Source organism: Sander vitreus, chromosome 15 (assembly GCF_031162955.1).
Source record: "Sander vitreus isolate 19-12246 chromosome 15, sanVit1, whole genome shotgun sequence".
Classification (NCBI taxonomy): Eukaryota; Metazoa; Chordata; class Actinopteri; order Perciformes; family Percidae; genus Sander; species Sander vitreus.
Window position 1 is genome coordinate 12,706,372 of NC_135869.1, and position 144,179 is coordinate 12,850,550.

At 41.5% G+C, this 144,179-nt stretch overlaps 6 protein-coding genes across 9 annotated transcripts; 4 read left to right on the plus strand and 2 right to left on the minus strand.

The window, feature by feature from the left end:
- Nucleotides 1–13,101: 13,101 nt before the first annotated feature.
- Nucleotides 13,102–14,187, plus strand: LOC144530293 (neurogenic differentiation factor 2-like). Its single transcript, XM_078269796.1, has one exon. The coding sequence runs from the start codon at nucleotides 13,102–13,104 to the stop codon at nucleotides 14,185–14,187; it is 1,086 nt and encodes a 361-aa protein (XP_078125922.1).
- A 25,232-nt stretch (nucleotides 14,188–39,419) lies between these two features.
- On the minus strand, nucleotides 39,420–59,786 carry cdk12 (cyclin dependent kinase 12). 3 transcript variants are annotated; one of them, XR_013503154.1, is made up of 15 exons: nucleotides 57,814–59,786; nucleotides 56,392–57,060; nucleotides 53,259–53,438; nucleotides 53,022–53,161; nucleotides 52,731–52,901; nucleotides 48,376–48,565; nucleotides 47,504–47,560; nucleotides 46,641–46,742; nucleotides 44,772–44,849; nucleotides 44,551–44,667; nucleotides 44,330–44,461; nucleotides 43,762–43,985; nucleotides 42,949–43,389; nucleotides 40,682–41,225; nucleotides 39,420–39,905 (listed from the first exon to the last, which is right to left on the minus strand). XR_013503154.1 is itself a non-coding variant. In XM_078270584.1 (14 exons), the coding sequence occupies exons 1-14, from the start codon at nucleotides 58,992–58,994 to the stop codon at nucleotides 40,810–40,812; spliced, it is 4,086 nt and encodes a 1,361-aa protein (XP_078126710.1). In that variant the 5' UTR covers nucleotides 58,995–59,786; the 3' UTR covers nucleotides 39,420–40,809. The 3 variants fall into 3 exon arrangements, 2 of the variants coding, with proteins under 2 accessions (XP_078126710.1, XP_078126709.1); XM_078270584.1 differs by having other exon boundaries at nucleotides 39,420–41,225; nucleotides 43,774–43,985; XM_078270583.1 differs by having other exon boundaries at nucleotides 39,420–41,225.
- A 1,796-nt stretch (nucleotides 59,787–61,582) lies between these two features.
- fbxl20 (F-box and leucine-rich repeat protein 20) lies at nucleotides 61,583–74,536 on the plus strand. Its single transcript, XM_078268854.1, has 15 exons — nucleotides 61,583–62,098; nucleotides 65,942–66,003; nucleotides 66,834–66,888; nucleotides 67,033–67,107; nucleotides 67,257–67,351; nucleotides 67,458–67,526; nucleotides 67,607–67,702; nucleotides 68,487–68,613; nucleotides 69,154–69,228; nucleotides 69,832–69,962; nucleotides 70,565–70,625; nucleotides 70,803–70,847; nucleotides 70,937–70,993; nucleotides 71,097–71,309; nucleotides 73,733–74,536. Exons 1-15 carry the CDS (start codon nucleotides 62,057–62,059, stop codon nucleotides 73,838–73,840), a joined length of 1,311 nt encoding a protein of 436 aa, XP_078124980.1. The 5' UTR covers nucleotides 61,583–62,056; the 3' UTR covers nucleotides 73,841–74,536.
- A 5,520-nt stretch (nucleotides 74,537–80,056) lies between these two features.
- Nucleotides 80,057–104,256, plus strand: LOC144530596 (SH3 and cysteine-rich domain-containing protein 2-like). 2 transcript variants are annotated; one of them, XM_078270219.1, is made up of 11 exons: nucleotides 80,057–80,621; nucleotides 87,785–88,133; nucleotides 89,343–89,437; nucleotides 91,403–91,487; nucleotides 94,026–94,141; nucleotides 96,513–96,582; nucleotides 96,826–96,947; nucleotides 97,059–97,147; nucleotides 99,029–99,080; nucleotides 100,204–100,341; nucleotides 101,774–104,256. In XM_078270219.1, the coding sequence occupies exons 1-11, from the start codon at nucleotides 80,535–80,537 to the stop codon at nucleotides 101,870–101,872; spliced, it is 1,302 nt and encodes a 433-aa protein (XP_078126345.1). In that variant the 5' UTR covers nucleotides 80,057–80,534; the 3' UTR covers nucleotides 101,873–104,256. The 2 variants fall into 2 exon arrangements, with proteins under 2 accessions (XP_078126345.1, XP_078126346.1); XM_078270220.1 differs by lacking the exons at nucleotides 94,026–94,141; nucleotides 96,513–96,582.
- Nucleotides 104,257–119,742: 15,486 nt separating this feature from the next.
- On the minus strand, nucleotides 119,743–122,623 carry 42sp43 (P43 5S RNA-binding protein). Its single transcript, XM_078269558.1, has 9 exons — nucleotides 122,489–122,623; nucleotides 122,255–122,355; nucleotides 122,074–122,170; nucleotides 121,852–121,940; nucleotides 121,540–121,613; nucleotides 121,259–121,339; nucleotides 120,940–121,169; nucleotides 120,555–120,608; nucleotides 119,743–120,302 (listed from the first exon to the last, which is right to left on the minus strand). The coding sequence occupies exons 1-9, from the start codon at nucleotides 122,621–122,623 to the stop codon at nucleotides 120,042–120,044; spliced, it is 1,122 nt and encodes a 373-aa protein (XP_078125684.1). The 3' UTR covers nucleotides 119,743–120,041.
- A 4,418-nt stretch (nucleotides 122,624–127,041) lies between these two features.
- Nucleotides 127,042–142,551, plus strand: LOC144529906 (disintegrin and metalloproteinase domain-containing protein 11-like). Its single transcript, XM_078269269.1, has 24 exons — nucleotides 127,042–127,207; nucleotides 127,937–128,127; nucleotides 131,035–131,111; nucleotides 131,479–131,545; nucleotides 133,355–133,437; nucleotides 133,594–133,657; nucleotides 133,779–133,839; nucleotides 134,307–134,488; nucleotides 134,935–135,006; nucleotides 135,194–135,360; nucleotides 135,466–135,550; nucleotides 137,413–137,503; nucleotides 138,062–138,113; nucleotides 138,627–138,726; nucleotides 138,977–139,048; nucleotides 139,133–139,225; nucleotides 139,718–139,798; nucleotides 139,883–139,933; nucleotides 140,015–140,078; nucleotides 140,191–140,296; nucleotides 140,416–140,535; nucleotides 140,666–140,834; nucleotides 141,523–141,634; nucleotides 142,448–142,551. The coding sequence occupies exons 1-24, from the start codon at nucleotides 127,144–127,146 to the stop codon at nucleotides 142,540–142,542; spliced, it is 2,319 nt and encodes a 772-aa protein (XP_078125395.1). The 5' UTR covers nucleotides 127,042–127,143; the 3' UTR covers nucleotides 142,543–142,551.
- The last annotated feature ends 1,628 nt before the right edge of the window (nucleotides 142,552–144,179 follow it).

The window sequence follows — 144,179 nt, forward strand, 5'->3', positions numbered from 1 at the left end:
ATCACTAGATTTATTAGGCAGGGTATGTGATGCTATGACCAATGATTTTCAACGAATGCCTCATCAGTTACAGCGAAATGTCCATTTGTCTTCCATCCTGTAGACATTCATTAATAATCCCATTAAAATGTTTTTAAAACTGCAAACTGCATGAACAAATCAAATGAGATACTTAATAATAAAACAACAACAAAGGAAATGGAATATCAAGATCTTTGAATGGAATACAGACAGACAATGGTGGAGGTAGAGAGGGAAGAAGAGAGAAAGCAGATTGTTGATGGCAAAGTAAATGGAATTGAGAGAAGGGCAGTTCCAGTGCCCAGCCTTGCTGTTTTTCATTCGTATAGCAGAGGCATTTGGACAGTGACGAGCAGTGGATTTGGCCTCAGGGTAGTGTTGAGCTTTGGCATGGGCCGGAATGAAGGAGATAGTTGGAGTGGTGGTGGTGGTGGAGGAGGAGGAGGAGGAGTGAGGTGGAGGAAGAGTGAGGTGGCTGCAGGGGCTTAGTGGGGAGAAAAGAGAGGAAGGTCAAGGTGTATATGGCGCTCTGGAAGTGCAACTGGCGTTTACAGTGTCCAGTAACACATTGAACAGTCAACTGAGCGTTTATCCCCGCGGTCAGACCAAGCTGAACATGCCAGCAGGTTATTTATTCACTGTTTGGTTTTCAAAGGGTTTGTCTGGGTGTTTTACAAAGCCACTCCTGTCTAAAGCAAAGCACCACCTCCGCATGCCTGCAAGTGGCAACTCATTACTGCATCTCTTAATGAAGTCTGAAAGGTTGTTTAGGTTTATGACAAGCTGGACAAAATACAGACAGCCATTTGATTTTGTTGCCAGGTGGTTGCATAACTTCAGCAGGAATTGAGCAATATATTATGAGGAATGTGTAATAGGCTCTGTTTAAAGGACAATTCCGGCGCAAAACGAACCTAGGGGTTATTAACAGATGTGTACCCACTCGATTGCTCTCTGGGACATGTTTTCATTCTAATCGAATGTGTTTGTAGCTTGAAAGAAGCTAGCACGGACCACTGATTAGCTTACAACGCTAGTATTCGGGGAACATGGAAAGCAAAAATGAATTGTTATTTATACCACTAAAAAGGCTCAAAATATCACCAAACTTCAATTGTAGCATAATGAGGCTCCCTACATGTTAACTGAAGCATTGAGAACATTGTAAGTGTACAGACAGTTTATTTAACGAAGAGCTACAGGAGCTCCGTGAAAGGGCTACGAGAGAGAGAGAGCTACCGGTAGTCAATGCCGCAACACAGCCTCGTACTTCGGGAAACTGGTGGTGAACCTGCGGACATTGTGAAGCTATGGCCACCGAACAGGAGTGTCTGTGTTGCGCGAAGTGGGACCTGGAAACTTTTTTCCATGTCCCGAAAATAAATTGGAGACGGCGACCCAGACCGGAGGGACCAAATGGACAGTTATCCACTGAGTAAGTACACTAGGCAAGTTATGTTTTACATCGGTGCGATTATTTCAGATATATTAAGCAAATTGCTTTCAATTTTAGTTTGCATTGCCAACTGTAAGTCATGACTGGTTTTCAAGACGGCGGCCGCATGTAAACATGATGCGAGTGTCTTTATAATCTATCTTTTCAATAAACTGTCTGTACACTTACAAAGTTCTCAAGGCTTCAGTTAACATTTAGGGACCTTCATTATGCTACCGAGCCTTTTTAGTGGTACAAAATAGCGATTTGTTTTTACTTTCCCTGTGCAACTCGATTGAGCAAACCTGGGAGGACAAGCCAAGATAACAGTGGAAAGAACACGAAAAGAACATGAAAATAGTCAAACACAGACTAAATAAACAAGCAAGTGCAAGGCTGGCACAGTAAACATAAATAGGATGATCAGCTGTGATCTGAGACTCCAATATAAAATGAGGCATTTAATCTCCAAAAATAATCACAATTCTCTGGCAAAATACTGTCTTTAATGTGTCATAATGTGTCTTTCAGCCTTGGTTTGCAGGTTTAGTGAGGAAAGTAACTGCAAATAAATACAAAGACGTTTATTTGGAAAAAAGGATAAATTAAGTAAGAATATGAATACAAAAAAGAGAATAAGAATAAAATCAGTGACCTAATTTCAGTTGGTCAGAAAAGAGAGTGCTACCAGGTTAACTTGTAAACTATGTGCTACACTGTTGTAAATACTTAAATCAAGTTTGATGCACATAAAATGATTTATAGAATAGGATATTAGCATGTGGAGACATCATGCTGCGTATGGCTGGATTAGGGCACCAGTAAATCTGATTCAAATTCACACACACATTCTGTACTTGGGCAAATCCAACAATATTTACTCCTGGAGGGTCGCTCGGCCTGTCAGCTTGTCATCTACAGCTCCACAAGAACAGTTTGGATTAGATTAGATTAGATTAAAATGTGAAGCTGTTTGGATTTTTGTTATATCGAGAAGATAAATACTTGGTTAAACATTCCTATGTCAAAGCAATAAAAATATATAAATTGTTGCACCACATACATGAGCAACCTTTCTGCTGCATTGATTACTGGAGAGACAAATTGTCAAGTAAGCTGTCAAATATATGAACACATAAGTGTCAGAGCAGCCAGGCATTGTAAATTCCTTGGGCGTCTGTCAAATGACTCCACATTGCTGACACACTGACAAGTAGAACAAATAGCTCTAAGTGGAAACCAAATGGATAGTTCAGTGTATGAACTCATTTGTGCATAAATGGATTAACAAAGAAAATCATCTCAAATTAAATGATTAAATAAATTAAATTAAATAAAACTCTCAACTTTTATGTTCTGTGTTTACCTCAGCTGATCTTGATATTTCCAATGTCCTGATGCTGCGCCACTTTAATTAATTTGTTAATGTTTGATCTGTTATTTGTATAACATTATGTAACCACTGCTAGCCTCTCTGCAATGTTTTTGGGTTTGAATACCCCTGGAAGTGTCTGTATTTGTTTGTACCTCTAATTATGCCTGATGTGTCACTTGCTCTACTCATGATGCTATTTGCAGACATTGGTTATTAAACCCATCTATATGTAGGCCCACATGTGTCTGCTTCTATTTTTATTGAGCTTCACTGTGTTTATATGTTTTGTGTCAGGCATGTCATTATATCACTGTGCTGGCAGAACCAGAGGAAACACCTCTAAAAGATGGATCACACTTGCAGCCTGAGAACTCCAAGTGTGATAATAACTCCAGTAGCAAGCAGGGACATGCTGTACAAAATGTGTCTCACACACACACACACACACACACACACACACACACACACACACACACACACACACACACACACACACACACACACACTGGAGACACTCACAAACCAGCTCCAAAGACAGATTAGAAAGAAAGTGTGTAATATTATCTACTCCTAAATGACGCATCTTGTAATATGTGCCAATCGGTGGAGCAAGAGCTGACAAAAACCTCACTGTTATGAAAGTCATTCACAGGCCCATCAGACCTCCTACAGATGATACCTGACCTGCTATAAAGACCAAATGCATTCTGGGTATGTATTCTGAATGAATTATAGGTCAAAACAGAAAGGAACAATGACACAGTTTAGGAAAAAAACAGAGGAAGAAAAAAGTAGAACAAACATGAACCTCCTGAACCCATCTCTTTCATGTTACCTAATTCTCTCTACCTGCAGCTGCTCATCAATAATAAGCTGATATCTTCATAGGGGATTTTAGGGACAAACATCACTGTAAAAGGTGAAATATTCCATTAATCAGGATCACAGAGAGGCTTTGTACCATCATAGCAGGTGTCCTGGTAATTCAGTTGAGGGGCACAGAGAAGCAGTGCCTGTCATTCAACACCTCACTTGACTCCTCACTCATCCCCTCTATCCGGTTATATAACATACCATCACACAATAAACAGGTACTGCTTGCATGAACAGTCATAGTCACATACACCTGGGAAGGCTGCACTGCCCAGCAGTTTCAGTACCAACTTTAGTTGGGTTGCACTGTGTTGGTGATGAAAGATGCTTGTGCATCATCTGCTGTTCCGTTGGTGTAATTACGATTTACAATGGCTTGTAAATGGTCATTGTATTGATCATTTATTTATCTTTGACCCCATCCAGAGGTCAGAGGTCTGACACAGCTAAGGATATTTTGTGAGCTCCTAAAACGTGCATTTTCTGGATCTTCCTATTGTTATGATTTGTTTGTATTTAACACTTTTTCTTGTCTTTGGCACAACTTTGCAACCCAGTGATTAGTCTACATTGACGTTTCATTTACAGAATAGTTATATAGTTATATATAATAGGTGTCCCAATTTCCAGAATTTCTGCTGGATGTCCCTCATTTTTGGCCGGATGTCCGTCACCTTTGCATTCTAAACTCCGGTGGATTTATGAGGGCTATGGTTAACTTCTCCTCAGATCTCTGCAGGGTAAATCAAGACAGCTAGCTAGACTATCTGTCCAATCTGAGTTTTCTGTTGCATGACTAAAACAACTTTTGAACGTATACCTGTTCCACCAAAACAAGTTCTGTCTCGAGGCTATTTTGCAGAGGCACCGTCATAGCGTCCGGAGCCAAGACGATTGTGATTGGTTTAAAGAAATGCCAATAAACCACAGCATGTTTTTCTCCTATCCAGGAATGTTGTGTGGACTAGCTAGTCCCTCCTCCGCAGCAGCCCTGTGGAGATAGGTCTGCCAACACGAGACTACCCAGTGATTAACTTACTATTTCAGCAGGGTGGAGGTTTGACTTTAAGCCAGGATGTCTGATTGAAGGAAGGTTCCTTTCATCACTAGGTCCCTTCTGCGGAAGACCAGGCCCAAAATGGTGCACTGGGCACTGTACATGAAAATATGACAGAAAAACAAAGGGATAGGCAGGGGATTACATCCTCCACTTGTTGTCATTGCAATGTCAGACACCAGGGAACCACTATCCATCTGGAATGTGTTGGGACAACACAGTGTGTGATGGGATAATCACTGAGAATTTAGAGAGAGAATCACAGGAATAAAAAGAGAAGAGACCAAGTGCGGGAGATAGGAAGTCTATGGCATCCATGTGGAAGGTTAAACAGAAAGTAAAAGTATTGTTCCCAAACTGGGGTCTAAAGACCCCCAGAAGACCTTGTTGGGTGAATGAAGGTTTCACTCTCTGTACAGTTATCTGTAAACTTGCAACAAAGATAGACAGCAACACACAGCACAGATGTGGGACTGTAACAGATTCCTATGACATAAAAGATTATTCTGTGGTCTATTTGATGGTCTTCTGCAATAACAAAAAAGGATGCTGGAAAAACTTGTGTAACTCCTGCGTAATGTAAATCACTTCATAGGTCATTACCAGTACACTTTAGTACTCTAACAATGAAGGGAAAATTATATTAAAAAAATGACTCTATCACCATAGAGTTTCTGATTTTCTTTCTTAGGGCACAAGACAAAAATGTATGGATAGTATGGATAGATGTTAAACAGATAAAGTGTAAGTACAGGCAATACATTGAGCTTATACCTGGTGACTGGTTGTATAGAAATTATAAAAGGTGATAATTATAAATACATTCCAGTAGATGGCAGCCTTTAGTTACATTTGGCTCTTAAGGCTCATCCCTTGTTGACTGGAAGAAGCTTTCCTAATGGGGGTTGAAATTGAAACTGAGGTGCTCATTTAGGATAGAAGCAAATTTAAAACATGTCACCACTGAGGCACATTGAATAGATGTACCAATCACTATCAACAGGATGTGGCAGCAGGCAAAATGTACTATGGAGACAGAGAGCAAATCTTCGGATACATGACTGAGACCTAAGAAGATGAAGTAAACACTAAATCGGTGTGAGATTCCTGGAAAGGTGAGGATGGTTTGATAAGTGGATGATATTTTAAACTTTGATTTGGAGATTTAGGTGAAGTAGACATGGGTAAAAAGTAAACAGTACACAGAAAAACACCATGAAAAATGACAACAAAGGTATGAGTGTTTGTGTTGGTGACAATATAAGTGTGGGTGGGTGGGAGCAGCAAGTAGGGTGGGATGTTGGAGTTGTAGCAGGTGGAAGACATGGTGGAGGCAGAGACAGAGGAGGACGTGGCAGTAGGGCAGTGATTTAATTAGCACCCTCTACCCCCTCCAGCCCTTCACTCATAGCATCAATAATGCATGGCCCCTTGTTTCCCCTGCCATAATTAATCCTCTCTTACTATAATTAAAAGCCAAAAATCCCACTAGATGGTTCAGCTTGGCCAGGCACGGGTTGGGTTGGCACAGGAACTGATGAAAAACTCCTGAGCTTCACACACACCCTGTAGACCGATAGATCGAAAGACAGACATGTTGACAGCAAGATCAATAGTAGACCCAACTCCAACACAAGTAGAGTGAAGTAGGGAAGCTGAAAAAACATGGAGAATTTGAGATGCAGGCAAATGAGATGAATGATTCTAACAGACTGACGATGTGAACCGCTACTTGGAAATTTGCTTTTGTGCGCTGTTTGTGAATGAGTGAGAAAGTGAGGGAAGAGTGAGCCAAGCACAAATCTACCAACTCTAGTTCGAAAGGAGGACAGATGTATACACACGCACGCACACACACACACACACACACACACACACACACACACACACACACACACACACACACACACACACACACACACACACACACACACACACATACTCACACAGGCATGCTGCTCCCAGATGAGGTTTGTCTCCACAGCAGCCAAGCCAGACGAAAGGGAGAGGTGGAGCTTTCTGATGCTGCAATTAGGACCACACTGTCTGCGCGAGCAAACAAGAATGAATATTTCAGTCCGGAGATCTCCATGGGTACCTATGGTGGGGGTCTGGCACACCTACAGGCGCACACACACACACACACACACACACACACACACACACACACACACACACAAACATAGACAGACACACACACACACACACACACACACAAAAACATAGACAGACACACAACTTACCACGGCTGCCAGAATTATTCACCTCCCAATCACAGATGCCACAATTATCACATCAGTATCACTGCGTAAATGATGCCAACTGTTATGCTCATTGAACTATTGTACAAGGTTTACAATATCAGCATACATATGCATCAGTAGGAGCAGTCACAGTATGTAGCTGCTGGTTTCCCTTTTGTGGAAATAGGTGCAATGAGCATCCAAGCTTGGCCACGTGCCAGGAACTACACAGTTCGTAGAGCAGAGGTCAAATCTCATATGCAACCTAAATTTATTCTCCTCTGTCTCGCTACCTTTCTCCCTTCCTTTTTTAGACAGAGAGTACTCACCTCGCTCAGTCACTTCTTTGGGCTCTTCAGCATTTTTAAACGGTGCTTCACTTCAGAAGCTAGAGTGTGCACACCCTCTTCACATCACACTCCCAGTCACACACAGGACTTGTACAATAGGAGCTCTCCCTCTGGTGTGGGTTCATTGTCGATGCTCCACGCAGCCCTCCTCCTGCCCCACCGTCCTCGGCCCCATCCACTTGATTTATCGCTCTAAAATACCACTGCACTAATTAGTCAAGTAATTAATTAATAGGCATTTGCATTTGTGCATATGCAATTAGGGGGCTGGAGAGAGGAGAGTGCAGATGGGGTCCGGGAGTCTGGTGGGGGTGGGAGTGTCTGTGGGTGTGTGTGTGTATGTGTGTGTGTGTGTGTGTGTGTGTGTGTGTGTGTGTGTGTGTGTGTGTGTGTGTGTGTGTGTGTGTGTGTGTGTGTGTGTGTGTGCGCTGTATTTCATATTTGTGCCAACAGAAGTTTGCACTTCTTCCAGAAAGACAAGTGAAGTGCAGGTCATCACCTCATATGTCTGACAGGGAGAAAAGGAGGAAGGGAGGGAAAAGATGACATAGGTACAGAGGTGTGGCTTGATGACTTTGAAAGGCTATTGGGTGTCATTTGACCACAGAGGAAAAAAAGTGATGGAGATTTTTGATATCTTAAAGGGAAAGAGCTTCAGTTTACCATTTTGATTACATGCATTTAGCCTATGAAAAAGCACAGCAGGTGGCACTTACTTAAGACTAATCCGCAAACAAACAGATGCAAAGTAATTCTAAAATATCATAATTCCAAACAAGCTCTCCTCCGGCATTTCAATATCAGATCAAAGCCTCCCTGATTGGGGTTGCCTCTAGCCCGGCGCTGGCTAAAGCCACGCTGTTGACATTTAGCATTTATTTTGGCAAGGTGACCTGAAGTTTGTTTGGGACTTGTTGAGAGCCCCCCCCCCCCCTCGATTTGGCTGGCAGTGAAGCTTGATGCCCCTCTACTCCCCTTCCACACACACACACACACACACACACACACACACACACACACACACACACACACACACACACACACACACACAAACACACACACAATCACCCCTCCATGGTTTGGGGTAGTGCCAGGTTACCATCCCCTCATCCCATAAGGGATGAGACACATTAGTGGATGTGCAGCATCACGGCTCCCTAGCCACAGCTGCCACACTACTTGTGACCCCAGGGATGACCCTGCAACCCCCAAAACGCTCCCTCGGTTGTGGCTGTGGAGGAGATGTAGGGGTGATACAGGCCCAAGGACATGATGAGCTTCTATCAGCTATTTCTCAGCCTCCAGGTCCCTGTTCCCTCAGTCCGGTGGGTGTCTTTGTGCCAAGTTAGACTTGGTGGTCATCGAGCTCATTTCTCCCACATTAACGCCACTAATGTCTGCTAAATAGAGAGATCTTGGAGCTGGGATGGACACAATGCAGTGAAGCAGACATACTGAAGGGACCAGGATGCTGGTGGCGAGGAATTCTTGCATATAGTCTACGCCAATGATGTGCCAACATGCCTCTGCCAGCTCCTGCCAGCACCAATCCCTTGTCATCAACAGCTCCCCCCCTTCCTCCTCATTTTTCATACATCCCTAGTGGGCCTGCACACCTGGGTCTCACTCTCTCTCTCACACTTCCTCTCACTGTGTCTCCTTCCCTCTCTCTCTGATGCTCGCCCCTGCAGGCGCCCCTCACTCAGCATTGCACGCTGGAAACACCAGCAGCATCTCTGCCAAACCTCACACATTCGGCCACAGCTACCAGTAAACATTTGATCTTCACACTTAACCTCATGAGCACCAATCCACACACACCATGCATACAGCAGAAGCCTATACAATATTATACCTTCTAATCTCATTTGCAGCTTTGACAAGTGGGTCATCTGTGCCCGGATTTGTGCCCACAAGAGTCAGAACAAATCACAATTGGTTTTGGTTGTTGTTCCTCTGAATACATTGAAGCATAATTTGATCCAATTAGGTAAATAAATAAACAATATGCCTGCTGTTCCAGGGCCTTAATGCACTTATAATGTATCCCATCCCCCTACTGCCACTAAACCAGAGATATAAGGGTAAACCCTGAAACTAAACCCAGTTTACCCACCTTTCATTTGCTGAATAGTTAATTTATGTAATTGATAGGCTCCACAGTATTATTGTATTATATTCTCAAACTTGTATATGAAAATAGAGCCTTTTAAAGTGGTTAATTGCTCGTGTAGATATGATTTTAAAGCTTAACTTATTTTACTTGGGGCTTATTTGGTGCATTTTCACTTAAGCATATAGCACTGCAATAGTATGGCTTAGACACTTCATGGCCGATGGTGAGTAATCACTATAACGCTCCTGATGGAGGTCAAGGTATGTTGACCTGATCAAACTTTATTGTAGCTATATTTACCTTCTATAATATCGCTATAATCGTCCGCATGCATGGTTATTGTTGGGATACTGTATGTGCGCAGCTCTTCTCTAACTTAGACTTAGATTAGACATTGACGAGGGAGTTTGGCAGGTGAATGAGGAAATTCACAGGTTTCATTAAAACAAATAGTCTGCATCCCTGGAAGCAGCAGCACAGGTCAACGATGAGTTTTGTTGTTCCACCATTTTATTTTCTCCCTTTCTCTTCTATTTTTCCTCTTTTTTTTCTGGCTGTGTGAGCTCTAGCGCGGTGACAGATGGCGGAGCCCTCCTCCTCCTCCTCCTCCTCCACCTCCTCCTCCTTCTTCTCTCTCTCTCTCTCTCTCTCTCTCTCTCTCTCTCTCTCTCTCTCTCTCTCTTTCTCTCTCCCTCTCTCTATGTCTCTCTTCCCCCGCGGGCAATTCTCTCTCTCCGAATGCGGGCGCATGTCAATCACCGGGCTCTCATGTGATGGCTCTTGCCGGTGACGTGCCAGCCATATGGGCGCTGGCATCACAGCCTTAACTGGTATGTAACCCCGTCCCCGGTAGCTCACGGTTGCCACACGCGCACCCATACGCACATGCACACACGCATACGTATGCATACATGCTCACTTACTCACTCAGACATACAGTACACACAGACACGCCAAGACGCACGTTCGTTCACAGGCTCCAGTTACTCGAGTGCGCGCGCTGGGAGAGAAGCTCTTCTAAACAACCCATCAGCGCCAGTCAAAGAAAGCCGCCCGCTGCCTGCACCTATACACAGACAGAGCGTTGGTTCGCTCGCTCGTGCGGTCCCCGAAGATGGTCTAAAACTCAAGAGCGTGTTTCCCTTGTGAAGAGCTCGAGTCGAGGTAAGTTGGAACATAAACAACAATACCAAAAAGAAAAGAAAAAACCCTGGATGGTGAAGTGCCCGTCCAAAATGGAGGAGAAAATTAATCTAATAAACAGATGAACAGATGTCTAATGCAAGGTGTCATCTGTGTTATACAGTTCTAATGTGCTTTCAATCGCCTGTTTTGGTGAATTAAAGCACCGTTATCTTTTACAGTATAAAGGTAAAAAGCTACTGGCATGAATCCATATGGACATCTAATGTATAGTCGCCTTCTATATCTGTGATTTTGCTCTAGTGCCTATAGATCCACGGTACCTATGTAGTCTGTTTAAATCTGGTGATGGCACACTTCGAAATCTATTCCAACAAAAAAAATGTCATAAATGGATGTACGAGGCAATTTCTTGTTTGTCGTTTTATTAGATTTACGTATGAGCGCGCTTGCACAAATTCCTCCTCACTCTCCCGCTCTCCCTCTGCGTGCCCTTCAACTTTTGACATCATATCTACCTGGATTATAAAAGCTAAGATCAAATACCACGCTCGAGTCAAAAGGCAAGAGTCACCCGGTCCCGATTTCACTCCTCCAGGATCATTTACATAGAACAGTCCTGAGGCTTGGAGTAGCCCCTTACAGCATCGCGCAGGCTGTAAATAGATCATATCGGACCCTAATTTGATTTAGAGATTCCTGCGTCTGGACTCTGAATCAGAGAAACAAAAGACAACGAGTATGCAAGATAACAAAAAAAAATCTGTGGAAGATTTTGACATCAGCTCCGTTGCCTCGGTGAAGGACGTCCTCAAGCTTAATGGGAGATTTATTGATGATTTTGTCGATGATTTGCACGTTCAAGCTCGGAGAAAATGAAAGGGTGGGACAACGCCATCGACTGTGACAGGCAGTGTGCAGCATGATTTATCTCTGTTTGTCTAGTTTTATCTTCAACAATTCATCTCGACAAAACATTGTGTAAACCACAGTCGTTGCTGTTACAGTGGAGCTGGGTTTCTTTGCTAGATTGGTAAATTGTGTTTCTCGAGATGTTTTTATATTTAACGAGGGCTAAAAGGATACAAGCGATTTCCATCTGTAAAGGGTTATCGCTGACTAAAAAGTGCTTTGAAATCGTGCACTCGTGCATACTGAATTATGTGTGAAATCTATTTCGTGTAAGCTGCATGGTCTGTTAATTAAACGTTGTAGTGTTTTTTTCTAATTGACCAAACCTCCTGAGCCTGAGATTTAAAAACTAGATTTTGCCCCTGGCACACCCCCCGAGATAATTAACCAACCATCACAGCCTACCTTACTGTGGGCTGCAAGTCTATCTGCTGCTGCACTATAATAATAATAGATGGGAAGTGAAACACATAGGGAGGAAGCCAGTGGAGCCTTATTGAAGCGGTCAAAGATCACCTGTCTCTCAGTAGCCATTTATACTGGGATGGGACTGCACTTACTAATAAAGTGGTAGGCTGATACATTTCTTTTTCATTTTAGATGTATTAATTAGATAGATAGATAGATAGATTAGATAAATAGTTTGTTTGATAGTTGATTGTTAATAGTTATTTGGTTGATATTAGTTGAATTGTGGTTCGTTTTAACTGAGTCTACAATGATTTTGAGGTATTTTTGGCCTAGAAAAAATGCATTATTATTATTATTATTATTATTAGGTTATTATTATCATTATAGATAACATAATTCAGGTTGATATTTGTCGAGGTGTAAACCACCTCTTGGTTTTTGCGTATAGGCCATAATATTAAAATTGCTCCAAAAGCCTTTTTACAGCTTGAGTTAGGATATGTCTGTAAGCCTTAATTTAATAATCAGTGTGACTTTAAACGGAGAGCCTATCAATTAAATAAAATCCCTTCTGCCTCCTCTGAGGAGAGGTGTATGGTGTGGATGAATAGTGCTGGAATGCAGCCAGGAGTGTATATGGGCGTCAGGAGGAGTGAAAGTGGGGGCCCCATGGGACCTGTAATGTGGCCCCTGCCGCTGGGACCCGCTGCGAGAGGACGCGACAGGGCACACGGATGACAGCAGGGAATTAAATGGGGATCCGTCTGGCTGTAACTCAGCGCAAAGCTTTAAGAGCTGATTTCGCTCTTTTTTAATTTCCTCCAAATTTACATTATCTGTACTATAGGCAAAAATAACGACTCGGGTATATTTTATATCAAAAAGTCATTTTCTTGATAACGAGTTTTAGTGACCTTACACTTTGAAATCTACATAGCCTATCTTTAGTGAAACTTCGATAATACTTCTAGCCCCAATATCCGGATGTTTATACGTGCGCAATAGTGAGTTTAACCTCAAAGCCGACTGCGTTTTTTTCTGTTATGGAGTCATTATGACAGAAATATACCTTCGTTTTTTTCTATTGTACATAGACTCTGTGTGCATGTCCTGTGCTTGTGAGGCCTCATATTCTATTTCATTTTCTCTCCTCTCCAGAGCCACAATGTTGACGAGGCTTTTCAGTGACCCCTCGCTGCTTCCCGGTGTGCAGAAATACACGGGCTGGGCGGAGGACAGCGATGACGAAGATTCCAAGCTCAAAGAAGAGGATCAGGACACCCAGGACGACACGGAGGGATCTGAGCTGAGAGGAAGCAGCCGTACGCACTCCGAGCACGCCGGGGAAGACGACGAGGACGATGAGGTGGAGGAGGAGGAGGAGGACGACGACGGAGAGGATACAGGGGGGGACAGGCCCAAGAAAAGGGGTCCCAAGAAGCGCAAAATGACCCCGGCCCGTGTCGAGCGCTCCAAGATGCGGCGGGTAAAAGCCAATGCACGGGAGCGTACCCGCATGCACGACCTGAACTCTGCGCTCGACAATCTGCGTAAAGTGGTGCCCTGCTACTCCAAAACGCAAAAACTTTCCAAAATCGAGACACTGCGGTTGGCCAAAAACTATATCTGGGCCTTGTCGGAGATATTGCGCTCTGGAAAAAGGCCTGACCTTGTGGCTTACGTCCAGACGCTGTGCAAGGGACTCTCCCAGCCCACGACCAACCTGGTGGCGGGGTGCCTGCAGCTAAACTCCCGTAACTTCCTAACCGAACAGCAGTGTCAGGACGGGGGGAGGTACGGGTCCGGCTCCTTCTCCATGCATTCCTACCCCTACCAGTGTGCGCGTCTCTCCAGCCCCCACTGCCAGCCGGGTTCGGGCTCAAACTCGCATCCGCTGAGGACGCACGGCTACTCGGCTTACGATTCTCTATACGGTGGGAGCGGATCTCCAGAGTATAACAGCCCCGAGTATGAGGGGCCCCTCAGCCCGCCACTGTGCATCAATGGCAACTTTTCCCTGAAGCACCAAGGCTCTGCGTCCCCCGACAACGAGAAGGGGTACCACTACTCTGCTATGCATTACTCTGGCCTGCCTGGCTCCAGAAACACCGGGCCCCACAACCTGGTGTTTGGCTCCTCGGGGGCCCGGAGCGGCATTCACTCTGAAAACGTCCTGCCTTACCACGACATGCACTTACACCACGAGAGGGCCCCGGTATACGATGAACTGAACGCGTTTTTTCACAATTAAAATGAGAAGCCCATCGTGCACCCCTTGCAATCAACCATCTACGGCACACTTTTTAACAAGAGTCCGCGCCGGGATTTAGACATTCTTGAGAGATGTTTTACTCGTTGTCATCAGTGTTTTCCTTTCAGTTATTCTGTCTTAACTTTTTCTTTTGCTATAGTCAGAGATGTAGTGGAGGGTAATCACCTAACCCACAATCGGATTTGTGCAACAGAAGTTATCCTGCTTCTCAAGCTGAAATAAGTCTCTAAAAGGAAATTTGACAAACAAAGCATATGAAGACCATGATGATAAGGGACTTTCAAAATAATAATGTCTTTTAAAGTGTGATTTGTGTTTGTATCGGTGGTTGTTTGCATTTGGATGACTGGAAGTTAAAATTTACCCACTTATTTGTTTACCACTACATCACTGGCTACAGCTACACCTTGACATTGGCGGTAATTTTCTAATATTATGAAATTAGAAATAAATCAATAAACAAGAATGCGAATCATATTTACTCGCATGTACGTGCGAGATTTGGGAGGTTGTGTTTTTTGGAAATAATGAAATGTACAAACAAAAAAAAAGAAATGCAGAGGGAAATGCTGAACCGATAAAAAAATAAAAAAAAGTGCTAGTTGGGTTGTTTTAGCAGAATCTGTTCTTTAATCAATCGTTTCGCATCTATGCAAAACCCAACGATATCACAGAGCGAGGCAACAAGGCCCAGAAAGACACTGTATGTTTCATCAGCACTGTTGCACACGCGCGCGCGCGCACACACACACACACACACACACACACACACACACACACACACACACACATGAACACCCAACGAATCTGACAATGGCTGGGCTTGCCAAAATGGTTCAACTACCAAAAAAAATTACGATATACAAAATACGGTGAAATCAGACATTTTTCTCATTTTGTTTAACTCTTATTTATTCATATTACCCTTGTTACCTTATTCTTCTAATTGGCCCATTGCACTGTATTTTGATTTCAAATGAAATGGTTGGTATAATATTTTCGTTTTGATTTGCAATGATATGTTAAATTGGTTATTATGATTATTATTATTATTATTATTACTATTATGATTATTGCACGTATTTATTGTGTTGTTTTTTGTAATTAATGTTATTCATTGGAAATGAAGGGATCCCATGTGTTGCTGAGCATTTTTTCATAAAATTCAAGTCTTTCAACTTTGTATTCAATGTGGTAAAATAAAATGACAATAAATGAGACCGTGCAACGTTTTTTTTTTTTGCCACCTATTGAACAGCCTTGCTATCCGATGAACTATACAATATTAAATAACTTTTTAATATTTACTCTTCACACTCAATGGAAGATTGGTAATTCATTTTTATATCGAATATAATAGTGCATTTGTATTTGAAGGATATTAGGATTTAAGAAAACATTAACCTGCAGCAGGCTTGTTACTGGATAATATGAGGCTGACCCTACTTGGTGCCACAACCTGCAGGAGTTCCTCACAGAGCCTCAGGGCCTTCATCTTATTAACTGGGACAGGAGGGAGAGGGCAGTGTTTTCACTCTTCCTGATGAAGTAAAGTGGTGCCAATGCGTCATTTTTGCTTGGCAGACAGCTCCAATTTACAAAGCAGTCTTTATAATGTATGGAATGATTTAAATTGCAGGACGAAAAACGGATTTGGTTCTACACTTTGTTTCAGTGACTGGAAAATACAGACTGATTAGAGTCTGGAAACCCTGGTTGACAAATACAAACAGTGCAGTTTAGCGGATTCCAAGCACTGCATCCAAGGTCACCAGGATAACAGGGGAGGTCTGCTTCATATTCTCTTGACCATTAAGACAAGACGTGAAGAAAAAATCTGTTTCAGCACCACGGAGAGCTTCTGTATCTGCCGTTTGATTCAGACGGTTTGAGCTTCACATTTGGTAAAAATAGGCAGCAAGAATATATTGCAGCAAAAAAAAAAAATCCCAACACCTCCAGAACACACGCTCTGCATCAGGTTTCCTCAATGCATAAGAAATTACTTATCGACTAAAAGAAGTCACATCAAGTCACTGAGATAATAAAAACACACCCTGGGTGTTTTGTTTGCATTTTTTCGATGCCTCATCTATTCCTGAGATCAGTATTAATTCAATAGTAGACCTACTTTTTGAAAAAACTCTTTTTTTCTTTATCTTTTTTATTCTGTAGGCCTAAATACAATAATGCACTTTGCGGCGTTGACATAACAGAAGGCAATACAGCTTTGACACCACTGACAAAATGTAAATATTCGTTATTTTATCTTTGATTTCTTTCTCTTTCTTCTTCTTATCTTTCGATAATGCATTAAACATCAGATATGAATTATGAAGTCAACCCACGTTTCATAGCGTCACCTCTTGTAACTTTAAACACACATCTCATATTTATGTCACACATATTCACCATATATCTGGATGGCATTATAAATATATGATTTATTTTTCCGGGGCTGTTCAAATCAATTCAATCCGTCTATTGAATCTCTGTAAACATAACACTCTCACACACATAGGTAAGGGTAAATAATAACATTTCTTGGATAGCCTATGAATATTAAATATTGCTTCTTCTTTTTTTTAAATATGGTGTGACACACACACAACACACACACACACACACACACACACACACACACACACACACACACACACACACACACACACACACACACACAGTGTAAGGGCAGCCGTTGCCACCCCGGCTAAGTTTGGAGCGCTGCCCCGGGACCCATATGTTCCCCAAAATGTCCTGGTGCTCTCTGCTGTAAGGGCTCACACAGGCTTTGGGTGGCGAGTGATAGTGACCAATATAAATACAAATATATATCAATATCATTACCTCCATTATCTTAACTCAGATGATTTCCCATGTTATTCAAAATAAAACTGCGTGGGCAGTTTCGGCCCTGGAAGCGTCAATACTAATTGTGTAGTTTTAATTATCAATTACATAAAAATGTAGGAAAGGAAATTCTGGAGGAACTGACCAAACAATTTGCTAATATTTTCCTGCCAATCATCAGTCTTTTCACCAGCTTGTCCCCAGGAATTAAATCTCTTTGTATATGCAAGTTTTAAGTTTGGATGGTATAACATTTAGCAAAAATTCACTTATTGGTTATTAGACATACATTGAAAGAAAATAGTTAAGTGTGTTAATTAGTTTCTGTAGTTTCGGGCTATTTCAATTAACAAATCATCACATTGTGGAAAGTTTTTGGAATATTTAATAGGCCTAACATAAAAAATATGGTATACGTGCAGCTTGTTCCTGCCGCCTGCTAATTCCCCTTAAAAATAACTTGTAAACAATACATTTATTTTTCGAGGACATTTTCAATTTAAAAATAAATTAATTTGTGGAGGTTGAGTTTACACTTAACACTTGTGGGTTTATGGTACTACAAATTTTGTTCTGTTCACTTTACAAAAAGGCACTATGAACAAAAATATACATCTCTAAACATAGCAGGACGTTTGATAGTGCGTGAACTATTTTGTAATAATTCTTAATCATGGAATAAAGTCTGATTTACGTTTCGTTTTTGTTGTTATTTTTCTTTTCTTTTTTTTAACTCTGTGTTTTTAGGTTCAATATAAAACCACTACGTTAAATTACATACAGCATGTTCAACTTGGCAGGCGCTTCTACCTGTGAGTGCATTCATTTAGTAGGAGTCCCGGGTGGGAATCAAACATGCAGTTCTGCAGTTTAGGCTGTTTTCACTTTTGTGTTCGTTTTAGGCCTCTATATTTTTTGGCCTAATCAGCAAAGAAAAAAAAGTTGCTTGCATTTCTGTATGAGATAGCCCAAAAGAGAGGCCAGTGAGCAGTGGGAGAGGGCATCTATCAAAAATACTTCGCGAACCCCCCACCTCTTCCTCCACAGTCCGGAGAGAGTGAGGGAGAAAGAGAGAGAGAGGCTGGCAGGCTGGCGGAGGAAAGCCGTGCCAAGTCCCTTAATGTTCCCCAGCAGCAGCACCAGGAGCTCCGGAGAGGACAACCCAGTGTGTGCGCCAGTGTGCCAGTTCACCGGGCCAAAGTGGCACTGCTGGGAGGAGTCGATGTTTCTTTCCTAATTTTGCAGCATCTGTTCATTATCCAGGACGTTTAAAAACGAGAGCGAGTAACCCTTTGCCACACGCACGCACTCATTCTCTCACTCTCTCTCTCTCTCTCTCTCTCACACACACACATTTTTGTGAAGAGTTGGGCTATGAATATGCATATTTCTCTCTAATGTTATGTTGTACATGAGCTCATGCATTGAAAGGTTGTGTTTCATCTTTAGAATTCAACAGTCCATGTGGTAACCTTGCAAGAAATCAGACCAATGGTATACACACACTGAAGCCAAATTTGAAAGAAATAAAATGCCAACATTTTGATTAAGTTTGATTAAAATTGCAGAATGTTTTTCAGCTTTGAAGGAAAAAAGGTTTAGCTCAGCAAAAAGTGTGTTCAATGTATCTTCAAGTTTTGGGTGTAATATTATGTAGATTCACGTGTGTGTTAGAGTGTAAAAGTAGTTGGGGGTGTGTGTGTGTGCGTGTGTGCGTGTGTGTGTGTGTGTGTGTGTGTGTGCGTGTGTGTGTGTGTGTGTGTGTGTGTGTGTGTGTGTGTGTGTGTGTGTGTGAGAGAGAGGTTGTGACATGTGTGGGGAAACTCTAATTACAAAGATATGTCACACCTTTCTTCAATAAAGACAAAATGAGATATGTTGTATCCAAGATAATACCAAACATGAAGGAATTCACAGGTGTTTTGTAAATTACATCACCAGCTGAAGGATTTAGGTTCATGATTTCCACAAACTTTATAGAATTATTTCCCTTGTAAATGTAAAATAATATTGAAATACTTTATTTGCCACAATTTTGCAGTCTGACTAGTAACTTGCATTTGCAGTCTTAGACAGTCTTAAGAAGAAAAAAACTTCCAATGACACTCTGTGCTCCACTCAGGATGAAAAGTGACTGAATGAATCTCGCTGTTTAAATTATCATGTTCATGCCCACTCTTTTTCTCACTCAACTTGGTAAGGAAAAAAATCAAGAGTGTTTGTCCGACATAACAGTCAATAGTGCGATTCTCAAAATGTCACAAGTATAATGGTGTGAATTCCAATTACCGTCTAGCTAAAATAATAACAGAGTGTTTTTGCAAAATGCAGATATCAGATCATAATATGGATATCAAATATTTGTGGAATAAAGGCAGTTAGGAGTCAATGCAGAGGGGGGAAAAGATAATCTGATCAGGAGATTGTGAGCATTTGCAATCTGTCAGTGATTAAAAAACAAACCATCAGGCAATGCAGTTGAAATGGACACAGATTTGATTACAAAAAATACACACCCATAACACATGCATTTGAATAATTTATGTCTGCAAAGATTGCACATTGTTAACTTCTCTGGCATTGCAAAATAATGCACTGAAAACTAAAATGTTACACGTGTACGGAGGAAACAATCGTGCAGACTTCGGCCAACCTTTTTGCCAGACTGTATGCCAGTGCCCCCACATTGCCAGACAAGGGAGCGGGCCTGTCACTGGCAGTCCAATTCAGAGGAAATTCCACAACATCTGTTTGTTATCACACAATGGTGCATGGTGCAGCACGGGCAGTGGGGCAGAAGACGAGGCAGAAGCTAAACTGAGAGTGTGCTACTGCTGGAGGTCCTGCCAAGGGAGAAACAAGGGCTGCAGGAGGAGGAGGAAGTGGGGAGGAGGGGGTAGGAGGTTGGGAGTAAAGGGTGCAGGGAAGAACTGGGTAGGGGGGTGAAAAGACAGAGGTGGAGGTCCGGGTGAGCGCCAGGTAGGTTTCAGGCCTTTGGCTGGTGGCCAGATAGTTTTTTCCCGGGGTTTGGGTGGTGCCAGATGTTGACCTGTACGGGGGGAAAGTGTTTGTTCAGAGAATTTGACTTCAGAATGTGAGAAAATCTTCTTGACCTGACCGACAGCTCTCCTTCATCCTCACGGAAGCGAAGCCCAGTTCCAGTATGTTCCGGAGGGTCTGGCGGCTGGGTGTGGCTGGCCCCTGTTTAGAAGGTTAAGTAGGAATGTGCACAGGGACACAACTGGATCAGAGGGGGGTCGTTGCTGGTCTGCACAGATGGCATGTGTGCGTGCGTGTGTGCGTGCGTGTGTGTTATGATAGGGTTGGATGATGCCCTGGTCACATGGGCAGCAGTAATTGGCCTCCATATTGACCAGTTTGCAGCGCTGGGGGGCGGGCAGTCTCCCAGCTGGACCTGTCAGATGGCATTGCATCCACCTCACTGATCACCCCCCCGGACGACCTCCGTACCTCTCCCCTTTTCCTTTCATCTCTCCCTTCTCCTTCATCCCTCTCGTCACCTTTAATCTTCCGTTGCCCGCCTCTGCTGCCATCCCAGGGATGACCTGCTCTGTCCATCACCGCCGCTGTCAACTTTCTACAGCTACTGCAAACTTAAAACAAGTAGGACTCAACTGAACTCCTTTTCTTCTTAAACAAGACATATGTTTTCTATGTTTTGGTAATCAGCGTTGGTTGATTAGGATGGGAACAGTCTGTAATTTTCATTCAATTTTAATTCTTCAATAATCTTCCTGAAACAATTTCTTCTGATACACCTGCTGCCTGGAATGAATTGATTGACACTCATTGTTGGTCACATGTAAAAAAAATGCATGTGGATGTGCTAAACTTACATAGAAACTGAAAACAATTAAAAGAGTATTCTGACAGATTTGGGTAAATGAACTCTTTTTGGATGTGCTGGATTGATATGAAGCAGATCATCTTAAAAAGCATCTTGAAAAAAGGGCAGATCATTCCAGAAATATCAACAAAATGTCATTTAATTCCAGGAACATTATAAAACAAGGATTTGATTTGAATTAGCTAACTCAATTGGTGTACTTATTTAAACAAAAACAAACACTGACTTGCTAAGGAGAGATTTTGTTTTTGTATGTTAAACAGACCTTTGTGTATCTGACTGACTTTTAGCGTGGTATCACCCTCCCACAAGGAGCAGTAATGGTGTGTGTTTTGCTGTGAGATGCCCGACTGTGAGGAGTTAGTGCTATAGAAAGGATTTCATCCCAGACTTGGCAGGGGAGGGTCTCTGGGTACGTAGAGAACAATCGTCTCTCCTTCGGTCCTATCAGCCAGCAAACACAGAGAGCTGGCACATGCTCAGTGGGAAAAGATCGGGAGTGACAAGGGGGATGGACACACACAATAACACACTCACTTGTCCCCATCCTTTCCTCACAGTACCAAAATGGGTTCTGATGATGCCGCTGGGGATTGTGGGATGACTGGATGGTTCTGCAAAGTGGATGGGAGGACCTCATGAAAATAGTCTGTAAAATGACCACAGTGTTAGCCTGCTGTCAGACTAACAGACAGACAGAAAGGGAGGGAGAGTGGGAGAAGAAAGAGAAAAATAGAGGCAGTTAAAGAGAGGAAGAGACTGGCAGAGCAACACAATGCCTGCCATGCATGCTCCTCTGCCAGGGGAAGTTCACACGGGAATAAATGTATAAGAGTTGCTGTGTATGTTCAATATACACTCATGTGGACAAGAGTCTTGATCCTGCACCTCCTTTTGCTATTCGTGTTTCTGAAAACATGTTGATGCACGAGTGTGTGAATGCATGTGCGCCTTTACGCGTGAGCAAGAATGAGGAGGTGGAGAGGTGGGGGGGTATGCACGTTTAAATTCTGCGACATCTGTTCATTACAAATAGAGTGTGTTTATTTTTATACAGCCAGCCACAAGCAGAGAGCTCGACTGGCACCGCTGGTTAATGTACCAGCCCGCTACGACGGCAAAGCAAATGAAATATTAACCGGCAGACACAAAGAATGAGGAGAAGAGCGAGGACAAAGGGAAAAGAGGAAACATGATAAGATAATATGTGACAAAAATGTGCACACACATTGTCTACACTCACGCACACAGTCCCCATTCTGATCTAATTAAGGGAGAGACACAATCAACAGCTCACAGTGGAAAGGCCTTAAAAAACAGCACTCTATACAATATGTGTTGCTGTGAGATAGAAAAGGAACAGGTAATGCTTTATGCAAACAGGGTGCCATACATGAAAATGTTTCTATGCTGACCCTATAAAACCAAAATCAGAGCATCTTACTGCAAATGTGCAACATCAATTCAAAAATTGAAAGCAATGAAATATCTGTTTAAGCTCCAGAGGACACTGCAAACCAACTAATATCACATGGAACAAGCTAGGAAATAACGAGTTTAAACCCCACTTAAATATGAACGTCACTTCCTATTTGAGGTATTAAGCAGCTTAAAAAGTGTTGAGTGGTTTGGTATGCCAAGTTGGTCGACAGAACATTTTAGAAGGTCCTTTGTCTCCACAGCTTTTGAATGTCGTGATATTTGACATCCTTGTTTGATCTTGTTTTATTTGTATTTTATTGGTCTTGTTTAATACCTCTGATAGGCCTTTTATTAGTGGATCAAATTGTACTGATATTGTTTTTGTCCTTTAACTCGGCTTCTGGGATAATGTGTGTTAGTATTTTTAGTATTAATATGTCTTTCATATGTGGTTTGTTGTCACCAAATGTGTTAATTTTTGTACTTTGTTTTTTTTTTCCTGGGTGACAAACTAGTTTCCTTTTAGGGGATTTACCGTTATCTATTTATGCGTTGGAAGAGGAAGTGTCTGGAAGTGTAGATGAAATGCTCAGTGTGACAACTGCTGAGGCTACAGTGTTTTAGTTCAGTAACTCTGTTCTGCTTCAAAGCCACAACTCTTGACCAAGAGACCAACGGTAGCAGACTAACTCGACCCTAACAACCCTCTAATCATCCTAAGCAACCAGACCTTTGCATCAACAAGCCCCCTGCACCCCCCCCAGACCCACCACTGCCCGGATCCACTCCCATGCTCCCCTGGGACGGCCTGCTCTGGAATGCCGCTCATGGGGAAGAATCTTGCTGCAGGCGCTCAATATGTCACATGTGTCTTGCAGAAAGAGACAGAGGCAGAGAGAGAGAGATGTGGCAGGTATGGTGTAGTACTTTTACAAGGCAATGACAGATTGTCTCTGTCTATGTTTTTACATGTGTGTGGTTGTGTGATTGTGTGTGACAGATTCCCAGATTAAAGGGTTCAGATTAACAGGCTCAGGACACAGTGCCCCGCTCTGAGCAAAAGGGAATTAGGATGGCATTAACGTCTCCTCTGCACCAGCACATTAGCCATTCATTACTGTGCGTTTGCACAATCAGTACCAGGCGGCCCCTCATTCCCCTCTGTGTTATTGCATTCATGACAATGTTAACATGTCAGGATGTTTTGTTATTCATAGACCATTAGCAGGACTATAATTCAACTGTCATTTATCATCGGGCAATTGTCACTAGTGCTTTATAGACATGCATGCATGTCATTATTATCACTATGGTTTTTTTTGTATTGTTACTTGCAATACTTTGATAGACAGCAGTGCCAAACTACATGAAAAAAATCTAAGATTTTTTGATTTCTGCTACACAACAGTATGTCCTCTATTTTTTAAAGTGCTGTATGCAAGGTTTTCACATCAGTTGATCATTACCATATCAAGTGTGATTGCTGAAAACAAACACAGTCAAAGCCAAAAAGCTTTGTGAGCCACAGCTGGTCTCCACACTGTATTGAACTTTGTGCATCATCATGTCAGAAATATGCAGGATTGCTCTGTGGCACCAAACACGTGTGCAGGTATCCTAACACAAGTTGGTCAGGGTAGGGTTGGGTCTGGAGGTTAGAGGGCCACCCATATTGGGCTTTTTTTCTGAGGTAGAAATTGCACAGAGACATAAATTAGAGCCAGCAACACAAAATCTGTGTATGTAAGATGGTTTAAGACTTGTTTGGGCAAATATTTGTGATTATATACATGAACATTGGAATGGAACAAGTCATCACTGCCAATTAAAAATACAGTGAGCCAAAGAAAAACTGAGTGGAAAATAAAAGACTGCATCTGTGAGAAATGGTTTTTGGTTTTTAGTAGTAATATTTTAACATCACATGGATGTCTGTTTTCACTGAACTCCAGATTTGTTCTTCCTTCTATAATGGATGACATGTTTGTGTTGTCCTTCTTGACCTTTCTCCAATTCTACTAAACTAAACTAAAAAGCATCTTTAAACATGAAGCTGAAATCCATATCCCATAACAATGTGAAAACTGTGTGAGAATGTACAAGGGGTCTGTTTGCTAACAAGTTCAGCTTTAAAGGTTATTGTAGGTTTGAGAAGCAACAGCCTGTTTGCCCCAGGAAGCAACAGGGTGTATTGTAAATGTGGTCTTAAATTTAAGAAATGCTATCGGTACCATAGTGTGAAATACTGGCTACAATTCTTTTCAACCATTGCCAAATTTTATGATAAATATACAAAGGTATCACAATAGATTTGGCATTGTTAAATTGATGTTTAAAAATGCAACACCATGTTATAGAAGATGAGAAACCTCACACAGAATAACACGCCAAATTCATTAAAGGCACGGCATAACTCTCAACTGCAAACTTGTCCATGTTTGCTGTGTGCGTCACTGTGCCAAGAGAGATGTGAAGACATGGATTGACACACCATCTCTCCTCCAAAGCCTAACTCCTCAGCCTAGCCAGATTAAGGGATTACCAGGCAAGGCGAGCGTTAAAGCTGGCTAATTCTCACCCAAGCACAGAGCTCTAAGGCTACCCAGAGCCCCGCGGAGCCCCTCTCTCCTCAGAGCAGCTGTGTGGTGGAGGAAGGGACGGAGCTGCTTCCCTCTGAGGAACCGGAGAAATAGATTAAGAAATCAAAGCATCATTAATAAAAAATTCTCCTGATGGCTCTGATGATTTTTTGTCAATAAGTACAGACCACTAGTGGTTCACAAACAACCAAACTGTGTATATAATAAACTGTCAAACTGTGAATTTCATATTTATTGTTGTAATTAATGCATTATTGTATTGTTCTCTACTTCACAATCCAAGTGTCATTATGTCGTTATTTTTGCACCAGTCCTGTCAATGCAGTTATTCGTGCCCTTTGTTACATTGCTTTGTTTATTTTCCCTTGTTTTTTCTCAATCATGTGCTTTTTTTCTTTGTGTCCTACTATTACTTGCTGCTACAATGAACCAAATATCAAATAATCATAAAAGTTTCACTGAGATTCTGAGATGTTCCAGGCAAATAGAACCTAATACAGTACAATCCGTACACTAAATTGAGATCCTAAGTGATAATGTGATTATCTCTTGCAGTTACAGTGATCAGGGTCTATCTAATGTCAGCGGCAGCTCACACAGATTTACTAAACACAGCAATGTCACCTGTAAACACTAACATATAATCTTTACCTACATTATTTTATAATGACATAAAACAAGAAATATATGCTTCTTAGCTGTAGAAGATTGATGTTGAGTATAGTTGAATATTAAGAAAACATATGTTTTTATCTTAAACATGACTGATCTCGTGTTTTTCACTAAATGTTCCTCTCACTGTTGCTCCAGCAAAGCAAAGCTGCGTCTGTCATGCATTGATGAGCAGTGCCTGTCAAACCTTTCACTGTGTTTTTCCAGGATCTTTGCTGCTGTGAGAGGTATATAATATAATCATCAACAGGGAAGTGAACAAGAAAATGAAATACCCAGCCAACCAATCATTGGGGCACAGAATATATGTAATTTCTGGCTTTTACTTGACAGAGATCCAAGCTATCGACCATCTACGCCAGCGCTTTACAACAATATTTACTATTTCAGTTGGATGAGGGTTGGAAATTTGGGGGGGCACACAAGGCAGACATTGAGACGGGAACAAGATTTCCCAACAGTGTTGCATCACAAACGCATAAGCTTTTATCTTAGGTTTCTGTGCACTTTGGAGACCGAAAGCATGCAAACGACATCCATCTCAGTTCATGTACGGTAAACAACAGGAAAGGCAATGAAAGAGAGGGATAAAGACAGAGGAAGAGAGGGGCCATGGCTTGGGCGCGTGCTCTCTAGCGGGCAGAGGACAATGCAGAGCTGGCAGAGTCGGTGCCTTGTGCCAGAGGGAATAAAGTGCCACATGGTGCCCCTTATGAGCAGGGCCAGCCTGGAGGGGGATGTGGGCCACAATGCATGTATGCGTGTGTGTTTGTCTCTGCTTTGTACGTACATGTGTATGCATGACCATCCATACATACCGTATCTAAAAGTGTAGAGACAAGAAAGATGTATCTTCAAGTTTTGGGTGTAATATTATGTAGATTCACGTGTGCGTTAGAGTGTAAAAGTAGTTGGGGGGTGTGTGTGTGTGCGTGTGTGCGTGTGTGTGTGTGTGTGTGTGTGTGTGTGTGTGTGTGTGTGTGTGGAGGGGGGTTCAGAGAGGTGGGGCACCGGGTGTGTCTGTATGTGTGTGTGTGTGTGTGTGTGTGTGTGTGTGTGTGTGTGTGTGTGTGGAGGGGAGGGAGGGGGGGGTGGGAGAGTCCCAGTTCCCTTTTGCATCTTAAATTCCTCAACATCTGTTCAACCCTTCTCCACGGTAGCCGCAGCAGCGGGTTGTGATGTCTGTGTGTGTGTTCATGTTTGTGTGTGTGTGTGAACGGGTGCATATGTGTGTGTTGAGTGTTTGTGTCTGTCTGCAAATGTGCATGCTCTGCTGAAGGTGCTGGTTGTTACCCGTACCTTAATTAGAAGGAGAAAGAGACTCATTTTCAACAATACTTGCAGGTAATGTGAAGCGCTTGCAGTGAATACAAAAAAAGACCCATTCACCTCCAAAAGCAACAACATCTCCTCTGTTCCCCGGACTGTGACCCACATTGCATGTCAAGTTCAAAGCCTTTGATCAAAACCCTAATACGTGTTGCAGGTCTTATTGTCTCTCGAACTGAGATATGACAACACTGAAGTGTTCCCCTTATCAAACACAGAGGAAAGAATAAGAACTGTGGCTGAAGCAGGCCAACATGCAAACCAAGTAGGTCAACCTAAATGGCCTAGGAGTGTGTCCTAGCTAGCATTAGTACGCCTGAGTGGATTAAGCACAGATTTGAAGAAGTCAGCAAGAGATGTGGGTTAGCATTAGCATGCCATGTGCACATATGAATGTAGAATGATAAAGATTTTTGAAATGAAATATTTAAGTCCTGTGTACCATCTCCTGAGCAAGAGCGACAGGAGTTTCAAAGCACAAACATATACAGCTCTGGGGCTCGTTAGTGATGAAAAGTATGTTTTCTAAAGTATGGTACAAATTTGAGGTACTTCATTTTATGGTTCTTTACAATACTACTCCACTACATTTTAGGGAGAAAAACTGTACTTTTAACTTTCATTTAAACATTTCAACATTCATTTGATACTGAGGCTATGATTAATACAAACTTTACATGTGAAGAATTTACATATAACACAAAACATCAAATATGATGTATTGTTATAGAGTAGATGACCAAAAATAAATAAAAAGTAAATAAATTAGACACAATTAGCTCCATCCATCGTAAACCATCTTTTTAAAACGTGGCTTACACATTTACAAATCAATAATTTTCAAATTTGTTTTTTTCACAATCACAATTTTCCTGCTAATACTTGTAAACTTTTACTTAAGGAAAACTTTAAATGCAGGAGTGGTACTGTGGCTTTAACTTAAGTGAAGGATGTAAACACTTTGTCTCTCAGTATCAGAGGTAGATACATGAAGCACAGAAACTGCACACTGGGACCTCTTAGACAGACACTATCCATTCGGCACCCCTCACTAACCCAGTGCCAGTCTTATGCCACCTTGATGCCAAGCCTGCCAAACTTATGTCACATCAGAGCAGACCCTGTGTCAACTCCTAACAGTACATATGCCAACCCGGTGCCCTCCACATGCCAACCTCATGCTACATCGGTGGCAATCCTTAGACAACAATATGCCAACGATGGACCTCTGCTTGGCCCAGTGTGCAAATCCCTAGGTGGCAGGCACCGGGAGACACTGTATGGAAGTGGAAAAGGTCAAAAGTCACTAGTGAATTAGGGTTCAAAGACAAATCTGTCGATTTGGTTCTTCTTCAGTGGATGCAATTAGCAACGAAATCCAGCTCCCAAGCCTCGCTTAAGCTCTAATCTCAGAGTCTGTGGGTTCCTACCAGTCTGCCTGTCTACCAGTCTGTCTCCCACCAAAGCCCCTCACCTCTGTCTCTCTCTCCTGATGCCTGCTGGCACTTTGGGAGCAGTGCCCCTCCAATCCCTCTACCCCCCCCAATCCTCCCCTCCCTCTAAACCTCCTCCTCCTCTGGATGCCAGCCGACGGCCCTCACAGTGTGGCACGCCATCTGCTGCCGCCCGCCCCGGCAACCCATCCACCCTTCCCCTCCTCGCTAACTCTACCCCCCCCCCCCCACCCCAGCAGACAGCAGCTACCCACAATCCCCCTCTGCCTCAGCCGCGCGGCGCATAGAACAGGAGGCTTTCGCACAGATCACTTCACCCCCCGATGCCCCCGCCAGAAAGGAGGAAGCTGGGTAAAGTAAGTGTGTGTGTGTGTGTGTGTGTGTGTGTGTGTGTGTGTGTGTGTGTGTGGTAGTCAAGCTTTTAGTTCTGCTTGTAAATAAAAACACACATACTGTACACACACGCACTATAAAACACATGGTACTACTACCATTTTTGTTTTCTTGCCGAACATGCATTTGTAATCAGAAGTTATCTATTATCTATAAACACACACTCCAGCCAAACACACCTTTTAGGTTGGAAGTTTTTTGGTTGACACACACGCACACACACACACACACGCACACACAACAACTATTTGGCTTCCTACTTAAAGGGACACTCAGTATTTTTTGGACAATGTATTTTTACAGAAAAAGGAAAGTTTGACCTATAGATGCAAATTAAGAATTTTGTTTCTTTACTGATTAGAATTGGAAATATCGGTCTGTTTTACTGCTGTTTTCCTGTTAAAAACAAATGTCAGAAGCAAAAAAAATTAACCTCTCTATGGATACACACACAAACGCACACACAAACGCGCACACACACACACACACACACACACACACACACACACGCTGCTGCTGTTGTTTGGGATCTGATAGAGGCTTTGTGGCAGAGCTCTCTGATCACTGTTTAGCTTTGAAAGAGAGAGAGAAATAAGATCAAACTTCAAACATCAAACTATAGCAGGAACATATGAGAGAGAGAGAGAGAAAGAGAGAAAGATAGAGAGCAATCCTCCATCCATCTTGTGTGGGTATGGAGCCTGATGGCTGGCACTCTATCCATCAATGAGCGCAACATTAACTCTCTGGATCAGAACCAACATCCCCAGATCTCTCTCTCTATCTCTCTTCTCCTCCCCTCACTCTGCTAAACACACACACACACACACACACACACACACACACAATTACATTAGTATTCCACTGTTATCCATAAAAACCTCAACATCCACCTCTACCTTCCCCTCGTACACACACACACATACTTGCTATCTGTATACATCCCAAACTCTCCCACTCTGTTGAAAATCCAAAGCATATTTTTATATATTTTTTTATACTCTCTCGCCGTCGTTACACACCTTCAGCACCTAAACAGCTAACCTCCTCAGCCCCTCTGATGTCTAGCTTGTCTCGATTCACCTCCTCTTTTCTCCTCTCCAGATCTCCTCTCCGCTGAGCTGCCTGATCCGCTCCTCTCTTTGTCTCTCTCCCAGTTGGTGTTAATAATTTAACTACTGAGCTGCTGCAGAGCTGGCTCCCATCCAGGCCTCAGATTGGCACTGTCTGTCTATTTATGACACTGTGTGGCGGCGCACATGTGTGGGATGTGCAAGAGTGAGAGGACTGTGTGTGTGTGTGTGTGTGTGTGTGTGTGTGTGTGCGTGTGTGCGTGCGTGCGTGCGTGCGTGCGTACGTGTTTCCCTATTAGACTTCAGCCAAAAGCAAATTAGCCTCCAAAGCCACAAGACTGTCGCCTGAAATTGAAGTTAAAAAGAGAGATGTGTGTTACAAACACTAATTCTTCCTCCAGAGTTCTCACTGTCAGACTGTATTACCTAACTTATACATCGTGGTTTGTATTAATGTGGTGAGTAGGGGACACCCATAGCATGCTGGAAATTATACTGTTTAAAATAATAAGGCTGACATTTACAATTTAAATGTTATTTTTAAAGTGTTAAAATATGATGTAAATTATATTCCCATGTGTACTCTCCCCCCCTCAACCTGACAGATTCAAATCAAAAGGAGCATTTATTACAAGAGGAATAAAAAAACTGCAGATCTTTTGTAAGATGAACAAATTCATAGGCCAGATGAAGTGCTAGCACAATTCTTCATTGAATTTCACAGAAATCACAGCAATCACAGATCAAGGAAATGGATAGAAAGAGAGAAGTTTTACCTTTACAAAGTAGAGCATCAGGAGCAAGGCACAGTGTTAAGGTCAGATTTGTAGCTACTGGGCATGGAATGTCCAAAAATCCAAGCAGCGAAGAGGAAAGGTTTTCATCATGCCTCACAGAAAAATAGAAAATCCCTGATTTAAGGAGTAGCTGAGCAGAGAAGGAGCTAGGTGACCTCCAAGAACAAATACGTTTTCCCTTGACATGTACAAATATGCAAAATCTAGTATGCAATATGCAAAGGACAGTGGTGTCATGTTTTTTAGAGGAAAATAATTGATTTTGGAATATTTTTGTTGACTGACATGAATAAATATTTTGAACAGTTTCTCATATTCAGAATAATAGTTTATTCATAAAATGATATTGTTCCACTTTATCTACAAAATTGCCCAGCAGACAGCCTCCCTTCACTAAAAGAGGTTGCACAATTTTGTAGAGCTGTAACTTGTTTTTAATTTACCACAGAAATAATAAGCACAAAATTATAAAATGCATCACTTCTTTCTGTCAAGACTCGCCGTGATGATCTCAACAACAATTCTCCCAAATCTGGTCCTGCGGATTACCTGAAAACACTCAACACACCATGGATTCAGCTGATCTGAAAAAAAGAAGTGACATTTCTGAAGCAAGTATGTGACATGGTGTGAATCTCAATGCCACCTCCCACACCTCTCACCCTCCTACAATCCTGCCCACAAGAGATCTCTGCTGGGTAAAATCAGTGCAAGCCGCTCAAGATATTCATTTATTCATCTCTGGTATCATCAATCATCCTTAGAACCAGCAGTCATCCTTTTTAAACATCAGTTACATTACTGAGTAATGAACAAAATTTGTGAGTGCATTTCCTCAGGGCTTTTTTTTTTGTCTTAAATCGTAATGATGTAAACCCAAAAAATGGGAATTGTAGACTTTTTTGGATGTCATTTTTTTTTTACCTTGCCTTATTTAATCTTTGCTTACATTGCTTTACACTTTTACACTTAAGATTGTTTTGTTTACCACCAATTCATCTGTCAAAGTCTTAAAATATCTGTTCACTTGCAAAGCTGGTGTGGTGACTCAATGGGTTGATGTGCTGTTAAGGCCTTCACGGGGATTCATAGTAAACAGACATATGCAAAGCCGCCCACCACTCCACCTTATCTAAATTTGATATCTCATAAGGGCCTTCCGCACTTGCCGGAAAACATAAACACACCGGGAATGGCTGCATGCACACGGAACCTGCACTGTCATTAATTTCAGGGATGGAGGGAGGTCAGTGTACCAGGTGGTGTTTGTGTGTCTGTGTGCAAGCATGTGTGCAGGCGTGCATGGCTGTAGATGCGTGCTCACATGTATGTGAGTATGCACGTCAGTGGGGGAGGGAAACATGCATGTGCGCGCGCGCACGCACACACACACATACACACACACACACACACACCGGTGTTGACAGGTGGCTGTGGTAAAAAGGTGGTCCCTGAGCTGGGGTCTGCCTGTCTCTGGCTGAGAGAGAGAGGAATAAAAAGCTCCCAGCAGCTGTCGCCCTAATTCCTCTAACACGGTGCTTGTGCTCTGATTAGAAAACAGATCTGGCCTCTAATTTACTCCTGACACCAACTAATGCTCTATATCTCAATCGCTCCGTCCCCGCTCGCCACTGGCCTGCATGGCTGGACACACACACCTGACTCGGAGGGCTAAGAGACATGCAGGTATAAAAGCACACAAAACACAGCAGCTGAGCATGACAGAGAGCCATGTACTCCTCAACTGGGATCACCTCGACATATCACGCTCAGACCCACTGCTATCATGCTACTCAGTTAGCAAAATAACTAACCAGGCCTGAAGAGTCAAGTGTGTTGCTTCATGGCAGCCTGAGCTATCAAATTCCTGTCTGTAAAACCATTGCCATAGAAAATGTCATGTAATGTTTTTAGCGTGTAACACCTTAAACTAAAGCTGTCTACTTTCAATACTTAATCAAAAGCTGTGTATGTCTAGAATGATTTTCTCTGATTGTTTTATATAAATAATCTTTGAGCTATAAAACATATATTGCGGTATATTATATAATTCATTTGGCAGACACTTTTGTGCAAAGTGATCTCTTCACCCCACATTTTCAAATAAAACAATGTGTGAAGAGAAAACACTCTAAACTGTGAGTAGGGGACAAAAGTAGACATTGCTTTATTTTAAGGGGTCACAAGCCAAAGAGGTTGGGAATGGCTAATCTAGATTTTAAAGGGCTACATGCTGGTGGGTGTATCTGGTCTTTTTTTTTTTCTTTTTTTTTTTATTAAATGCAGATTATTTCAACCCTAGAGTATGACCCTTTTCTAAGAAATTCCTGTGGGAGACAGTTTAAAAAAATGTTAATACAAAAAGACAAGAAGGGAGAAAATATAGTTGCATATAGAAAAGTTGAAGAGAATGTGTGAGAGAATGGTAAGTAATGTTCAGTGCTGCCAGTTTTAATGCCAGTGGAGGAGGAGGAAGAGAGGCTGGCTGGGTGTTTGGGTGCTGTGACAGGAATGGTCCAACAGGGGGCAGAGGTGTGATGCAGGGGGTGGGAGGTGACAGCTCAGTGTCACACTGCTCACTGGGTGTCACCTCACCAGGCTGGAGAGAGAGAGAGAGAGAGAGAGAGAGAGAGAGAGAGAGAGAGAGACAGACAGACAGACAGACAGACAGACACAGGGAGTCAGAGAAAAAGGTGAGAGATCTATCTCAATCTGTATGTGTGAGCATTCTTGTACTTCTATCTTTGTGAGGATTTGAGTTTTAAACCTAGAGGACATATATGGAACATGAGGACATTTTGGATGGTCTTAACTTCTTCACAAGGCTGTTTGAGGGTTAAGACTTGTATTTCAGTTTAAGGTCAGAATTACATTTACATTAAGGTTAGGCTAGGAGAATGAATTATGTTATTGAGGTGAAGCTATACCTGATGAGGTTACTGATAAGACAATAGACATCAAACCACATTCAAAAAAAAAACCTAGCTTAATGTGTGTAAGTGTGTTGCTGTTTGGGGTTTGTAACAGACTTCTAGTAGGCTAGGTTTTTCTTTGTGTAAGTGACTGCGTGCGTGCGTGCGTGTGTGTGTGTGTGTGTGTGTGTGAAATCCTTTTTATTTCCTCTTTCTTCTCTCTCTGTCCCCTGTATCTGTCTCCAGGGACACACTTGGCATCTCTTCCTACTTTCAATTCTCGCTCCGCAAACTGCTGCTGTCTGACCACAAGCTGGCAGCGCGCGCGCACACACACACACACACACACACACACAGAAATGCACCGTTGGACCCCCCCTCCTCCCTCAAATAGGCAATGAAAGACACCCACACAGTTGCCCCGCATCCGGTTTAAATGCAACATACACGCTTCATTTTCACATCACTGTCATCTGAAATATTGGAAAGGAACTCACAAACACATATGAGGGACATCAATGATACAGTGCAAGATGAATTCAAAGAGATAAACACAAAAACACACACAGTGATGAAAGACTGTGATGCTTAAAGCCTCCCAGGAAACACACTCACTCCCAGACACACACACACACACACACACACATTTCATCACTGACAGTAGCTGAGAGACAACATCTCTGCCTCTCAGAATACAAATCCAGTGTGAAAGAAAACACAAACACACACATGATGAGCCCTTAAAACATAAACAGAAATCAAGGAAGTAAAAGGACATGATCATTCCACATTTATTTGTTTATTTCGATCCCTACTAGCTGCTCCTTTAGTTTCAAACCGGCATAATAACACAACTGTCAGCAGTGCTCACACAGCCAGCCGCACGCATATAGGTTCTCACAACATACACTGACAGGCAGACGAGCCTAACTTCAAAAGCAAGAAATAAATAAATAAAAGACGAGTCTGATAGGGATGAATAAATAACAAGAGGAGAGAGAGACGAAAACAGGAAGGAAAGACTGAGTAAGAGAGGAAGCAAAGAGGGAGATGCAGTGATTTCTGGAAGGAGGATGGAGGTGCAGGCAGAGAGAGAGAGAGAGAGAGAAAGAAAGAGAGATTGTCACACATACTTCTAATCTCGTTTAAGTAAAACTGGCATGCAGAGATGGAAACACACTCCAGAGATAGATATCTGTGTGCAGTTGAGCGTGTGCTGCAGGTGGAGAGTGCCTGCAAAACTAAGCGTGGGGCCAAGTGACTTTCTTGTCTTTTGAGTTTCCTACACTGTTTTTTTTTTATTATTTGGAGAAGGGTGTGAGTGTGAATGCAAATATGCAAATGTAACGGTTATTATTGCATTGCTCATCAAGCAGCGCGGAGCAGACATTAATAGGCTGATGAATATGCATGTGAATTTGTTAATTAAGTTAATTATTCTGCTGAAAATGCATTCGTCTTCCAAGGACATCTTCCCCAGGATTCCAACCTGCTCCACTCATTAGTCATGCGATATTTTACACTGGGCGCTGGGACAAGAGGTAGGAATGGGAGGGGCAGGAGGGGCCACCAAGGTTGAAATGTATACAATATAAGGGCATCATGAGTTTCAAGTCCACTTAAGAACGGCAGTAAGAGCCTCAGAAAGAGATATTATGGCATTATAATGACGCATAATCATTCATCAGCTCTTCAAAACTGAAGGGTCAGTGAAATAGACAAAGAACTGCACCCAGCTACAGTAGGGCGTACACACTCTTAGTGGCCAGACATTCGCTCCATCTCTGCTTTTCTCTTTCCTCTCCAGTAATTCCCCCTCTTCGCTGCTTTTCCTCTAATTGCTTATTAAAACCCTCTTAAATGAACTTTTTGTGCCAACTTTCCAACACATTAATTAATTGTTGTAGCCAATTAAGTGTCGCTGCGCAAATGAGCTTCAGCACAAATGGTCCTGCAGGGCCTGTCCATACCCCCCCCCCAAACCAGCACCAACACCACCCTCCTCCTTTTCCACCACCCTCACTGACTGCTTTCCCACCAGCCCCTCTGCCCTTAAAGCAGCAGCATCCACACAGACAGAGAGAGAATCATTTTGCCTTGCTAATGAAGCTCTTTGAATTGAATCGATAATGAGATGCTTAGACCTTGGAAAAGTACCTTGGTTTGCAAAAGTGCAGCATCATGCAGAGAGGGTGATGTGTCTGTGGCAGAAGTGGAAATAACTGTAAAAAGGTCAGAGAAAGATTATTTATTTTTTTAAAGCCAGTGTCTTCTCCCTTTTGAGCTTTTCCCCATTATTTTTATTTATTAATGGAGCAGATAAAATACAAAAAAAACACTTCAGTGTAGGTGGAATTTAAACCAAAGGAATTAATATGATTATTTTTGGTTTTATGACCTGACACCAGGGAATCAACACATATATGTATCATCTGGCCAATCCAAAAGCCTCCTAAAAACTCTTTGGTTGGACCCACTGCTGTTGAGCGATAAAGAAATTACGAGTGTGTGTGGCAGCAGTTTCTCACAAAACTATAAACTGGGTAGAAATGGAGATGGTGTTATGGCATCAATAAAGCATGCTGTTGCAGCACTAAAGCATATATCACTGCTGGGATAAAGTCAATCAATTTTCGAAATATCACATAAATAAGGATGTAGCCATAAACGAAATAACTGACATTAAATTTTCTTTGATAGAAGACGAGGGGATCTGATGAAGACAGCACAATTAGCTCACTACCCAAAATGCACTCATAATTAAATGTTTATGTTGTTCAACTATGGGTGAAAGGGTGTAAATGTCCCTTCAAATATATATATATTTATATATTATCTGTTGATTTTTACATGTTCAGTTTACTATTCATGCTTTCCATTAGCTGATCACTCTGCATGTGTGTGTGTGTGTGTGTCTTAGATGTGGGACTGCGGGAGTCCTTTTCTCCCCTCACTGAGTTTACACATAGTCACTGATCAAACAGCCTCAGTCATCAAACTCAACATCAAACCATAGCATGGCGCAGAGAGACAACAGCGGCCCAGATTTACATTGCACAAAGGAGGCCCCCCCCCCCCCACACACACACACACACGGAGCAAGATATATTAAATTGTTTTTAAGAGTCAGTTAAGATATTTTACTACTGCAGATCCTAGTTTTTACCTTCAAATTAAACCTAGAATTTTATTACAGTAAGTTGTAAAAGTGATTAAAAAAAATTAGTGATTGAATTTATGAGTGCTTCAGCTGCAGAATTCAGTTATGTTTTGTCTGGAGAAGCCCGCATCAGTCACATCTCCAACTCAAACTCTGCACTTTTGATTGTTAACCTGGATTGAGTTAATAAATCTGAATGTGAAAGGAAATGAGCTCCAAGCCAGCCAGAAGACTTATCTAAATACTGTCTAAATTTTGTAAAACGATTCATTTAAATGTTTCCTTCCACTGAAAATTGAAATGCAGGATTACTTACTTTTCCCCCTCCAGAGCCAGTCAGAGTTTGCCCTCCTTCCTTGTCTATCAATCTCGCCTTCTTCATCCCAGTTTGCCCTCTTCTTCTTTTCCTTGATTCCTGAGTGAGTTTTCTGCCAAATTAAAATGTAGCACCAGTTGAGACGGACTGATTTGCCAGGAGTTTTAGATAGATTCTTACATTGTTTGTTGTGGCAAGCTGAAAAATTATAATGAACTTTGTGGCTTAGAAAGTTTCTGCATCTGAAAAGTTACTATCCACTTTCTACAACAACAAAAAAATAAACTGATTGACTGCTAGCAATTCTGGCTGGTAGAGTAGACATATTTCCCAAAATCCATCAGCATTTTTTAAAGATTATTTTTTTGGGGTTTTTTAGGCCTTTATTTCCACAGTGCAGATGAAGACATGAAAGGGGAGAGAGGGGGAATGACATGCAGCAAAGGGCCGCACGTCGGAGTCGAACCCGTGGCAGCCGCGCCGAGGAGCTAACCCCCACGCGTGCCCGCTCCACCAACTGAGCCATCCCGGCCACATTTATCAGCATTTTGTCTAACGGCTGGTGTACAAGAAGGAGGATACACATTCTTAAGTGCTTTGTAGTCAGTCGGGGTCCAGGCATATGTGTAATGTGAGAGCTGGGTACATCATTTTACATACATTTAGAAGAAGCTGCTATTTGTTCAAGGTTGCCAGATTTCACATAGTGGACATACCTAGCTGCTAAGATGGTGGTAAAATATGTTCCAAATTTGTGCTCAAACAATCAGCTTGCACATGGACTGAGAAAATTAGACCAAGAAAAAAAAATATACAAGTGCATGAATAAAATTAAAAAGGGAAGTTTGGGGTCCCCTGCTGGAGCTGCTACCCCCGCGACCCGACCCCGGATAAGCGGATGAAGATGGATGGATGGATGGATGAATAAAATTTGGATGTATTGACTGAAATAGACTCCAAAATCACTGTAGCTGACAGTGAAGCGACAGCATCCAAAATGGAGGCTCCATTTTGGATGCCGTCTTCGCCTGTCTCTACCATGGCGAGTACGTGCTTCAGACTGGCAGTGTGGCACATTTATGGGCATTCCCCATAAGGTGCCTTTCTGATTGATGGCGCAGCCTCATGCACCTCCCTCTCGTCACTCCTCAGTCCTGATTTATTCGTCTAGTCTCTGTGACTTGGCACTGGCATTGCCCACTACTTCTGGAAACTCCCTGCGGGCACATTCACTATTATTTGGAGTCCCGATGGGCGAAAGCATCAGACAGAAAGATACACATCCTCATACACACACGGCACTGTCTCATCTCACTCACACTGGGCCTGTGCTAGAGGGCAGGTGAGCCTCCCACTGCCTCCACTCTGAAAGGATCTCTCACCCAGAGGGCTCAGCTGCTTGGTGGGCCAGAGGGGTAAGCAGCTCTGTAAGCCTGCCAAGTGAGGAACTGGTCTCTCTCTCCCTCTCTCTCTCACACACACACACACTCTCTCTCTCTCTCTCTTTGCCACACACAGCGGGATTCTCTTTGCCAATCGGCAGTTTATGATCCTTGTCTGGATCTTCATAGGATCCAGACAAGTGATTAGGATCTTCATAAAGAGATCAACCCAAGTGGTAAAGAAATCAACACATAAATAAGATTAATGCACAGAGAGCACCTTATATCACTGTCTGACAGGGTCAATCTCATATACTTATAGGCATATTAGGCAGTGTATAGGAAACAATTCATTATAAAACCTACTGTTTCACAGGGAAAATTAAATTACACTTCAACTGCCACACATATCTTTAGTGTTTTAAATAAGCCTCCAACCATGTATTCAAAAGCCAAACGTGATTTGTAACAATACTGTTTACCTCTAATTATTTGTCAGTTAACAGAGAAAAAGGACATACAACAGATTGATATTCATAAACATGCAAAAGTCTGGGTCTTAAGTAATGAAATTACTGAATAAAGCACTTTGGATACTACAAAAGAATTAAACAGAATTGAAAACAACTTACTCTAACCTGAACTCTTTACCATGTTTAAGATTTAGGTTATTTAGATTGTATTCTTTTTTTCAGATATGAATTAGCCTACCTGTACTTTCAATTCAGTTTTAGTCATTGTACTTGTGTTTCTTGTATGATCAGTGCTTTTCCTTGCTTGATATGTTTCTAGTAGACTGTAGAATGAAACATGAGTTTCCAGATTCTAAGAGTGATAAGAAACACTAGAAACCTGGTGTGTAATTTAGGCTAACTTAGATAAGGCTTTGCCAAGGCCCGACTGTGAAGACTTCCTGTAGTTTGAGAATGCCTACCATCTAGTGGCAACTTTAGAGAAACATTTAGAGACGCCAGGATAGACAATTCAACTGGTCGCATTACTTCCTTTAATAAACTGAACCAAGAAAACACATATTACAAAATATTTTTTTCTTTTTACAGACACCATGAAACCATTTCTCCTCCCTTTCCTTTTCCAAAGCAAGAAAAAAAGTAAAGAAAAAAAAAAAAGGAAACAGAACCGTGGACCATTATTTTTTTAAGTGTGTATTATTTTCTTTATGTAGAAAATAACTGCACCAAAAAAAAGAAAAATCTTTTGTTGCACAACTTGGCTGGGAGGCAATGAAGTATTAGCTGAGGCTTTCACAGCCCACCAGGAGAAGCTGGAAAAGTCAGTTTCTGTGTGTGTGTGTGTGTGTGTGTGTGTGTGTGTGTGTATGTTTCTAGCTTTATACTTAACTAGCAGAATAGCGTGTGTATGATGAAGCAGTCCGTCGTAATGTAGTGGTTTAATCCATATTCAAGACAGGAAAGTTGAGTACTGCAGGCTTAGGACACAGAGGTTAGCTGTATGTAAAGGAAGGAAAATATTCATGTGGGCCGAGAATACATCGCAATTCAGTTGAGTTGATGACAGACAGAATATAATATGGAACAGCCTTTGGGTAAAAATAAAAAAAAATACAGTCCTGCAGATGTACACTGTTGTAGGTGCCATCCAAAGCAGAAACTTAACCTACACTTGCCAGCTAGGCCCAGATCATTCAGGGGTCACAACGGAGGCACAAGGCTGGAAACAGGGGAGCTAGCCAGGCAGCATGTAAGGTTCAATGGGAAAGTCATGGTCCTCCAGTTTTCTTATCAGTGTGCTCATTGCCTCAAATATACCCATACACAGTATTTTAGCTCCTCCTAATCTTCCATCACACTGTCACATACATCACTCCATCACAGAGTGGAGGACAGCTACTTCATTCTCCAAAACACTGATAACTTGGTGAGTAAGTGGGCACTGCAGTGGACTGGACAATCATTTGTTTTGGAGAAAGAAAGAAAGAAAAAAGATCACAGCTGCTTTCTAAGTCGAGTGTCAGCTTCATGGCACTCAATTTGGAAGCTAAACTTCATTCAAGTCAGGACCTTCAGTGGAAGGAAAAAGCAAGGGATTGTAGGTGGTGACTGTCCCTAAATGGATTATTAAAGGTCCTACCGACCCCAGGTCCAAACACTCCCTCCGATACGACAGCTTGTTCAGAGGGCAGTGAGGTTCATGACCTGAAAATGCCCTTATTCTCTTTATTTCAGACATTCAATTTCAAAATCTTTGATTCAACTTTAGCTACCTGCTCATGGTCCAGTGATTCATAATGTGTAGGTGTCCCTCTGCATTCTTCCTCTGCCTTTCCCTTCAGGCCAGGACTGCTGGATCTGTCCCAAGATACCTAGGTCTGTCTCAGCGGGGGATTGAGGGTCAGCGGGCAGCTCCATGGGAAAAGCGGAGGTCCTGGTCCTTAGGGAACTGTGCTGCAGTGGTAGAAGCAGCAGTCCCCAGTCCTGCTGGGGCCTCAGCTGCAGCTGATGGTTTAGGCGAAGAATCTGCAACCCAGGGTGGAGGGGGCTGTCCCCGGGCCAGAGCATCCACAGGAGATGGGTCCTTGCTGCGCTGAGGGGCCCCAGCTTCCGAGTCCTGCTGAGAGATGAGCTGGAGCAAGGCAGCTGCCACGGCAGGGCTGATGTCCTGGCTGGGTTGGGTTTCAGACCCGGCCCGCTGGGCATTTCCAAGGAGGGGAGCTGATGGAGGTGGCCCAGGTGGAGAAGGTGGACGCTGCTCACCAGATGGAGGCACCTGGTTGGCTCCAAGCGGTTTCCTTTTTGATGCTGCACCATCTGAAGGGGCCAAACAGGACAGAGGACAAAACGTTAGGTATCATTTGTCAAATGACATTTAAATTCAATGTGGACTACGTATACAATAAGCCATAATCTTATTTGTCATCTTCTATGTCGGATTTGCAGTTGGGGAAAGTAAAAAGGTATTTTTGTCAAATGGGCCTGACATGTTGTTACACAATGTTGACATTCCCTACCTTCACCACAAGAGGGGGAGCAGAGCACTTTAAGTGTATCTTCAAACACTATAAAGTACATTTCAGTACCATTGTAAGGGTAAACATATCTGTCAGTATTGTTGCAATAAAGTTAACTTGTTAACCAACAGACACTGCGTAGATATGGTACAATACTGAAAATATTCAGACCTGAAAATAAATTGAATTCTAGCCAATCATGCACCTATTCAGATATAGTATATCTCATGTTGGAAATTGAATAAATGTTTTAATGTGTCTAGTCATCACTGTTAAAGAATGTTTATTAAACATAGTAAAGCATTGAATTTATTCACTATGATTTAAAAAAAATAATTGCATTAATGTATGCAAAAAATATATACATCTGTATGTTTTTCCTCCAAACCACCTTGAACAAAAGAAAAAATGTGGGCACTAAGTGAGAAAACATTAGGAAGGGCATGTACAGCTGGATGAACAGAAAGGGTGACTTATGTAGGAGAATTTTAAGCATTATAAAAGGTCATGACAAGATTACTAAACCAGGTTAGTGTCTTTTTTTTTTTTTAACAATCTACAGCAGTGCAAGGTAAACCAAGGCGGAAAGGGTTTCAGAGGCCTTAATAGGAGAAATAACCAGAAGAAAACTGTTACCATTCCAGTGTCAGCAGCATAGTCAATAGTTTTATTCAACTTGCTAATCACATTTTTCTAATATTGGAGTCAGAGTGAACAGTTTAAAACAAAACAAAAAATGTGTGACAAACCAAAGTTTAAAAGAAATGCATGCAGGTGAGGTCTAAAGATTCAAAACATTGATTTTCACTTGATAATTTATTATCACTTTCTTCATAAAAAGGCTGACATTACAGACTGTTTAAAGCAACATCTCTTCCTGTGAAGAAACCATGACACCTGGTTTATAATGAAAATGAAGTGAGAACATGTGTGGAGATGGGACAGGTACAGAAACAAAGACTGTGAGAAAGAAACAAGGAAGTGGGAGAAAAGTGGAAGGGAACAATATAGTGTGAAACTTTTCACTCAAATTAATAACACTTAACTTTCTTCTGGTTTATTGAGTACACCAGAGAGAGAGAGAGAGAGAGAGAGAGAGAGAGAGAGAGAGAGAGAGAGATGTCCATGTGCAACGAAACCTGTGCCTGGTTACCAGGGCCACATGACGATAAACGCTCCACAGACATTTTGTGAGGTACTGCATTTTTCAATATGCGAGTGGTAAAAGGGGACAATAGTGAGCATGTGTGATTGAGGAAATGTGGGGGATGAAGTAAGGGGTGGGGGATGCATAAGTCTAATGACCCAATTCATTTGGTTAATTGATAGTTTTGTTGATTTCATCAGGTAGTCTAAAGTGTAATTAATTTGATAAAGTATACAGGAATTCTGAGTACAAAAACTCAGCTTCTGTTTGTTCTCCGCCCTGCTCTCCTCATTCGTGCAGTCTGCAGAGAATTTCACCTGACCCTGGGTTGGTTCCCCCCTTTTTGCCACTCTCTAGAGACTAAACCCAGACTTGCCCTTGCGATCAGTAGTAGAGGCGGACGAGCCGCGCATTAATGCCTCCTCTGATTGGACGCCATTGCTCTCATCTCCTTGCTCCTCGGTTTGTGGCTTGATGATGTGGCCCAAAATGAGAGCCAGCAGGTTGGCCTGGTCTTCCTGGCTGAGTGGTGGGTCTCCAGATGTCGGTGAGATTTCCTGGGGTTCAGGAGTTGGCTCTGGGGGCTGAGACCTGGGAGCAGACCGGGCCTGGTCCTCTGGAGCCCCCTGGTGGTCAGAGGCCTCACTGAGGGCAGACAACGACTGGCTAAGAGTCTCTGGGTTGGAGAGAGTCTCTGGGTTGGAGAGGTTGAGGAGCTGGGCCACCTGGGGCAGGCTGAGGTCCGTCTGTCCCTGAAGAAGGTTCAGCAGCACCGCCAACTCTGTCTGGTTCAACTGCTCTGCAGCAACTCCCAGGCCTAAACACATTTATGCAACCAGAACACAAACTATGAAAATACAATACCGTGCAAACAAAATCTCCAACATTACTTCTACATCAATCTCAAATACTTTTCACCTGCAGTGAAACAGTATGTCAGCATACTGCACCCCATATCTGTCAACATAGGTAACAAATAAGTACATATTTGGCATAAGATGGGACAATCAGAAAACACTGCTATAAAGTGGGCGCCCCCCGTAGTTGGGTTTTCGTTCCATCGATGTTACCCAAATCTGCAAATTTTTCCAACTTTGCCTTATGTTGGTGAACAGAATATTGAAACATTTATATAACATCTTATGTCCATGTGTGTTTCTGCTAAATGCTTTTGAGATGCAGCTGTTACCTGACAACTCACTCTCTAAGTTGGCTGTGGAGGGCGGTTTTCCTGGTGGAGGCGGTGGGGCTCCAGCCGGACTGCTTTGGGTCCGGCTGTTCTCTCCGCTGGGGGGCCCAGTCACATCCTTACGGGGCACTTTGGGCACAGGCACATCCTCGGGCACCCCGCTCTGACGTGCACGTCTTCTCTTCTTACTCCACAGCTCGTGGCAGTCCTGATGGTGAGGAAGACTGGAGACACAGCCAGTAGGTAGACATGCAAACAAAAACAAAACATTATAGCACAACCATGAATTACAAGTCTGTAATCAATCAAATAAAACTAAATAAATGCTCTGAATGAAATATATATAAGCAACAAATATTTTTCCATTATCTCACAACAAGAACAAAAATTCTAAAAGAAATCGTGTATCTCTCTCTCTCTACTACTATATATATATATATATATATATATATATATATATATATATATATATATATATATATATATATATCTATCTATCTATCTATCTATCTATCTATCTGACACAATATAGATGAAAGGTGAAAGCAGGGGCCATGGGGCTACTGACTCTGGTGGCGGCATCTTGCTTGGCTCAACATTACTCAGAAAGTCACTGTTGAGAGCGTGCTCTGATGTGCAGCGCCGTGCAGGGTCGAGGGTCAGCATTCGGTCCAGCAAGTCCAGGGCAGGAGTAGGTAAACTGTGCAGAAGGGGAGAGATTTTTCAACTGTAGAAACAGACGAAGGGTTGATCACTGCTACTTTGGGGAAGCTCAGCATGGCTACGTACAAGGCAAACTCCTCCCGCAGTCGCCGTCTGTACTGCTTCTTGGGTTTCATGGTGTTGAAGAGGGGAAGTTTAATGACGTCAGGCCAGGCTGCAGGACAGGGACTCCCGCACAGACGGCTGAGGGAAATGACAAAGAAGTGATGAAGAAAGAGAAAACGGGGTGTGAAGGTTGCAGCAGAGGTTACTACTTGAGGTGTTGTTTTCAGGAAAGGGCAGCCTACCTGATGAGCTCCAGCTGTAGAAGCTCCTGGTTAGCCTGGAAGATGGGCTTCTTGGTGAAGAGCTCTCCCAGGATACACCTGAGCATCACAGAGAATGGGTAGAGGTAGTAAGAAAATATACACTCCCACTCACCAAGCTTAAACTAAAGCATAAAACACAGTGTCAAAGTGGGAATGTCTCTGTCAGACAGGATGATTGTGACCATTAATTCATACTATATTTGACTTATTAAGATACATTTCCAGTTATACACAGCCTATATGATTTCCCATTTAGATTCTGACATAATTAATCATAGATGAAGAAGAATAAGATGTGAGTATGAACACAAAAGAGGAGTAAAGAAGCTGTGTGGAAGTGTATGCCTAGTGCGAAGGTTCTGACATTGTTTTTTACATACTGCTAAAAAGATTTCTGCTATAAACCAAGTTCAAATTGGGCATCACGGCACACAAGTGAAAAGAAAATCAAGCATCACACCTGACTGAGCTTAGTTTGCCTTTTGGTGCATACGGTGCTTTAGGATTAAAAAAATAATAAATAAATAACAGACTCAAGTGTGCTGCAAACATCCGGCCTGCTCATATTGTTAGAAACACACTTGCTTGCATGGCAGAAAAAAATACACGTTCAATAGATTTATTTTTTTCTTCCGTTTTCCTATGCTTCCATAAAATATATCACCAAACATTAATTATGGTATCAGTTTACTATGGTGAGTGGGAAGCTTTCACCTAGTAAGAGGATACTGAGTAGGAAGAACAGACAGTTTTGTCAGTTTTCTCATTTACTGCTTATGGACTCATTAAGTGATATGAAAGTATGAAAATGTCAGATTTAATTCCTATTTTCCAAAAATGGGTAACTAGACAAATTTGAATGAAAGGTTGTTTAAACCAACAAAATATGAGTCCAAATCTACAGTTCATAAAGCCTACACATGAATCAAGGAGTAGGTATGTAAAAAAGTAAATATGAACGAACAGTGATGTGCTACCATTACAGTAGTCTATATCGACAACGATTCTTTTAGGGGATTGCTCCGGTGCCGCCGGAATATCCGCCTGATGTCCCTCACCTTCCGCTTTCTTTGTGTTGGCATTCTAAACTCTGGTCTGATCTCTGCAGGGTGAATCCAGACAGCTAGCTAGACTATCCTGTCTAATCAGAGTTTTCTGTCGCACGACTAAAACAACTTTTGAACGAGCACCTGTTCCACCAAAACAAGTTCCTTCCTGAGGCTATTTTGCAGAGGCACCAGTATTGCATCTGGCGCTTAGTGCCACCCAAGACGATTGTGATTGGTTTAAAGAAATGCCAATAAACCAGAGCATGTTTTTCTCCTATCCCAGACTGTTGTGTGGACTAGCCAGATCCTCCTCCTCCTCCTCCTCTGTGGAGGTAGGTCTGGCAATGCAAGACTACCATAACATTAGTCAGGTTTCCATCACAAATTTTCATTGAGTTTTGGCAAAAAAAATCCAAAAGAATGCTTGTTTCCATACACTATTGTTATGTGATTATTGGGAGTTGGTTTATCAAGATAAGCAGCAGGTGGCGCCAATTCTCAAGTCAGAAAACAATCATCGCTTGCTAGCACACCAAGAGAGTAGTGGAGCCTCTTCAGCCGACAGCGGCAGCACCGGAGACCGTCGCTGTAGCAAATCAAATTCAGCCAGCTGAGCACAAAACCCAGCACCTGGTGGCCAACAGCAGGGCTGGCTGAAAGTTGCTGATCACAAACTTTTCCACCTCAGCGTAAAAATGTTTCTGAGATATTTCAAGACTTTTTCGAAATTACAGCGTTTCCACTCAGGAAAACGTGCATTAAAACAGGTGGATGGAAATGCACCTAGTGTCATACTCACCCACAGCTCCATACATCAATGGCTGGAGAGTATCTCTCCTCTCCCAGCAGGAGTTCAGGGGGGCGGTACCATAGTGTGATTACTTTATTAGTGTACGGCCGACTGGGGGCAAGAAAAGAGAGAGGACGGTGAGACTCAGTACACATTCATAGAGTGAATATGCCCCAGAGTGCACAAACATTTCAGCTTTCACTAACTGGGATCTCTCTAAAGCAGGGATGTTCAGCAGGGGGTCCAGGAACCCATGGGGGTCCTTAGAATTGTTGCATGTGGGCCCTTTCAAATTATAGTTAATTTTTGAAAGTTTTCTAAAATTTAAAATGTCTTAACATGAATCCAACATATTATTAGCAAATATAAATCCCCACTGATGTTAGGCTAAGGTAGGTAATAGGTAAGGTAGTCACTAAGATAGCCATTCAAAGATACAGTTAATCCTGAGTGTTCACTGTGCCACATGTATGTGTAACATTAAAAGATAATTTATTCTATGCACTTCAAAGGTATGTATAAAGGCTTTGGGCCGCCCTACACATTATTGCAGGCCCAGTTTAAAAATGCAACTTAATTTTATACAATATGTGTAGTAGGGGGTCCATGCTCCGTCTCTCTTTCAGTTAAGGGGTCCTTGGCTTAAAAAACGTTGAAGAACCCTGCTCTAAAAAGGACAACACTATGACAGACACCACCATCTACTGGAGACTCATTGTAAATGAAGAGGAAAATCCATGCTTAAAGTGTGGTTTAATTACTGCTTCAATCATCAATTATCAAACACATTTAATCATATACTTAACAGAAGCAAGCAGATGAGGTTCCCATATATTGCATTCATTTATGAAGAAAAAACTCTGTTGTCTTACCTTTCCTCTGAATTGTAAAGCCGGGCCAAACCAAAATCAGCCAGTTTAATCTGACCTCTGTACAAAAAAAAAAAAAAATCCAACATCAGAAGCAACACTACCAAACATGATAAAACTCAACTCATCTGCCTGGCAAGGCAGCTTATTTTAAACAACTAGTTTGCATTTAAACAAGACAATTATGAAACTTTCCATTACTGGAAACATCCATATTTTTTTTTTTTTTTATTTTGATTCAGGTTAATAAATACTGGCTCTAAATGCTCCATTCCACAGCAAGACCCACATTCCAGCTGTTTTCTTTTTTATTATTAGCATCTTAGCTATTGCAGCTCGTTCAGCTTTCCCTTGCATCCTGTAATGTTTATGCATTGGATGCATAATTAAACTGAGCAAGCATCTGTGAGAAGTTGCTTACTCCTTTCATTGCTGTTATTTGAAGCGCCCAGTTTGTAGCAAAGTAATTAGCTTTGCTGCTGACGCACCTCAAAACACTTGCAGTGCGATCATTAAAGTTAGCTTTCGACTGCTTTAGGTTTTGAGTTTACAGTATTTACAGACTACAGCTGCATTTAAAACCATCTGCAGGAATGTTCCAAGTTGTTGATGTGGATAATGCTGCATTATAGCGGATATTGTAAATGTCCATTTGTGTAAGGGGATCAGAGGTACTAAAGTAAACAAACCTGAATTAAAAAGTAGATCAAAATACCTGTAGGTGATACTGATGCATTAAAATTCACCTGAAACAGCAGTTACTGCTAAACAACTGATTGGTGATGGCCTAGCTGCTACTGCAAATGAACCACAACAGTCTACATAAAGGACAATACAGTATTTTACTTCTGGTGTCCATGTCTTCTGTTTCTTACCTGTTGTTGAGCAGTATGTTGGAGCATTTGATGTCTCTGTGCAGGAAGTTGTTCTTATGGCAGTAGTCCAGACCCTCCATCAGCTGGCGCATGAAGCTGCGGACGTGCTCATGGGAGAACTGGACCAGGCCCGACTCCAGCAGGCCCATCAGGTCGTGGTCCATGTACTCGAACACCAGGTAAAAAGCACCTAAACACAGAGGGGAAGATGTAAATGTAATGGGTAACTCCATTGTTGTCCATGCATCCAAATGTAAATCCATAACTTTTATACAGACATGAATACAGGGCTTAAAGTTTAAAAAAAGATCCTGAGTCTGAACCTTGTTTTTTGGGGGCGGCATTTTTTAGTTTTTCATATAGACGTCTTATTTTTTCTAAAATAGTCATACGCCGGAAATCCGGCACCATGCTTCAAAGCAGGTTAGAATACTCTACAGAGAGTACTGAACAGGGAAATTATTGTGCTTTGTCACAACTGCACAGCCAACTACAGTACAACGCGATGTACATTTTTCAAAGTGTAAATCAGCCCTGCTCTATGTGGGTTGAAACTTTCATCTGCTGCCAAATAACCAAACTAACCGTAGTAATTCTGTCAGTCCTAGTTTATGATTAGATGCGTATTAAAAGCGAGTGGCATAATAAGAAGAAAAAAAACTTCAAATCTTTCCTGATTTTCTTTATAAGCAAGAATGGTTTAACTACTACTTTAAATCTGATGGTGCTAAACCTTTGTTTACATTAGTAACAGTCGCAAAGAAATATTTTTCCATGCATACGTCACTTAGTTATGCAAAAATACTACTCTACTAGGGGTGTGTAGTTATCACTAGGGCTGTCCAAATTGGCCAAAAATTATGTTCAAATTAGGGCTGCACAATTTGGAGAAAAAGTCATAATGCGATTGACAATACTTGGATTGCGATATAATGTATCATGACTTTACTCATTATCAAGGAAAAATGCAGAAAATAAGCTACTAAATTTTGAAATGTGTATTTTTTAGAGATGTTCCGATACCAGTATCGGTATCGTCTCCGATACTGCCTAAAACGCTGGTATCGGTAAGTACTGGAGTTTATGCACCGATCCGATACCACGTAATAAAGCTCTAAAGAAAATCTACGTTAAAGTAGTTTATTTATGTTCTTTTTCCATTATAACTGACTGTCAAACTGGATAATAAAAGAACGTTCTGTGGCATTAATTGTTTGTGTTTGTTCATGTTTTACAAAGAGTTTAACCTGAGCCAGACCGACAACAAAGATAGAAATATCACATCCATACAGGGATAGTAGTATACAGTTGTTAAAACATAAAATATATGACACACTGGTATCAGATCGGTACTCGGTATCGGCCGATACGCAAGTTCAGGTATCAGGATCGGTATCGGGAAGCAAAAAATGGTATCAGACCATCTCTAGTATTTTTTAACTTCAACATACAAAGTTAAACGAGCATAAAAAGAAAATACAACAAAAATGTGTACACTTTTTAAAAAAAAACTAATAATATTTTAGAAAATTAAATAAAAATTCTTAGTAAATTAATACATTTTGTATGCCCTTAGAAACTATGACATTCAAGATGGGTTTAATATAATAACTAGTGATTAAGTTACAAAATATACTTTGTACAACCTCTGTTTGCATGCTCTGAACCCCTCTACACTTGTGATACTCACGTGACCATACACGACACACGCACTACTGCCTAAACGCACTGACTGGTCATCTTTTGTGGACGTTGTTACGAGGGGCGCGCTTAATACATCCATGAGGTAGCATAATTCAGAGAGCAGATTCGACGTACATTAAACACAGAACCATAAATAAGGCATTAGTGAGAGCAAGAACGGCAGGCGAATGAGTGACGTCAGTGCCTGAGTGGTGAAGCGAGGAGAGAGACCGCTGGTGAGCGGTGTCGGACTGTCTGCGTAGCGGCTGTGTGAGGGAAAGAGTAAAAAAAGAGACCGCAAAGACGATGTAAAGTGAGTTACAGTAAACACCAAGCTTCTTAAGACACGGTGGCTTCATCTGTTAATCCCGTCAGTAAAGTGAAGGTTGTTATAATGTGGAGACTGCAGTGCAAACAGAGTGTCACACACAGCTTTTTGTTTACCTAGATCGCACAATTTTTGCGGTTATGTACGATTTCGCTTCTTACCAACAGAAGTTCACGAGTCGTCTTCTAGTCTTTGCTCTAGTTAGACATTTTCATTGACGCGTTTGTGGCGTCGTCTCCACTTTCGCCGTTTACTTCTGCTAGCGCCAGTCGCATGATAGAAACGTCATCAACACACCCACTGTGAAATCTCTAGCCTGGCTGGGCTCAGTCATTACTTAGACATTACCCAGACAGGGAGCTGAACGTTTAGACCGGCTTCACACTGGCTGCGTGGCGCGAGTGTGGCGTTTCTGTTGCGTGGATTTTTCTATGTCTTTGCACACCAGAAACGTGTCTGACGCGGCGCTGCTGCTAGCCGTGTCTGTTTCTTGATTTACTACACTCAAGCAGTAGTATACTTCATGTTAAACATAAATATATACTGATTTGATTACAGCAAAGACAACGTCGGCAGTATTAACAGCAAAATAAGCTACAGAATATTTCGTTCTGTATTGACAGGTGCAATATTTGAACAGATTATTATTATTTTTTTTTAATTACATTTATATCTGCATTTATGTCAAAACCTAGAGACTTTCAAACATCAACATGTCATTTATTAATATACATTTGTGTCAAAATGACATATAAACATCTTTTCCTATTCTATTTTGCCTGGAAACGCTTTCAACACGCTTGCGTGTGCGTGAAAAATAGGCATTGATCCTATTTCTAGCATGCACGCGTTTGCACGTTTGTGTCAACAGCAGCCCAGGCCCACGCTAGGCAACATGCGAGGCAGACAGCCACGCTAGTGTCGATATTTTTTCCCCCACAATCGAATAGTAATCTATTTTACTATAATACAATTTGAATATATATTCGGATTTAGAATATTTGTTGACAGCCCTATCACTCTGATAATAAAATACACATTTTGAAACATGGCCTACAACCTGATATACTGGGAGTGATTGGAATCCTATCAGATCAACTTTAAATCACAATCTTTTCAGCTTGGGCTGACTATGATTTGATACTTTCAACCAGGGGTGGGCAATATGGCAAAAATAAAGACTATTTTAAAAGTTAGTGGACAACACACCCTAACTAATTTCCCTATTTAAAAACAAATAGCCTTACGATGAAAAAAAAACAACAACCAATATTCAGCTCTCAAATTTAACACTTTAAAAATTCTTTAAATATTTATCAGTTACTTTTCGAAATCCACATAACCACTCTTCACATCAGCATGAATTAGCACTTATTTAAAAAGAAAATATCCAACTTTAAAAGCTGGTTTGTCTGTTACTCCTGTTATTTCTTTCTTCCAAAACAGTGGTTAAGAACACGAGGCGCAAATGCCAGGATTACATTTTTTATTAAATAAGATCATGACTGGCGTGTTAACTGCATGACGTTAGTGTTGTTAGGCTACCGACAACGTTATCTTCACTTCACTCATCTCTCCTCCACTTGATCCGTGTGGAGAAGCTACTCAGTGAAAACACAAGCTTTCAAAACAACCAATAACAGACTGCTAACGGTGGCAATGTCGGGGGTTGTTTGCTCTATAACCCTCGCTCGTTCCAGACTCTGGCTGCTTAAAGTAGCCTAGAGATAGCGAGTTTATTGCATTTGGGGAGATTTGTATACAGCAGCAGCGCTAATCATTTAGAAGCAGGGCTGCACCTTTGTATGCAAGGGAAACACTGCTGATACTAACAATCTCTCTGTAAAGAAAGATCGTGGAGACACTTTAATCGTTCATGATCTAATAATGTCATACAGCCCTACTTTCAACTGTGCATGAATTTAAATGTTTAAGTTTTAACTGACAATATCTAAAAAAATAAAATAAAAAATGTTTTAAGCAATATGTAAGAAGTGTAGTAATGGTTTTTAAAAACAAGGTATTGTCACAGGTCTGTCTTTTATACGATACATTTGTTTTTCTGTATTCATTTTAATGATATCGTTTTTCCTATGATTATTACTGCAGCCCTGAGCTGCGTGCACAACGCTGGTGGAAGAAAAACCACACCATGATCAGGCCTCTTTCAGACATGTTGCCGTTCACAGCTGGTGTTTTAACTGACAGCTGATGGAAAACATTTCCTGTGTCACTTATTATAGCTAGAAGAACATGTCTGAAAGTTTCAGTCAGACAGCAGTGGAGCAGCACTGTTATTTTTCCATTTTACCCAGCCCTGGCAGATAATATCTAACCCTCTTACCTTTGTCCTTTTTAAAGTCAAGTGCATCCTGCTTGTCAGTGACAATCTCCTTCATGTTGACAACACTGCGGTGTTTGAGCTGCCTCAAGATCTTGATCTCTCTAATGGCTGTGATGGGGAAACCCTCCTTTTCATTGTCCAAACGTACTTTCTTCAAAGCCACCAGTTCACCTGCCATTCGGAAAAGAGTATTTTAAGAATGTCACAATGAGAATTAGGTTTTTGCTTTGTTTTAACAGAAACAAAAACATGAGTACTGCAGTGACTGAAGTCCAGTTAATATTCCCTTACCAGTGTCTTTGTCCTTGGCCTTGTACACTTGGCCATAGGTGCCTTCCCCTATGATGCCAATTATATCGAATTTATCTACACAGCGTTTGCCCCAGTCACTCTGGGTATGTTTGCGCTCACCATATCGCGGGCAGCAAATCCTGTAAACCATCAAAATGAAAAACAGATTAGACTTAATGTGGGATTAAGAAAAGTAAGATTGGAAGTGGGTGAGTAATAAAAGAAACTGAAACTGACTTTGGTCTCTTCTTAAGGACTGCCTGGGGTAGCGGTGTGGCCTGGCGCATGGGGGACTGTGGGGGTGAGGAGTCACCTCCAGGCAAGGTGGGCGGTAAAGGAAGGTCTATGAGTGATGGCCGGCTGCGAACTTCCTTCTCCTTCCTAGATGGCCTCTGAGGAGGGGTGGACTTCTTTGGACTGATGGTGCAAAATACAAAGCGTTTTAGAGAAAAGTATAATTCATTAAAGAGACATACCCAAAGCACCATATTTTCACCCAGCTCACTTGTGCAATTCTATGGGTGGGGCAGAGAAGAGCATGATCCTTAGGGCGCTTTCACCTACAGTTTGGTAGACTTGGTGAGATTCAACATTGCTGCATTTTTGATTTGTTCGGTTTGCCTTCAGACTTTGGTCAAACACACAAAATTTTGTAAACAAATCTCATATGGTCGAAACAGTCACTTGTTTATTTGAGTGAAACTGGCAGACACTTCCTGGTGTCAGAAACACCTAATTTATAACGTTTTTGGTTTTGCTTAGTGTTTCTAATATTTTATAGTAGGCGAAAAATATGAGCAGCTGACAAAACAGCGAGTGAAGGAGAGGGTGGGCACTGATGAGAGAGAGATTTTTTTTTTTTTAACACACACACACACACACTAGGTGTATGGTCATAATAGGTTATCGATTTGAAAAGTGATCATCCCTTAAATCATATATAAGCCCGCAAATTGTGTGCAAGGTTGAAATTGCTCGTCAATGCACTGTATTTTGGTTCACTTCCTATATTTGGGTCAGAACGCGTTCTCACCTGATGTAAACCAAACTCTAGTGAGCTTCGAATGAACTCTTCGAATGAGCTTTCACACCACGCCAAATGAACTGACAAAACGCTCCAGGGTTCGGTTAAAACGGACCAAACTGCTCAGGTGTGAAAGCAACCTTGGAGGTTACATTAGCAGGAGCTTTGTGACAATATATGATCAAAGTTATCAGGTGCCTCTTACTCTTCGTTTACAGTGTTTCCCACACAGACTAATGTGCGGCGGTGCGCCGCACTATCAACACCGGCCGCCGCACATTGCGTTTCGTTATTGTTTTTTTTTGTTTTTTTTAAAAACACCATTTAAAAACACGTTCAGTTGCATTTCCTTTCCCTGCTCTCCTCCTTCTCTGACACACACACACAGTTTGGTGTTTTTAGCCCCCAACGTTGCCTTCCAGGCAGCGCGGCAATGGTTATGTTTAGGGTTCAGGTGAGGGTTAGCCTTGCTGCCTGGAAGGCAACGTTGGAGGCTTGAAACATCGAGCCCAACGTGCACACAGCGTCTGTCTCCATAAAGGAGACAAGACGGCTGGCGAAATTCACAAGTTCACGAAAGGTTAGTAGGTATCTATCTTGTGAACACCTTTACACAATCACACATTAAAAGCGATAGGGGTTGTGCCTGCTTTAGAAAGTTAACTAGTCGCAAGTTTGCGGTAAAATGCAGTTGGGTTGTCGAGGTCAAAACACTATATGTAGCAGCTGTGAATCAAATAAACGTATTATAAATAATGTTATGTCATTTTTTACTCTTACACTGAATGTTTGCTGCTTCAATCCAGATGAGTATTGAAAGTACTTTTGTAATTTGAACCAAAATACAAACAAGCAGTTCAGAACTGTAGCTACAGAGTGTGTTGTTACAGGAAAGTGAATGTGACCTTGTGTACCAGGGTAATTAACTAGAGAGGTAGGCAATGTGCCACCAACAAAATCATACGTTTTTTCCGGCAGGTTTTAGCCACAGAGGCAAGTCGAGGGTGTCACTTTTACCCAGACTTGCCATTATCTTTTTTTGTAATGTGACAGTTACCATAATTAACCAAAGCTTAAAGCCCAGTTTAGACCAAAGATTCTCAATGAGACAAACTGAAACTTGCACCTACTTGCAATGTGCGGGTCTGCAGCGCTCTGAAACCTGCCAGTTTACACCAATGCAACTAGACGAGACGATGTATCATCTCCATAGCAAAGACTATCTGTTGTTCCGTTATAACTTCCGACTTCTCAGGCTTTTTTGTAGCTTTTTTGTAGTGTCTTAAAATATGAATGAGGTTAGTGATAATGATATACTTTCTACAGTTGCATTTCAAGTAGTGATAAAAAGGTGAAAAACGTTTTATTTCTCCAACGCCGCTCCCTCTCTTCAGTCACTCTCTAGCTCACTTGACCATATACCGTGCTTGCGGGCGCTCGTTGAGCCTCCGTCCAAAACTCTGCTATTTCGACCAGTTGACAGTTTGTAACTGCCTTGACCAGTGAACTTCGCTACTGGATGTTGAAACGGGTGACGTCTATTTATGACAAGCTGAGTCACAGGCGCCACCATCAGCTGGCTTGAGTCGAGCTGAGAGGGGCCAGTTCAGACCGCTGCAACTTTTCCCTGCAAAGTTCTAAAATGGTTTTGTCTCGTTGCAAATCATTGGTCTAAACTGGGCTTAAAGAGGCATACATAATACCATTTACACATCACAAGTTACCATATCTAAAGTAATGTCCTAAAATGTCTTAAAAATGTCTTGACTAGGGATAGACAGTTTTTGGCTGTTTTTTGGCAGTTAGCAGATTATCTGTATTGCCTGATAACCGATAAAATCAATTAAGTAAAAAGTGCGCTACTTTGGCCCTTTGCTTCGGTTTCACTCACCACTGAGTCTGACTTAATGTCCCACAACACCATCTGACTATCTTTTACTGGGTATTATGTTGAAAGTTTCTAATTTATTAAATATTTACTTAAAGCATTTAAACAAAGTTTTGTGTTGTCCAAAATCTTAATTTCGACTTAAAGATTTTCATTTTCACTGTCTATGCATACTGGTTCCAAATATCGGTTTTATTATCTACTAGTAATCGGTATCGTCTTTTAAAAAAAAAAAAAAACTGTTGGTCGAACTCTTGTCGTGACATGACTGTTGATGAAGGTATAACAACAAAAGAAAAAGTGATTATTCTCGTGTTTTATGATGTGTACACTGTGGGCTATATTTTAAAGAGCAAAGATGAGAGTTGCACAAAATGTGACCTTTACTCCGTAGAGATGTGCATGCACTGGGTCTAATGTCCAATGTGTGTCTGTATCCCAGGTGGGGGGGTACTCACCTGTCCTGAGCGTTTCCCAGCAGTGCAGGTGGTAAAGGCAGGAGAGGCAGAGTCGACGTCTTGTGGAACGGGATCTGGCGGACAGGGCTGCGTGTAGGAACCGGAGCTGGCGATTTGGCCTGGGATGTGGTTGAGGGTGTAGGAGGCTGAATACTTGTTTCTGCCTGAGGTGGCGGTGGTGGAACTTGGATGGCTGAACCGGTTGGCAGAGATGGAGAGGGCTGAGGAGGAGGTGCAGGGGAGGAGGTGGAAGAGGAAGGTAGAGGTGCAGTAACCTGATCTTCACCACTGGGAGCATCCTGGGGTAACGGCGCAGGTGGTGGGGGCAGAGGTTCTGCTGCTGCCGTGTCTCTTTCTGGCTGTGGAGCCACGGCTTTAGTTGGCTGTAAAGAGGAGGAGCCTGCAGATTTACGTGCTGGTGGAGGAGGGGAAGCACCACCACGAGCAGCTGCCTCTGCAGCCTGCCGTTCCTTCTTCCTGCGGCTCAGCTCTGCTCCCAGACTGGAGTTAAGTGGCAGGCGGGAGGAGGGAGGGGAGCGGCTAGTTGGCCGGCTGCTGTGGATGCTGGCCCCCGCTGCAACAGTATGCCGCTTGCTACGGGAACGAGAGGAGGAGCGTCGAGAAGACGAGTAGTGCAGAGGGGACCGACTCCTGGAGCGGCCAGAGCGTCTAAATAAAAAAAAGGAAAACTTTTATTTTAAATGCCATAAACAATGCCAAAAGCATGTCATTTATGAAGTCAGAGAATAGGATACAACATGTTGCATGCTTTTTGAAAATATTTATTTTTAAATTATGTTTTGTATTTCATATTATGTCCATCATTAAATAAAATGGCAACTGATCACATCATAATGAGAAAGAAAAAAAAACATGTGGGCCTTTTGAAATATATATATATATATATATAAATAAATAAAATATTTGAATGACCAGACAAATTACTTAAGAAAATGTATGTGATTTTGAAGACTTTACCAGACTCACTCACTGCTATTGGAAACTGGAACTGGAAATGATGACTGGCTTTGTATAATGGGGGAAATATGAGCTTATATCTACTGTACAACTTAAATATAAACATGAATGCAAAAGTCTCTGATCATTACATTAAGGTACAGACCAGGGTTGCTGTGCCCTAACCTCATTATGGTAGCTAAAGCCCAATGGTTTACTGACATTTTGCACTGCAAAATAAAAGAAGCTGCCTGTCTTGACACTACCTACCATCCCTTAATTTGACTTGCTAGATGTGTGTGGCTATGCAAAACACTACTAAAGATGGCTTGATGGGTAAATTGGTCTTCTGTTCTATAAGAAAAACTCATCATGGCCTCTGATATTGTACATTTCCCCTATCAACAGTACAAGCTATGGAACATATTCCCCAAGATTTTAGGCTGCCCTGCAACATATACTCACCGAGACATGGGGCTGGTGCTGGAGGACCTGCGGGTGCCATAGGGGCTGATGGAGCGTCTCCTTGAGTAAGGGCTGCTGTCCCTCTCATAGCTGGAGGACCTGTGTCTGCTGCCGTAGGGGCTGTCTGATCTCTGTCTGCTGCGGCGGGACATATCCCCATAAGGACTGGGGCTCTGCTGGGCCACCCTCCGCCTGGAGTAGCCGTCATCCCCCTGCTGCCCATACCCACTGCCTTGTGGACTCTCGCTGCCAGCCCCTCTTCTGGGACTGGGCGAAAGAGCAGAGCTCGGGCCCTTTCTGCGAGGGCTAACCCTACTCGAAGACTTGCCCTTAGGGCTTGACTTGTGGCTCTTGGAGGACTTGCGGTGGTTCCTGTCTGCTCGGTTTCTCTGGGAGGAGCTGTGGCTGGCCTCCCCTCGGCCCTCTCTCCGCTGTTGCTTGTCTTTGCGAGCCTTCCCTGAGCGGCTGCTCTCCTTGCTGCGAGATGAGGATGTGGAGGAAGTAGTGCTACCTACACTGGCTGCAGGCTGTACCTGGGTGGAGAGCATCAGCTCCCCACGTTTAGACTCAACCTCTGGCTGGACCTGGCGTTTGGATGAGGGGCCTGAGGAGACAGCCTTCTCCTTGCTTTTTCCAGAACTCCCTTTCTCGCGGTCTTTGCTGCTCTTTTTCTTGTACCCACGTTCACCATTCCCAGGGTCTTTAACTTTGTTAGGGTCCTTGGACTTTTTTCGGGAGTGTCTGTGGCCCCTGTTCTCTCTATCGTCGGCTTCTCTATCGACACCGTCTCTATCGTAGTCTGGTGAGGGCTCCAGTCGGTCCCCGCCCCCCCTCTCTGAAGGCCTTGAGGACGGTGGGTCTGAAAAAGTGTCCGAGTCGGAGCTGATATCATCGTACTCCACCAGAGGCTTCACCGTGTTGACACCAGGTGGCGCCGTATCGCCGAGGGTAAAATATTCGGGTCCCGGTGCCGCCGAGGATTCCCGATTATGTTTGGTTGATTTATGTCGTTTGCGTTTTGAAGAGGAAGAGGACATTGCATCTTTTACCTGCACCTTGCCATCTTTGCTCGTCTTGTCTCCCGCAGAGGTACGAGTCGAGGCCTGGGTATGGTGTGGCACACCGCTGGTGCTAGATTCCGGCTTCCTCTTGGTCCCATGGTGTCGGTCCGACCCAGGCATCCCTCACGCCGGCGTCGGTACCTCTCCTGCGACTTGGCCTCGGTGGTCCAGGCAATTCATTCACAGGAAAACAGTAGCTACTCCAAATGCCAAAACAAAAGTGTTACTAAGCAGAAACAGGGCAAGAAAATACACAAAATAAACACACCAGGCCGCTCACGTCCAGTCCTCCTCAACGACAATTCATTCCATTGAGTTCGCCAACATAGTTCGTCAAAGCAGAAAAATGCCAAGGTGGTTCTCCAGTGCTGTAATATATGTATTTAAGTTTGAATTAGTCAGTGAATGAAAAAGATCCCAACCAAACACCGGAGCATTGTGGTGTCGTATCCGTCTCAATTTAGCTAGCACCGCTAGCCAATGCTCGGCGGCTAGCGAGCTGACTCGTAAAAAAGAAAAAGTCCCTTTGTGAAAGGTGTCCTTGTCCGGTGCCAAGTTAAGTAAAGGTGCTTTTATTCCACAGAATTACGGTCTTAGCATTCAGAAACAAGCAAATGCCTTCATTAAAAGACGCTCGTTTCTCGAATAAAATGAAAACTTGACCCGGTTGGTACTGTTTACATGTTCCCTTTAATGTAAGTTTTATCCCCTATAAATTCAATATTGATTAGAAATCATAGTATTTTCGTGTGCAGTAGATGTTCCAGTTTATTATCAATGGCTCTGGGAATCAACCAGGCCTATATTTAGGGCGATGCTAGTGGATTTAATATCATCCACAGCCCTATCTGAAGGAGACTACAAACGCCATTGTGGCTCCTGTGACTAGCAACTTCTGCGCGCACAGCGGAATGAACCGGAAACCAGAACGCTGTCAATCTTTGGCGTATCATAGCAACGACCTATCGCAACACATAGCCCGCCTACTGTGGTCGTGGTCGCGCGCCAGCATCGCAAAAGAGATGCATCAATCTGCACAAGTTATAACAAAAAAATGTTTTAAATATTAGATGATTTTCATTTTAAATGAAAGAACACACAGCATCGATCTCACCGGAAATGGAAGTAGGCTATCAGGATCATGGTGGTTTTTAAATTGTAAACATGGTAAGGCTGTATTACCAACAGGCAAAGTGGGCAACTGCCCCTGGGCCCTGAAAGTGAGTAGTGAAAATAAACAAAAGGTTTTCAATAAGGTGCAAAAACCAAACCTTCACAGTGCCAGAAATGTGAACATGTTAACAGGTACAAAGTCAAAATATACACATGCCAAAAGTAAGCAGTTAACGGTTGATAAGGTGCAAACCCAAACAGAGCTGAAAAAGGGCTAAAAAGGTGGCTGGAGATACCCATGGATGTATTAAGGGAACCCCATGTCTGTCTCTCTGCATGAGTAGATGAATTGTAGAGTTTGATACAGTGGGAGGAGTGAGGAGTTGTATGGAGGCTACTTTTTGATATTGCACAAAATATTGTATGTGACAAAAGCATAGCTTATGCTTTTCTCAAGTCACAAGTTAGGTCTAGTAGGAAACCGTTAAGTCAGACTTGAGAAAGAAGAGTGGAAACAGGAATATACAATTTAAAAAAAGTTTTTCTTTAAGGAGTTCACGTTGGTTTTGCAAACAAAATTTAAAAAAAGTTCATCATGCATTAAACATAAATTAGTTGAACAAGTAATATACAATAGAAAGCTATTTACTCTTTACTAGGTACTTTATAAAGTGAGCCAAGTCAAGTTGATAACAATGGTAACAAGGGTCAAATTTCCCACACTGGTACTAGATTTATGCTGTTGCAGTTGGGCCTTTTATTACAACGGCAAAAGCCAAGTATGACATCATATATTGCATTCTATTTATTCTAAATAAACATTTATTTCTAAAACCAGCATGATAGTTTCACCTGCAGCAGCAATTATGCAATTATTTTAGGTGGTATTTCAATCAAAAAGCATTTTCAAATACTAGAATCTAACTCAGATTTTTCAAAAGTGAGGAAAGAATCACTGGAAACATACAAATAAAAAAGTTAAATGTTATTGTGGCATTGAACCGTCAAGTGTGTGACTACGCATTATGACGAGCTGCCGCCCTGGATGCTGATTGGCTCTGCTGCCTAACTGGGGCGTGGTCAACGAGAAAGAAGGAAGTGGCGTCTCCCACAGTAATAAGTTACAATCCAATACATCCATGGTTACAATGTAGGCCTATGTTTGAGAACAGTAAATGCAATAGAATAGAGTTAATACGATTTTAAATGGCTAATGTGTCAGAAAAGGATACACGTTTCGCTTCTGTGGCCGTTATAGTACACAAATCTTATTGTGACAAAAAAATGAACGCTTTAATTGTCCCACACTTCAATGACTGGCCATCAAGTGGAAATTACTTTACCATATATTAGACATACATGCTATTTGTTATTTCGGCTATATCGGGGAAAGCATCAACTAGGCTATGTAGGCCTATATTGTCATAATCTCTCTTTGCATTGCGGTGTTTCTATACACCACCTGGGATCAAACCTTTATATTATTATTATTAATTTCATAGCCTATCTAGTCATGAATCCAGCTGTTGCTAGCCAGGTATTCGTGCTACGGGGGCTGTCAAAAGGTTGACACCCCATTTTGATATCTTTGCTCCTGGGCTTTTAGGCTACGCGGCCCGCACGAAGGACAGCCAACAGTAGGCTAGTAGCAAGCAGACGATTTTTTTGTGCTTGGGCAATATGCATCAGCGCAGTTTCATTATATTTATTATTTCTAAGTGATGTAGGCGTAGTAGCCTACCAGCTCCATTTTAGGCTGCCAGGTCCTATTCCTGTAGGGCTATTGTGTGGATGGATGGAAACCTGTAGGGGGAGGAGGAGGTGACTGCGAAGCGACCAGATAAGAGATCTGGCTTATTGGCTTGCTGCTGCCTGGAGCTCCTATTTTATCAGGAACAAGAGGTCTTGCCGTTTGTTTTACAGGCCGAAAAACAACGACATCGCACCCAGGAGCATACCGAGAGGACGGTAGCATGATAGTCGTGGAGGGGAATCGGCAGGAAGAGGGCCCGTATCTGCATTTTACTTCGCCTACACCGAATTCATTGAGTCGGTAACCAGCGTCCGACATGGGGAAGGAAGTAAATGGCGTTTCGCGGAGCCGGTTTGAGGTGAGTTGACCATTAATATTACCTGACAGTCATTGACACACATTCAACGTAGCTGTTAAACACGTTAGGATATGGGCCTACGTGTTGACTGTCGTTGTATTTAGTGTATAACTGCCCTTATGGTGAGGCTGTTGCAGCTTCCGCAGTCAATGTTTGGGATTAGGTCAAACGCTGTTGTTTTGTTCAAAAAAAAAACATAGCCTAGGCATGGCATGTTATTTCAGGTAGGACATACGTCGGTATTTTCCACCAAATCTATCGCGTTATTTATTCATCAAAAGTTGAGGGTTTTTAGGGACCTAAAATGTTATCCTCGTTTCACTTTGCGCCGTCAAAACAAAGACACTGAGGCTACATAGCACGCCGAGGACAGCTCCGACACACATAATTTACCAGGAAAATAAATTAATTGACTTCACTTTTCTAAGAAGCTGTTTTAAAATGGTCCTCATGTCTGCCGGGATGTGATTTTTATACTTTTGTTGGGTTGTCTGATGAGCAGGATTGTTGTGCACGTTCATGGCCGCGGCGGTTGTGGGGGCCTCGGGTTTTGTCTGCCATGCACCCCGTGTTAGCAGAGAAACGATCAACAAATAGGCCCAGATTGCCACAATATAACACACACCATAACCCATACAGATAGCAGAAGGGCCACAGGTACACACTAAGCTACCGTGTTAGTTCTATAGAATTTACCATTGTGCAAACTTGTGTCGCAGCCGCAAGCGTAGCAGATAAATATTTTGGTGAAAAACTTGTATCCGGCCGGTGACATTGGGCTGTGTAGCCTGGACACTTGGTGGTGTTTAATCTCCAGCTAGCGTGGGATTTGTGTGTGGTTTTATTTATTTTTAACGGTGCAACAGCTGACGACTCAAAAGATTCAGGCCGTTACCTTCTGGCCCGACAGCTGCGGTAGAGCTATGTGTCAAGTTAAGCGCATTTGAGCCAGGAGAAAACCGGAAGTGGCGCTTCTTGACTTTAAAATAAAAGTTGCACATTTGCTATTAAATTCCTGTTGAGGAGGTACCTGCGCCATAGCTTTTATTTAAACGGGAGTAATTACCAGTCTTCCTTCAAATTATGGTTTTTAGTGAAAGGTGATTTTAAATTGTCAATTTTGGAACTGTATAACAATGTAATTTCTTTCAGACACGTAGACACTGTAAGTCCATACAAGTCTAATACATAGACTGAATGTTGATATGCCCATCTATCAACCTATTTAGGCTTAGTAAGTATAACAATTAGTCTGAGAAAGGTGCTAATCTTAAACAGCAACATTTTGTTAAGTTTGTCTGAAAAATGCATGCAGTCAGTGACATTTACAACCAACATGATGGATGTGATACAGTTTGGTTTAGCCTAGTGTTTTTATTATAAACGGGTCACTATGCTGTCAGTCCATAAGAAGGCTTTATTGAAATCCGATTTTTGAATTTGCATGTACTGTACTGATTTTGTTACAGTGGAAAATAATGGTTTTTTATTTAGCATGTTTACAATGTAAACATGTCATTTTCATTTCTTAGTTTATATGTCGGGGGCAATGGTAACTATTTATTGGTGAATTTTTATTGATGAAAATGAATAGAATTTATCCATGCACTTTAGTTGAAGGATATGAGCTAAAAACACACTACACCCTATTAGGTTATTTCAATAGAGTTAGCCCAGAAGGCTAATTGTATAAGAAGTCTGACACTAAAGATACAATAGTTATTGTAGGTCATCAAAAATGCACAGTGGCCAAACCCAGTTGCTACATTGTATGCTAGGGAGAGTTTTATTTTGACAGACATTTCCAGAAATGTCCTCTTGTATTTTGTCTAGCTTTACTGCTCTGCTGTAGATAGTGATCTATTGTATACTAGCCCTAAACAAAGAACAGGCATCAATGAGACTGCTGCTATTAATCACACCACTGTCACTTCATTAGCACCACTCACTTTATCAAGTCATCTGTCTCAAAATGCTCTGTATAGTTTATAGTTTCTATTTTTTATATTCTAATCTATTTTACTTTATGTACCTCCTTATTATTTTTTTTTCTCTTACTTTCTATACTTATTTGTATTTATGTAGGTATTTCTGTTGTACTGCTGCGACAACCGAATTTCCCCGCTGGAGATCAATAGTGTATCTTATCTAATGAGCCCTGATTATATTTCCCCAATTAAAAGGAATATGAACATAATAATCGTATTGTGATTGACATTACCACTATGTTGTGTATAATTGGGTGTATTGATGTAAGATTTGTTAAAGTAGTTTAAACTGTAGGCCAAAAAGAATCTGTTAATTGCTGATGGCTTGTCTCCTGGGTATATTATATAATTTGTCCTTAACTACATCTATGGATGTAGGGAAGGATAAATTAAATATCTGAACCAAATTTAGCTACTGCTTTGATGTCAACTAATAGTGTAAATCACAGTTACAAGTGTCAAACTGATTGTCTTTTCAGGAAACAACATACATAAGAGTTTTTCTAAAAGTATTATGACTTTTTTTGCTTTAGCTGGAGGTTACAGCTCACCCAGTTTTTTTCCCTCATGCCTCACTGGCTATAGCTGACCAGTGGAGAAAACATAATGCTCACATTCATGCAGCATCAGGTTTATTTTATGTTTGATTACAAAAGGGGACAGTTTATGCCCGTTGACCATGCGCATCTGGTTCTTTGGAATTGGCCCTGGATTATTTGGCCAGAAAGGTGCGTGTCAGACCGACATGGAGAGGCTTTGACCCAGAGCTGACTGGATTTCTAAAAAGGCAGACCTGTCATTTGTTTTTATGAGCTGATTAATACGTTTTTCCATCAAAATCTGAAGCTATTGTAAATGCGGTTTTAGGATAGACACGCATAATTAAAATAGCACACAGTAAACTCCAGGACCCATTCATTATTTATTTATTTATTTATTTTACAACACAAATAAACATTTTGTTTATTTTGAGATCATGAAAGCTTCATTTTTGTACCTAATAATAAGGACATGCAAATTCCTTTTTGATCTTGTAACAGATGTTTGCCTCCTGTAAATAGCATGTGTGCTTTGTATTTACACACTAAAGCCCCCACCTCTCAATTACCCTGTCACTGGTTTAGATTTGTCTTTCTAAATATATGGAGGAAAATGGATTTAGCCAGATGTTGCTTCATTTGCAATGTTGTGACTACCCAAACGTCATTGTATGAACGTCTTATATTTTGCTATCTGGCAGAGTATTATTTTCCACAAATTATGGGAACCCTGGAGTCATCTAAGTGTGTGTATCTAAGTAGCAGGGTCTTAATAAATGCTAATTTATTTTCTCTTTATGTGCTGATGGGCCTTTTCTGTGGATTATAGGCTAGTTTTGCGCTTACACAGCATGCAACAATTTGTGTGGAAATCTGTTGGTTATTTGCAGAATCTGGAGCAATTTCGTCTGAGAGTCACAAATGACATATTGTAACTAATTCCAGTTTACATTCTCAGTACATCCTGATGTTTATTTAACAGTGTAAACAACACAGTCAGGAGATATGGCGAGAATATGTATGCAGAAAAGATAATATGAAAGCAGAGGCCATCCCAGCTCTGTAGTCGACAGTACAAAGTCCTATTCTGCTGATTTTGCTTAGAAGACACAAATCCCAGTCTCCTGTGCTGCTTTATCTTCGGTCACCCCAGTGTTTTCCAATACTTTACATCGAAGCTATCTCAGCTGATGAGATTACGATCATTTATCTTTGTTTATATGCTGGGGCCATCCTTGAGTGAGGTGAGTGGATGGAGGGGACCCTGGCTATGTTAAAACTGCCAGGACTAATATTATCCTCTGCACCCTTTTTAGATGTTCACAAACAGTGATGAGGCGGCCATCAATAAGAAGCTGCCTAAGGAGCTGTTGCTACGGTGAGTGACATTTCAGAACCCTTAAATCAGAATCTCTGTAGGTTTTTTTTTTTTTTTTTTTTGTAAGCAAAAATGGCATGTTGCATACTTACCTTCTTGGCTTCGCTCCCAATCAGCACATCCAATCATACACAGAGCCACAATTGGCCTTGCACCACCCTCCTTCCTCTACAACTCCCAAACACAGACGCACACATTGCGCATCTCACAATCATATACTGTATGCTCACTTGCCCTTTTAACAAATATTTCAACTAAACTAACCACCAGGATGCAAGGCTCCCCTCATTCCCCACCCTACTCTGCTCCCCCAATTCTCAAACTGTAATTAAAAACGGATACCTGAGACTATAAAGCATTCAAATTGAATTCAGGCAACAACCAAAAAAAAAAAAAAAAAAGATCCTCTGAGCAAACAGACAATGAAGGCCATACCTCAAGCCTCGGCCTTGCCAGCCAAGCTGCCTGTGCTGCTGACTCTGTTCTGCTTGGCCAGGTTCAGTGCCCTGATTTGTGTGGCTGGCAGGCTGTGCTGAGACTCACTGCATCCCTGCTTCAACCCTTATACAGTTTTTGCTGCATTGAGGGATCTTATAGTTAGTTTCCAGCTCTGTTCCTTAGAAGCAGATTGTGTGTCTTCCTCACCAGGACCCTACTTTGAGTAAACACATTCATCCTGCCAACAGTCAAAGACAATATTAGCTGATTTACTCACACCCCTGTGCTGTAAGTGAAAGCTGAAGCAGGGTTGAGTTGGTCAGTTTAGTGCAAAGAGGAAGCTTCTGGCAGCGGGGATCAGGGTCTCTAAACCATCCCTGTCTGTCTTCCAGAATCTTCTCCTTTCTGGATGTGGTGACACTCTGTCGCTGTGCCCAGGTCTCACGGGTGAGTCTGTGTTCACAAGGTGTAAGTGTGTATGCATGTGTGCGTGACTGTACTTGTTTGTCTGTGTGTTTTGGTGTGTGTTTCTGTGGTATGTTTGAGAACAAACTTGACCCTAAACGTCTGGTTCTCCCTCCCTGCTCTCAGTCCTGGAATGTTCTGGCCTTGGACGGCAGCAACTGGCAACGAATCGACCTCTTTGACTTTCAGAGGGACATTGAGGTGAGTAAATCTGATCTACTTTACTCTTACCTGTAACTTCAATCTTTGCTGTGTACTTTTCCCTTCACATTTTACTTGTAATGGGTCATTACTTTAAATGTAGGTGTAGAAACAAACACAGCAGGCTGAGCCGACTGTTTTTATTGCAGGGCCGAGTGGTGGAGAACATCTCAAAGCGATGTGGGGGGTTTCTTAGGAAGCTGAGCCTGCGGGGTTGCTTGGGTGTGGGTGACAGCGCCCTGAGGTGAGTGTGTCGAGAACTTGGCCTGACAGAAATTCTAGTTTAAGTTCAGACCCTGGGGAAAGCGAAACCGACAAGTTCTGATTGACAGTTTGTTTTCTTTCTGTAGGACTTTCTCGCAGAACTGCAGGAACATTGAGCTGCTTAGTCTGAACGGCTGCACCAAGATCACTGACAGGTATGTGTGTTATTCTGGGATGCCAGTGTATCATAATGCCACTTGTCCTTCAAAACGCTCATTGTCTTTCTCTTGTGCAGCACCTGTAATAGCCTCAGTAAGTTCTGCCCAAAGTTGAAACACCTGGACCTCGCATCCTGTACCTCAATCACCAACCTGTCACTCAAAGCTCTCAGGTGTGTAGGGTCAACGTTGTGATGTATACTTCCATTGAACATACAATCCTTATTCAACACCCTCTGATACCACCTATCACCCCTCATTGATTTCCTCTGTTAAACCTACCCCAGTCACAAATGAAATAAAAGTAAATACTTAAAGTGTTCATATTATGCTCATTTTCAGGTTCATAATTGTATTTAGAGGTTATATCAGAAATGGTTTATATGGTTTAAGTTTCAAAAAATACCATATTTTTGTTGTACTGCACATTGCTGCAGCTCCTCTTTTCACCCTGTGTGTTGAGCTCTCTGTTTTAGCTACAGAGTGAGACATCTCACTTCTGTTCCATCTTTGTTGGGAGTCGTACATGCGCAGTAGCTAGGTAAGGACTACTAGCCAGTCAGAAGCAGAGTATCAGGGCGTGCCATGCTAGCAGCTAGGCGAGCATTATAACGCGTGTTACAAAGTGACACATGTTCATCACGGAAGTAAAGGCTGGACTACAATAGAGCTGTTTGGAGCAGTTTGTGAACAGTGTTTTCTGTTGGAGATGGTAAGTCCCTTTGGGGTAGACTTTGGTCTTTTTCCCTTTTGTAAACCTATAACGTGCACAAAAAAGATATGTAACACAATCAAGGTAAGGGGAAAAGCCAAAAAGCACAATATGAGCACTTTAAATATTACGCATTTGATTTTGTATGTGGCTTGTTCAAAATTGCTGTCTTCTTCTTTTGTAATCTTTTTCTTGCTTTTTTTCCCTACCTCTCACCTGTCCTTTTTCTAATTCCCTCCTGTCAGTGAGGGCTGTCCCCTGCTGGAGCAGCTCAACATCTCCTGGTGTGATCAGGTCACCAAGGATGGCATCCAGGCCCTGGTGCGTTGCTGTCCTGGACTCAAAGGCCTTTTCCTCAAGGGATGCACACAGGTATGGTGTGCGCTTAGTATGAGCTGGAGATACAGACCAATGGCTGATGGTGTAGGTGCTTAGAGCATGAGTTGCAGATGATTTTATCCAGTATACAATTTAGTCTGATAAATCTGAAAGCAACCTCATTTGTCGAACTTTCTTTGGTTCCATTGGTGACTTCTTAGGTGCTCTGTTTTTTTTTGCTCATCACACTAACTACCAAGTTCCTCTTATTCCTCATTCCAAGCGAACGCCTTCTAGTCAACACTACAGTGTGAAAATGCAACCATGTATTTCGATGATGTCACAGCTCATTAATTTAAAGGGCAAAACAAATCACATGTACAGTCAGTTGCCAGGTTTTAGAGGTTGATTTGTCGTGCTGTTGAGTTGTATTTCGTTATGCCAAGAGGCGTTTTTAACATAATGAACATCCTTTTAAATCAGTGACAGTAGAGGGGTTTGGTGGGCAAATCTTAGCGTGCTTGATTATACATTTAATAAGTGTAGTTTAATTCCAGATGACTGTTTTCTCTTCTCTCTCGATCTCTTCTGCAGCTCGAGGACGAGGCTCTGAAGCATATTGGGGGTCACTGTCCAGAGCTGGTCACACTCAACTTGCAGACATGCTCAGTAAGTACACGTAACCATGCTAGAAGATGAATCACATTAATCTGGAAAAACACAACGGTTTTGCAATTTCAATAACATTCTGTAGTCCTATTTCATATTGTTTAAATTGAATGCATCTCTGTAAACATTGTTATAAAACCCCTGCATCTGGACTTTTGGCATAAAGTACACAAACACTGTTGGTTACTTTCCAGTGTATAGTAGAATTCCCCTCCTTCAGCACCACCTGAATGCTCTTGTCATCCTCCTCCTCCCTCTCTCCATCTCCTCCTCATCTCACACCTCAGGAGCTCATCGTCTCACGTTCCCAGTTGTTGTTCCTCCTCTTTCTTTTCTCTTGCTTAGCCATTTCTTACCTGTTCTTCCTCTGCCTGATCTCCACAGAGCAATACTTAAAACAGAAAATGCAGGAGAAAAGAAATTGCTCTCATTAGCTGGGTGTTAAGGTACATGAATGTATGTCAAGTCACACACTGATTGCATTTGATGCAAAGTTACCAGTGAGCACAGGAAAAGTTGGTATGTTTTCACATCTTACAATTGTTTGGGATTTAGGTGACACCCCCCCCCCCCAATACAAATACACTCTCTTTCTTTAAGCAGCAGATCACAGATGAAGGCCTCATCACAATTTGCCGGGGTTGTCACCGCCTGCAGTCTCTCTGTGTGTCAGGCTGTGCCAATATCACAGACGCCATCCTGCACGCCCTGGGACAGAACTGCCCTCGCCTCAGGTAAATGTGCACGCAAACACACACATCCCTCTCACTCTGAACTTAACCATGCGTCGCTTCCCAGACCCTGAAAAAAAATCTCTTTCCATATAGTCTGAAAATCTTTTTCGTTTTACTTACTGAGTAAGTCATTATCCACCTTATCCTGTGAAGCAATTTCACTTGAGTACAATGTACTTAAGTTGATTTCAAGAACATTCTCTGATTTATTGACAATCTTGAGCCTGGCAAACTGATGTTGTACCTTTTCTTTAAAAGACTTCCGAAATGGATGAAACTTCAACTTAATTGGTATTATTCTCTTACAGAATTTTGATTTCTTGCCAACAATTGTTTTTAATCCTCATTTTAAGATTAAATGGCTTGCAGGGATGGATTTGCTTGTCATTGTAACATAATTAGCATTAACAACTTGCTTAGTTATTTAATCCTGCAGTAAATATTAAGGTAATAATGGAGATCGTGGCGAGGAATATAAATGGACCTTTCTGCAGTTAAAGTTATCTCAAGCCTCACTAGATCCAGTTGAAGTCCCAAAAAGTGACTGACTTTAAATGACGCCATTGTACAGTATAACTCTCTGCTCCTCTTTCTCCTTTTAGAATATTAGAAGTGGCTCGCTGCTCTCAGCTTACAGATGTGGGCTTCACTACATTAGCAAGGGTGAGTGTGGCATCTACTTCTTGGTTGCATGACTTTATGCTTACAGGTTCAAATATTTGAAGTTGATGTCACATTTGTTTTATTCCCAAAACATTTTGAAAAATGATAAATATTTTGAGATTTCACACACTAGATCATATTGTTTCTCTCTGTTTATTGTCTCTTTCTCCGCTGCAGAATTGTCACGAGCTTGAAAAGATGGATTTAGAAGAATGTGTGCAGGTAAATAAACAGTCCGAGCAACACACAAATACTGTTTCCACCGTTGTTGTATGGAGACTACATCATATACATACATCTTTTTGCATCAGATCACAGATGGAACACTCATCCAGCTGTCTATCCACTGCCCTCGTTTGCAAGTCCTGGTGAGTGTATGGCTGCCACTCCTGTAGTATTTACAAGCACCACATCACAGCTTGTTCTAGCAGACAGTTGAGTAATGGAGCTCCTGTGTTGGTACTCTTGTAGAGTCTGTCTCACTGTGAGCTGATCACCGATGATGGCATCAGACACCTCGGCAGCGGCCCTTGTGCTCACGACCGTCTGGAGGTGATCGAGCTGGACAACTGCCCCCTGATCACAGACGCCTCGCTGGAGCACCTTAAGAACTGCCATAGTCTGGATCGTATCGAGCTCTATGACTGCCAGCAGATCACCCGCGCCGGCATCAAGAGACTAAGGGTAAGATGCGTTTGCTAACAACAGTGAGTAAGCACTGATTCATGTGTAGAATGTACTGTAAACACCCAACTGTGTTATGATGACTGACTGTGAACTCAACATATGTCATTCTGGTGCAAAATTGTATCCGATCAGTGTCACAAATGTATACATTTTAATTGGCTCTATGCTGAATCATGTTAAGATGGTTTGGGACCTCTAAATGTATAAGCTCTGTTTTATCTTTGGCTCTGCCCATTGGTTGTAAGTCTGGGCTCAGCCATCCAGGTTAGTTTTAGACTCTGGAATGGAGTACAGTAGACCTTTCTCACAAAACAGCTTCCCACTGCTTATAGATGATTAGTAGAAGTTAACTCTTTACCTCCAAAAAAAATCACATCTTTTTTGCAGCCACTGCACCTTTTGGTAAAGGCATCTCACTGAGCTGCACAAACAATATCCCTGATCAGAATTATGATCATATTTATTACCAACGTTTTCAATTGCAAGGATTTTGCCCTGGTGTATTTGGTGCATACAAAAAAAAACATATGAAAAAGGGAATCAACAATATGGCAAAGTACTGCTACAGCCAACAACATCAATACAGAGTAGATATATTACAATAAAAAATATGTAAAAAGACACTAACAAAATAACATATGTACATTATAACTATTTTAGAAAGGGAAAGAGGATGTACAGTTTACTGCAAGGTGTGCAAAAATATTGATCAGGGGATGTGAAAGTTTACAGTATAGATGTGCAATTCCAAGTCCAGGATGTGTGTTAATGTAACGTGTAGTGACTAAGGGTGGGGGGTTAAGAGTCTGTCAGTGGGAATCCTGGGCCTTGTTGATGACGCCCACTGCAGTCGGGAAGAAAGTGTTCTTGTGGCACGATGTGTGGCAGCCTCCTTCCAAAGGGTAGTGTATCAAAAAGTTTGTGTCCAGGGTGGGAGGGATCAGCCACAATCTTTCCTGCCCGCCTCAGGGTCCTGGAGGCATACAGGTCCCTGGAGGGATGGCAGATTGCAGCCATTCACCTTCTCAGCAGGGCGGATGATACGCTGCAGTCTGCCCTTGTCCTTGGCTGTGGCAGCAGCATCTCGGGTGGTGATGGAGCAGGTGAGGATGGTATCAATGATGGCAGATGATGTAGAAGTGCCCCATCATTGTTTTGGGTAGGTTGAACTTTTTCAGCTGCTGCAGGAAGCACATCCTCTGTTGTGCCTTTTTGATGAGGGGAGCTAATGTTCAGCTCCCCCTGAAGGTACCCTGTGGACCCTGTTTCTGACCTCTAGTAGAGCTATGTAGCAGTTTTTTATGAGTGGGTGGGGTCCCCATTTTTGTTTGCATGTATGCACACGGGTGACATGATATATGTTCCTGCCAATGGTTTTACACTATTCCACTGATCAACAGGCGAGAGTAACCCACCAAGAAACTCAGTAATTCAACGGCTAAGGTAGAGAAGAAGACTGCATGCAAGTAAACATGGATGTTAACAATGCAGTTTTTTTAATTAAGAAAACAATCAACTTTGCAAATGTTATAAGGAAGGAAATTTGTCGCAAGGCGAGCACAGAATGTAAACAAAATGTGTTTGTTTTAAAGAAAACTCCACAAGGCACTTTTTTTAATGTAAGGCCATCCTAAATACTAACCTTTTAACGACCTATGAAGCATGTAGCATATATTTCATGTCAGGTGGGTGTAAAGTAGCAAACTTTTCTGAGGAGTCCGAGTGATTTTAATTGAACCTAACATAAAATTCAAGATGGCACATCATTTCAGCAGCATGTCACTCAGGGCTGCCACTAAATGCTGTCTTACAACAATACTAAGGTAAGAGCAAAGAGCATAACTGCTGAGCAGCACTACAGTCTCCACGTTTTTTAGTTTAATAGGATCCCCATTAGCTACAGCAGGGCTGCAGCTGTTCTTCCTGGGGTCTGTTATTCAAAATAACAAAATACAGTACATAACAACATAGAACATTAAAAGCGAACAAAAAGAGGTAGCTTTACGAAACCAAGCAAAGAAGGACAACAAAACAATACTAGAAACAAAAGATCAATACGGAGTGTAAGTGGAGCGTAATAGGCAGTATGACGGACCGTGATCAGGGCTACACAGCCACGTATGTTTGGGCTGTTTAGATACATACATACATTTTGTCCAAATTAAACTCCGGAGTAGGAGTCACCGCTCCACCCACAAGATGTGATGGATCAAAACTAAGGTGTGAAATACGAACAGTGAGCGATCACTCTGTCCAGAGAGAACTGGTCTCATCAGCATTAGATCTCATGCCTGTCTTTAATTTTAATAGAAATGAATCGCAGCCTGACAGGAAACATTTGTTGTAAATAACTTGCATTTATTTGAAGTATTTGTACGATCCATTAACACATTTCAATCTGTTTTTCCTTCTCTCCACAGACCCATCTGCCTAACATCAAAGTGCATGCATACTTTGCTCCCGTCACTCCGCCCCCCTCTGTCGGGGGCAGCCGTCAGAGGTTTTGCCGCTGCTGTGTCCTGCTATGATGTAAAGACAACACCCCTTCCCTCTCATGGTGTCCCTCGTACAAGCTCCCTGCAGCCTGTCACTTGACCCCTGACCTGCTGCCCCCCTCCTAGCGCCCTGTCATAGAGTACGTGCTGGTGTGTCCCACCTTTAACTGCAGAGAGAGGGAGAAAGCCAAAACATGCTACAAGGTCTTCGGTAACGTTCCCAAAAACATTCCCGACTCTCTCCACCACACAAATACAGTACAGACACAACACATTACCATGCACAGATTATCGCTTAAAAGAATGTCAGAACATTCCTGGTCTGTGTTCAGTGGACAAACCAGTATTACAAAGAGGGTTATGTAAAAATCAAATGTGGTCACCACTTTTAAGGGATTTAACTTTTCATCAAATGGAAGTAAAGAAGAATCTTCACATCTAAAACCATTCTGTATTTTAGGGGAAGTGATCCTCTTCTCTTATTCAGCAGTTTGAGACAGATTACAGTTCTAGCCTCTAAACAGAATATTGAAAAGGCTGAAAAAGCCCTCTTAACCACTCACACATACTTCCCTCTGTGTTGAAGGTCACTTAACAGCTACCTCTAGAAAGGAACTGCTTTGTTCTGCTGGCTGTTATTTCAAAAAGGAGCAGCGATGCAGCCAGTAAACTGCAGACACCTCCAACACACAGAAAGCAGGAAGAAAGCATAGTTTGGGGATTTAAAAACATACTTGCAGCTATTTGCACTTACAGTAAAGCAATGATGAGACACTTTACAAAGACGACCATCTCAGAATTCAAGACTGCGATTTACTAACGCACACAACAAATCTTCATGCACACACTGAGCTTGCTACACCTGTACCCTCACCTCTCTGTGTCTCTGTTACAATCAGAAGCTTCAATATACTGAAGACAAAAAAAAGACAAAGTTTAATATTTTTCTTAAAAGACACCAATTTAGACTCACAAGTGGGGACTTGAGAAGATGCCAAATGTTGCATGTAACACCTCTAGTTTTTTAAACTCTAATTGTAAATCTATATGAGGACTGTGGAGTCCGAGAGTCGAAGCCAGCTAAACGACCGATGATGATATGACATGGGGCAGAGATTTCTGTCGATGGGTCTTTCAGAGGGGAACTATGGCGAAGCTCGCAAGTGTGTTAGAATATGTGCTGGAGCTTTGGACAGTCAAAATGAGCTGACACTTAATCTGGAGTTTGACAGAAGAACTGATGCTGGGCTGGGAAAGCTCATGTCAACAACAGAAAAGTTAAAAAGACACTCTTCTGACAGAATGGAGAAAAAAAAAGTCTGACATCACTACATGAATTCATGCTGTCAGACCAGAACAATGGAAAGAAAAAGCCAACTGAAAACAATCAAAGTACGTCTATTTTCAGTTAGGGAGATTTCATTTAGTTGCTCTTGTTTTTGCATCGGTGACGGTTCTGATGACGATGAACTGGTGAACCACGCGCAGCAGTGAGAGGACGTCGGAGTGGCATCAGCGACTCCTATGAGGCCTTGCAGGGGACAAAGTGACAGCGTGTTACACCCTGCCACCTGTTACCTCCTCCATCTGTCTGCTACCAGTGACGCTGCCGGAGGTATACAGCGGATCAGACGGATGGAGTCACTGAAAGAGGAAGTCAACTGAATCTTGAGCACACAATTCTGGCCTGATATGACAGAATGATTTTTGTCACAACGGAGGGCTATAATGGACTTCGGTCCCCCGCCCTATAAAGTATTGAAGCCTTTTCTTATGGATTATCTTCTCCTGCACTTGTACCTGCTTTATTCAGTATCTCTTTTTCTTCCCATTTCCTTTTTTATAAATGTCTTTTACTGCTTTTCTTTCTGATTCCCTCTGGATCTCTACCTTTTCTCTTCTTTTGCATTTCTGTTTTGGTGTGGTTTGAATTGTGCCTGCTTTGTGTTTTGAAGTCATGAGTTCAGTTTCTCCAAGTTGAGTTTGAGCCCTCTTCCAGTCCTCAGTTTTGATCTGATGGTGTTTGTGTTTTTATTAAGAGTTTATTGTTACTAAATGTCCAGAGTGTAGCCTTTGTCCAGAGGAAGAGTTGGCGCCAGTGCAATTGTAATAAATGTTGAAATTTAAAAAAAGAAGTTCATGATGTATGTATGTATGTAGGTAGGTTCTACTTATTGAATGTTTCCATCAAGGAGAAGACCTCGGGATGGCTGATCAGGCATTGTGTGCCACTTTAGCAGAATCAGATTTTTCTCCCATATGTGGGCTTTCCTCTTTTATTTGTATGCCTTGCTTTTCCTCCCATAATGCACCCTGCTCAACTACATCAAACAAGACTGACATGGGTAAACCCCGTGTGGAATATTGACCACTCACAAATGTCCTCATTCTGGTTTTAAGATGCAAGCCAACAGGCAAAACACTGAATGCTGATTCTATTCAGTTTGAGATTTGAAAGCTACGGCAGGCTGGAGAATACAAACTGAGATGAATCTGGTGTAATCCAGTCTGATCTGTTTTGTTTGAATGGGGATTTATTGGGGATTAAGTAACAACTAAGAGTCAAAATGGCAGATCTATCTAATGTACTCTGTCATTGTGCTCCGGGGTTAAGACCGTTAACTGGAGGTAAAGTAAGTCATAGGATTTAGACTATGAACCTGGTTGTAACACCTGCTTGCCCTTGTCATGCATTGTATATGTGGCACAGGCTGAGTCATCAGTGCAGACAACACATGCTTTTAAGGCAAAACACTTAGAATGGATTACAGGAAGTAAAACTAAACCTGCTCCTGATGGTTTTATGTGTACAAAAGAAACCTGTCATCAGTCTTCATGGTACAAAATACTCTACAGGCTCTACAAAGCAAAACACCAGATTTATTCTTCCTCAAGGTATCAAACACCTTGTCCTTCTGTCAGACCTTCACCAGTTTACACAGAAGTCACGCTTCTATGCTCTGAATGAATTTGTTTCATGTCCTAAACGCTGGAGTAAGATTGAGGATTAAGACAAGTGGTGAATCTACAGTGTGTGTGTTCATGGTAGAGTGACACCTGAGAAATTTCAAAAACAATTTTGACAATGACTGTAGTTCATACAATTACTGAAAATCTTTTCCTTTTTGTTCTTTTCAGCTTTTTACAATTAACCGATTATAAATGAATATGTACGTATGAATAAATATATACCTATATTATTAAGACTTGTCTGGTTTTCTCTCTTGTGTTGAGCTTGTTCTCATTTCATAGCTAAAGGTTGTTGAGCAGCTCGTAGCAGCAGATGGCAGCAACGAGCCATCAGAATCAGAAAAGCTTTATTGCCAAGTACGTTTTTTTACACATACAAGGAATTTGTTTTGGTGTTGTAGGTGCAAGTCACACATCACTGCTGGTCTGATTTCAGCTCCCAGCTGGTGGCAGGGTTCAGCATCTATCAGCTATTCAATGAGTCCAATTTAATTTGCTTTCAGAGTAAAGTGGGGAAAACCACCTGGTCGCAGACTGGAATACATTGTTTATTTTAAAGGAAATCATAAAGGAATAGTTCTCGTATAAAAATTCAGGCAGTTATTAAATTATTTTTATGGTCAGTCCTAGCATTACTTTTAGTTTTTTAATGTCTGTTTGTATATGGAGCTATTCTTTAAAACACCACTTTGCAATGTTTGTTAAAAAAAAAGCATGTTAATTAGATGTTACAATATCTTTCTTTCTTTTCCCCTCATTTAACCAGGGCAAAGTTGCCATTGCCGACCAGGTCAGGTAGGCTAGGCAGCATCAAAACACACCGTGGACATGCTTAACTTTTCCTTTTCCTTACAGCAATTTAGATGAAACTGTAGTGCGTATTTGTCTCTTAAGATAAGAACTGGCATGGGGTGAATAGATGATGAATTGAAATATTTTCACATTTGTTCGTCTTTTTAAAACAATAGTCAGGTGCCCATATGAACATTGAATCATTTGCTTGTTCTAATTATTCCTCCTGTTCATGTTGGCCAATAAAAGATTCCATTCTAATACACTTCCAATGTAAGTGATAAGGAACAAAATACTGTACATAGTCCTCTTTCTGTGCAGAAGCATATTCCAAAGTTCATCTGAAGATAATGTGAGGCTTCAGCAGTCTGAGTTTGACAAAGCAAGTAGACATCATCCAAACAGTCTTTTTTTAAAAGAAGGGTTTAAAAGGTCTTTGGGGTGAATTTTGATTCAACATCATTTGCTCACAAGCACAGCTAGCTTGCTAATTTATCTGCAGAAGTCCTAAGAGCACCACATTTATCAGATGGCTGTGGTTAAAAATGTGACATGATAGACTTTTGGAGCTATGTTTCTGTGTGCTTACGTACACATGTCTTGAGGGTGAAAATACAGATGAACAATCAGTATCAATTTATTCCAGTGGAAGGAGCAGCAGCTCTGGTCCTGTCACTGCACCATGACGACCGCTGTCAAGGCTGGGATCTGTCTTCCGCCGCATGGGACTCATTTTGTTCCTCTCATCCTCCTATTGTTTCCACTGTTTCTAAATCACCAAGAGATCAATGTGTTTCCACTCCTGTTTTAATGTTCATTTTTAGCAGCCGTGTTCCGGCACCTGGGGGATCACATGGAGGATGAAAAGTGGGTGGCTCAGAGGGAGACATTTAAATGTAGCCCGTGTGTGTGTGTGTGTGTGTGTGTGTGTGTGTGAGACTGTTTCCCTCCTTCAGCAGTTTCTCAACTGTTCTGTGTTTTCTGAGTTTAAACACAGACGGATCAGACCACAGCTCACTGCACACCGCCCCACCAAGTTGCTGTGTTTCGGTTTATTTTTGACAGCAAAGCCACAGCTACACACACTAGAACAACTTTTGACTTGGCTTTTGTTTTTTTTCTGCAGAGTTCCTTTCTGCAGTCACTCTGCTATCTGCTGTGCCCTGGCTCTGATTGAAACAATAATGAATGTGATAACCAAGGCTCTCTCCCTCTCTCTTCCTTCTGTCTCTTTCTCCAACACACCCACGCACAAGGACTTTCTGAAAGCTTAGAGCAAACTTTGATGTCAGGCTTAGGTGAATTAATGCCGTGCAGATAGAAAAAACTATCACATTAAGAAGTCTTTCCTCCCTGTCTCACACTGTGAATGGTGCAATGTTTGCTTTGAATTTGCTTTAAAAAAAAAAAAAACACTAATTACCTAAACTCTCCCTGTCTTTTTCCTTCACCAGGTTAATACAAAAATCAGTAGCTGTGACCACAACCTTATTGCTTCATCTGATGTGTTCTAAAGGGGGCAATCAATAGAAGTGCACCCCAGGAGGCTGGTAAAACCAGGTAGGAGATTAGATTGCATTTGAAAGCAGAGGTACCAATCCTATGGCCTTATTGTAGCTGCTTTAAACAAATGTGTTTGACATGATGTATCTCTAACCCTGCAGGGCAGCACCTACATAGCAGCTACTGCTTCAGTATTTAGTGCTTTGGAGGGCAGGTGGGGAATGACAAGGAACTAATGATAACGGAGTAGTGTGGTTAAAACCTGTTTCCACTTCAAAAACAAACTGAAAGTAGTGCAGCTCATCCCATATGGGTCACTTTTCTGCTATAGGAGAAGATAATTCATTAAATAGACTGCAGAAAGTTCTGCATCCTATGTCACTACTTTAACATTCCTCTGACATTGATTCATAATAATAACATACTTTATGTTTTTATATGGTATTGCATCATGTAGTGTCTGTGGGGGCTTTAAAGTGGTCTGAAACCCCCTTTAGCCTGAACTATAGATAGATACATGGACAGGTACATGTGAGTATTTGATAAAAGCTTAAAGGCATTAATACACCTTGGAACTAGTTGGAATGATGTAGTTACAGTTCCCTTTCATATGTAGTTTGAACAGAGAGAGAAAATGAAGAGGGAACATCTTGCTTTTGTTACAAAGGTAAACAACATCCAATTCAATTCAATTTTATTAATAGTATCAAATCATAACGAGTTATCTTAGTAGACCACACTCTATAATTTACAAAGACCCAACAATTCCAGTAATTCCCCTCCTAGTTTCCATCGCCTCTAAGAGAAAATCAGCTCTCTGTTTGCGAATTGGGAGGTAGTCTATATTTGGGCTTAAAATAAACCCATGGTGAATTCTAAATTAATCCTGGCAGAGTTGTAAAAATTGACCCAATCATGCGCCTCAGACGCACGGGAAGGCGTGCCTCCGATTGCGCTTAAATTTAAGTCAGTGCTGTGGTGAAGGGCACAGTTCGCTTTGGATTTACACCCAGCCACGTCTTTCAGAGCACAAGCTTTGTTTGGATCTGATCTAATACCAAGATGATATTTCCACATCGATGTTTTGCTGTTGTGTTGTAGGACGGAATTGTGCCACATTGGAGTTGTCAGATGCGCTGTAAGGGACGATACATTTACCCGTACGTGAGCCTCAATCCTAAATGCTAGCCCTTGCATGGCATGAGCGAAATATAAACAGCTGGCGTGTGTGTATGTATGTGTGTTTATGAACTGTTTAATCAACCTGTAGTTGGAGAGCAAATGACCATAAGGCGTCCACCTCGCAGCGCGTACAAATCACTGTGATGTGGATCTGTTTCACTTTGCCAAGCTGTGTATGGCTAAAGCCGGAGATTTCCTACCGACTGGACACAGTTTGAGGAGATAAAAGTTTGTTTTTGTTTTGTCTGTGTCTTGAACGACTTTTTCCATTCCGGTGTCGATGATGACTGAGAACAATGACATGGAGAGCAACTCTCAGCTCCAGCGCTGTCCAAGCACCATGTCCATCCAACCGATGTCATCCAAGGCAAGTATCCACATTGAGCTTTGTTCCGTAGTTTACACTCATCTCTATTGTCCCACAGTTTATACTCTAATTTCTGTAACGTGGAGAAATAAGACACTTAACTTTGCATTGAAGCTTCCGCCACACACGGAAAGCAACTATTGTATTGGCTAAATAAGAAGAGAGATTATTTTATTATTACCTGTTATTTTGCGGTTTTGTATTCCTCCTCCTTATTATTCTACCGGTTTATGCAATATTGACGTCAATTCTTTACAATTGCAGTTGTATTCATCATGACTGCGTCACTGTAGTGTAACATCACACGTAAATTGTGATGTCACTCTGTCTGCCCATTTCTGTCTGCCTCTTCAAATTCACTTCCTACACACACACACACACACACACACACACACACACACACACACACACACACACACACACACACACACAAACACACACAAAGGGGATTTATGCTTATTATTAGATCATAAAATGAATTTTAATCAGTGTATTAGAAGAATGGTTACAATTAATGCTTACAGATTTATTGTTGGAGCTATTTGCTTTTTGGTGATTACTGACAAAGTCATATTTTCCCCCACATTGCTGCACTCACACATTGTCAAATAACTTGTTCCTGTATGCAGCAAGAAAGTTTATATTGCAATACGGATAAATGACCACATTTATTTATATGTGCGTTGTGTGCCTAATATGCAGAAATGGATCCCTTTTACAGTGTTGGCCTGCCTGAGCCTCAAGTGTCCTTACAAAGTGTCCTTATGATTCCATTAAATGTGTTGACTTGACTGTATAAACAAAGATTTCAAGTGCAGGAGCTGTGAAAGCGTTCTCAATGCCGGCTTTTTAATGGAAGGCTTTTAGGAAACTTGATTCATTAGGCCCAAACACTTGATACAACTTTCTCTCAGCTGAGTGTTTGTCTCCACCTCATGCCTCCTCTCACTGCCCACGCACAAACGCACACATGCTGTGGACATGTTTGAAGCAAGGTGACACCTTGTCCTCTGTGAGAAGCAGGAAAGTTTGCAGTTATAGTGAGCTATCTTCAGTGTGGTCCACTCCAGTTCTACACTCCTCACCAGCTGCTACCAAGAAAAGTAAGGCGATATTCTGTTCCAAGCAGGACTGATTAGTATTCACATTAATCATTGGTCAGTTTAGCCACTTCACGACCATTTACACCACAAAGTAATCTAAACTAAACAGTAGCTCCTTGCCGCTGGAAGGGTCATGAATTTGCAACCATATATGAGTATTTTAAGGACTCTTGTAGGAGAATCTTATAGTTAATGTCAGCTTGGCTCTTTTATGTACAGATGCGGTCCCAGTATATTAAAAATCCTTTACATCAATATTCCACCCATATCTATTTTAAACACTTAATCAAGACCATTTCTGAAATAAAAAAAACACGCCACAGGGTTTAATTTTTGAAGGAATCTAATCAGACTCATAGCTGTGTGTCCATGGTGTTTTTAATTATAAGGATGACAAGGAGCTTGCTCTGAAAACAGATGCTCCCTGACGGTGCCAGAGGATTAAGAGGAAAGGAAGCATGGACTTTCTCTCTGGCTCCCAACAATGTATCATAGTCTATTGTTCTTTGTTGAGTGCTGTTTGATCTCTCAGGGTTGGTGATGTTTTGGGAGCCCTTTGTGATGTAGGGTCAGGTAAACCTCTTTTTTTAGATGAGTGCACAGGACAATCTCTGAGCGCAGAGATATAAGGACTTAATTGATTGGCCCATTTGTCAGCTTGCCAACTGTGTGACAAGAACATCACAATGCATTCATGTGTCCCCTTTGGATTCTTCACCAAATCTTCACTCAATATGAGCACTTAAACACCCACACAGCTGGTTGAGTGATAAAAGGTGACTGGAATTGCCTAAAGTGTGAAAATAAGAACTTGCCGCAGCTCCAAAGCAAAGTGACAAGTAATCATAAACCACAACAGTTTGTGGCCAAGTCTAGCAGTTTTGTAAAGGTGATATTTCAATCTGGTGCTTTTTTACACAGGACAGTGTTAATTGTAGTCATCTACAGTCACTCAGCATAGTGAATGCTGAAGTGTTGTGTCTACAGGGTACACTTTGATGATTTCTAGTGTCAATGCTGTTATTGCACAAGTTAATCCCCCAACATCTTTGAAACCATACATACTTTTAAGATCACTTCACATTTCATTAAACATCAATTCACTTTGTCTTCAGATGAAGGGAGATTACCTGATCTGGATCTGGAGAGGCTGGATTGGGTCAAGGTCCTCATTGATTAATGTAAAACCCTTACTGCTGTGATGTTTATTGATGTGACACTGCAGGGAAAGGTGCGAGCTGTTGAAATACTGGACACTAGAAGGCTAAAAGTAGCTACAAAGAGAACTAGCTGTGTATCTATTTGTGTATCGCTGAGGAGGGGAAGAAAATTATCTGTTAGGGAGATTCACTTGTCGCCACCGATGCTCACTCAGAAATAACATCCTCCTCCCCTCGTCAGATACTGACATTGTGTTGTGCTTGGGGTGTTTAGTGTGAACATTGATTGGGTGAGTAAAAAATGGGTGGATGGGATTAGCTAAATGTTGGGGCTAGAAATTGCAGTGAGAGAAGTGGTTATATTCCATGCTACTATTTCACACAGTTTCTTTTTCGTGAAACAATCATAGAGAGAGGGAGAGAGACGTCTGTGTGTATGAGCAAGCACGTGATTGGCTGCCTGTGCGTGTGCGTGTGCGTGTGTGTGTGTGTGTGTGTGTGTGTGTGTGTGTGTGTGTGTGTGTGTGTTTACATGCATGTGTGATAGGGACAGAATGGTGGAAGCAGCCTGTGATTATGCATCTCTTATCTCGTATTCAAAGAGGGAATTTGCCAGGCTGCCGAGCATGATAATGACAAACTTTAGCCAAGAAGGGAAACGTTGGGACATAAAACTGGTTCACAAAATATAGTTGTATGATAAAGACTGAACTAAAGCTGTTTGCATGCTGTGCTCAGAGATTTAATGATATGTACATTTTTCTGTTGTCCTTTTACCTCTGTTTAATCACAGTTTCCAGTTTCCTGCCTCCTTATTTAAGTTTTACATCACCTGCCCAAAACAATTTAAGCCACACAGTGAGGGTGTAAATAATTGTATCATGTAACCAGGCACCTCAGGATGATCATTTCCTCTGAAACCACTGACTTACAACTGGATTGAGCCAGGAAACTGCGTCTTTCACAGCAGGGTTATCCTTCTTGAGACTGAAATATCCTCACTTAGAACGAGGTCGGACACTGTGACGTCTACCATGGAAGAAAATAAATTATAGAGTGACTGGCCTCAAAGGTGGGGCACAACGCAGGGGAGAATTTTAAAGTGGAAATTACAGGGTACACAGTACAATATTGCATTCACATGCTCTTTGTTGAATTGATACTGTATTTAAAACTGTGGAGTGGAGTGTGTATATCCGATGCAGTGGCTGTTTTTTTTCCCCCATTTCCTGCTTCACTTTTTCCCTTCTGCTGCTGACTACACAAAGGTGACATGGTTTAGGAGTGAACACTGATAGTGGTAGAATAAGAGAAATTTGGAAGAAAAAAAAGAATTAGCACAAAACTGTCTGTTTTTACACCCATGCACACCTTGCCACTCTAGTGATGTACCTGTTGATTTTTAGAAAGCTGCAACAATTGGGTGATGCAGACCCTACCACCAAGACCTTTTCACCAGATTCCACACAGAGAGAGTGTTTGTTTATTTGGACCGTTACGACCTCTGAACGAAGAAACAGCTGGAATTATACTGGATAACCTTCATTTGAAATGTTATCTCCTGGGTAAATCATTCAAAACAGTCCACACTAAAAGATATTATGGCCACAAGCTGTATTTATGGTCACATTCCCAGTGGGACTATGCTTTTGTTGCTCAGTCTTGACCTCTGGACAAGCTGGAGCATCCCATATATATCTCAGCCCTGTGGGCCCTGGCCTCACTAAATTCTGATGGAGGGAGTAAGAGCCACATATTTGGATGAAATAAAAGCTTTATTATTGAATTATGTCTGCCCAAACCCTTATGTCCCTCTATGGAGCATTGATTTTGGACATTTATGTTGGCTATATGTGAGAACAAGTTGAAGTTGATATATGGATCGAAGATGTGAAAATTATGGGCTTTTACCCATCCGCTGAGACAGCTCGTCAAAATCTGGTCTGCAGCTGTGAGATTGTTGCTGCTTGAAGAACATTGACTGTGCAGGTGCATCTCTGGGCAATGTTTTGCATTTTGCATGGCCTTGCGAGTCATTTGTGAATGATATGAATAATTTATTGAGAGAGAAACTTAAGCAAGCTGAACTAAACCCAAATGTTTCTTTTGGAAGAGAAGCATTTTCTGCAGATGAAAGGCTTCACTTAGTACTTGTAAGAAGTGCAGTTGGTAGAGACATGAAAGAAGATTCAAAAAGACAGTTCTCTTGACAGGCATTGTCATTAAATTACAAGGGATCAGTAAAACATATGGGCCTAGATCATACATCACAACCAGGGTATAATCTGTGGCTAACAGAAATGACGTGTGACCCGAATTGAACGTGGAATTGAACTCAGAAGTATGACGCTCTCAGCTAATGTTCAAATGGAAGCTAATGGGACTGCTTTTTAGGCTCACACACTGACAGATGATTAGATTAGCTGTAATTGAGACATGTGCTCTAGCCGAAGCTTCTATGCCAGCACTCATCTGCTCTGATTGAAAGAGCTCGGCTCAACACTGTGATGAAAATATGGAGACGTGTGTCAAGGTGCACCATTAACAAACATGATTTTTAAAAAAATGCATACCACCTTCTCATAAGGCATTCTTCAACTTCAAGGTTTCTACGGTAAATAGATTGTTTGTAAATGTTTTATAAATCAGTAATAACATTTGGGTTGCCAGGTTGTGAAAAATCCTTTTGGCTGGTGTATATCCTCCTTCAGCCTAACTTAATCTAGCTCTTCAATTCATCAACAATATTTACTGGAGAATCAGAAATCTCTGAGCCTTTACTAATGACTTACTAACATTTATAACTGCAGAATTGATGGCTTTTTAGAAAGTGAGTGTCATGAAGGTTCATGAGATCTTTAGAGCATTATTACCACTCTAATAAAGTATAAATAAATGTTGACAAAACAGTCTCACCACAACATCCATTTGTAGCTTTTGGGATCTTTTGATTGTATCACACTATCTTCATCAGCAGATGGAGTTTGCCCAGTTACTTTTTTTTTTGATTGATCCTTAGTGGGGAAATTACAATTTACACTCTGTTGGTTAGAACACACTACACTGCCTGAAATACACACACATGCTCAGGTCCTATACATGCACAAATGGAGAGATGTCAGAGTGAGTGGGCTGTGACTGCTGGACAGGCGCCCTGAGCGGTTGGTGGGGGTTCGGTTCCTTGCTCAAGAGCACCTTTGCAGTGCCCAGGAGGTGAACTGGCATCTCTCCAGTTACCAGTTCACACTCCGTACTTTGGTCCATACGGACTGAGCTACTGCCACCCCAAAGTTATCAAACAATAAAATGACAGATGTTGAAATTTCCATTTCTCTGGGCAACTTCAAAGAAGCTAGTGTGCCGATTTTACACATTAAAGTCTGTTTAAAGGGTGTAAAAATATGTAAAATACCCTCAAGTGAGTCGTATTGGCGTCGGTTGGGTCTGAGCAGGTAACAACACGTTTTATTTTAATTGTCATAGGTATAAATGATTGCTGGTAGTTTTTTTTTAGATTACACTGAATATTTCTGAATCTTCAACGAGAGGGTAAAAACTGGAAATCAATAGTCAAAGACATGAGTTGACTGTTTGTATCAAGTTAATTACAACTTTATTAGAGACAATATACATAGCATAACCCCATTCTGTGCACCCACAGCTACAATAGCAATATAATGTATTGTATTAGTAACCTTTGCTTAGTTTGTCTTCATAAGTGTAATCTGATGACAGGAAATGTCTAATAGAGATTTACAGGAAGCATATGCACTCAGTTACATAGACTTTATCTTGTATCTTGCTCTACATCCATGTGTGCCTCACAAACACACACACAGACTCAAATAGACAAACTGTTTTCATATCTTATTCCCAGACACGCGGAGCTGTAAACAGCATGTCTCTGTAAAGTGATTATGTTTGGCACTGAGCAGAGAGCAAGCGCAGACAGGCAGACAGGCAGAGAGTGTGCATGTGGCGTGCTGATTATCTGTTTGTCTGTCTGTGTTGATCCATTCTTCTCCTGCGAGACAACCACGCCCTCATACTGCTCTCCCGCTTCCACTGCATGTCAGAGTAACAAATGGCTGCCTATCCCTCGGGAAACGAGCATCATCTGTTCACAGAGCCAGAGGGAAACATCAGCCAATCAATGATAGATGCTTGTTCTGTTTTTGAAATGCAGCAACCATCAATTATTGAATACTGTTTGGTCAATGCAGCTTACAACATACATGCACGGCTGGTTATGTCAATACACATGAGAGAGGGTACACGCAGTTTTAAGTTGTTGGATCTTGTAGGCATGTGAGGAGGGATGCAGTGACCCCTGTAGTTCAAGCCTGTGGCACAATCAATCTGTCCAAAGAGCAGACTTCATCAGATAAAGAACCCTAGAGATAGGCTGTTTATAGATGATAATGCTGTGTAAACTGTCTTGTTTCATTTCCTCACAATAGCCCCCCTGCCACCACTACCAATAAAATGCCATTTACACACAGCAGTTCTTGATGTAAGGCCCTGGGTGGCTTATCTTGTTTAACCATGGGCCAAATGCACAACCTGCCCTATTAAATGTGACTGTGTGAAAGATATGCTTGGTCTCACTGAATGGAACATACAGGTATCTTAGCGCTTAATGTGTCGTTTCCATATGAGGTGATATTGCATTTCATGAGTCACCCTCTTTCCCCATGGTGTACAGATCAGAGCAGAGTGTTGTGTTTATGGATGCCAGAATATTGCCTGTGCTGCCCTGAGGGTGTATTGGACATTTGTTATTGCTCCCAAATGTGTCGCTGCATTCTTGTTTATCTTGTGTTTATTCTTAGTGTACCCTCTTATTCTCTGTCTCTGTCAATGTGTGTGTGTGTGTGTGTGTGTGTGTGTGTGTGTGCAGCTCCAGAAACTAAAACGCTCGCTGTCCTTCAAGACCCTCATGCGCAGCAAAAGTGTGGAGAACTTCTTCCAAAGGTCCTACAGCGACGCTCGCCTGCCTGAAGATTTCATCACTGACCTGCCGCCTCCTTCTCCTCCACTGCTGCCTGGCTCTCCTCTCGTCGGCGACCGCTCACCATCCATTTCACCATCTCTCAGCCCCAACCCCTCCATCTCCTCCCACTCCCCCTCTCTCAGCCTTTCCCCATCTTTGCCCATCAAGCCGCCCCGACCTCAGATTACCCACTCTTTCCAGGACCATGTCTTTCGCAAGCCCACTAACTGCCAGCACTGCAAGCACATGATAGTGGGTAAGGTCCTCAATCTACTCCCTGGACTGGTGTTCACATGATTTCTGGCCTCCCTGTCTGCAAACTGGAGAACATCACATATTGTGCTTACGACATTAAACATTGTTATAGATATAGGGACAATGTTTTATCACCACAGCAGGATTTAGGAGTCTACAACTCCTTGGTGCAAAAATGTCAAACTACTCCTTCAAGTATGGTAGCACAAACATAATAGCATCACTTGTTTCAAAGAAAAATCCCAAATTATTATTTTTTTTCTACTCCATTTAAGGGAAATTAAATATTAGAATTGGACTGTGTTTTCACTGCAGCTCTCTCTGTTTACATGTGAAGAAACAATTAGATTACAACAGGGATTTCTATGGTGCAGATGTGTGAAGGCTCTCATCCCTAATTTGCCACTTGTATTAACTTCTAGCTGATGCTAGTATTACTGCTGAACTCTACTTCCTGTCACTATGATTGATTACAAACTCCAACCTGCTCTTCTGCTTTTGGGCCTGTGGTGTAAATTCTGCATGCATTGTGAGTTTATTTGTGTAATGCATCACCTCGCTCAAGCCCTACTCCTCTGCAGTCCCTGAACACATTCCAGCCTCTGTCTCCTTGTTAAGCTGATGAAGTAGACTCAATTTTTCCTTTTCAAAGTAAAGGCAGTGTTTTCACTGAGCCATGCATTTTGTTTTATCAATGTTTTTGCAATGTCATCCCCATCTACAACAAATCCATGAATCTATTTATCTTTTGTTTGTAGGATCAACCCCTTAACCTTTAAAAACATTCAAAAATCAACAGAGGATTTCTCATTGCCTAACAAATGAGGGATACACATCTCAATATTCAGAGGCTTTTTATCACTGAAGTGCTTGAGAACAAAGATGAAATAGCAAGATGACTCAGTGCCAAATCGATTTTGATTGAAATATCTCTTGCTGGTTTCCAATCTTTCCATGTTGTTTTGGAAGAGGAGCAGTTGATTATGAAGCTGTTAGTGTCAGTGCCAGCTTAATAAAACTGGGACAACTCTTGATTACACTATCTACCTGAGCGGAGGGAAACCTGCTCATATGATCTGAAGGCCATATTGCTTTGTTAGGACTTTCTACCTTTTGCAGATCTGCGGCCTGCTGTGTATTTCTTTTATAGCGGCTGCCTCCGTGTCTGTGTCCTCTGCATCCATTCTCTTATCTCTGTCCCTCTCTGCAGGAAACTCCAAACAGGCCCTGCGGTGTAAAACATGTAAGATGGCTGCTCACCTGTGGTGCACCTCAGAACTATCGCAGCAGCTATGTCATGGGAAGGTGCGGATACACTCACAGAAGTTTCGTGATTTGATTTGATGCCCTTATATATAACACTGGCAGCTTTTTTCAACATGGTGTGCAATTTACTTCACATCAGACAGTGTGGGCAATAATGTAATTTAGATTTCCTGTTTTTGAAGTTTGTGTGTGTGGTAATTCATGTCTTTGTCTTTTCAGCCATGGTGTCTACCCAGTTCTTCAAACGCAACAATCTAGAAAAAAAAATCATTTCTATCTGATATCATAAAGAATCTCAGGAAAATATTCAGTTCTCTTCAATTTTAGAAGAGATATCCTTAAAGGAATCATTCATAAGCCAGCAGCGGTTAGCTTAGTTTAGCACAAAAACTGGAAACAGGGGAAAACAGCTAGCCTGGCTCTGTCTGAAAAAAACTAAATCTGCATATTGTCACTATTTACATACAAAATTACATAACCCCTAACAACATCCGTCAAAACAACAAATTATTTTTAATTTTAGGGAGGTTATGTGCCAGACTCTATCTTGGCTAGGGGCAGTTACTTTCTGGAGTATTTGCTAGTTGCCTGGCAACTGCTTCTAGCCAAGAAATTGTCCGGCTCAAACCCCAGTAAAATGACAAATTTAAGGATAAAACAAACAAGCTATACAGTAACATGTTAATTGATTACCTTTAGATTTGCTGGTATGCATGATTTTGTTACCTTCAGACAGAAGGTTAGCAGGCTAGCTGTTTCCCCCTGTTTCCCGTCTTTGTGCTAAGCTAAGCTATGCTAACCTTTGAGTATTTTTGATCTCATGTACGTTTTTGAGGCTACAAAGAATAGTTTAAATTGTGTTGCAAAAAAGTCCTTATCAATTAAAATAAGGGAAACCATGGATACATTCAGTAACAACTTATCTCGACTAAAGAGGAAGCAAAATCTTTTTTTGCATTGATGAAGAGAATGAAAATGTCTACGTCTAAACCACAGAACAAACTAGCTCTCTGATAGTGTGTTTATCTAACAACACAAGTTCCTCTTGCTAAGTCCAGTCTAACCTCCGATTTCTCTGATTTCCCCAGTCATTTTTAACAGCCAGATTACAAAAACACCAGCGTCAATAACAGTTTGCATTGCAATCATGATTTGAATAACCTGAGCAGAAACATTGTTACCATGGTTACTTTACCATGAACCTGGACTGCACAATTGTACCTGCACTTTGAAATTAATTTGATTTGTTTGATGAAACAGTCTTACAGTAAGTAACCTACAATGTTTAAATAAAAAAAATGAAAAAACATTTGACACAAACACTGGAACCCTCTTGACCTGAGGAGTGTAGTGCACTAGGCAGCAAATTGGGAGTGTTTCCAGACAGAGCTTCTGTGTTCATCCTCTAGTGCAGGACATTAGCACACAGCAAGAGGCGAGACCTTCTGAGAGCACTTCTTAGGAGCACTGTGTTCAAAACGGCTGTGCAGTTTGATAGAAGATGGGAGAGATAGGGGAAAGATAAAATATCATAAGACCAGAACCCGGGTATCTTTACAGGAATAAAGGTGTCACAGAGTATTTCTCTTATCTACAAACTGAGTGGCTTATTTGCAAGTCAAGGCAAACTGATATCTGAGTGCAAAATTGCACCCATGCGGACACACACACACACACACGCACGCACGCACGCACGTGCACGCATGCACGCACGCACACACACACACACACACACACACGCCTTTGTGTGAGCCATGTGCATACTAGTAAGTGGTTAAGTGGATTTATTGTTCGTAATTAGCAGCAAAGAGAGCTACATGTTGCTTCGGTTTGTGACTCAATGTCAGAAATGAGCTCTTTTCCTGCAGTACACCATACTGTGTGTCTTGATGTGTTTCTGACTCCATGAATGTCCTAAAACCACTACATAGAACCAGTTCCCCATCAGATCAGCCTATAAACAAGAAGTAAACTAAAAATAATCCTTCTGTTCTCCTCCATTAGTCTGGAGCGTTCAAGCGAAACTTCAGCTCGCCGATGCTCGTCAATGACCAATTGTCTGTTGTCAAGGAAGTTAAACCAAGCCAAGGTGAGCAAACCTGAGTGTGTGTGTGTGTGTGTGTGTGTGTGTGTGTGTATATATGTATGTGTTTTATGAGTGAGTGCAAATGTGCATCGTTATGTATGTGTACCTTGTGCTTTTGTTTTGTGATGTTGCTCTTGTCTAGCCTTTTGTTTTTTTGTCGATTTTTGTGTGCTTGTGCATGTATTGTAATAAAACCAGAACTATCTCCATCTCACCTGACACCCGAGGAGCATGAAGTGGGAAAATATAAAGAGGAAGAACAAATTCAGCTTCTCTTGGAGGCTGGCGGACGGTCTGCACCCTGAAAGTATGTGAAAAAGAAAAAAAAGAAAGAAAGATATATATATATATATATATATATATATATATATATATATATATATATATATATATATATATATAACTTCTAATGTTTATGATTTTATATTTCTGTTCATGCTTTGTACTGTATATTCTTGGAGAGATGGAGGGTATTACTTATTATTGTCTGGCACTTCAGTTTGCTGCCTATTTTCCGATTGGTCTAAGTCCTGTCTAGCTCTCTTTATCATTACATTCACCTCTATTTCACCAACAATTACATTTTGAATACAAATCACATATTTACTTGGTGGCATGCAATTACAGAAGCTAACAAATCTGACATTTGCTTGTTGTCTCTTTGTCAAGTAAACGCGCTGAAAGCTAAAACGCTGTGGTCCAAGCTCAGACTGTTGTGTCCTAAAAGTACTTGAATCTGTTCTTCCTTTCATCATCATCTCTGAATACCAGCTTGATTTTCTTTGTCATACATTTTGGATGAACATCTGTGTAAGTGATACAGTCCTTCATCTCACATACTGTATGCCTCGCTGAATCAGGATTAGCACCTTATGCTGTCACTTCCTTGCACTATCCATGAATCAGGGTACAATTAACCTACAGCTCTGTTATCACCCCGAGCTGCACACCATGACGCCTGGGACGCTGCCAGGGCCAGCTGAGACTGCAACTTGCCAACCTCACAATCACACATTGCAAAGAGACCTCATAATTATGCTAACTAAAGGCTTGGTAAAATACCAAGCTCGTGTTTGCACACATTAATATTAGTTTTATTTGTTTTAATGAAAGGCTTTACTTACACACCCTGTGATTTCCCATCAACTGCCTTTTGGCAAAGCAGTTTATTGTGTTATATTAAACCACATTTATGAGGGCGAGAGTCTAATAGCTGCAGGAGTGAAGTACTTATAACAGTCAACGCTCTAGGTTGCAATCTTTCAATGACAATTCAATCTGATTAGCTACCAATTGAAATGTATGCAAGGATTTGTTTCTCTATTTAAACAAGAATAACAGCTGTGTTGTTAAGGTGAAAAAAAGGATTGCCTTTGATTCAGGCAGAAGGACTAGTTTAAGAAAGAAGACCCGTCTGAATAATGTTGTTAGGTCTAAAATATCATTCACTAGTCAAACTGTGGTTGTTATTGAATGTTTAAGCTTTTAGTTTGTCATAGTTTGTAAGTAACCTCAAGTCACAAAGTTCATTAAAGCACATGTGAAGACAGATGAAGCCAAATCACATATAGAACTCTCCTTTCTGCACTGAAATAAAGCTGAAGGTCTGAGAATAATTATTTTTTATAGAGGATTATAGTGTCTGAGCATGACTTTGCCACTGTTTACTCGCTTCTCTTCACCTGTAATGAATTGCTCTTTGTAGAAATACTTCCTCCCTGCTACAGTCAATTTAAAACACACATAAGCTGTATCACCTCGAAATACTTACACCAGTCAGACTAAAGGCATTCTTGTTGCAGAATTTATGTTAGCATTCCTGTTTCATTTATCACCTATTTGACGAGAGCATGGAGACACTGACCTTAATATGAAACTGCAAATCATTACGACTTGATCCTGCACAAACACACACACACACACACACACACACACACACACACACACACACACACACGCTTCTGGCCCCTCGGAAAAAATCATTCTGCCTTCCATTCAACTCGTGTTGAGCTAGATGGAAAAAGGAGCAGGACATTTAATTCCTAACTTCAGAAATACTCTGCTCATCCAGCACTGCCATCTACATGGAATGTAGCAATGAAGGATTTCCATATTTTAAATCATCTCTTATTCCCTTTCTACTCAACTACAGCTCCAGATGCTTCATTTTACGGCTATTAAAGCAAGACACATGTCCTGCCAATAAGTAAATGTATAAATAAATCAAAGCATGTAGAATTATTGAAATGTCTTCATGTCTCCTTAACTTTTGACTGCTGTCCTCTGTCTGATCTAAAGTGGGTCACTTTGGTCCACTGAATACAGTTAAATTTAGACCCTCTGGTTTCTCCAGATTGGCACAATAATAATGGTGTACAGTGTAATCTCATTGTGTAGTCCAAATTGTGTGTGGAGTTGTCTGCGTGAATCTTTTTTATTTCTTATAATAAAGTGAAAATACGTGTGTGTGTGTGTGTGTGTGTGTGTGTGTGTGTGTGTGTGTGTGTGTGTGTGCGCGTGCGTGTGCACATGTGGTTTCAGAGGCTGCGCGGATGCGTGTAGACCCCGTGTATGCCGCCTTGCGCTACGGGACGTCCTTGGCACAGATGAGCCGCTCCAGTTTTGGCAGTTTGTCAGAGTCACCAACACGCAGCCTGGTATGACATCATCACCCTGTGGTTAGGGGTTGAGGACAGTTGCCATAAAGTTTTTACGACATTGGTCAACTCACTGGTGAAGTATTGGGACCATAGATAACCTATTGGGACCTAGTTTTTAAACTTTACAAATCATCAACAAATATTTGCTGGATGATATTAAAGATTACTAAGGATTAAGCTTTAAAGGAATATTTTGACATTTTGGGAAATACTTGTATTCCCTTTCTGGCAGAGCATTAGATAAGAAGATTGATAGAGTGGTATCAATCTTCGAGACTGTCCTCCCCAAAAAACGCTCCCATAGGTTGTTTGATGCAAGCAGCAATTATGACTCATATTTACCTTTAAAGTGGTGGAGCCCTCTAGTGGCTGTAGTAATTATGATGGTAGCAAAGTAGAAAGTAATGTGACAAAGCATAAGAGTGCCAAGTTTTGCATAAGGAGGGGTCAAACATGAGTTTGAATCCCGTTTGAAAATAAAAGTAAACAGCGACTTTGTTTTAACTTTACGGAACAAACAAAGCTACGTCATGTTCAGTGTCACGTGCGTATATGGAAGTGAATTAAAATCAGATTTTAACCCAGACCACGATGTTTTTCAATTTTAACTAAGATGTTTTTGTGGTTAAGCATAACCAAGCTGCAACGTTAACGACATTAGAACCACCACCGTAACATCCTCTGACAGAAAACGCTCCTGTGGGTCGTTTTAGAGAGAACAAAACCTATATCGTCGTATGGTTTGGAGGACTTGTTGCAATCTCATCATCTAACGAATGAGAAAGATAAGAAAGCAAATGAGGCAACGTAATTCCCAAAATGTCAAACATTTGCTTGAAAATAATTCATTAAAGCCTTTCAAAAGTTTCCTCTCTTTGAGGTCATGCTAGTCCCCTACTTACTGTAAATCTAACTTTGCCCATTGTTTGTTATAATGAATCTATGAGGAGCATAATGGATGACACTGATCTCTGTGTTCTTCTTATTAAACATGTAGTTGAACCAGTGTGCAAATCAGGGCTGGACTGGGACAAAAAATTGGCCCTGGCATTTTTGGCCCAGGCGGCCCACACCCACTGTGATTGGTCAGACACATTCCCTGCAGACAGTCCTCTTAAAATATGCGTGCATTCTTATGATATGAGTTACCTAGTGTTCTGTGTTCATGTGATCGTTTTGGATCCTTCAAGAGGGGTCTCAAGACTTATCTGTTGATCTTACACTTAAATAATTAATTACTTCTTAGTTATGATTTGTATATTTATGGTATTTTTATTATTGATATTTGATATTGTATTGCCATTATTGTTATTATTACTGTTTTACTTAATGTTGGCTTAGCAACTTTAAAAAGTGTTTACTGTTTTCATATTTTTTTTATATTTTACATTTTTCAATGTAAGCTTTAATGTTACAGCCAAACTGCTTGTTGTCGTTATGACGTGAAGCGCGCACACACACGCGCGCACACACACACACACACACACACACACACACACACACACACACACACACACACACACACAGCCTCCCTCCCTTCCTGAGAGTCCCTGTTAATTTGCCTACTCCTTACCGCGTCGTCAACTACTCTCTCTTCCATCTTTTCCTCACTCGCTCCCCTCGCTCGGCCCTGTCATTGTCACTCTCCTCCTCCTCGGCTTCTTCCCTGTCATGATGTAGATTATGCTTCTCCGTATAGCCATCCACCTCTCCTCCTCCTCGGCTTCAGGTAATGCTGATGTTGAAGCAGCTACTACAGCCCCAAACATGTCCGAAATTTTGGCATATTTTGAGGAATCCGCCTGTAGATTATTAATCTTTTTCTCCCGTAATTTCTCTGCACCTCCCTTGCGCTCTGGTGGTTGTTTAACCATTTTAACGTGGATGCTAAACTTTCAGCATAACTATTGCAGCTCGTGTCTCAGGGCCGGGAGGCGTGGCAATAGTGGGATTCGTAAATGTGCGGCTCGGAGTGGGGGGTTCCTGGATTTGATTGGGTCAGGCCAGTGCCAATAAAGAAAATTAACCAATGGGCCGCTGTGAGTTCTTTATGGGCCGGCACGGCCAAAAAATAAATTAAAAAATTAAAAAAGGCCTATTTATATCGGCAATTCGGCCCAAAAGTGCGTCGGTCCACCGGGAAAATGCCCGGTATGCCAGATGGCCAGTCCAGCCCTGGCGCAAATCTTCCTAAACCCCCCCCAAATAGGCTATGCAGATCCCGCTACACCACTGAGAACTACTGATCTGTGTGCATTCTGAATGATTCAGAGCAGAGAAAAGTGTTACTAGCACTATCAAATGCATTCTCTTTGACATCCCGGTGCTGACATTTCATTTTTTTCTCTTAATTTCCGTCTTTGATAAGGGGGAGGGAGGTGAGGAGATGCAGCAGAGACAGTGCAGCATGGAGGAAGACATAACTCAGGAGACAGGGGGTAAACACTGCTGTTTGTCTGTGTCTCCATTTATGTGGATAGGCATATGTGCTATGTGGGTCTATGTGTGTCTATGCATATGTGTGTCTGTGTGCGTCTGTGTGTGTGTGTGTGTGTGTGTGTGTGTGTGTGTGTGTGTGTGTGTGTGAGAGGGATTTACTGTGACAAATGACATGCCTGATTGCATATGTGTGGGTGAGTGCATGCCTGGCACCTTCAAAGAAAATTTCTCGCCACCCTCAGACACCCCTGTCCCTGACATTGAGATCGAGGAGGAAGGCGAGAGCGGCAGCCAGGCTCAAACTTCAGCAGAAGATGAGACTCCAGCAGAAGATGAGACTCCTGCAGAGGAGAGCAGTGTGATGGTACTACTCTGTTTAATCCCCCTGTGCAGACTGTCACCCCTTGTTGTTTTCCTCCTCGAGCGTGTATTCCTATCTTACTACCTCCCCGTCCCTGTGTCTCCCTGTGTCCAGGTGCCCAAGCGCATTGAAGTTCACTCCATCCACACCTATGTAGCGCTCTACAAGTTTCTGCCTCAGGAACAGAATGACCTGGAACTTCAGTGAGTAAAAGCCAAACAGACTGCCTACTGCACGCATTTTCATTTGTGTGCACAGATAGGAGTGCTTGTGTGGTATTTTGTTTTTGCTATTGTGTACATGAGTGCATTTGCTTTGTCTGTATTTTTGCATGGTGTCATGCAGGATGAAAATGTCCCCACAGAGGACAGAGCCAGGGCGCCCTTAAGGACAACTAATTATAAACTGGAAGCCCATCACTGTCCCCTTTACAGAGCTAGCGACTGAGCTGTGTTCCCAGCAGGGGAGAGGATAAAGACACTGAACAACAGAGATGAAAGGGTGGACAGACATAAGGGGAGATGGCATGGAGCTGAAGATTATCATAGGCAGAGAGAGAGAGAGCAAGAGGATGGGAGAAATAGGGAGAGAAAGTTAAGTGTGAATGTAGTATATAGTATAGTAAAAGCTATATAAGATGATGATGAAAATAGAAGAAAGGAAGGACAGAGCAGTAAAATGAGGGCAGGATGTGTATGTGTGTGTGTGTGTGTATGAATGGTTTGGCGGACAACAGGTAGATCCGTGGGACTGTGCTGTGGCTCTGTGTGTGTGACTGACCAATATGTGAACTAATAAAAGCATAATGAGTCTCTGTGCTTCTGTCTAGGTTTGACTAGTATGGACTGCAGAAGACAAAACCTATACAATATTTTGGACAAAAGTCATGAACAGACAGTAGTTTGTACTCATACCGAGTATCTTTAAAGTTAATGATTTTTATTTGAAAGAAAAAACGAGAAGATGTTTGAATATATATATATATATATATATGAGCACAACATAACCAAACAATACATTTAGGTTGTGCTCCTGGGAGAAACCTCAGTGAGCAGAATAATTGTTTTGTATTTCATAAATGGCCAGTACCAATTTAAATATATGGGTCTCACCTCACCATAGTTGGTACATTCGTGTAACTGTGTGCTTGTGTACGTGTTTGTGAGTGATGATCATATAGGGCAGTAGTGAGAGCAGACACCCAGGAGACGCAAGTACAGAAGTTTTCTTAAAAGTTTGTTTACTTGCAGCAAGTAGAGTCAGTTTACAGCACTTCAGCATAAGTACAGAAATTGACTGTATATAGGCTTTCACAGTAGCTTTTTATAGGAAAAAGGGAGTAATATCACACAAAGAGAAACTTTCTTATCTCTGGTCAGGCTTGATGTCTCCTCCGCATGCCCTGCCCTCAGGGGTTTTCTATGCTTTCCACAAGGTCAGTGATAATTATGATTATCACATGAGAAACAGAAATGGATGCACAGTTTCTTATGCAAATAGCTTAACACTAAAATGAACCAGACTATAGCAAGCGTAACCTTTCTAACATAAGTGCATTTGGGACAGCAGTTTCTACCTGTGTAACTAGGACAGTGTACTACATTGTGTGAATGTGTGTGTGTGTGTGTGTGTGTGTGTGTGTGTGTGTGTGTGTGTGGAAAAGTATTATTTAAAAAAAAAAACTGGTTACATCATTAGCATGCAGGCCAGGTTGGCTGCAGAATAGGTCCAGCCTTCACCACTGCAGTAGACGCTACAGAGTCGTATTTCACGTAGACCTCATGACTTTGGTGTGTTGGCTGCTCTGTAATCTCTGCAGAGGGACACAAAGCCTCATTTTAACCTTCACAGCTTTGTAACCGTGGGTACAACAGCTTTCTGTGGCAGTCTGGCAATGTAATCCTTTGTCCTCACACTCAACTCTCTTTTCTTTTTTTTTTGCTTGCCGCTCTCACTCTCTCAACCCCCTTCATCTCCCCATCGTGTATCCCACTCTCGTCTCCCCTTTTCTTCTCCGACTCAATCACTGCTCCCCTTCATGCCTACTTTTTTCATCTTCCTTCTTATCTTATCTCCTCCTCTAGTCCCGGTGATCGTGTGCAGGTCACTGATGACTCTAACGAAGAGTGGTGGAAGGTGGGTAATAAATCATTTGCAACCATCTGTGTGTGTTACCTGTGTTCTTCATAATGTGTATTTGAGCGCACTACCCTGCCTCCACAGACATAAATAGAACATAATTTCCTCCGAAAATTACCAAAGAGTTATCACAATGAATTTCACTAGTTTTGCAAGCTCAAAGAGGTCTTTATTGAGTCTGTAATGAGCTTCTCTTGTTCCTGATGGAAACAAATGTGCATCTGTGTGGGTCTGGGTTTTCCATCACAGACAAAGAAAAATGCACGCAGACTTAACTAAAGAGCAGAGTCTGTGTATCTTCCATCAGTGGACCAGTATTTACTAGCACTTATGTAGCCTAAAGTGAAGCTGCAGTCATTACACACTTTAAATCAACACTGCCGCTCTGAGGAACCATTAAATTAGGTATAATTTGTGAATCATCTGTTCATCGCTAATGTATGGTTTGTGATTCACTTAATATACATAATATAAAATAAACACATCAACACCTAAGGTGGAGGGTGATAAACTGTGAAATATTGCTGCATAATTAGGTTTACTCAAACATCATCTGTTTTCACCAGCAAGCAAAACGCCATAATCTGCTGTTTCTTGAATTGCATGTAAAATAAATCTGACATTAAGGTAAAGCAGTTTGTTTGCATTTAAAAACAATTATTATAAGACGTTTTAATTTGTGTAATTTCAGTGTTCCTTCTTCATAAGTTGTTTCTACACTTGTCTGTGCAGCCACAATGAGTCATCACTGCACAGACAGAAATGTGTTGCTGTCTGTGTCACTGTGTTTTGCATTTCTCATTACTATTCAGAATGAAGAAACCCGTTGTTCCTACTGACCTCACAGAGGATGTCAACTCTGAAACATATCAATAAGTTCAGAAATGGTCAACCAGTCTAAACATCTGTGTCAGACAAAACAGACATCCATCTGGCTCATCTTCAGCCAAACAATGAAAACTAATATAAAGGGACAGACCCGATGAATCAGTAACCGTAATAAAAAACAGCTGTGAAACTAATTTAGTACTTTATTAACAGTATGTATTGTAATGTCATCGTGACAACCAGTTACATTTCAAATGTTGACTGATTGTACTGTTCTTCCGTGTTTTTTCAGGGCAAGAGTGGCGACAAAGTTGGCTTCTTCCCTTCCAACTTTGTGCAGAGGGTCCGGCCAGGAGAGAGAGTGTGGCGGGTCGTCCAGGGCCTTCCTGGCAACCGAGAGAGAGGACACATGGCCGTGAAGGAATCCCAGGTACGCTAATATTATCGTATCGTTTAATTACTTATTCTGCTGTTCTTCTTACTCTAATTTATGTTTATACCCCTTAAAGAACTACACTGACATTTTGAATCATTTAGTTTGTGATCATAAGGTTCCGTCTATTTGTGGTACCCACAATATCCTGTGCAGAGTTGCAGGGGGCTGGAGCCCATCCCAGCACACTCTGGGTGAGAGGCATGGTACATCATGGGCAGGGTGTGATCAAAGGATTGGCACCAAAATAATCTCTGTCTGTGTGTTGACACAATAAAGCTCATTATTTCCATTTTTACAGACTTTCAGCAAGAAATTACACTAACGGTTAAGATCACTTTAAAATCAAAGATCACACCACTTTTTACCCACAATGTACGCGCGCCCCCCCCCCCCCAAATGTGTTGTAGTGCATTGTCACCATAGTTTACATTTAGAGTTTCTCTTCATCACAGGTCAGAAAATCTTATCGTACACAAATAAGCTGCTGATTACTTATTATATAGTATAGTATTATTAAATTCCCATTGTTTACCCATGTTTTGTGTTGTTGATTTAGCTTATTATTTCACAATTTATTTCTATTCATAATGAATTCTGAATTAAATTAAGATATACTAAGCATAAATATGTTGAATAACTGTAGGCAACTGGCACTAACTGTCAGCATGTTTATTCATTCTGTTGGCACTGTTCAAGCATACAAGATTATGATTAGGGCTGTCAAACGATTACATTTTCTTAATCGCAATTAATCGTTGAATTTCTATAGTTAATCACGTGTTTTATCACATGATTAAAATTCTATTATCGATTTTAAGATTTGTATTTGTTTATTATATATTTAATCTAGTCACACATTTGAATTTAACAACAACTTTGAATGCACCACAAGGCTGTAAATTACCAGTTTCATTGAATGCACTGTCTGTGTTTTCCAACAACAGCAGCTGCAGATTGTTACCAAAGCCCGTCTACGGAAAGCCGTTCCACTCCCTTTTCAGCCCCATTGTACCGAATTTGGTTGCAGTTCCACCAGAGTTCCACTGGGGGTGATCGCGGTCCAGTGCTAAATGAATGGGACTCTATGGAGCTAGACGGCTAAATTTGTCTCTTTCACCTGATAGCCGTTGAGAAATCTCAGATTTGATTGTAGTTTTTGCAAGTTCAACATGGATTATAGGTCAAAAGTTGAATGAACGAGTACTTGTGTCCTTTCGATTTCTTACAGGTTGAGTCATTGTTGTTTTAATACGATTAAAAAAAATTAACGCATTATGCCTCCATACCCACCTATGTTCTTGAAGATCTATTGTGTCAAATTTCTTAAATTTAGAAATAGTTTTTTAAAGATAAATCTGGTCTTATATTTCAGAATCTGTTACTTTATTGAAAATAGAGCAACTGAGCGTCTGCCTTCTCCTTTCAGATCTGTGTAGGGAAGCGAGAAGACGGCGAGGTGTTTCTGAGGCTGAGCAGCGGGAAGAAGAGAGGGCTGGTCCCTGCTGACTCCATAGAGGAGATATGAGCCTCTGTGCTCAAATCACCATCCTTCCACTTCTACTTCCCCCTGGGAGTCACCCATCTTCATGTCCCCTCCTCCACCTGGCGCTCGGCAAAACGAAAGCCGCAGCCTTTCCAACAAGTCCTGACTAACTTTAACCAAACACACTTCTGCAAAGAGCTGGAACCACAGCCCCCTTGGACATGTGGTTTCCAGTTGATTTGATTTACTTTCTTTAATAGAGTGTACAGTCATGCAGTAGTCCTGCTCTTAGAAAGGAACTTTTTTTCAGCAGTCTAGTTTTATCTTTTCAATACAAACATCAATTTTTAGTTAGAAAAAGGGTGCACAAGTCAGAAATGCTTTAAATATGCTTGCCAGATGCCAGTTCACATCTTTTTTTCATCCATCAAAAAGATGTCTACCAACGTGGGAGGAGGCTGAGTCCTGTCATGGGAACATGACGCCTCTGTCAGTGTCCTTTTCTTTTTTCTGCCCACTCCACATGTCTCATCCCTATCTGCTCATGTCAGGGTCTCTGGCCTGAGGACTGATATCAGCTAATGGTAGCTACACAACATGAGGCACGTGCCAAGGACAACGACTACCAGCCAGAGAACACTGCTGCCTTTCAGACAGAGAGGAGAATCAGATGAAAGGAGTAGACACGATCCAAAAAACCTCAGCAGTGTCAGGCTGAGTTTTGACTGCATTCGTCATCTTGAGAGGAAATGTGAAGCCTCTGAGGATCTCTACACAGGAAACTTAAACAACCATTTCCCGTGACGTTTTCATTAAAAATAACAATGAAAATATGGCATAAAAATGCGTCAGCATTTTTTTTATTTCTGGTAAGAGAGCATAAATCAGCCGGTAGACCCCATGCTCCACAGAAAGGTCAACTCAACAAATTTTGCAAAACAAACTTTCCCTTTTTTCTTGTTTTTATCTATCTACAAGACAGGAACTTAAACCTGAAGGAACTGCTGGAAAAGTGTTCCTTGCCTTTTCTTTTTAGTTAATAGCATATCCATACAGGAATACATTTTGGTGCAAAGTATCTTGTTGATAACTCAGCAGTGATTGTCTAGGGTCTAAATCTGTTGTCTTACTGTTTTAAGCAAAGATGATGCAGGGCAAATCAAAAGGAAGGCAGGTAAAACTTGCGAGTCTCTCTAGAAAAAACAGGGAGGGTGGTCCTCCCTCATATGGCTGGTTGTTGTGAGTACTGAGCAAGACCTTCCAAGTGTAGCAGTGGCAGTTTCTGTTCTCCTGTTTTCACATAAAGGAGCTTGACGGGCATTAAAGGGTTGTTTTTCTTTCTGCAGAGACCCGCCGAAGAGCTGCAGTGGGTGTTGCAAATGTTGCACAGCATTATTACATGACTTCACTAGAGCTGGAACAGTGGGAAACAAACGGCGACCAGTCTGCCAGAAAAACAACACAATGGGGATCTTTCTGACCATGACAAGGAGTCTAAGTTTCACTGACAGCTTGGAGGAGGATGCAGGGAAACAGAGGGAGGAGGAGGTGTAGTGAGAGGAATGACATCAGTGTTGAACCATTATGAGTCAGTCTGTGCATGCAGGTAGTGGGGTGCACATGAGTGCACCAGTCATCATTGATCAAATGTCAGCCTGTCATCTCCATATTCTACTCCCCGTTTGGCCTCTCTCATCCTCTCTTTACTGCTCAGTTATGACATGAAGTGAAGGCATTTTTTTCCCTGTACTGTACATATTGATGGTTTAGACACCTTGCTCCAGAGAGAGGACACTCCACTTGCGTCACGAACATAAAGAATGCAACAGTGGAATGATGGCACTGCAAATGATGAAATAATTTAACTAAATAATGTAACTCGTATGTCTTTCAGACCACAAAGATTAAGCTAATGTGATCCTTCTTTAGTCTACATTTTAATATATGTGAAAGCATTTAGAGACTGTGAGACATAAGCTTCTCTTCTTGTAATGATGAGAATAGCACTTTATTTTGTGTCATCTTAATAAGTTGTCCTATTTGTTGAGGTATCTCCTTCATAGTGATAGCTTTCATATTTAACAATATTTTACCTGCAACTTCACTTCCCTATAGAGCTCTTTGGTCAAAGGGCTGATAGCTTGTCTATGTGCGTCAGATTTATAATATATAATATCAGAGATGGAAAAAAACTGAGAATTACACAGCAGCATAAACAATATGACCATCCTGGACAAAAATGGCGTCAGAGCAGAACTGGATTTATGATTTCTACCCATGTAAACACTTTGTTATCTTACATTGTACCTAGTTTTCTGTAGCATCACATGTCACACCTTTTAGGATTCAAAATGTTAAGTATGTGTTTGGATGTATCCTGAGTCCAGAGTCATTGGTTGGCCACATACCTTAATAAAAGATATTTACAAAACAGTCCCTGCCCATTTTATGTATGCAGATGACATGATTTGCACACTGGCACATTGAAATATACTGCTGCATGTGTGAATGCCGTTGATCACGTAGGTCTGCATCCAGACAGCACCTAGCTTTTTTTGTTTTTCTGTATCTGTAATTATATTCAAGGCCTGAAACATAATAGGGAGCTACTAAATAAGGCCGCTCTAATGGCGAGTCTTAGTGGCGTCAATGCATAATGCACAAACCTCTATCTTGCAACACACTGCTGTGCACAGAGGGATGCCAAAATGATGCTGAAAACACAGCTGCAACATAAATATCACGCACTGGCCCTGCTGGAGGGAGAGTAATTCAGACCTTTTTATGAAATCACACACTGCTCCATATACCAGAGGAAAAGTAATGACGTTTTAAGCAAACAACAGTCAAATCAAGGAAACCAACACTGATTGGATTTACTGATTGGATTTTTTATTTGTACCAAAAAAGGAAAATTTTGTAATTATGAAATTCTCAAGAGTGCATGTTATATAGCCAAGCATCCCGAAGCCAAAAAGTTGCCTTTGAGTAAAAAAACAAACAAAAACATTGTTTTTATTTGTTGTTGAACTTGTCATTTATTGAGCTGCTGTCACTATTGTACCTATCAATGTGTATCAATGACTTCTTTTTTGTGATTAACAATCTTTTATTTTTATTTTTTTTAAAACTCGCAACAAGGACAAATCCCCCCTCTTCTGTCATCACCAACCACCCAGACAAAAATCAAGAAAAGATGACACAGTAACTAAAATATTCCAGACCATTCAACAAAATAGTAACAAAATAGACAGTAAACCAAATAAATATATGTACACCGTAAATGACAACACCATAAGCCCATCATACACGTCTCTCCCCAGCACAAAGCTTTTTAGGAGCCCTCCAGAAATTTCAGGAACTTTCCCCATTTTCTAGAATATACATCCAATCTGGCAAACCGACATTTTTTCAAAAGCCACCACCCTAGCCATCTCACAAGCCCACTCTTGAATCGACGGCACCCCTTCATTCCTCCATCCTCTTTAAACTCCCATTAAACTAGTCTGGACCCAGCTTCTTATGTGCTTATCCCATCCCGTTTAGGATTGACCCATTTCCCAGAACAAATAATCTTGGGCTGAATGGAACCTGGGTCCCTGCAATCCAACATAGGTTATCATGTATCCCAGTCCAAAATCAATGGACCTGATCACAGGACCATAGGACATGAAGTGATTGGCCGTCCTCTGTCTTACATTTCCAACAATTTAGTGTGTCTTTCATACCATTTCTAAACAATCTGGAGGGAGTCCAATAGAAGTGATGCATAATCTTGAACTGAATGAGGCGCACCCTCACATCATGTGACATACAGTAGTTTTAATATTCCTACAGATTCTGTCCCATTCCATCATCCAGTGTAATACTCAGATCCCTTTTCCATGTCTTTTTGAGGGCTGTCCAGGCTCCATCTCCCAGGTTCTGCATCAATGATAGTTTCTAAATATTTCCTGAACAGGTTGCTCCTTTCCTGAATGATACAACAGACTGAAGCTTGCTAGGCTGAATATGTCTTCATCATGCTTTTAAGCATTTTAAAGGTGTGTTCAAAAGCGATGCAACTCGCACAGACGCACCTTTGCCTCAGCGAATTTGCATTTCCATTTTAACTAACTTTTACATGCAAACGTGCCACCATCATCATTTATTCTTTCTGAACAACACTTTTTTAACCTGCTAATTGCCTGTGTGTGTCTCTCTCCTCTAAATCCCGATGTAAATTCTTCTTCTTCAAGTTTAGTGCTACTGTAAGTGCTTTGCATTATAAGTTGGAGCAGAGATGTCACTGTTTTACATCATGTAAACTTGTGCTTTCGAGTGTAAACACACAGTGAATTATTACCATGTAAAGTACAGCGTTAGCTTCAGAATACTTGAATTATGCTGCTGACAGAAGATCGTTTTCTGGGCCTTTTCTGAATAATTAGTCCACATTCTGACATGGAGCTGCACTAATGTTTTGACATTAGTTAACATTAGTGAATAAAAAAATGCCAACATTTTCAACAGTTTTACTTTGAAGGCCAACTGTACTAGTGCATATGTTTGATTTTTGGCTATAAATTTGGCTTTGTTTGACATCAGCTAAACAATAACAGGTGTCTTGACAGGAGGGATCTTTGGTTGGTTGATAAACGGCTGAGTTTCGCCACCAACAGTGGCTGCTATACCTCTATTAACACTTGACACTGCTTCCCATCTGCTGTGACTCAGAGCACGGTGTCCTCTGTAGCTGATGAAACTTTGCCAGTGTGTGGAGGAGCGTTGTTGAACACTTCATCTTGGTCTCCCTCTTCTAATCCTCTCATTTCATTTTCCTGGCTCGATCTGCCTCACCTAATCACTCCCTGTCTCCTTTCCTACTCTCACTTTACAGACATTGATGCAGACCCTCAAACTCTCCCCTGTCTTTATTGTCTCACATAATCTTCTGGCTCGTCTCTCTTTATGTCCCTTTCCTCCTATCGTTTCTGTCGCTGCTTTCATGCCGCTGTCTCTCTTTCTTGCGTCAGTCTGGCTCTAAGTTACTCTTGAGAGAAGCAAACCAGGGAATGACCTTACCTCTTTTTTCCCAGCTCTTGTTTTGAAATTTCTTATGATTGAAGTTATTGTAAGGAGGCTCTAACTGGACTTGCCTCACCTGATTTGATTATGGAGAAATATCTGAGGAGGTGAAGCTGCTGAATGTAAATTAATAAATTAATAATGCCTCATTTCTGCTGGCTGCTCCAGTTCAGCTTGGCCATAATCACAACTTTCTAAGGTAGTAAAGCGACAGGAGGGGGACAATTATGGCTGGGTGTAAATGTTTATTTATTCCTGAAATCTGGCCCAGTGTCATATCTGACCGACCCTGCACGGACCCTGCAGGGGTTTACTTGTGCTCCTGTATTATAAATGTCCACTATCATTATTCAGAATGTCCCCTGCTGTTATTATTACGTCTTATGACCTTTCGCTGTGCCTCCAAGTGTCAGGACTAACACTGCCTCTGCGCTTCCTGTCCCGGTCCAGGTGAACAGAGATAGAGACAGGCAGAAAGAGAGAGAGAGAGAGAGAAACTGAGAGAGAATCAGATGCTGTTCTGAACATTGTGTCCCCCGTCTTTTTTTTTCATCCATGTGGCTCATTTGAGTTAACATCAAAATGTTTGTGCTGTAGGTTCCAGTGTGGTTTGGGTGAGGACCAGAATCACAATATGAGGGGAAAGAACAAACAAAACCTAGTAATAGGAATATATATATATATATATATATATATATATAAAATTGTTCCTTAAGTATACCAAATATCAGAACCAGGATTTGATTAAAACCGCAATAATAATCAGTATCAGATACAGAATTTACAAAAACTAAATAATACCCAAACCTAATCACTCATTTGCACAAATGACAGCAATGTAAGCTGGAATGAAAAATAAATTACAGTTACAATGAGTGGTGTTTCATGTGGAAAAGTCGCATATGTTTATTTACCATTTCCTTCTTCAAATCCAGAGCAAAATAGATTTCAATCCACCCCCAACTCCAACACACACACACACACAGAGAGAGAGAGAGAGAGAGAGAGAGAGAGAGAGAGGCTCTCCCCTCCTTGGTGTTTCTTTTTATAAGTATGCAATTTTCACACTTTCTGTTTCTATAGAGAGGAAGCGAGCGGTTATTGAAGCAAAGCAAAGCAAATCACAACGAAAGCAGCTGTCAGGGGAATCCAGTTACAAAAATAGGGGTGATTAAATGAATAGTCATTCTAAAAATAGAGGTAATCATAGGTTGCTAAAACACACACACACACACACACACACACACACACACACACACACACACGTACAGAGCTGTCACTGATGCTGACTGACAGAAACATAAAGAATTATTTCTTCAGCTGCAACTACAACATACCATTACCCTTTCTAATTCACCCACACAGGAACTAATGCAGTGCAAAAATGTGTCTTTGACACACACACACACACACACACACACACACACACACACACACACACACACACACACACACACACACACTTAAATAAATATAGAGTATGGGCAGATAGAGAGAAATAGAGACAAAAGCAATTTCTAATGCTCTCAGTGTTAAATATATAGTTTACAGATGGCACATGGGCGGGGTTGAAGTTCATTATTGTTTTGCAGTTACACTCCCGTTTCCTCTCCCTGTATTACACATAACAGAAGAACACAGAAAAAGGTCATAAAAGTACGGTGGCTGACAGGTGGCAAACGCACTGCAACTTAATGAAACACACGCAAATAGACAAAACACAAGCAAATTAAGAAAACATCTTCATAAATTTGACAACACATGCGCAGCATTTAGCAAACGCGCTGCAAATACACACAACACAACCAAATAGTTTTTGCATCGTTTGTGTATTTGCAGCGCGTTTGTGTATTTGGTTGTGTTATGCATGTGTTGTCAAATTAATGAAGATGTTTTCTTAATTTGCTTGTGTTTTGTCTATTTGCGTGTGTTTCATTAAGTTGCAGTGCATTTGCCACCTGTCGGACACCGACAAATGCCAACACTGGACAGTCTTGTAAAACAAACAAAAGACACACATGCTCGAAGTACCAAAGTCCCAAAAGAACAAATTTGGAGAAGAAATAAAATCCATGCCAAGTTTTGTTTTGAAGTGGTAAGTGAGATAAAAGGACGATAAGTGGTCCTTTTTTTTTATCTCACTCACCACTTTAAAACAAAACTTGTAGAAGACATGATACCTTCGTCTTTCAAGCAACGTGGGCATGTAAATCAGGGATTACTGAGCTGTGTGACAAAGCAGCAGAGAGCCATCAGAAAGATAAACTAAGTTTTGGGGGAGATTGGACCACTGGTCAATTTTGCTTTTAAGAGAGAAGAATATAAACATCATCATTCATGTGTCTGGTGGATTGTTTGCTCTGGTGCTCTCAATGCTTACAGTTGAGCATACATCAAGTTCAGTGACTGCTGGTTAGCCTTCTATCTCAAAAGTTTGAAAATTAGATTTGAAATTTAGCAGCTCCAACGCTAAATGATAACACCATATTCCAGGTCTTTCGTTGTGTTATTTTATTCGGCATAATTCTGGCAAGATGCTTGCACACTGAATTGGAGTGCTTTAACTGCTAAATGCTCCTCTATGTTCACCAGCTAGTCTCTAACTCTGTCTGTCTTCTGTTTGGTGCTGAGCAGGAAGTGTTTTTAGAGCCTTTAACTGAAAAGAGTCCCTTGCTAAAGTTGCGGTCGGACAGCTAAACAATGAGCTGAAACTCACTATGAAGCTCCATAAAGCAGAGTCGAGATTGTACATGGACATAAATCAGTGGTTATTTGTCTTATCAAAAAATACATTACAGTAGGCCTATATTTAAAAGAATGTATAAACACAAGCGTTCTTCTGATAACAAGACTCTACAGCTCTGTGAGGCTGCCAGGAGATCATAAATGTGAAGCTCTAATTCATTGTCTGGGAACCATGAATACCTGCACAAAATATTGTGTGTGAATACATCAAGTAGATGTTACGATTTCTAACTGAATAAATGTGAACTTTGCCCTTCTGGTGGTGCTACAGGAAAGGTAAGAAGATCACCAAAGTCGGTAGTATTCATCCTCTGGGGACCGTGGCAATCAATCCAATAGTCCGGACAGACCTGCATTGTCATCCCTAGAGCCATGCCACTAAAGAAATAAGCTTTCTTACTTTGAAAAAGGCAAGCCACATTCTGCATGTTCTCTTGACAATATGCATGCTAAAATGTAAGATTACCGGAGTCAAATTCCTTGTTTGTTTACACATACCTGGCCAATAAAGCTGATTATGATTCTGATTCTGAAGTATGGAGCACTAATCAACAATAATCTAACCGCAATACATGCATGATTTTGGCGTCTTTATTAATCAACAGGTATAAGTACAGAACTAATGGACCACTTTCCTAAAAACTTTAATAAGAATGTTGCTGTTCATCTCTGAGGAGCATGGTTCAAAATTAACACCATCCACCAGCCAAATGCTGGTAAAATATGCAAGTGGCTGGTAGATTTGCTTCACTCACCATCCAAAAAAACTTTTTAATCTATTGAGTGGCTGGTAAAATTTGAACATTCACTTGCCATTTGGCTGGTGGACAAAAAAGTTAATTTTTAACACTGCTGAGGAGGCTGGCTGTGAATGTTTCAGCAGCAGAGCCAAGGCGGCTCATTGTCAACAATAAATCCTGCCAGTAGAAATACAGGATGGACAGGCAGGCAGAAAGACAGACAGACAGAAAGACAGACAGGTGGCTGGGGAGGTCAGTCGCTCCATGACCAGACAGGAGTCAGAGGTTATTACAGACATGTTGATTGGAAGTGACTGACAGGCGAGGAGGGAGATAGGCAGGGCAGCTTTACCGTCCCTCTGTGGAAAATAATACCACAAGACGTTGGTTTGACTGTGATTCAGCACTCTGTCAGTAATGATGACTGATGCTACAAACAGGCTACTGACTCATCAGTCTTCTTCAGTGTCTCATGCTCGGTGTACTCTGCCCCTGATCAGCGCTGATAAAAAAGAGAAAGTTCTCTGCGCTTCTGCAGAACACAACAATCTGGTGCAACCAAGGCAGGACAAAAACGGTATAAAGTAACAAAAAATAGCCGGTGCAACACAGATGTCTTCTTACTTGATGGTTTTATTACTTAAGGTGCAAAACAGTGACTAACGTTTCGATGTAGTTACATCTTCATCAGAGTCCTGATCAGCGCTGATTAGACTAACATGGACGCCACGCTCCTGTGAATCAGTGATTGCCCTACATTTGTTTAACACATTCTCCCTCTAATTAAAGTCAACTGTGACTCTGCATCCCCCCCCATACACACACAAACACACACACGCACACGCATTCATGCACGCACGCAGGCACGCACGCACACACGCACGCACGCACGCACGCACGCATGCACGCACACACACACACACGCACACGCACACGCCCACATGCACACGCACTGCATGATATGCCCTATTAATTAAACATGAGCTTCACCTGCCCCATTGAGCCCTCTTCCTCTCACTTTCTTGTTGCTCTTCTCGCTTTCTCCCCAAGAGTTTGTAGCCAGAGGCATCACTCGTGGCACACACACACACTCACATAGTGCGTTTCACTATCTTTGTGGGGACCCGTCATTGACATAATGCATTCCCTAGCCCCTTACCCTAACCTTAACCATCACAACTAAAGGCCTAGCCTTATACAATCAATTAAAATGCCAATGCAATGTATAATTTACATTACAGCCACGAGGACAGTCAGTAACATCAATTAACTCCATTTCATTCTTATACTTTATAATGATCTAATTAAATGGTTTCTTGAACTACTGTAGATTTATCAGCCCTAAAAGTAAAATCTGAGATAATGTCACGGCATTTAGGCCTACTACTTTCAAACTTACTATTTTGCCCTATTTTCCTATTCTGTGCTTAACTTCCACTTCATTTGATCATTGCTGAATTACTTTTGCTACTACGATGACTCAATTTCACCTAAGGGATCAATAAGGTTTATTTCATGTGACACTGCATATGCAGCAGGCTTCTTTCAGACTGCTGGTTTCATGTTGTTGTAACCTTTTCCTCCTCTCATGCTATTCAGCTCATGTAAACTAATCATTCAGGATTACATGGCTGGTAATTGAACACACTGTGTGCATTTTCCTTTACGATGATTAAAGAGCAGGTTAAAATCAATCAGTGACTCTGCACGTTTCAAACATGGCAGACACTTTGACACACAAATTCCAGCTTAGAAAAAATGGAAAGAGATAGGTTGGCGGCTTTGATAAATGATTATAATGGGCGGAAGTTTTGACCGGTCATTGTAAAATGTTGTAAAACAAGGTAGCTGTCACATTTCCTGATTGCTCCCTTGCAGCATTTATAATTACTGGTGAGGCTTGACTGGAGCACAAGACACTAATCGAAAGCCATGCTTTGATTGATGAAGTCGCAAACATGGTGAATATTAGGAAGTAAGGGCAACATTAGATGATGTGATGTCAAAAAAAGGAAGTGCAATCAACCATAAATTGTGGTCTCTGTTAATCATGTCTCATCTCAGGCAACACAGATCACTGGCTAAGAAAATCACATCTAATCTGATCAAAATGACTCTGATAGTCTGTCAAGATAAATCATGTCAGTGTCTCATTTTCAGAGACTCCTTTTGACTGTATTATGCAAATTCTTGTCACAATAAAGTTTTTCTTTACCTGCATCATCAGTCCGTTGTCAGCCTGTTGAAATGTGACTCACTGCAATTCATTTTAATCTGGTGCTGCAGAAATACCCAGTACACAATGTAATTTGCACCATACCAAGACACAAAGCAATTTGTTATGCAAAAAAAGGATATATAACCATTGTCACTGTATCTGCCGTGACAGAGAAATACACTCACCTTATTGTGCCCTCTTCATGGAGTCTTGTCTGCACAATTTTTCATGAGGACAGGAAGGGAAACAAATTGCAGACGCAGACAAAGGAAGCACGGGAAAAATTGCAAGTTAATGTTTTGCCATGAAAATTACCCCAATAGAAGTCAGAGAGAAGACCATGAAGAAAAACAGCAGAGAAGCAAATGAGAACTTTGATGTATATGATTTGACAGTATTTAATGATCGAGAAAAGATGATAGACAGCCTACTGCTAATGGTAGGTCACTGAAGGACGTTTACAATAAAAGGACGAAAGGAAAAACAAGATCTCCTCTGTGATACCGATAGAAAACAATGTACCCGACAATGCAGTCAATTAAGAAGTGATCAAGCCTAGGGAAAAGCTTTTTCTCTGAATTCACAGCTCCCGACATAACGTCAAAGGAGTCTTAAAACAGACACTATCAATCTACAGTTTTTTTTTGTTGATTTTCAGCATCCTGGCCACTGCTGTGCCTGCTTCAGTTTCCTAGGAACTGGGACCTCATGCTTAGCCAGTTTTGAGAACCCATTGAATTTGCATAGGCAAATTTTGCCAGCATAGATAAAGATCCACTGTGCCACTATTTGTGTGTGTCCGCAGTCTCTTTCTGCTGCTTTTGGTTCAATAGCTAAGTTGTATGTGTGTCATGAATTTACAGCATCATTAACTTTGACTGAAGGCAGGCAACCTATAACAGCGGGAGGCAAAACTGGCCCTTTCAGACTGTTGAAACATTTATGAAGGAATATACAATCATCTAGACGTAAAAGCTTAGTGAGGTAAAAGGCAATGGCATGATCGCTTGAGCACACTAATGCATTACGTTTGCCCAAAGGTTAGTGTTGAGGACTGAGGCAAGTACTGTACAGGGTTAATTTTAAGGACTATAAGGTCATGTTGTTCTCTTGGCAGGTTGGAGCAGATGTCCTTATAGAATAATACAACAGGTAGCCTACGTATTTGGTGTTGATATTCACCAGGTTCATGTCATTGATCAAATAAAACTGGACCGCAGGTGTCTCATCTGTGTGTAAGTAAAGCTTCAGAGGTTAAAAGCTGAAATGTCATCCCTAAAGTCCCAATCTATTTTTTTAGCTGTGCTAGCAGCATGACTCTAGGGATTGTCAGTCCACCACTTTGGTCCAGGCTGAAATATCTCAACAACTATTGGATGGATTGCCATGAAATTGATGATTTGTAATAACTTTAGTGATCCAATTTCCAATTTACTCTACTTACAATACTTGAAACTGATGGCATCCCCCATCAGCCTCTGCTGTGGTTTGTATATAGTGCTAATAATCAAATGTAAGCATGCTAACACGCTAAAAGATGGTAAACATTGGACACATTGTAGCCTATCTGCTTATCGCATGTTAGCATTGTTATTGTGAGCATGCTGACGTTAGCTCAAAGCACCGCTGTGCCTTTGTGCAGCCACACAGTGCTACTTGCATGGCTGTAGACTCTTAATTCTTCTTTGGAGCAATGGCTTCAAAAGCAACAGAACCAACATTTCAAAACACAAGTTGTTCATCATTCTTAATGTTCATTTATCTTGAATTTGAACCCATCTTCTACCATCACTCCTGGCACAAACCTGTCAGCTCAGGTTCTGGTGAATGAAAGCTTTACGTTTTGTTTTCTTGTGGCAGTGGCCTTGCTAACATCCAGACTTATTAAACAAGGTTTCAACATTTACACCTGTATCTTATGCTTTAATTTTGTTAATGCTGTCAGTGGAGCAGGCATGTAGTTGTGTTCCAGCTACGAAAAGCTCTCTTCAAACAGGGCCATGGGAAAAGGGAGAAAAGGGAGGGGAGAAGAGGTTTTGGGTCATCTATTCTGGAGGAGCCAGGCTAAATTAGGGCACGACTGTATACGGTTAACCTACTTCAATTCATCTCCTTGTTTCGGGATTTTCTCAAGCAAGCTTTTCTCCTTCGGTGACTGCCTGATTTTTTCCCCTGTATGTTCTGTCAATAAGAACGGAAAAGAGAAATGTGGGTTACTACTAAAATTGGAAAAATTGTCCTGTGTGGAATAAAGGATAAGACTGTATTAAAAAAAATTGTGAAAAACCACGATCACCAACACCACAAACTAGTTGTGTTAGCAACTAAAAGCTTCAGAGAAGTATTAATTATAGCACTACTATAATAAAAACATATCATCTATGTTGTTTGTTTTGGAGGAATGCACTTACAATTCGTTTATGACTTCTAGAGCTATTGTTCCTATGGAGGTTGATGCAGTTATTTTAACTTGTTTGCACAAAAGTGTATAGTTGGATCACAACAAAGAACCAACCATCTATATTGTTTCCTGGCAGATCTGTAAAAGTATTACAGAGATAGAGCTCCAGTGTCACTATTTGTTCTGTTAGTGGTAAAAGCAAAAAGTTATGTTATTTACCGGACATTAGTTGCATCATTTTGTTGCTTGTGGAGCCACTCAGTGAGTACTTGTTCATGTAGGTCGAGGCAATTTTTATCTAAGCTGTCGTCACTGGGATAAAAATGGTTCACAGCAGAATCAACATGATTCTGAAGTGTTTTATTGGTGCATTTTTGCTCTTGAGTGGGCAAACAACCAGGGAAATGTATACCACCTGCTATTATCATAAAGCTGCAAAGATAAGATTTAGGTTAATAGACCTAAATGTTTTTTTCAGCCCGTTTCCAAGTGTGGATGAAGCAGAGAAGTATCCCATCTCCACAGATACATACACTATTAACTGTCAAAATGAAATAATTTCTCTTTTACTGCTTTTTGAAGCCACTGGCAGAATAAGGTAAAGTGTGACCATTTGCATAAAGTCCATACAACCTGATTATTGAGGCTTTTCCTTTATTTTAGACACTAATTATACATTCCTGTAGATAAACTGCCAACATCAGCAGCCAAAATCCATTGCAGCTTTGGCATCACAGATGTCCACTGTTGATTTGCATTAAACTTTTCTGTCACGTTTCACTAGAGCAGAACCCAGAAGCAGACCAGGACAAGGTGAGTTGAATAAAGGTGAGTATTTACTAAGAGATTTAAATGTGGAAGCAGGAGAATCCAGGTGACGGAGCAGGCAGTGGAGGTGAGTAGGTGGGAGGGAATGAGCAGATCCAATGTTGTTTCTGAAGCAACAGATGACCAGGCAGAGGTGGAGTGAATATCCTGGGAGAGTAACTGCAGACAGAGGAAACAGAGGTAAGTTCACAACAAGCAAAAATAACAGAACAACAAAACTAACTATTAGTAAACTGAGGCTGATACGCAGGCACAATATACCGTTCATGGCTAACGATCCGGCAGGGAATGGATGTCAGGTCAGAGCTTAAGAAGTGGAGAGGTGATGATCAGGACCAGGTGTGCAGGTAGCTGATGAGATGGAGGTGTGGGTAGTTGAGAGATCTCCTGCCTTGCTTCGTCGCCAAGCAACCAAACAGGGTGTGTTCAGGAAACTCAGGAAAACAGACTCCAGGACAGAATACAGGCAACTCAGGCAGAAAACAGACTCAGACATTCATTCATGACATTTTCAGCCCTGTCAAACTTTAGTTACAGTCATTAGCACAGTCCATAACACAGAAGCCAATGAAACAGCTCACATTTAATTAGAAACGTGAGGACTCGTTTAATTTTTTCCACATACATGAGACTGGTGTAAGTCAGAATCAATGTATAGTGCAGTATGATAAAAAAAACAACAAAAAAAAAAAAACAATAGTGATTACAAACGTATAATAAAGTGAATTGTTTTGTCACTGGATAAAATGTGTATCTCATATCTCAAGGAAATAAAAACTTCATTTTCCCCAACTGATTGACTTGCTGTTTCCGTAGGGCCACAACTACTCTCTCTGTGCCATAACAGGGCACGTATAAATACAACTTTTTTTAAATCCATCATTCACCTATTAAATCAGGGCTATTCAGGCAATCATTAATGTGGAATGTCCCATGCTGTGATGGTATTGTTGTGAATTGTCTTTTGTGCTGCTCTCTGATGCACATGTTGCAAACATCAAACTTGGCATGTTACACCAAAGGTCATGCTCACTATGCAGACAATTGGCATGGCCTTTCCAGAGAGTCAGAGAGTGATGGTGAGGTTTGTGGTTAACCATATGTGACTCAGTTTGATAGTATTGCTGGTACGAGTCCAGTGCTCCGCCCCTGTGACACCAGGCAGCATCATCACTCTTATGTAGTCTATATTCTTCACGTTCCATTTCCGGGATTGCTCCGGTACTGCAGGAAATTCCGCTGGATGCATGTATTTTACATTTCCTTCCGCTTGCTTTGTATTGGAATTTTAAATTCGGTGGATTTATGAGGACTATTGTTGACTGCTCCTCGGATCTCTGACTATTTTGCAGCGGCTCTGTGCGGAGTAGGAACCGCCCATGATGATTGTGATTGGTTTAAAGAAATGCCATTAAACCAGAGTACGTTTTCCTCCCATCCCTGAATGCTATGTTAAGTAGCCAGACCCTCCTTTAGCGTGCTTTTGGAGGAGGGTCTGGCAAAGCGAGACTACTCTTATGGGACTTCATGGCACCAGTGGAACATCTCACTCAAGTACTTTTCACACCTGCTGAACACCTTGCCTTCTTTTCTAAAATCCCCACTGACAAGACAAAGAACACAAACATTTGAGAACTGTGTTGTATCACCATAGAAACAAATCCATCCTTTTAAATTCTTGCTCAGCTGAGAAGTGTTGACTTTGAAAGCCTTGCAACACATCCAAAGCAATGCCACGATCTTAAGAGGCACTCTGTATCTGATTGATGCTTTTATCTGCACTTTTGACATTTCACAAAGGAGATATACAATAACTACAGGCCAAGCCAACATAATTAGGGATGTGAGACACTGCTACCTGTTGAGGCATGTGTTTCTGTTGAGTACAGCGGTGCGCAGACCCTTCAGTTCAAAAGAGCTTGTAGGTCAGCTGTTGTAGGATAGGTTAATGTATGGTACCTAAAGAGGCAGAGCAGCAGCTAGTGAAGGAAGGAAGGTCTTCTGAGGCTGTGAAGCCAATGACCTTTGGAAGAGCAAAGAAACGCACTGCAGTGAAGACACTGTTCGTTCTCAAACTGACAGGCTGTTGCAGAGCTTAGCTAAAGCTTTGAAATGGACTCTGCCTTGCTCCACTGGACCAGAAACTACATTATTATTGTTTATTATTGTTATTAAATAAACACAAAATGGAGCCATTTAACAGAACTCTTGAAAAAAAAAGATACCTTTTAAATTTGGAAACTCTTGATTTTAAAATGTATATTTTAATTTTTTCTACAGGATAATTTCTTACTGTAAACAAACACCAGAAATGTTATTAAAAATCATCTAGGCCTACTAATAATACCAAGTCTTCCATTTGTAACATTTTTTATATCTAATCTAAACTGCAGTAAATCAGCCTTCAAGCTTGTTTAATGTTCAGGCCTGGCTGCAAACTAAAGATGCAAGGATTAGTCACTTAGTTAGCTTTACCCATCCGCAGCCTTCGCTCAAGCAGATACATCTCTTTGGTCACCCCAAAAGCCCACACCTCCTTTGGCCGCCGCTCCTTCCAGTTCTCAGCTGCAAACGACTGGAATGAACTTCAAAAAACCCTGAAACTCAAAACCCTTATCCCACTAACTGCCTTTAAAGTACTTCTGTCTGAGCTCCTGTCCGATCACTGTACGTGCTAACTGTTCTCCAGTATTCATGCACTGTTTTGCACACCCTTATTCCATTATCTCTGTCATGCCCCATTGCACATCTTCACCTGCACTGCTATCATATCTGTTTACGCTCTTTTCCATCTGCCCTGGCATGCTCAACTCTTATTCTTCCCACCAATGTTGTCATACAATTTTTGCACATCTACTGACCTACATCACTAACTAGACTACAATTTGCACTAGCTGTATATTGACTCTTTACATTTCAGCATTCATATAGACTATTCATTTATATTGTGTTATTACCATATCACTTTCGTATATCCATCGACTTACTTACCTCACTTTGCGCCAGCTTTGTAATGCCTACTTAATCTGTATTTTATGTAGCCTATTGTATTCTGTATTTTTGCACTGTATTGAATATAAAACTATGTTGTCTTGCACGCTTATGCTTTATTCTTGGCCAGGTCGCCCTTGCAAATGAGAATCTGTTCTCAACGGCCTACCTGGTTAAAAAAAATAAAGTCAATTGACAAAAGAAATTGGAAAATATTTGGATAACTCACAAAAATAATCTGGTTCCAGCTGTTATGAGTTGCTGCTTCTCCCCGTTTTTCCCTGAAATCAGTGTTCTGGGTCTTTAAAAAAATCTTAGAAATGTGGGCACATAGGGCCTAATTTTAAGTAGATGAAATGGCTAAAATCAGCCCCATCTGTTAACTAGGTTATATTAAAATGCTGTTTACACAGTAAAACAATGCATCAAATGGTACAATATATAAGAACTCTGACAGCCATTTCACCTGTATAGTAACTAGGCTAATTTTACTAATACTTCCAAGTAAATTTGTGTAAATGTTCATGAGCCCTGAATCTAAACTGCAACAGCTTAGCCAGTTGAACAGATTTGACAGCGAATACATCTTTATGTTCAAAGTCTCATCCACCCCCAAAGTGACATGCTTTCTGTGACTCAGCCCTTACTCATGTGTAACTTATTTTCTTCATACTTAATGAGCTCCCAACATGTTCAGCAAATGTCCACCAATGTGTGAAGCCAAAATGAGCACAAAACATGGATGCTGGAGGAGAACAGTTGAGTGTGCCAACAATGAAATGAGACTGAGCGATCAAGCAAGTAGTCCTGGAGACGATACGTCTCCAGCAGCTGCTACTGATGGGCAGACCTCCAGCACTGTTTATCCACTCAAAAAATGTGAAACCGCATTCAAGCCACTTTGATCAAAATGTAACTCATTTTATTGGGTCAGCAAATGTCATGTTACAAAATAAACATTCCAATTAAGATCTGTTGTCTTAATGAACTAGAATTCAATGTTTGAAATTCTCAAGAGCGTGACATACTAATCAATGTGTCAAGTGACATTCATTTAATTACTTTCAAATTAAAATATTTTAATGTACGTCAACTACATTTAAAAAAAAAAAGCCAAAAAGACCCAATTTCTCAAAAATGTAAGACCCGTACAACTGCACAGATTTCAGGAAGTTCAAACTTAACGGTCAAAATGCGCTGCTAGTCTGGATTGATTTTTATTTAACCTTTTAGTGGTACGACCTCAGGCTTCTCCAAAGGGCGAGGCTGTTTCATAGCAAACAGATTGCGCAAGTTGACTTCTGGGTCAACATAATGAGGGATCTTGCGTTCATTGAAGAGGCCTGCAAGGTTGGTTTCCACTTTGGCACGTCGGGAGATCCGCATTCGCAGGGCAAAGAGGCCACGCAAGTTTTCCTCCACAAGGGGCAGATGGTGTCCATCCAAACGCTTCTGCCAGGACTTTTTAGGGCGCTGACGTTTCTAAACAAATAATGGAATAATGTTTTTGCAGTTTGACGCCAACTATATATCGTTTGAAAACACTTGGTAGAAAGTTGATTTGCTTGAACACAAAGTCATGTAAAGCCCCAACCCTCTCAAGAGTCTTGATTTCAACAGGTTTAAAGAGGAATCCAAAATAAATAGTCCCGTGGCCAGATAGCTTTAGAGCTCACGGTTGTGTAGTGCTTTAGTCCACATCTGCACTGTTGGATACGGACGATACAGACTTACCTTCAGAGTGGTGGCACTTGGGTCATGGCGAAGCAGGTGTCTCGTCATACTCTCCTAGAATGTAATAGAAACAAGCCATAATGTAATATAACACTGGTTGAAACTTTTGTTCAACACAAAATGGCAGTGAAATGTGCAGAAATCATGTCACTCTGTTAACACCAAATCAGAATTGCTTATGATTGGATTTGGCATTTTCAGAAACTACATTTTCTTGACTGAACAGTGTCACATTTGGAATATGAATGCTGTTCATTAAATGACAGTTGTGCATCATGCAAATTACTCAAGGTAATTTAAGATCTCCTTAGTCTTTGAATGTAAAGAAAAACCTGATATTCTGATATATCTCCTCACAAGGACCCGTAATAGACATGTTACTTACCCGCATAGCAAACATGCGTGGGCAGTCAGGGAAGGAGCATCTGTATTTGAGGAGCTCGAGGTGCACCTTGCGGATGTGGTGTTGCAGGTTAAAGGTTGTAGAGAAGTAGGCCTGGCAGTTGTCCCTGGGACAAACCAGCACGGGCTTATGGGAAGCATGGATGCGTTTGTGCCTCCGCAGAGCATCCGCTTTCTTAAACTCCTTCTTACATGCTTGGCATGTGAATGTGGCTACAACACATTTTCAAAATGTAAAAAAAACAAAGGTAAAACATTTAGGATAGATTTCAGTACATTTGTACTATAACCACAACATTTACCTGGATGTTTGGCCATGTGCTTCTGAAGTTTCCCCCAGGTATGTTCTAACACCTGGCAGTCGGCATGAGGGCAGCGGTAACCTGCACGGACCAAACAAGGCCAGTGAGTTTATCAGGAAATCAAAGGCTCATCACCAGTTGGCTCTCTTGTGGACCCCTTTGAGCAACCATATACCAGACATGTCATGCCCTGAAAGAAGTAACTTCGAAGCACAAAAGGTCACATTCAAACGTAGGGACGGAAGATGAAAGAACCCTTACTAAGATTGAAATAGACCAACCTGTGTGCTTCTTCTCATGGGCTTTGCGGGCGATATGGGAGTCGAACGTGGCAGAGCATCCATCCTTCGAACACCTAAGTACCCCACCAGGGACAGGCAGAGGAAAAAATAAATTTAACCAAGTCAACTGGGGTCGGTCTCTCTCTCTCTCTGCTGGAGCCTGTACTCCAGCATCAAAGATCTGATTAATTAAAAATGGCAATTGCATAATCTTTGACAGGCTCATCATTTCATAGGACAAACCTTACACCACATGCTTTTACACTACAGCTAAATCTATGCCATCGTTTGAGATGTGTACTGCAGACATACTTGGACTTAATAGGCACGTCATGCTCCTTTAAGTGCAGTTTAAACTGTCTGCGTTTTTTGAAGGTCAAGGAGCAGTTTGGCTGGTTGCACTGTGGAGGAGAAAACATCAAATTTTAAAGACTTGAAAACTGGCTATTCAACATCGAGACATGACTTTTAGAGGATGCTGTTATGTGGCATTTTGGCGCCATCTCGTGGATACATGCGTGTACTAAGACAAACCTTGAAATACTGGTTTTTGTCTCCGTGGGCGTAGAGCACGTGTCTTTTCAGCTTGCCTGCATGGAAGAAACTCTGCGTGCAGCCCGCGAATTTGCATCTGCAGAAAGCACAGTTAAAGTGAGGTTGTAGGCTAGTTGTGAGGAGCAACAGGAGCCTACAAATGGGACTTATTGTGACTTACTGGAATTGCTTCACCCCTCCGTGCTGAAGCATGTGGCGGCTCAGGTGGGATTTTCTCGAGAAACGACGACTACAGCCGGCAATTGTGCAGAGACAAGGGCGCTGTAGACATTTGGTAACGGTTCAACAATAAGCCTACAACTTCAAGTAGCATATATGCACTTTTTTAAAATAGTTACATAATGGGGTCTTTATTTAAAACATTTAGAACATTTATGCAGTATCTTTTTCTCACCGCTCCGGTGTGCACCGTCTCATGCTCTTCCAGTTTCCACTGTCTTGTGAAAGTCGCTCCACAGTCAGCGTGGGCGCAGTTGAACAGCTGCATCCGTGGACCGCCAACAGGTTTCTCATTGGGCACACCATTCATTTTCCTTTATCTTCTGAACACTTCTCCGAAGAAGAACTGTATGGGAAAGGCCGCCGGGTTTTTTTGCCTGTCTTATAGCCTATTGAAATAACCTAATTTCTTAATTGGCAACGTCGGGTCACCAGCAGTGTTCACTGATTCAACGCATTGCAACTCTCAAGTAGCCTACAGCTGAAACTAATTAACCTAATTGCACTGCTAAGCTCAGCTGTGCAAACAAACGTGAAACGAGGGCAAGCCAACACATGCCTACCGACTACTCAAAGCCAGACACTTGTTACCTGTAAGTGTTACAGGAGACATGATGGAGAAAAAAAAAAAAAACAGTAATGTGTTTAATAGCCTGATTGATGATTGCTGAGATTTTAAGCTACATAGGCCCTGTGTATGGGCGTCAGTCTACTATAGAGCCTGTAAACTATGACAAATTACTACATGACTTATTTTCCATAAAATCCTAAATATGTCCACTATATTTCTCATAATAGTGACTGATAAAATGCTGTTAACTGGCCAGTGTGATAAATGACATGATGAAGAGGGGAAAAAAAGCATAGTATGATATACAAAAAAATACAATAAATATGAGTCAACATAGAAATATGACTTTCAGCTAACATGTCATAAGTCTTTCAATGAATTTTCTGTAAGTGTGATACAGCTATTCACACAGTAGAGGGCAGGGTGCCTGTGCATTTGGTTGACTGTACACTTTTCACATTTACTTTATAATAGATATCTTTAATGATTAAGTCCCACTGTCTGTTGAGCCCGATAGATACAAGTGCTGGTCATATAATTAGAATATCATGAAAAAGTTGATTTATTTCAGTAATTCCATTCAAAAAGTGAAATTTGTATATTATATTCATTCATCACACACACAGTGATATATTTCAAATGTTCATTTCTTTTAATTGTGATGATAACTGACAACTAATGAAAATCCCAAATTCAGTATCTCTGAAAATTAGAATATTACTTAAGACCAATACAAAAAAGGATTTTTAAGAAATGTTGGCCAACTGAAAAGTATGAACATGAAAAGTATGAGCATGTACAGCACTCTATACTTAGTTGGGGCTCCTTTTGCCTGAATTACTGCAGCAATGCGGCGTGGCATAGAGTCGATCAGTCTGTGGCACTGCTCAGGTGTTATGAGAGCCCAGGTTGCTCCGATAGTGGCCTTCAGCTCTTCTGCATTGTTGGGTCCGTCGTATCGCATCTTCCTCTTCACAATACCCCATAGATTTTCTATAGGGTTAAGGTCAGGCGAGTTTGCTGGCCAATTAAGAACAGGGATACCATGGTCCTTAAAGAGTGCCAAAGCTACCAGTACCTGGTACTGGTAGCGTTGGCACTGTGTGCAGGTGCCAAGTCCTGTTGGAAAATGAAATCTGCATCTCCATAAAGTTGGTCAGCAGCAGGAAGCATGAAGTGCTCTAAAACTTCCTGGTAGACGGTTGCGTTGACCCTGGACCTCAGAAAACACAGTGGACCAACACCAGCAGATGACATGGCACCCCAAACCATCACTGACTGTGGAAACTTTACACTGGACTTCAAGCAACGTGGATTCTGTGCCTCTCCTCTCTTCCTCCAGACTCTGGGACCTTGATTTCCAAAGGAAATGCAAAATGTACTTTCATCAGAGAACATAACTTTGGACCACTCAGCAGCAGTCCAGTCCTTTGTCTTTAGCCCAGGCAAGACGCTTCTGACGCTGCGTCTTGTTCAGGATTGGCTTGACACAAGGAATGCGACAGCTGAAACCCATGTCTTGCATACGTCTGTGCGTGGTGGTTCTTGAAGCACTGACTCCAGCTGCAGTCCACTCTTTGTGAATCTTCCCCACATTTTTGAATGGGTTTTGTTTCACAATCCTCTCCAGGGTGCGGTTATCCCTATTGCTTGTACACTTGTTTCTACCACATCTTTTCCTTCCCTTCGCCTCTCTATTAATGTGCTTGGACACAGAGCTCTGTGAACAGCCAGCCTCTTTAGCAATGACCTTTTGTGTCTTTCCCTCCTTGTGCAAGGTGTCAGTGGCCGTCTTTTGGACAGCTGTCAAGTCAGCAGTCTTCCCCATGATTGTGTAGCCTACAGAACTAGACTGAGAGACCATTTAAAGGCCTTTGCAGGTGTTTTGAGTTAATTAGCTGATTAGAGTGTGGCACCAGGTGTCTTCAATATTGAACCTTTTCACAATATTCTAATTTTCTGAGATACTGAATTTGGGGTTTTCATTAGTTGTCAGTTCTAATCATCAAAAGTAAAAGAAATAAACACTTGAAATATATCACTCTGTGTGGAATGAATGTATACATTATACAAGTTTCATGTTTTGAATGGAATTACTGAAATAAATCAACTTTTTCATGATATTCTAATTATATGACCAGCTCCTGTAGTGTATCTGATATTTCAAATATAGTAGGGAAATGGCCTTGTGTCTTTCTCATTTGAAGTCAAAGATGGTACAGATGTCAAACCTCTGTTATCAAAGATTTTGTCTGAGGAACAGACATCTAAGACAACTTTTTGGCAATAGCTGCTGTAAATGGAGACAGTTGATTCAAGTAGTCATTCTTATACATTCCTTCTATATTTCCCCCACTATCTCTTGATACATTTTAGTCTCAAAGGGGAGTAGATGAAATATTCAGAGGGGGCTGTCAGTGCACAATGTGCCTCCATTAACGGAATGTATTGCGGGATGGCTGCTCAGCTGGAAAACTTAACCTGGAAGGAAGGAAGCAAACCCTGCAGGTCACAGGGCTGAGACAGCAACACATAGAGCACTGTCTGCAGGTCTCCACTTACAAGGTCTGATTGATCTATGGTTCCTAATAAGAAGCCAATTACTGGTGTACTGGTACACTGTCTTTTGGACATTTACAATTAAATTCATAAATCACACAGGACCTGTCATGTTTACCTAAATCACTACCGTATTACTAAACGTGTTGCCAGTGTAGATCTACACAGTAATATGTTTATATTGATCATATTTTGGAGTGTTACATATTCTAACTTTCTTAAAGGGATATTTACAGTATTTTTATGATGATTGGCTGGTCATTGTGGTGAATACCAATGTACCGATATTGCATGCTTCAAATGAAGATACCTGAAAAAACTGCTTTATCTGTCCAGAATCTGTTCTGCTTAATTTGCCTAAATACTAGGCTACACTGCCTAGTTTCTGAATTCACTTCAAGAGAAGGGCACTGTACTTTAATAGATATTCTAAAGACAACATTTTTGTTGCATTTTTTTCTACAGCTACTAGAACCTCAAACGCTTGCATGTAAGATAAGCTAAATCACACTGAGAAACAGTTTTTTAAATAACAAAATGGGGAAATCTACCTCTCAATCACCACAATGGGTTTGTAGAAATGCAAATATGGTTTAATATTAACTTTATCAGTTCCGTATTGGTTGGTAATTGTCACTCTGTTGTCACCGATATCAATATTACAATCATTTCGGTATTAGACATAGCAGACCCAGCTTTTATTTTATCCCATGTAGGCAAAATGTAGAACTAGTTATGGAACTGTTGTTCTTATTTAAAGTTATGGCACTTGGATTTATTTTATATTTCACAGCAGAGAATGAGAGGTACTTGTCTCCAATGTGTAACAGCATAATTACAGTCATTTTGTAAAACTATGAATGACAATAATGTCCTGAACTGTTTGAGTTGGTTACCGTAGAGACAGGAGGAACACGAGACTACATGACGATAAGGCCTCTAATGTTTTTGCGTTCAGCTGTGATGCTTCTCCTCGCTCGGGGGATTTTCTACTACAGACCGAGTAGCTAAATGAATGACATGTGAATCCCTAATCCCTTTTATGGCTTCTGTTCGGCCGTGCACCCCAGCATCAGCCGGGCTGTCGCATTCTCTCCCTGGCAACGGGAGGAGGAGGCAGCTCGGGATGAGGGAGGGTACCACGGTTCGACGTGTCCTCCTCACCGCAGACCCAACTCATTTCTCTTCGCTTTCCCATCCCTTCGTTTCCGCATACCGCAGATTCGCATATAGGCTATACAACCTTATCTACACCCAACGCGCAACCTTGCGGAGCTGCATCTCTGCGCACTCTCGCGTTCCTCACTATTTCGTCACTGATCAATCTATATACGCATGTAGCCTATTGATCATCTCCGCCTTAGGCTTATGATTCGTTATTTATTATTATGGTATGTTAATCCAAATTCTCAATAGCGGTGTTTGCCGGAGCTGAGAGAGGGCGCGCGCGCGAGAGAGAGAGAGATATATATATATATAGAGAGAGAGAGAGAGAGAGAGAGAGAGAGAGAGAGAGAGAGAGACACGAGGAGAGGGGGAGAGATGAGAGAACGCGCATTATCAGATGTTTAGCTGATTCACTTTAGCTCTTCCATCATTACTGCTGTGCGTTTATTTGGTCTTTTTCCTCCCCTCCGTCGGCCGGGTTCGTGACATTTTGCGGCTCCCGATGTTGTAATCCGGGGGAATATGTGAAGATCATGCTGGCGGTGTGGTGCTTCATGGTCTTTGCTGCAGTGGGCGAGAGGCTTGCGGCGGTCTCAGGTAAGAGAGAGAGAGAGAGAGAGAGAGAAGATAGAGAGAGGGGGTTTGGATAAAGAGCGGGAGCACCTTTTTCGTTTCCTTTGTATCTACATTTTTCCCCTTGCACCAGCACTTTTCTAAGGTGTAGGCTGTGATTTAGTATAGCGGGAGCTCGGTCTGAAAGCACTCTCCAATGCGGTAGATTTGCTGCATCAACACATTTCCATTGCAGCCCCATCACCTATATCCAATGTACATACAACCACTTCCAGGGTATTTAAACTAATAAACATCTGAGAGCACTATGATATAACTCTTAAATCAATAAGGCAATGTGTTTAACAGCCTTATTGATGATTGCTGAGAAAGGCCCTGTATGTCAATATGGGCGTCAGTCTACTATAGAGCCTGTAAACTATGACAAATTACTACATGACTTATTTTCCATAAAATCCTAAATATGTCCACTAAATTTCTTAGGATAAAGCAGAGGCTGATACAATGCTATTAACAGGCCAGTGTGATTAATTAGGTCACCAAACCATTACCTCACAGTAAGAAACACTGATTTGAATGCTCACACAGTGCAACTAAATATATATCACTTTTAAATCAACTTCTACCATTTGCTTTGCTTACTACACCACTACCAGGTCCGATTTAGACAGGCTCAGGTGTGTACCTTCCTTGCCAAGGTCTCTGTACACTCATGAGTCTATGGTGAGAGTGTCTCTGTTGTACTACCTGCAGGTGTGGACAGGAGCCGGGTGCAGGATGGACTATTCTGGGACTGGTTTACCCCGGCAGGGCAGCCATACAGCGGGGACACTGCCACCAAGGTCACCTATCCAAAGCGGCTGGTGCAGCAGATCGAGTCGGAGGAGGAAATGGCTCATGACTACTTGGATACCAGGGTGAAGAACAGCACCGGGAACACCCTGGTAAGTTGTAACTAATGGTAAAGCCCATCTTTTTGCCAATTTCTTACTCTCATATCCCTGATTCTGTTTATTTTCACAACAGGTTGCTCTGTTCTCTGTATTTCTCAGCCCAGTGGTCTTAATTTGGGGGCCAGATACAGCCAGACAAGGTTTCAGGAATCTCCCAGAAAAATTAGTAATAGATTAATCTGTAATTTGATTAAAAGTAAAGTATCCCAGTTGGACAATGTATAAAAATAGGTTTTTAAACCAACACATTTTTTCGGGACTAAAATTACATGAAATGGGGGCCTGCAGCTTCATGTGTAGCTCAATAAATTCAGGAAACTTTTGAGAATTTGATGTCCAGTGCTCAGCATGCATCCTTACTAAAGAAGATTAGTGTCATTTCAGCACGTAGAGATGCAACGATTTATTGGCCGAAAATCTGTAATGGCCGGTATTCGCCTTGTTGACTGCAATTGGCCTATCTCCAAATGTTGTGTTGAAAGGTTAAAAAGGCTTTTAAAGCCGTTTTCAAATAAATCATCTTTATCATTTGAAAGAAAGATATATTAAAGGTTGTTTGGATGATTCAATTTGTGCTCATTCAAAGATAGTGAAATGAGGGCTGAATTACTTCAAAACATTTCACATTTCATTTAATTTTTTTTTAAATGAAGAATTATTTGTTTCCCTGGCACAAAAGGGTAAGCAACAATAGCAAAAAAAACAACATCTGCATTGGCTATTGGCCAACTTGTTATTTCGAACATTAGTATTGGCCCAGCATTTTACAATCGGTGCATCCAGCAAGTCTATCGACATTTTTGGGCGTGACAGACTGTCATTCTGCTGATGGGAACCTCATTTTTCCAGTGTTTTTAACAGTGCAGCGCTCAGCTCTCTGCAGCTCATGCAGCTCCTGCTACACAGGGATCCGCTCCTCGTGATTTTGACCCAGTTATCACTAAAAATCCCTTCAAAAGTCCACAGTGAAGTAATGTCAGCTGATATGAAACCAAGACAGACAAGTTGGTGTGTTACAGCCATTGATTCCTGCCTAATCTGAAGCCGTAACATCTGGCAACAAGTTCTGAAACTAAAACCTTCTGACCTGCTTTGTATACTATGCAAGTATTGTAGTAAATGCACAGTTCATCAAAGAGCTGTTTAAATGTTTGCGTGCGTGTTTGTAGTGGCCCTCATCTTCACATGACAAAGCTTAGCTCGTCCGATCATCCGGCTGCCATGCTGAGCCCTCGACTTCTTCATTATTCAGTGGTGTGTTGAAGTATGAATTAATTATGAAGCAGCTCTGTGTTAGAAGTGCTGCATGGTCCAAGAGGCTTGAACACTTCCCATCCCTGCCCCCCCCGATTCTCTCTCTCTGCCATGTTGATATGATGTAGTTCAAATAATTGTTATGAGAGAGTACATTAGGCTCCTTACACACACACACACACACACACACACACACACACACACACACACACACACACACACACACACACACACACACACAGTGTCACATGTTTAGAGACTATAAAAAAAAACAGCTAACATTATATAATATACATTCAGAAGATAGAAATGATGACACTGTTCAAGTAGACAAGGTTTCAAAAGTCCCTGTTTCAGCAGCTGTACTAGACCTGCTGTTTGTTTTGGGGTGAGCTGAACTTTTCTGTCTTTTCTGTCACATCATGCTGCGTTGAAAATGGGTGAGGTGGCATTTTTGCCTCACTAGTTTTTTTTGTTTTTTTTTTAAGTTAATATGCTTCCCCAGGATATTTATATTATTGTTTGGTTGGTGCATAACCTGTATCTGAAATTGATTGTATTGGTTAATTAATGGCCTTTATTTCTTATGTGAGAAACCATTTTAAGGATAAGTCCATTAAGCACTGACTGTGGGACCAATTCCCATATACATGTAGCAGTTTGTTGTTTAACATAAATAACTCAGACACAGCTTTTGGCATTACTATGATTATAATAAAAATGTATATTGACTAATGAGTAATTTACATTTTAATATCCATCATGGCTCAAAAAGGCCTATAGGAAGATGGATGGATGATGTAATATGATCAAAAGCTCCAGAGCAGCTCGAAAAAATAATAATTTTGAACATCTACAATTTCATTGCCACAGTGCAACTCCTTCAGCTGAGGAAGATAAAAGAAAATGGTTTGTAGAGCTGTGGAACAGCTTTACTGTACAGAAGCACAGAAGCACTGATGGACACCATGCATCAGCCTGTTGTCCATACTCACTGGAGGGAATCATTCCTGGACAGTGATGCATTTTATTGTAAAAGCCCAGTGATTCACTATAGCTTGGTTCCCCCAGACTGAGAGCAAAGCCATGCTGGCATAGTCAGAGTGGCTGAAGAGACTTTTTAGTCTGCAGTAAATCTCTCTCTCTCTCTCTCTCTCTCTCTCTCTCTCTCTCTCTCTCTCTCTCTCTCTCTCTCTCTCTCTCTCCTGGCCCTGCTGTCTCCTCACTGCCTTAGCTCTGGCAGCTGTCCAATAGGGGCATTGGCACAGCATGACTGAATTTAGACCACACCAGTAAAGTTTTCTCTTCCTCCTCTTTCCCTCCTTCTGCCTCCTCCATCTCCATACATCTCCATCCCACAATTCTAGATTAGCTCTTAAACAACCATAGCTCTCAGCGGTCATAACTCTCTGCCTGAATGCTGGCAGCCTTTGTCGATCAATAGAGACTTTATCAATCATAATATTTCAGCTGCCGAGTTGCTTTTAGAGCATACACAGGTTGATTCTGTTGAATTATTCATAGAACCTTTTCACAATCACTTTGTGGCATTTACAGAGTGACACTTAACAATTGTTTTGTTACACTTTGATTTATCAACTGTGAAATATGTCTGTCACTGTGGGGTTGTTGTTGTTTTTTCAGCCCATCCACTTGGCCCAGAGCTGTTTCCAAGTAGAAGCCTTTGGACACACCTTCACTCTGGACCTGGAGCTAAACCAGTTAGTATTACTGTTCAAAACATCATAAGATCTGCCTTTTTGTACACACTTGTCTCAGTAGTTGTTCTTAATTCACTACAGCTGTTCTCATTAGCATTTCCCAGCACTTAAGCAAATGCACTTAGCGTCTCTATTATGTTGCATGACAAGATGGGGAATACCAATGTGGCAAACACAGACACACACTGCTGCATGTTTATGAGGTTCCACTGATTTTATTAACACCACATGTTAATATGTTCACTTATTCTTTGTGAAATACATTTGAGGGGAGAGCAAGAGGTGGGAAATAACCATTTTTTATTACATAGCGGTGATAGAGATAATCCTGTTAGAGATGTTCATGCTATCTCTTTTTTCTTTGTAGTCACCTCCTGTCTTCAGAATATGTGGAACGACACTTTAACCAGGATGGGAGACCTTCACAATCAGTGGTAAGACTGTTTGCGTGGGATGGGGATGTGTACTGGCAGGATTTAAGTGAGTGAACTTTTGGCACAAAAAAGGCAGCATATTAATGAGATGACCAGAGCGGCGGTGCAGTATTCAGTTATTTGGCTGCAGAAACTGAGTCAAACTTTGTCCCATTTTACACTGGTGCTGTTGCCAGTGAATCTTAGAATTAATTTAAATTGCAATGCCTCACTAGAGCTCATCATGTAACACAATTCCTATGTCTCATATATATTTAAAGGTCATCTAATGCAGTTTTTTTTTTAATCTTTTAAGGCTAATCTTTTTATGTGATGTTTTCTATCGTATATATTATGTTTTTACAGTTTGACATCATCCTCCCATCTTATCTATTTATAGAAAGGACATTGTGTGCTCTCTGCTTTAAAAGTGGGCTGCCATGTAACTGTTAAGATGATGTATGTAACTGTGCTCTACATACGTGGGTTTTTCCTGTCAGCGGTGTGCATGCATGCCTCTCTGCTGTGGCAGTCAAGAAGAAGTCAAGACAGACCGTCAAGAAGAAAGGCAGCAGATGCCTGCAGTGTAACACCACAAGCTCAGAGAAAGAATTAAGAGATAACAGGAAAATGGATGAAAGCCTTGACATCTAATGTGATGCGTGCTTGTCAGGACAGACCAGAGGAATGTCACTGCATTCTGCTAGCCAGGAGGGAGGGCTAATGTTTTTTTTTTTTTTTCTGAATAAATGTGCCACTCACTGCCCCCCCAGCAGACACCCACTCACCCAGCCAGCACTCCATGTCCCCACCCATAATCATTCCAAACTCTACCTCAATCCTCCTGGCCAATCACAAGCCTGTTTCCATAGCAACGAGTTAGATCAGCAGTGTCATTAAGTTCTTGGCAGCGAGAGAATAAAAGAAGAAGAGCGAGAGGGAGGAGAGCTGGTGAGAGAGGAGGAGGAGGGAAAATGAGGAGTAAAATGCCAGTTAATACAAAAGGCAAAATGAGCTTGAATGCTGGAGCAGGGAGGAGTCATTTTGGGGGTGTATGTGTGTTCATAGACAATCGGTTTGTTCCAAGAATGGCGGGAGGGAGAGGAGGCTTACAGGGCCGGGGATGGAGACCTATAGTCAGGCCAGATTGGCGCCCAGCTGGACAGAGGCCTCACATGATGCCTCTGATGCTGACATGGCAGGTGTGATGCATTCACGGCAGCACATCACCAGACTGATCTTGGTCATCAGAATGCTTTTGTTTCCATTCAAAGCACTGAACTCAACGTTATTCAGGTGAACCATTTTTCTCACCTTTCCTGGTGGTTCATCTTCGCCACTGTGACCTCGTGAAACAGTGTGCCCACTTTTGAGGGAGTGTTAGCTGGAGACAAAAGCTATGGCTCTATAGCGGTAGTGAACGTTGTTAAGAGGAAAGGACCGAGCAGAGCACAATTTGTTTTTTACTCTCATCTGCCAATTGTACAGGCATCCCATGTTAAATTCTCAGATCTAACTGTGTGAGCAACATGAGTGTTGATTTATTGAAGAGATCCTTGTCCTGGGTTTACCTTCACCTCTATTGTCAGTGAAGCACAATAGAGTGGAGTATAGCACAGGACACAAGTAGGTCAAGGTCACAAACTGTGCCATGAACGTGATAGTGGGGAAGGAGGGAGAGAGGAGTGACATATACAGAGGTTGTGAGAGGGTTTTTTTTCCACAGAGCTGACCTTTTACGATACCCAATGAAGTATAAAAAGGGCCTGTAAAGCCTGAAGTGTGTCAGTAGAGGTTGTTTCATGAAACAGTGGTGTGGTGTGTCCACAGGGAGGGGAGCACTGCTACTACCAGGGAAGGTTAAGAGGTTTACCAGAGTCCTGGGCAGCTCTCTCCACCTGCCACGGCCTGCGGTGAGCCTGACAGTAAACCTTTATTTATAAAATCACATTTTTGTCCTGCTTAATTTCTCTGCACACATAAGTACTTAGGTTTGCTTATTTGTTGAAGTTTTTTTTCTTCTTTTCTGCTCTGCATCTCACTGTCTTTCTCTTGTTGTTGGTCCTTAGCGGCATGTTCTCTGACGGCTTCTTCTCTTACGGGATTGTGCCCATTCACAATGGGAGCAATCAGGTAAATAGTCAGTGGATAGTAGTTGTAGTGATAATTATTGAATTATTGTGAGTTTGGATGCTGATTTTGCTGTCTTTAAGTTCTTATGTATCTAATGTCATCTGGGTGTATTCTGTTATAGGATGATGGCGCTCACTTAATCCGCAGGATGCCTGATATCAGACTTCCCCCCCACTGCCCAGGTACATAAGTGTATTTAAAACATAAGCTATTGACACTCATATCACATCAGAATAGTACTGCCTTTATGTCTTTTCTTATTTTCTTATCTTTATCACATATTTAATATAACCCCCTTGCCCTCAGTTAGATAAATTAGACCCAATCTCCTGTGCACTGTTGCAATAATTTAAATTACCTAATATTGCAATAAACCTCCAACATGGCAGTTGTAGTCTCCTATGTTCAAATAATTCAATTTATTTTCTCTTCACACCAGAAAGAATGCACAATTCAGACCAAACAGATGTAATAATTAAATGGGATGTAATCTTTAGTTAATTCAGACGGGGCAATAATTACAGTCACAGCCTGTTGGATTGGGAACTGAAATGTTTTGAATGAGATTGTGATAGTATTGTTTGCACTGCACAAGAAACAAGTAATATTGCTCTAAGTGCCTGCAGCTTCTGCTTCTCTGTGTGTTCAGACTGTACAGAGCACAGTGAGTGGGATAGCAGAGAAGGTGATGGTGATGATGACAGACCGGACCAAATGAGGGAACAGCAGGTGTCTGGGAGGCTGAGGAGATCTAAGAGATATATTCGCAAGCCCTCTGTCCAGACTGAAACCAAATATATTGAGTTGATGGTGGTCAACGACAATGAAATTGTGAGTTAAATCTATGTTTTGCTGCTAATTATGTGGATGTCTGATCTGGTTGGTGCTCTTTGTTGTGCAGAGAAATTAAGTGTCTGGCTCATACAGTAGAGGCTGTCCTACAGTGCCTTGATATACCAGCATGGTTTTGCGTGGCTAACCATCTACCAGCATAGCTTGGGGATGTGTGTATTAGCCTGGTTGTCATCACGTTTTCTTGTCTGACAAATGTTGACATTTTTCATTGACATCCACTGACATAGTTTCTTTCTTTATTTTATTTATCAGTGTGTGTGTGTGTGTGTGTGTGTGTGTGTGTGTGTGTGTGTGTGTGTGTGTGTGTGTGTGTGCGCGCATGCGTGTGTGCATGCGCATGTGTGTGTATTTGTGTGTGTGTATTTGTGTATGAGAGGGTAAATGTAATTCATCTCTTACACCATCTGTGTATCTCTCCACAGTTTGTACAGCTGCGTCGCTCCAGCAGCCAAACCAAGAACTTTGCCAAAGCAGTGGTCAACATGGCAGATGCAGTAAGAGCTTTGTTTGAAGGATTATAATCCTACTCCTAAACCTTGCATTCACACACCGCCACCTGTCAAGAAGTGTGCGTTTATTTCCACATTTGCAAATGATTTATCCCAGATACCACACAAAGTGTCCACAGCACAGGTGTCACGCCAACAAAGCGGTAAACTGATAAGCGTTTTTGGTCCCCAGATCTACAAGGAACAGTTGAACACGAGGATTGTGCTGGTTGCAATGGAGACCTGGACCTCTAAAAATATGATGCCAGTAGTGGAAGATCCATTGATAACGCTGCAGAACTTTATGAAATACAGGAAGGACAACATCAAAGATCAGAGTGATGTCGTCCATCTTTTCTCGTAAGAGGACACAAATCCAATATCTTGAGAATTAAGGCTTCTTTGATTTTTGGGTGTTAGTTGAGGTTTTATTTTAAATTATGGTATCTTTCCTTTGCACCTTAGAGGGCGAACATTTCACAGTAGCCGCAGTGGGACAGCCTACACAGGAGGGGTGTGCTCTCTAACAAGGGGAGGAGGCATCAACGAGGTGAGGAGAATCTAAATATCTATTTTCTTTTGCCACCAACAAGGATTAAATTAAACTAAAGATTAGGGTTAAACTAAATGTAGATACAAATTAGTTTAATTTAATCCATCTTTGTTGAACAATCTAAATGAAACCATTGATTAATAAAAATAAGTTTAATGAATGATTAACATATTTATGTTGAACCACCTAACCTGCCATTTTAAAGTAAGTTAAGTCAAATTGGTGTTTAAGGGTCCTATTTTAACGATCTAAGCACACTGCGTGAAGCGCGTGGCGCAGGTGCGTCTAGGGCGTGTCCAAATCCACTTTTGCTAGTTTGACGGCCGAAAAAAGGGGCCGTGCGCCGGGCGCATGGTTCAAAAGGGTTGTACTTAGTGTCTTCACTAATTCATAGGTGTGTTTTGGGCGTAACATGCAATAAACCAATCGGAGTGTCATCTTCCATTCCCTTTAAATGCCAGGCACGTTTGTACCTTGGCGCATTGCTATTATGATGGCGGATTTGCACCGTAATATTTTTATTTGTAATTTTTTGCATGTTTGTGTGCTGTGTGTGTGTGTAACAAGCATAGTGTGCGCGGGCTGTGCATAAGCCTAGGCACATTTTACTAATGCACTGTTAAAATAACAATGAAAGGTTACACTTAACTTGAAGGTATCTACGAGTGACATGACACTGTCATGAACGTGTCATAAACATTATAAACAAGTCATAAACGTTTATAACATAATGCTTCTTTTAGTAAGTGTCATTCGGTTTTTGTGATGACAAGTTATGGTTAGGGTTAGGGTTAGAGTTAGGGTTAGGGTTCATGTGTCATGATTGTGTCATGTGTTCATGACAGTGTCATGTCACTCTTATGTAGATACCTTCAAGTAAAGTGTTACCCAATGAAATGCTGCGCTATTGACTTTGGACCAGGTTTTTGTTGGTCAACTCCTGATCACTTCCCGCTGCCTCAAGATAGCAATACGACAATAATTCACCTGAACACACCTCCTTGTAAGACCAGCACGCCCATGGGCGCTGGTGCATTTGCTATTTAAACGACGTGGGTGCTGGACGGTCTTAAAATAGCAAAGACACTTGCGTCTGGCTTTGCGACGCGCTGCGCCGGGTGCAAGATAGGGCCATAAGAGTCTGGAGCAGCATGGTCAATTTTAATTTAGGTTGTGAGAGGACTAAACCAAGATATGAAGAAAAGTTTGCATATAAACCATAAACCTGTTCAATTATTTAAATAATATTAAGGTTTCAAGTTTTGTTGCAACAGAATTATTAGTTAAACCATGATTTAAAGTAATAGTAAATGTGCTTATTCACTTTTATTTTTTTTCTTCATTTGTACAACGCACACGTTTGTATGGTAAATATGTAGTTTAAGCCAGCAGACAGTTAATTCAGCATAAAGACTGGAAACAGTAACCGCTAGCCAGACTCCGTCTTACTGGTCCCAGCCAAGAAATAATCCAGCACATAACTCCTCAGTAAAACGATGATTTGTTGTTTTTACACTTCTGTTTTTGTACAGACTTAACAACTTTAAACATGCTGGTAGGTGGCTATTGTTACCTTTTTGACAGAGCCAGGCTAGCTGTTTCGCACTGCTTCCAGTGTTTATGCTAAGCTAAGCTAACTGGCTGCTGGCTGTAGCCTTTAATTTATCATAAAACAGTGGTATTGATCTTTTAACTCTTGGCAAGAAAGGTAATAAGCATATTTCCCAAAATGTTGAACTATTACTCATTATCCTGGTTTGAAGTACATCATGTTTGGTGCAACCCAAATTACCTTTAGCATTGTATATCAGTGTTGTCCCCATCTCACAATAAAGCTTTCCTATGTGTATTCATTCCAGTATGGGAATGTAGGAGCAATGGCTATCACTTTGTGCCAGAGTCTTGGCCAGAACATCGGCATGAGGTGGAACAACGTACGCAACTCTGCAGGTAAAAGATAACAGGAAAGCCTGATAATGCAGGGGGGAGGATAGAGAGATCTAATAAACCAGGCATTTAACTGAATAAATGATCAAAGCAAGATCAGTGTGGGAAGGATTGAGGCAAGGAGGGATGGTATTGAGAGGGGGTGTTGGAGAGAGAGTTGGGTGTTGTATCCGTGTCCAGCAGTTCTCTTCTGTAATTAGACTTTTCCATTAGGTGATAAGTCACCTGTGTCCAAGAAGGAGGGGGAGGTGGTTAGAACATTGCTGCCACTGAACAATGGGCTCAGTGATTAATGTTGAAGAGCCATCATGCCTATTATTTAATGTCAGGACAAGAGCTCAGTGCACACACTATAGGCTCTCCATACCTCTGTCACTAGGTACCAGATCTATGGAAAGTCTATTCTTCTTTGCTGATCAAAAATCTCGCTGCAACATGTGAAGTGTTACAGCTTGGGTTGTAAATGCCAATTACCACATTCTTTTTTTCCTTTCCTTTCCTTTTTTTGAGTCATCTTTCCCCTCTCATCTATGCTCTTCTTCCTCCTTGTCTTCATTATAGGAGACTGCAGGTGCCCAGATGCCTGGCTGGGCTGCATCATGGAAGACACGGGGTAAAAATCCACATCATAGCACAGACCAAAATTAATCTCTTCTCTGTTTGTTGACCAAATTAAACAGCAGGACTGTTTTCTTGTCGCAATCCCTCTTGTCGCTGCAATTTGTTCCGTTCATTTCACTCAGTTAGACAATTAAACACCTGTAACAAAGGGGTGCTTTGACTTTTACTTAGTCTTCAGTGAGCCAAGCCTGTGATAATCACAGCTTGTATTTGATGCGTTAAAGAAAATTGTTGAAACATCAGACATCAGCGTGCCCACCACCTTGAAAGAATTACAAATTGAATTTAAAGTATTTACTACACAGAATGCGTTTTGAGTAATATCCTACTACAGATGGTAACATTTCTGTCAGATTGCAAAGTGATGGCACTGACACCCACATTCCTTACTGGCAGAAAAGCATTGTGCAGTTTTTTTTATTTATTGTCATGTCCTGGTCTCGATCTTTGTGTGTGTGTGTGTGTGTGTGTGTGTGTGTGTGTGTGCGCATGTGCGCGCGCGTAGATACTATCTGCCCAGAAAGTTTTCTCGCTGCAGCGTTGATGAGTACATCCAGTTCTTGCTCCAAGGGGGCGGGAGCTGCCTCTTCAACAAGCCAAACAAGGTGAGGGCCATGTGGGGCCTCTGAGCATCATTTATGGACTAAATTATTCTCGAGTCAAATCTTTATTGGAAAACACATACTTACATGACCATAGAATATTTTTAGTTTTCTCCTTTTAAGCAATGCATATTAGTATCTCCATACTTCCAGCCAACAATCTCCTATATTTCTGACACATTTCATCTATCCTCCATCTGTCTCCCACTTATATATATATGTGCTCATATATGTCCGTCTCTGTCTCCCTCAGCTGTTGGACCCTCCAGAGTGTGGGAATGGCTTTGTGGAACCAGGGGAAGAGTGTGATTGTGGATCCCAGGTGGTGAGTATGCAGTTGGATATCATGTGTTGCCAGCTATTAAACTGAGGCAGAGCTGAAGAGTTGTTTTCATTTCTATGGCTGCAGGAGTGCGCCCGTAGTGGAGGAGCCTGCTGTAAAAAGTGCACACTTACCCATGATGCCATGTGCAGTAACGGACTCTGCTGCAGTGGCTGCAAGGTAAGCCTGTATAACAATCATCTTTATATAAGAAAAATAAAGTATTTAACAATGAGGAGTGCCAAACCAAAAGAATTGTCTGTTGTAATTTATTATAAACGATTAGGGTTGGAAAATAGGGAATTTGAAAAGAAATAACTGGAAAAAAGTACCAGTAATAGTTTTTTTTCTGCATGCAATACTTTTTTGGACTGACTAACACATCAGGCATCCTGTTTTTCGGTTTTGCTCATCAAGATGGCAGGAGTAAGACATTAGTTCTAGAGATATTTCATTCACTTAAACCTCTACAACCTTTATCTTAGTGTCAAGGGCTATAAGGGTATACAGTATTTTCCCACAAATATAGATCATAAAAAATTAAGTGAACTGAATGTAATAAAATGCAAAAAAGAAAAGTCTCTACGAAGTGCTACTTATCTCTACAGCGTGTATGATTACTTATATGACTAATCCAAAATGTACCTGATGCCTTTTTATGCTGTGACCTAGTATGAGTTGAGAGGCGTGGTATGTCGAGAGGCTGTGAACGAATGTGATATCCCAGAGACCTGCACCGGAGACTCCAGCCAGGTAGGGTTTACTGGACACTGAGGGGAAAAAACGGCAAGATCAGCCAGAGTATTCAGAACATTAAGTACTTTTCTTCTTTTGTAGTGTCCTCATAATGTGCACAAGCTGGATGGCTACATGTGTGATTCTACTCAGGTAAGGGCTGGTTTGGTTTAAGTATTCTTGTCTGAAGCTCACTCTGATGTAAACTTAATTATTGTTGTCTCATTTCTTCAGGGCCGCTGTTATGGTGGACGATGCCGAACTCATGATGGACAGTGTAGGGGACTCTGGGGTTATAGTAAGTATAGAACATGTGCAGCTTGCACCTGGAAAAAGTACGTTGTATGCATGGCGTTGTAGTCTCTTTCTCCTTGCAACAGTCTAATTAGTATGTCTGTTTGCCCTCCCAGATTCAGCGGACAGGTTTTGTTATGAGAAGCTGAACGCTGAGGGGACAGAGAAAGGCAACTGTGGTCCAGGTCCTGAAGGCCAGGGCTGGCTGCAGTGCAACAAGCCGTGAGTCACACCATCCCGATACCCTTTGCTAATATTCTCATAGAAGAATAAGAGTGTGTTCACTCTAATCTGCTTTTCAGATACACATTGTTCTCTGCCATTTACTTTTTCCTGTTTAGTGATGTTTTATGCGGCTTCCTGTTCTGTGCCAACGTGACGACAAAACCAAAGTTTGGAGACCTGCAGGGTGAGGTGACCAGCTTCACCCTCTACCACCAGAACAAGTACCTGGACTGCAGGTAAGTGGGTCACATCTATCTGATCAGCTACAGCTAACATAGTGTAAAAACAAGAACCTTGTGTTCCTAAATGGCTAAAGGTTCTATCCCTCTTCTCCCACCTGTCTGACATGTTTGGATGGTTTTTCAGAGGTGGCCATGCTCTGCTGGAGGACGGATCAGACCTGGGCTATGTGGAGGAAGGCACTCCTTGTGGTCCCAACATGATGTGTTTGGAGCGACGCTGCCTCCCTGTGGCGGCGTTTAACCTCAGCACCTGTTCTGGATCCAACAATGGGCGCATCTGTTCTGACCACGGGGTAAAATCCCTCCTGAAAAGTGAACGTGTTTTAGACACATAAGTTACATGCACTGAGGGACCACTTTATTAGGTACATCAGTGCAGTACAACAGCCCTGCCATAACATCTATCTTTACGAAGCTCATAATGTTTTTGGTGACATTGTTGTAAGTGTGTAAATTCAATTATATGTCTATTACTGAGGTCATAGTTGAGGGTGATGTCGTACTGGACTGACTATATTGAGAAGGGTTTAAAAAAAATTGTCTCTTTTATTTACATACATTAAAACTGTTGTTTCAATTGCATTTAAGTAACTGTAATCTATGTATTTCTGACCTGTTTTACATTTAAATATAGGTGGTGACATATAACCATTGTTTTTCCTTCAAAGATTTCCTCTTGTTATCTACCAAATAAGCATTTTCAACAAGCAGTTGTTTCAACAGCATCTAAATGAATATATTTCAATGTGAAACAGGTTGAAACTATGTGTTGAAATACTGTAATTGAAAGGCTGTTGAAACACCAGTGCCAATGTATATGTCACCAATATGACAGCCCAGTTTTAACATAGATTAAAAAATGTCTTTTGACCTGTAAATCACCAAATCCATGCTTACTGGCTATACATTTAAATTCTTTCTCTGCTCGTGCACTTGATTTTCATCTCTCCCTATCTCTCTCTCTCTGTCTCTCTCTCGTAGACCTGCAGTAATGAAGTGAAGTGTATCTGTGACAGGGACTACACAGGAAAGGACTGCAGTGTCTTTGATCCCATCCCTGAGCCAACCGTCCCGACAGGCCAAGAGAAGAAAGGTCCATAGCGCCTCTCAACCTGCCCATGTCTCTTTTTCTGTCTGCCTCTCATATCCCCTTCATGGTCTCTACCCATCATCACTGTAGCTTCTCTATGCACTGAAGCAGAGCACAATATCTTGTCCTCGAATACAAAGAGTAGTTCACCTGATTATTGTGAGAAAGTTAACATCATTATATAGACCACACAGTGTTTACCCTCTTGGTTCCTATGTTGGAAGAGTGTGGGTGTGTGTTGAGACATGTTTATCCATTAGAGCATATGTGCATGTACAGATCATTTGTTTGTGTGTGTGTGTGTGTGTGTGTGTGTGTGTGTGTGTGTGTGTGTGTGTGTGGGGGTGGGGGTGTGTGGGGGGGTGTGTGTGTGGTGATACTGAATGTCTTCAAGTGTCTTCCCTACTTTCTTGCAGTCTTCCAATGACACAGAGCAATTGAGCAGCTGCTCTCATAGGGCCAAAAAAGCCACCCTGAGCAAGAGGGTGTCCATCTGAAAGAGCAGGCAAGGGGGAATGAGAACAAAGTAATAAAACCCCCTCCTTTGTTTTTTTTGTGTTACTGTTGTCTCCCTGACATCCCTCGCCCACCCGCCCGTTCTCCCACCTCCAACCCATGTGCTGGTATCCTCCTTCTTCCCTTCATCTCTCTTTTTCTGTCTGCAGGTATCTTACTATCTGCCTTTCTCTCTCTCTAGTTGTTGTCGATGTACAGTGTTGATGCTGTCCTCTGACGTGTGTTTTTTAGTGGTGTTGTTTTGTTTCTGCCCCCCTACTCCTCTTCCTCCTCCACACCCTTCCTCCTTCCTCTGCGCAGGTCCCAGTGGCACCAATATCATAATAGGGTCCATTGCAGGTGCTATTCTCCTGGCAGCTATAGTCCTAGGGGGAACAGGATGGGGATTTAAGTAAGAGTTCTGGCATGCCTTTGTGTACCTGTCTGCTTCTACCTAAAGGAACCCCCGCTCCTCCCACTCTCACCCCTCTGAAATAGAACCTCGTTCGCAACTCATCGCCCATCCAGGGGAGGGGAAATGGGGAGTGAAGTCTGAGCTCAACCGTGCACATATTTGAACTGCTTTTTGCATCAAAATCCGTACGGAACATAACACCGCTTGTTTTGTTTTCTTTGATCGAATCATTAATTAAACATGAGCTCTATCCTTCACCTCTTAGTCCCTTTTATTTATATATATATATATATATATATAGATAGATAGATAGATAGATAGAGATATATATATATAGATAGATAGATAGATAGATAGAGATATATATATATATATATATATATATATATATATATAGATAGATAGATAGATAGATAGATAGAGATATATATAGAGATATATATATATATATATATATATATAGCTATAAAACAGGGCAGGACTGAGATGTTAATCTGCCAGGAACACTAATCCACTAGATTTATCAGCCTTTTAATGAAAAAGTGTAATGGTTACAGTGGATTACCACAAACACCCTTTTTAATATGTTTTACCTTTGGTGCTTTTTTAGCCTGCATTATATAGTTTTCCTCCAACAGGCAGCATCCTATCCCCAAATGCCCTCGCTGATGTGCTTCTTCTGCACTGTTCCACCTGTGCATGCTTGCTATTGTTCACTCCTTATACTCTGACATAAAAGGACTGCTCCTACTTTGCTCACAGTTAGATTCATAAGATAATTGTGGCTGATGAAAAGCTGTCAATTGAAAAGCATGTAATAACCTATAAGAATTGTAGCAGGTAGCATGTAGTCAGTCCTTTTAGGGCCAGAGGTAAGAGTCTGTGCATGTGTGCATGAGCTGTAAGAAGTTTTCACTTCCAAGTCGGAGCTCTGTATTAGAGGGTGGGTGTAGTTTCTGGTGTCAGAATGTATGGGGAGGAGAGGAGAGGGTCAGTGCCATGAGTACTGTAGACCTGCTGCATGTGCTGTCATCACTATAATCTGGCAATAAATATGTTTGAGAGCACTGGGGGATGAAAGAAAATGATTCAAATATTGATTCAGATTTTATGTCAACATTAAACATTAAAGTCTCTTTATGCTGGGTTTTACCAATTCCAACTGTTAATGATTTGTTTTGTTTACTTTTTCTTGCGCAATTATACTGTTATTGGTTATTTGTTCTTTAAATTTCATGCAATTCGAATGTAAGATGATCAGCTTTATAACATGCTTCTAAAAAATAGTTTAGCTTATCATTCATTTGATTGTCATTTTTCCTATTGTCATTGATATGTCTTGACATTTTGTCTTTTATCTTGATGTGTGCTCACTGGATGCAGGAACATTCGAAGAGGAAGGTATAACTTAGGACCACGACCATGTGATGTCGTGTTGGTGGAGTCGCATCACAAAACATCCCATGTCATTCCACACTTACTCCTTCATCCACCATCTGAAGTTCATCCTTTGGCTCATCCCCACCGAGCACCATGCTCACCATGCTTTTCTCACTGCTCATTTTGCTTGAATAAAAAAATAAAAACCATCCAATAACATTCCCTTTATCATTGTAAAGGAGAATGGCTTTTTCCATT

What these genes read in the sequence shown, in the direction of transcription:
- LOC144530293 (XM_078269796.1), top strand. Translation starts at nt 13,102, where the DNA reads ATGTTGACGAGGCTTTTCAGTGACCCCTCGCTGCTTCCCGGTGTGCAG.
- cdk12 (XM_078270583.1), bottom strand. Translation starts at nt 58,994, where the DNA reads ATGCCTGGGTCGGACCGACACCATGGGACCAAGAGGAAGCCGGAATCT. An exon ending in GGCCAAGGACAAAGACACTG is followed by an intron (nt 52,902 to 53,021) that starts GTAAGGGAATAT and finishes TCCGAATGGCAG; the next exon opens with GTGAACTGGTGGCTTTGAAG. An exon ending in AGCAAGATGCCGCCACCAGA is followed by an intron (nt 43,986 to 44,329) that starts GTCAGTAGCCCC and finishes CTGTGTCTCCAG; the next exon opens with TCTTCCTCACCATCAGGACT.
- fbxl20 (XM_078268854.1), top strand. Translation starts at nt 62,057, where the DNA reads ATGGGGAAGGAAGTAAATGGCGTTTCGCGGAGCCGGTTTGAG. An exon ending in TCAACTTGCAGACATGCTCA is followed by an intron (nt 69,229 to 69,831) that starts GTAAGTACACGT and finishes TTCTTTAAGCAG; the next exon opens with CAGATCACAGATGAAGGCCT. An exon ending in ATTTAGAAGAATGTGTGCAG is followed by an intron (nt 70,848 to 70,936) that starts GTAAATAAACAG and finishes TTTTTGCATCAG; the next exon opens with ATCACAGATGGAACACTCAT.
- LOC144530596 (XM_078270219.1), top strand. Translation starts at nt 80,535, where the DNA reads ATGATGACTGAGAACAATGACATGGAGAGCAACTCTCAGCTCCAGCGC. An exon ending in AGCAGCTATGTCATGGGAAG is followed by an intron (nt 89,438 to 91,402) that starts GTGCGGATACAC and finishes CTCCTCCATTAG; the next exon opens with TCTGGAGCGTTCAAGCGAAA. An exon ending in AGTCACCAACACGCAGCCTG is followed by an intron (nt 94,142 to 96,512) that starts GTATGACATCAT and finishes GTCTTTGATAAG; the next exon opens with GGGGAGGGAGGTGAGGAGAT.
- 42sp43 (XM_078269558.1), bottom strand. Translation starts at nt 122,623, where the DNA reads ATGAATGGTGTGCCCAATGAGAAACCTGTTGGCGGTCCACGGATGCAG. An exon ending in ACAAAAACCAGTATTTCAAG is followed by an intron (nt 121,941 to 122,073) that starts GTTTGTCTTAGT and finishes TCTCCTCCACAG; the next exon opens with TGCAACCAGCCAAACTGCTC. An exon ending in CAAGTGCCACCACTCTGAAG is followed by an intron (nt 120,303 to 120,554) that starts GTAAGTCTGTAT and finishes TTATTTGTTTAG; the next exon opens with AAACGTCAGCGCCCTAAAAA.
- LOC144529906 (XM_078269269.1), top strand. Translation starts at nt 127,144, where the DNA reads ATGCTGGCGGTGTGGTGCTTCATGGTCTTTGCTGCAGTGGGCGAGAGG. An exon ending in TGGTCAACGACAATGAAATT is followed by an intron (nt 134,489 to 134,934) that starts GTGAGTTAAATC and finishes ATCTCTCCACAG; the next exon opens with TTTGTACAGCTGCGTCGCTC. An exon ending in TGCATCATGGAAGACACGGG is followed by an intron (nt 138,114 to 138,626) that starts GTAAAAATCCAC and finishes GCGCGCGCGTAG; the next exon opens with ATACTATCTGCCCAGAAAGT.